Raw genomic sequence first — 144179 nt, forward strand, 5'->3', positions numbered from 1 at the left:
CCTAATTGCTTATGCCTCAAAAGTATAGACAATGGCTATTATTCCCAACAAACTTTGCTTTTGTGACCAGGAAATAGTGATATTTTGAAATATCACTGTCCTGGTCACAAAAGCAAAATTTGTGGGGAATAATAGCCATTTTCTATACTTTTGAGGGATAAGCAATTAGGAAATAACACTTACTACCCAGGAACAAAAATTGTGTTACATAGTGTTATAATTGTAAGAAAGCATTTCATTTCAAGGCATACCTTTTCAATTCATGTTGTAACAATGAAGACAGAACTGAAGGCAATAAGAGGAATGTCTACCTGTAAGTGGAACTTTAAATTTGCAGTAAGTAAGCATTTTTGATAAGGTGATGAAGAGCAGCCCTCCTGATTAGAGTCCCCTTAAGGTCTTCTGTTCTTGACAGAGTGTCCCATTCGGAGGAGATATTTAACACACCTGTTTCACAAGCGTGATGGCAGACTGTGTGTTAAATGGCAAGCTAATTCCAGTTTTCCATTAGATACAGGTATTATGGGAGTGGCATTAAGGGTTATATAGATACCATTCAGGGGGATGACGTTAATGTAGACTTGCATTTCTTTGAGCCTCTGGAAACATTCTTCTGACTCCTAGTGCTTGTTTTGGCATGCTTTATGAATATACTTTACTGTTTAAATATATATCAATTTAAAAGACTGGATTAAAGGAAGTATTTTGAGCTAGCCCCAAGCATTACACTCAGTTCATACACCTCCATTAAACATGTGTTGCACTGATACTTGCTGCTTAATACAATACACTAATATTGCATTTGGTAAGAAAGCAGTTCTGTTTCTTTGTTTGGAAACCAAGGATGGCAGACTCACTGTTACAGAGAACTGTATAATTAAAGGTGATCTTATTTTGGCAATTAAATTTTGCCAAGCAGAATGCAGTGTTTAGATTTTGTGCCTTCAATAATCTTAGTTGTTTAAAGTTAAAACTGTGCAAGCTTTGGATTCTGTGTGCTGTATTTGTATTAGCAGAGAAGCACCATGCTATAGAAAACAAAAAAACCCCATTTTATTCTGATCACAGAACACATTACGTTGTCTATTAATTACTTTTTTTCTTGATACAAAACTTACTCAGCTATCTTATTTTTTAATCTTTGCCCTAGAACGTTCTGAACCACTTTCAATAGCCTTCACCAGCACCCTATATAGTGCTATATATTCTAACTACAGATTAATACTGATAAAGCAAAATAAGCAAACATTCTTTCTTTTTTACATTGCAAACACCGGTATGCTGTACAATAAATTGTATTCTATAAATTATTTGACAGTGTCTTGTGCTGTGGTTGGCATGAAAGCACCGGGTTTCAGGGTAAAAGGTTGTAATAATTGTACATTGCAGTTATCACCTGGGAGCCCACAGGGTAAAGGGAGCTCTACATAGTAGTCAGGTAAAGTGAATGCACCTGTGAAAACAGATCTGAGTCTCAAATTGGCTGCGTCTTACAAATAAATCGCTTATTTCAGAACGCACTTTGCGTGAGAGTGACTGATATTTGTACAAGTAGGGTTTCACCAGAGAAGCCTTCGGATTTATGAGCTGGTATGGGCCCTCGACAGAAGCAAACGCCACTTCACACTACTCCATTACAGGGGTTATGAGACCAAGCTGCTGATTCCTGTTGCTATGGTGAGCTTTCTCTTGACAAAGAAGACGTAGAGGCCCAAGTGGTACTCACAACTTCTGTGGTTAAAAGCACCACTGCACACCACTGAGAGAGTTTTTAATATTGCATATTCTACCTTTACTGGACTATGGTGCCCCAAAGCCATAGAAAAAAAGTGTAGTAAACCACCCAAAAGCACACACCAGCTTCCTCTAGTATCCTTGATCGATCGGGAAAAAAGCCGGCGTTTCTTTGTGCATTACACACTCATGGCTCTAGACTCTGAAAATGACTGTTATCATTTACCATGCTGATAATAAAAACCCTATCATGTGAAATGTTTGGCACTGCAGTATCAAACAGCAATACACAACTGATAATGGCTTTTTTTTTTTTTTTTTTTTTAACGTGGATTAATCTGACCGGAGTTCCTTATTCCAAGATGCTGATCTTGTTTATTTGGGCCAATTAAATTAAGCCAAACAGCAAAATTCAAGCACACCCCAATTTAACTAAACAACAAGAGTTTTTTCCATGCTAATTGAAAGAGACATAAGGTGCCTGATAAATAGACATTCCTCAAATGGCTGGTCGACTGCAGAGGCTGGAATAACTTGCGCTGTGCTGTGTCCCTGAGACACCCTGCACTGTATAATGGAATCTCAAAATGATGCACACCCTCTGCAAGCAAAGAATTTGGGATTAACCACAGTGGCAGATCCATACATCCAGGGGAGCGCGTCATTAGCAACTGGACAGTCAGTCCCTAATCTCCGTGAACTTCTTAAGGGCTTGTGTATCAAATATAAATTAATAACATTGAAAGAGCGCAGTCACACCCGCCATGCTAAATAGCTTGCCAGTAGCCCTAGATCGGATGTCGTTTGGTATTGGATCAAAAGATATGTGAGACTTTTAAACTTACCAATGCTGCTGTACGCTGCTGCTGTCATCTGTAACACATTGCTGTAGAAAGGAATCGCTTTGAGATCAGGTTCAAGTATTCAGTCTTGTTTTATTAGGCGTTTTATTATAGGCATCTGTTTTTTATATGGCCTATTCTTACTTCAGCAATGCTTCAAATAATTAAAACCAGCTAAAATTAGCCCACATTTAGCAGAACAATTCTCAGGCAGTCTCAGGTCATTTCTTTGCAGCTACTAAAACTTGCAGCGCCTCTATAGATACAAAACACATGTTCTTTTACCCTCTTATCTCTATAGGTTGAAGTGTTTCCTCAACACAAACAAGTCAAGCAGGATTTTAAATATTAAATGTACCAATTACATGTTCAGAAAATGACTGCAATTTCCCATGCATAGGTACTGTAGTTACAGAGCAGTACTGGTCTGGCACTAATTGGTTTAAGAGAGGAAATAAGTCATTGAGTTTTAAGTCTGAGATTTTGTAAGGGAATGTTATAGGAGTCCATCTGCCTTGAACTGCTAAGATTTTAATAGTAATTAAAAAAATAATAATTAAAAGAACAGTATAAAGAAACTTGTATGTTTACTAATCAGGATCCAAATGTCACACATAAAAATATACATATACATTTGCACATAAAACTGATTTGGAACATATGGGAAACCCTTGGATTTTAGAACCACATTCTGCTTGTTTTTATGAAAAGGAAATTTAAAATGAAGTTAAACATTCCTTTGATTCTTCACGCAGGCAGCATTCACGATACTGTAAGAAGCTGCCTTGCAACTGCAGGACTCCAAGGTACTTACCAGTAAATTAAGAAACTGTGCTCAGGGTCTGGTGACATGGCCTCTGCCAAGCAAACTGCTGACCCTATGAAATCTTGCAAAAAGGGGTTTGCACAGTCCCACGCATTGTGTGGAGTTTTCCGATCATTTTGGTAATGCCAAAGATCTATTGATAATCCTTCTCCTGTTTACATATTTGAGAAAGTGCCGCAGATGTTGTCAAAATGGTGAAAAGTGTCATTTGTTGCTGTCACAAAGACAGCTGGAGTGGGGGACGTCAGACCAGAAACAGGAACCAGGAAATAAACAAAAGGGAGAGGTGGAGTTTGGTGGAGCTGAGCGAATGGTCTCGCTCAGCATTTAATAATTTATACAAGCAGAAAATAAAAGTTTGCAAAGACAAACAAGACACAGGACACGACACTCGTCGCCAAAACAAAAAGACAAACAAAACAGACTACCACTAAACAAAACACGGTGAGCAGATATTTTAACTATTTTACTTTACGTTATTATTTTATTATTATTACCTCCGTCTCCAGTCCCATTCTCCACTCACTGAACACACAACCCCGAATGAGTGAAAACATGCAGCTTTTATGCAGCTGTACTGAGACTCGATTGCTAATCAATCATTCAATTGGAGTTGCAGTACAACTGCACGTGTATTAATAAAGTGCAATTCCCCGTGCTAACATATTATTACGTTTTACTTGCACGTGAAGTGCTGTGCACTCCTTGTGCCTAAATACAAATATACATTTTAAACACTTGTGTTACACAGACCCGTTTATATCTTGTGTACCAATGACTATACACCAACATTAACACACAACATTACACACAGGGGCGGGCACTTTGCCACAGTTGCATACAGTACAAGTTATGTTTTTTGATAGACAGTCACTGTTAGACTTAGCCTATGTGGAGCCTGTCTTTATGAAGAGAGACTGAATACCAAGTAATGTCCAAAGAGGCTTAGGATAGTCACTGCTATGGTTTTGCAGTGTGCTCTTTCATTAACAGGCACTTTTCATTGTCACATCATGTCTGATGCAATATTTGCAGATACCCTTTTTTGTTGAACGCGTTAGCATTGAATCATCTCACCTCTCTCAGCTTCTTAGGCTGCCCAGTTGGATGCCACTGCCACCACATCCTGGCTGTGTCAGTTCCCCATCTCCACTGCCAGCAAATCGCATTGATTTAGCACTGAAAGGACAGAACATGCCCACATGATAAAACTAAGCCAGTCAGCGGGTCAGCCAAAGCTTCACATCCTGATGCAGACGTGTCAGGTCACAACGTTTGCCTGCCTGACACATGAATTAGTGTCAGACAGCCTGAGATGGATGCTGTAATCTCCCCAGCATGTAACTTGGCAAAACCAAGAGGAATTGAATGAATTAATCAAATAGTGGTGCCCTGCCCTGTTTTGTGTGCATATTAAAGATTCCGAAGGGAGATAATTGCGCTTCGTCAGCAATGGGCTTACGAAAAAAGTCTTGTTCTGTTATGCTTTCTGCTCAATTAGCAAATTAGGTTTCCTATCAAATACCTGTGCATTGGAAATGCAAAAACATGGGACAGGTTGGTTCAAGTTTTTTTAGTTTCAGTGACTTGAAAAATAAAAACAGCAGTAAAAAGGACTATGCCTTTCATATGACCAATTGAATAGGTCTTTTATTTTTTAAAAAGGTTACCATTGAAATCCTACAGTATTGTATAGCTCAGCTGGAAGATACAGATACCATATTTGGAGTTTAGTGTCATTCTTAGACAACCATACCCACATGATCACATGATGACATTGACACAGGCTTCTCGTTGACACATTTGTAGAATATAATAGCATGCCAATTGTTTCATTTATTCTCACGTAACACCTTTTGTTGTGTGTACCTAAAGATCCCTTTGTTGGGATTATATGCATCCGTTAAGATATACTGCCTTCTGCAAAGGATAATCACAAAGGGCTTCCCTTCATGTCATTGTTATAACAATTGAACCATTAAATCATCCTTAATGGTGAAGAAAGAGGTTTTAATATTTTCGAAACATTATCTCCCTATTCCATTTCAGTAAATGAATTGCTTTGCAGTTCACACGAAGGTTCAAGAAGTCAACGCAATTACATGAAAGTGTTTATCCCTCCTGAATCGAAGCACTCAGTGTAAGCTTGCGTCACCTTGAGAGATCAAAGTCATGTGATTAGTGGTTTAAAAGGTAGGCCTAATGAGAGTTTAATGCGTCAATGTGAATCAAACCCCTCCGTGCAGTATTCATGGTAGGTACATAATGCACACATACTCAGATTTTATGATTGGGTTTTCAGTAATGGGTAAAACTGTGCAGCGCTGTCTATTTCCAATAGTTTCGGACAGATGCAAGAACCTGTTAATTGTATGCTTGAACTTAAATTAGTTCGCCAGGAACAGTGCAATTCACCCCAAAAAACAGTCAGCATGAAAAAAAGATTTGTTGCATTGAGTTGTTGTGTAGTTCACTTCACAAAGCCTAGGAGCCTCCCAGTAATTTTGCTATTTCCATTGCAGGGAGGGTTTTATAAATGTGTTAACCTCATTGTTATGTATGGAGCTTACTTCACATGGTCACTCTGGCAAATATAATAGGTCGTCTTGTTTCTTTAAATCTACGGTTCAACTATGTGGAACTGTTCTCAAAGTCTCAAAGAAATACTAGTGAACTGCAATATAAATCGAACACGGTGCAAGTTTGAACGTCTTTTATCTTTTCAAGTGAAAAAGTGTTGAGTTGTTGGGTGTTAAACCAGGACCAGTGTTTCCTTGATTCCCAGTTGGACAGCCTGTCTGACACAACCAGGCTGACAGCGGCTAACACTGCAGAGGCTGAATGCAAATAATAAGCCATATTGAGTTGTTTGCTTATTTAGTCATGTATTGTGGGAACTCATAATATACAAGGCAATTGAATGTGTAATATCGATTTCAGCAAAATAAAACAGGGGTACTTAATATAGTTACCTACATGGCCACATCTTACAAACACTGTTTTTCTTGAAGAAAAAAACCTCATTTCAAGATGCTGGAGTGAAGTGACTCACATATAACATTTTTATGCTATGACTGTTAAGGATCAGATACAAAATAATACAAGCAAACAATATGCATTTATTAATTGTGCGTGAAAAATGAGCTGCAATATTTTTTAAAGTCAGCTCCACAACGAGATGTCAGCAACCTTGAATTCCGTTTCTTAGAAACTTTTTTTTTTTTTTTTTTTTTTGCCGTTGTTAACATTTTAATTTTTTTTCTTGGAAATTTGACAGAAAGCGTCACCAGGGATACTCCTGGACTACATCAAACCCAATACACCAGAGGAGGATTATTCTCGTTTTGCTCTTATTTTTGTTGGGTTGTTTTGTAACACCCACAAATATCCTTTTATGGGGTTTTGGGTTTGGAGGGGTTAAGTGATCTCCTCTCACCACCACTAAAACAAACCCCATTTGAATAATCTGTCAGACAGCCACATATGGTATATTGTTTATCTACAAGTTTGATACCTTTGTGGGTCCCCAAACCCTTGATGCAAAATGTCTCGATCTGTCCCCGATGATTGGAAGAGACCCAAACCCACATAAAGTCTGATTTAGAACTTTTTTGATGACAACTTTGCTTTCATACAGATTCCCTCACTGCCCCATCAGTCACGTCTAAACAAACCCAGTAAAAGATGCTGAAAGGCTGGCTATAGCATTAAGAGACCACGTTGAGGGTCACTGACTTGGCCCCCATTCATAAATGCAGGTTTGCACGTATAAACCCATAATGTATTTTTGTATACTGAACAGTAGTTCCCTTAACTTGGTAGATATATGAATACCGCAGTTATTTTTTGTAGAACGTTAGCATGATACATTGAATATGAGAAACACTGGATCGGAAGTCACACATGTCAAGTTACCGATTGATGACGTGCAACTTGGTTCGATTGCTGATTTTGCAACCAAGCTGGTGAAGTGCAGTCAAAAGAAAACAATTTTTCGGAGGATGTTAAGCAAGATTGATTCGTCATTATTAGTAATTTGTGCATCACGGATCCATGGCACACAGTGTTGTCTAACAACAGGACCCGCACTAATCGAACTGCAAGTAGGCTTTGTAAAAAGATAAATTGAATCGCTACCAATTTTTTACTGGCCACTGCCTGCAGAATGTAACTATGAAAAGGGCTCCTTGTAAGGGGTGGGGGGCTGCCCCTACTCTCATTCCTGCTTAGTTTCTAAAAGGATGCATTACTTTTACATTGTTTGATGGATGGATTTCCTGCAAAATACAAATGTGTGATGTTTCATCAGAATCAACATTTGTCTCAAATGAACCCGTTTTTTATACTCTGTAAACTCCTGAGACTTCAGCAAGCTGAAGTTACATGTGACAAAAACAAGATGCATGAAGTTGGCAATGGTTTTTACAGCTGTAGCAAGGGCCCCGTTTTGTCTAGAATGATTAAAAAGTTAAATGAATGCAAGGCACAATATTGTTTAACATGACAAGCCAGTAGTCTTCAATTACCGCCACTTTAACATCTTCTAACATTTTCTTTCTGTTTGAACTAGACAAAGATGAAGAATGGGTTTTGTTTTTTTATATCTGTTTTGCAATGAGTGTCGAGACTTGTTGCCAAATTTGGCATTGTTGAAAATGCACAGCCAGAAATTACTGAAGACACTTAACCTTCCAAGGGCATGTGGCCGAGTGAAGAAACAGCAGAGTCTGTGAGTGCTGGCTGTCACACTGCTCTGAATGCTATTTAAGGGTCTGATAAATGCCGGACGTGTTCACAAACAGGACCCAGACTACAGATTCAGCAGCTGCCTGCCATTAAACAATAACACTCTCCAGAAACGTAGCAGTACCGCTCTGTCCTGTTTGTGACCCCGGCAGTTACTGCAGAGCCTAAGGAAACTGACATCACCTGACCCTTGCTGTCGCCCTGACCCTGTCACACAGCAGACAAACAAAACCAGTATTCCTCTTGTCACTTAGGGCAGCAGGAGCTGTCTTCCACTACCTCAGTGGTCACACTCCGTGGAGAGGTGGTCATCACCGGGGCACACTGCTGTCACTCTCTTTACTGTGCCTTGGTCCAAACTGACAGTCAAAAAGTATAGGCCACCTAACTGAATGCCCAGTCTGCGGGACGCAGTGCAACATGAGGTTAATACCATTCGCTTGAATCAAACTCAGCGAATACAAATCTGGATTAAATTACTTTGAACAGGAATAAGGACAGAAAGTGTCTCCAGGGTTTTTAAATGAGGTTAAATCTGCAGAGGGTTATGTACATAAAGCTGCTTTGAGCATCCACATGGGAGCTGGAAAAAACCCCAAACAACACTGGGAATATAAATTACAGGTTAGACTGGTCAGATTTAATCTCTCGCCTTCCCTCCCCCTTAAATATTTCTCTTTCAACGCTAATTTGCAAAACAAACAGCGAAACAATTGTTGCTAAGCATCAGCATTGTATAGAGTTCTTCTACTTGGTAGTGAATCTGTAATTTATAAGTAAACCCAATTTTCTTTCCAGTGTCATGAGGGCTCAAGTGCGACGTTACCATGACAACGATTTCAGTCACTGCTTATCAAATGTCACAAAGGCCCATTCAGGATGGTGGCTGTTTTTCTGGAGACCTCTAGCCAGTTTAGGGATGTGCAGAGTGTGTCCTGTAGCTCCTTGTTCAGAAGCTCTGTACAATTTTTACTGGCTCTTTTATGTGTTCCACTTACTTCATGTTGGGTTGTTATCCCAGCTGTTTCAATAAATATTTAATAACCAGGTTGGCATGAGGGCAAAAAAACCCAAAACAGATAAAAAAATAAATAAATAAATAAAATAGCATTTTCAGTATTTTTTTTCTCATGGATAAACTATTTCAGATTACTCTGAGGCAACTTGTTTAAAGTTTTAGTTTTATATGCGTGAATGGTGTTTATTTTGTGATAAAGACATGGACACCTAGCGCCACCTGGTGTTCTTCTGAGAAATCAATAGTTTTCTAAAACTCACATTGTGTAGGCAAATCTGCACTACACTATAATATGGTGTATGATCGCCCTCTATGGGTGACTAAATGGAACAGCAATTAGTAACAACTTTGAACAGCTAGGAAGCACTTTTTCACAAAAAAAAACCTTTTTTTTTTTTTTTAACTGTGTATGCAAATATGAAAGCACAATATCTGATCTTTCTGAAATTAAAACAAAAAAGATGAAAAAAATAAATGAATACAATATCGATCTGTTAAGTTAACTTTAATTCAATTTATTTTTTTTTTAAACATTGAATTCAAGCTCAATAAAACCACAGGTTTAACATGTACAATATTTTAGTAATTGCAAAAAAAAAAAGTAAATAATAAAAAAAAAAAAAAAATCAGCTAGTTATTTTGTTGTTGTCAAAACAAAGCAATGTAAATTATTTCTTCACAATTTTGAACAAAAAGAGTCTTCTGGTGTTTGCTAAATACACTAGGACTGTACACTAAAGGTACTGCAATGTTAATTCCATCAAAAATAATATTTAGAAAATAAAGAGAACTAAAAAAAAGAAAACAGTGGTATGAAAGAAAAACAACAGTAAGTTACAAAAGGCAGGATGCATTTAACATTTTTTTTTTGTCGTGCAAACAGATATTACTTTTTTGATACATTGTTCTAGCAATGATTAACAAAGAGAAAGTCACTACTAAAAACAATGAAGATTGTCTCACTATTACATTGAATGACCTTTTAAAATTCACACAAAGAAAAATACAGGTTTAATTTCTTTTAGAAAGTCAGGGGAAGGTCATTGGGTTGTTTTGGTCTTCCAGTGTTGTCAATACAGAAGAATATAATATAAAAGTGACTGGCACAGTTTAGAGAATACTGCCTAACCTTCTGTGCCTAAAGACTGTGTACTGCAGAAATGGACTAACCCTTATTATCCAATTGGTTTCATAATGCAGAGTTTTATAGTAATTGATCACAAAAACTACAGTACTTGAAAAATTATATATTAAAACACACCACAATTAAAATCTAGTACTGCTACAAAATCCAGCTACAAAAAAAATAAATAAAATTAAATTAAAAAAAATACAGAAAACTTCAATTTCTAGGCTATTCAATTCCTGCAGAGAATTCTAGTATTGACATTCTTATTGGCAGGAGGGCTTTTAAATGTGACCAGTAATCAAGCGGCGACATCATTTTGTTCTTTTAAAAATGCAACGGGACACATGTGTGATGATGTCACTGAACTTGTGCCAGAATAAACACTGGGATTTTTGCTCTGGTTATCCAGGGTTCTGGAAAAAAAGAAATCTCTCATGCCATTGATTTAAACTTGTCAACAGAGTGCTAGTCCAGGTTGCATAAAGTCATAATTTTAAGTATAAAACATCTTCAGGGTACATTTCCCCTTCTCTCAGGCATTCACTTAAGTGTAGGACCAATATGTATAACATCACAATATTTCTGACAGTCCTGCTTTGTATTTACAATTATGGGAGGATTTGAGTCTGTTCCATTGGCAAGCAAACACATTGATTACTTTACATACAGAATTACTAACATCACCACTAGAGGAACAGGACTGAGAAATTCACAGCAAAGTATCTTACAGTTTCAACATAGTTTATAAGGTGGAGCGGGATGGGCATACAGCCCTCTATTCCATTTCACATTACACATTTCTATCTTTTTTGCTTTTGATGTTTTTTGTTAGGTTTTTCTTTTTTTTTTTTTTAAACTAATGTTCCAGCGTCCGGAGTCTGTCAGAACAAGAACAGCACTTGTGCTTTCGAGAAAGGACTCTGGGTGTCTGATGGCAGTAGGAACAACTTCAGACTCTGTCCACAATTAGAAATAAAACCATAAGGTGCACCGTTGCAAAACACAAGGTCCTCAGTTTATATATATACACACACTGTTGTAAAACAACTGCTAATGCCTTGGTTAGTACACTACCAGTACGCCACTTCCTCAATACAGGTAAAAAGCACCATTTCTTCCATGATCTTGTGCAGTCGCATTGCTTTAGGTACAGAAAACAACAGTAAAAAAAAGACGAGTCAAAAGGTACGGTGCTCCTTGTTTAAAAAAAAAAACAAAAACATTAAACAACCCGACATCAATCCAGAGATCTTGTTTTTGATTATCGCAATTCCATTTGAAATGTTTCCCTTATTGGAAATTCACAAAAAATGCACAAAAATGGGGAAGATCATCCAGGAGATGTACCTTGTTTTGTTTTCTTTTTTCTCCAGTTAGATTTTGGCACTGGTCATGATGCCCTCCTTATTATGTAGATGTTGTAACACGCAGTGTCCAGTTTACTTTAACACATGCACACAGGTGCTCACAATTCAATTTAAGTCATATACAAGTCACTTCACTTTCTTTAATTTAGTGGCAGTTCATTCCAATGGCAGAACCCCCCCCCTCTTCACAGATCAAATTATTATAACCACCAGGAAAGCCACTGGTCTGTCCTTTAGTCTCTGTTGGCATTGCACTTCTGAAGCTTCTATAAAAGCTTGAATAGAAAAATACGTCATGTAAAGGTGACTCGCAGTCTAGTTAAGACAAGAATTTATTATTTTTTTTTTTTAAAAGCAGAAACAAAACATGGAAATCACCCAGCAAAATGAAAACTCAGTAATCGGCATCGCCCCAGGTATGGAATTAGAAAGGAACCTCAGCTGTAAGGTGTCTCTGTAGGGCAGCTTGAGTTATTAGACAATACAGCCTTGTTTTCAGTGAGATTAGGCATGCACAGCTCCACTCCACAAATACATCCGTACACATCCAGCTATTTATAGCCTGATGCCTATGAAGTTTCACCATTCAAGATTTGAATAGCACCATGTTCCTGATGAAGACATAAACTTTCTATTATCCATACATGTAAAAGAAATATAAAAAATAAATCTTGACTGATTACACATCTCAGAATTTCCATTAGACTGTGCATTCTGTCCAAAATAATGGAATTAAAATATATTAAATATCCACACTATTAAGTTTAGCTGTCAAAAATCTGACAGTAACTACCTAGCCATTTATGGATAAGTTTGAAGTAAGTTCAGCCTAGGCACGGATCTCTGTGCCTTTTTAAAATCTCTAAATGTATTGAGCTACAGCACTCATTTTGCATGACTGGAACACTGCTATTGTTCTGGATCAAAGTTTTACAGACATCACTGACAAAACCACCTGGTTAACACACATCACACTGGATTTCAATGGATCTAACATTCAGCAGCAATTCAGAATTGTTTGAAAGAAATTCTGAAAGGTTATACAATGGCTGATTCTGCACCCAGGTCAGAGAAAGGTAATATGACATAATCTAAGCATGCTTTTGTTATTATTATTGATCAAGCTTCACTGCAATGACAATTGCAAGGAGGTCAGCAGGGTTTCTTCTCTTCTTTACAAAGGTAAAGATGTTTTTTTTTTTTTAATGAAAAGCAAACTCAAACAACTCATAGTGGTTTGTAACATAAATTAATCAGAAACAAACAGGCGAAGTTGATGATCGAAGATGCAGTGTGTATTTGTTGCACTTTCTCCAGTAGCAACAGAGGCATTTGATGAAAAGTGGATTTGTAAAATATTTATTAAAAAAGGTAATTCCGAAGCAGAGAATGTCTTTAAAAAAAAAAAAAAAAAAAAAAAAAAAAAAACAACTGAAACCACAAACTATTTTGATCTTGATGTTGGTTCTTGAATCTACCTGGTGTGAAACTTGAGACCAGGGCAGATCTCTACACAATAAAGAGACTTACAAGTGCCCATCCATGACATCATAAGCCGTGATCAGTTGAAAAGGCTCCAATTTCCGGACTGAAGGTGAAAGGGAAAACAGCTTTGCCTAGCAAGGGATCTGAGCGACTGTTGGACAGTTGGAAGAGTCTGGAAGCTGGATGGTCCCCAGTTCGTTTCCAGTGGCATGCAGGTTGGGGAGGGGTCCTTAGGGGGCGGGGCTGTTGGATTCCGGCTGGTTTGTGGCAAGGTATTTTGCCCTCATGCTAGAGGTATACTACAGAGGGAGAGGGAGAGGGAGAGAGAGAGAGAGAGAGAGAGAATTAATGGGTGTACAAGTAAATTACAACCAGGATAAGAAACTCTGCAGTGATTTAGACAGAGATGCACCAACTTCAGGCGTGTCCAGTAAATTTTTAAAAAACAGTATTCCAGGCTATCCCAATCAGTCAGCCAATCGAATACACTTACTAATTTTTTTGTTTACTAGAATGTAAATATTGTAAACTGGAATGGCTGGTAGTCAAATTAACACACAGAAATTCCACTCATTTAATATGCAAATACATAACATTTCAAAAGGTGCTGTAATGAAATGAAATTGAAGCAGATATTCTGTCTTAGACAGGCAGGTTTTTGTGCTTTTTAGACAGATCAGTAATATCAAGTGCTGACTGTTGCATGATGTTAAAAATCCATTGCACCACACATGGCAACAAGAACACAGATAAAACAAGTGAGCAGATTTCTTTGGATTTCTAAAGCATCATTTGAACAGCCTGTGCAATCATGGAAACGTCTGTATGATACAGATTCTCCCATATACTTCCCCTTCCGAACCAGAAACGCAGCCTACAGAGGCATGAACACACCAAATCTAAGACATACTCCCCATGAAGAAATTCGCCCCAAAAGGTGTAATGACCCAATTTAATTCTGATGGAGCTTCAACACATTGCTAATTTTATCATCACAGCATTTTACAGTGGAGTTACTCCTTTGCTATTAATCAGTGGCTAGATTTGTAAAACAGTGTCCAGCCTAGTAGAAGCAGCGCTCCTTCACAAAGCTTTCAGTCAGTGTGATTAGCTCAACGATCCCAGGTTCTGATGGCAATCAAGCAATCAATACAGGAATCCTAGCTGTGCCCATTTACCCACCCAACCCAAGTGTCAGAACCACAATACAAAAACGGAAGGGGACTGACATAATAGACTATGCAAGTATGGGTAATGCAGGGGTAGGAAAGCCTGGCTATTCCAGTCCAGGTCTTTGATCCAGCCATGTCCTTAATCGTTAAACAGAACAACTTCAACTCCATGACCAGGTCATACTACAGTACATCCTCAATAAATCCCTGGACTGGATCGGTCAATCAGGACTGGAGTTGCCTGCCACTGGTTTGGCGCTTACAGCACAAGAACATTTGAATACGCATCCGTTGAGAATAAGTAGGAACCTCAGAATAGCCAGCTACTGTACATTATAAATGCAGGTCAAGGTACATGCATGCTTTAGGATTTAAAAGAAACGAAAAATCACACAAGCATTCATGGACAAGAAAAAAAAAAAGCCTTGCATCTAATTTTGTATTGTCAGGGATTAAAACTTCAAAAATCAGCAAAAACCTTAGAACTTGATACCTGCTATGAAATCAAAACGGGGAGAAACTACTTTAGGAAATTAAAATGTAATGCATCAAATGATTGTCTTAGAAAAGTAAAGGCAGCAAATCTCTAAACTTCTCAGAGACAAACAGCACCCATACTAAACATATAAGTGGCAGTTCTGGTGCTCTTGTTTAGTTCACAGCAACACTGTCAAGTATCCTACTGGCTTTATAAACAACCAGTATAAACTCAACGAATTATACAAAAAAAAAAAAAAAATGGGAAATGCACTTCATTTTTCCTTTTGACAATTTATTTAAGAGAGGACATGCCACCAGTTATTTTGCATCTTAGGCTTCTCAACTGCACCACTTGCTGTGTGCTACCAGAACCGCACCTCCCACGCAGGTTTCCCAACCAACTCTGAGGGTGAGAAATCAAAAGGTAACAGGAAACAAATGTCTCTGACACTCCTTATTAAAATATGACTGATGTCAATTTTGAAACGTCCCCCCCCCCCCCCCCAGAGCAAGCTTTCAGAAAGGATTCTTTTTTTTTTTTTTATTTATATCATATTTTTGGAGCTTAGCGCGACTCTTCCGATCTCAAGATTTTACAGGATGCATATTACATTGCAAAGCGCACTGTGGTAAATTAAGGCTACAGATACATAAAGACCTGTTCTACTGCAGCATGGTGACTAATTAAATCCAGGTCTTCGCTAAGAGGAGTGTTAAAACTAAACAATGAATAGAGAGAGATTGTGTGTTCATTTCTGTAGGCTTCGGTATGCAAATGTGAATTATATTGCCACTTGTCATGTTTCAAGCCGTTGCTAAACTATACTGTCCAACAGTAGCACTCCAGTTGACACCAGAATGTTGTCAAATCTCTGAATGTACTAGCTGAGACCTGTGGAGCCCATTCAATGACCAAAACTAACCACAAACACCAAGCACAGACTATATGGTAAAACGAAACAAAGTGGGCAAACTCAGAGCACTAGCCAAAACATTCTTTCCTTTTAACCCATTAATCCCTGAAATACATACTTGACTAATAGCCGTTATCAAACGAGTCGAGAGATTCTAAGGAGCAATACCTTAAAAACTGCGGGTTAAAAAAAAAAACCCAAAATAACAAAAATTTTATTCTTTTCTCCTTAAAAAGTGCTTAAAAGTAGAAAGTCCACACATGCCGCCCGAATGTCTGATTTTGCAGGCCAGGAGAACGAGCGCTGGATTGGGAGGGTGGTGAGCGAGCACTGGGGTGTGGGGGTATATCTTACCCCGACCCAACCCCCCACCCCCCGAGCCAACCCCCCGACCCAACCCCCCACCCCCCTGAACGAGGGAAAGAAGTGGAAAGGGTTGGTTAGGGTGGGTGTGGGGAGCTGTGTTTTCAGTACCTGTTAGATTACTGGACACCATTACCAATACATTCTTGCACTGTTCGACGGCTTTAGCTGCCAGCTGAGATGAGTGTTATTGTCCATGGCAGCCAAATACAACTGTGTGGGTTTGCAGGAAAGAAAGAGAAAAAACAACACAGTGCAGCCTCTACGTGCAACAAATTATACACAAAGTGCAGGTCAGTCATCACGGGGGGATGGGGGAGAGAGGGGGCTGTCCCTCCAAATTAAGATGCAGGAGATTCCTGGAGCAAGAAGATCCGGAAAAAAAGGGGGAGGACAAAGGAAAAAACAAAGCTACATTTAACATATATAGGTTTTAGCACAAAGAGCCAACTTCCCGACATTTCGGTATGCTTAACATACCTTTGTCAAGGGAAAGTGTGTTTGAAAACAAACATTGGAGGTATTTATAAGCTTTTTGATGCCATGGTAACCGCACATTTATTTCTCTTTAAATCTAATGTCTTTGTGATGTCATTCACCATGTTGCTAATGATGTAACAATCTACTATTCTTCTATATTCTACACTATCTAATTTTTTTTTCTAAAAGGTCATCCATGGTGTGTCTGTTCCTTGTCAAATCCTGAATTATATATTTTTTTTATCAAAAAGATCTTAGGTAAATGTGTGTGATATCCCTAAGTTAATATGACAGGGCGATTTTGAAGTTGCTTTACTGACCTGGTATTGATTCTTGATCACAAATTTAAGCACCGTCAATAAATCTCTTTGAAAAGCTGCTCACCGCGTTGACAGAACGAAGACAAGCCATGCCTGCTGGTAGCTTTCCCACAAGAGGGCGATCTCTACTACGACATGCAATGTGAAGGAAACTCCTGCGCTGAGAGGGGACCGCGCGCCTGCTCCACGTCGTGGTTAATAAAGCGTGCTCCGTTTACGATTATTATTTTACACAAGGCAGAACACAAAGAAAACAACACCCCGATAACCTCAAAAATCAAAAACCAATGCCACTTCTGTTAATGATGCAATGTAAATGCAGTAAACCCTGCCTGCCACCAGAGCACTCTGTGAACCAAATTGGCACACTCCTGCTAGTACAGTACCTCCACTAGTCTGATATTTTACATATTCAAGCTGTTGTAGCTCTTTTTTAAAATATAGGCTTGTAAGGTTAACATGGTTCTATATTTGTATTTATAAAAAATGGGGCACCACACCACTAACATCCAGTGATGTTTTTTTTTATTTTTTTATTCTTTTTTTTATTTAGTTTAGTAGTAGCCAATTGATTTTTTCCCTGTTTTTCTCCCAATCTGAAATAGCCAATGTCCTCCGAAGCATGTGCCGTCAGCTGACCGCTTCTTTTCACTCTGCAGGCCCACCATGTTACAGCATTGGAGGACAATGCAGCTCTGAACCCCTAGTCTCCCGGGCAATCCACAGTGGTTGCTGGTGCGCAGTGAGCTGAGGACACACCCTGTCTGACCTAAGCTCTCCCCACCCGGGCGACACTTGGCCAATTGTGCACCGCCCCTTGGGAGCTCTCGTCCGTGGTCAGTAGTGGAATAGCCTGGACTTGAACCAGCAACCTCCAGGCTATAGGGAGCCTCCTGTGCTGCACACGGCGTGCCTTTGCTGGATGCGCCATTCGGGAGCACCAAACGTAAGTGTTTCTTTGAGTGATGCAGTGTTATTTATACCCTGCAGTAGTCATGAATAAATAAGATACATCTAGTTCCAATACAGGCAGAGCAATCCAGACAAGGTTTGTCTTTATAGAGTAAAACTACAGACTCTAACCCAGTCCAGCCTTGCAGCACTTCTGGGTTGGATCTTGGGAGATGCTACACCTCTAGAATCTGGTGTCGTCAGTGGCACTGCTTTTAAAGGGCTGTATTAACAAAGCATCAGTGTTCCAGTAAATACACTGCAGTCCTATGAAATTACCACAACACAAGGTGTTTAAAAAGAGTAAGCACATCCATCTATTTGGATAGAATGGAAGTTAAGTTAGTTAAAACTACTGTAAACTTCATGCAGCAAATATGCTCCTTTATATTCAAAAGTCTGACTGAAGTACAAGCATCAGCTGTTTTTCTAATTATACAATTCGTTATTTACTCGTATACATAGTACTTCTCCTTTTGGAGGCTAACAGGATCTATTCTGTCCCTGTAATACACATTGCAATGAGTCGGGAGTAGATCACCAATAAAGGACTGGCTACTTCATCAGAATTAATAAGCCAACAGAGCCAGTGGTAATTTGCCCGGGGACATGCATGTGCATCGAGAGGCCGCGGAAGGGCATGATCACATGGCTGTCAAATGACACTCTTCAGTGCATTATGAAAATGAACAAAGGGTGCACACTTACAGAAGGAGGCGGGGACTCCCTGCCAATCAGAGGCGTGTTCTCACACCGAGGGTTCTGAAAGTTTGCATTCTGGCTCCTGCGTCACAATATAGAAACACACATTCAGTTACTCCCATCCGTGAGGGGCTGCAAGCAGATCAAACCCTCAAGCCCTTAAGTGCAAATCTAATCCTGCAGCTCAGACCAGGCGCGTCAATTACAAGCGAGTGCAGCAAGCAGTCTTGGGCTGTCTGTTCATTGGTTTCAAATCCAATATCAAAATGCCTTAACTTTCATCTTCTTCTAAATGCACCTTCTTCTATATGCTTCATACACAGCCAGACAAGAGCTCATTTTCAGCAGAAAGATGTGTAATGTAAACATTACTCAAAATAGGCCAACAGAACACCCCACCACCCCCCGCCCCAACACACACTATTTCATAGGAAATTTTACTTTAATGTAGATTGCCAATTTTACTTCAATGTTCTGACTGACATTTCAGGTATAGAGAAATAGGTCTACCCTTTAAAGTATAGTAAAATTAAATGTTGTTCAAGCAAGTATAAATATGACTTGTAGAAATGCATGCACATTGATTAAAAAGCCTCCCCCATATGTTGCTAACTCACATGTACTCTGTGACGGGTGCATTGCTGACTGTGTGTGCAGCGGCAGGGATGCTGGTCTCACTACCATAGCTGCTTCCGCAGCTGTACAGACTAGGCATGTGTACACGGTACAGGTTATCATGAGCCTGCCGGTTCCCCTGAGCCATGGACTCTTCCTCGTCATCCTCCTCACTGCTTCAGGATGAAGAAAACAGCACATTGAAAACACAGGCGCCATGCACTCACTCTCCCCCCTTGCTTAAAGCACAGGACAATAAATAAAGAAGAAAATCACCTAATTACCTCCGGCAGACAGAGAGAGAAGTAAAACTACAGGTTTGCAGAATTCACTGCCTGCTGAAAGAGCAATCACAGTCTAAGGAATGTGTATCTGAATGAAGTGAAATGATCTAGATAGAGTACTCTCGCTAATCCAAACTAGACTAATCCAAACCATGTCATAATGTAGAGAGCAGCTGTAGAACCAAGCTTCAGTATCATAATTAATATCATTTTTAGTATGGTACAGACTATGGTCAGTAGTCTAAACAGCCACTAACGTGAACCGGGTCCATTCCCAACTGGTTTTGATTAGAGAGTCTACTGTGCTATTGTGAAGATGAGCTCCACTTTGCAGCTTTGTATGTATTTTTGTGGCCTTACATATGATCAAAATAATTACTGCCTCTATTGTGGAATCATCCACATCAAGTTTATAGAAAAGGTTAAGAAACTTGACCCTGAACACTGTAATTGTCTTTGTTGGCTGCCATTTTGGATCACAGTCTTCTGTAGCATGGTATGCATTTGATGTGAGCAAAAAAATAAATCTGATCCAAAATGGAGCCCACAACCTCCCTATCTTGATAGCCGAAAATATTTACCTAAAGAAAGTTTCAAAAGGAAACATTTTAAGGTGCTGCAGTGTTATAGTTTTAAAAGTTTTTCTAAAAGGAAGTGTCACATTTTTATCAACACCCCTGGACACCAACAGTAACTGTGGAAGTTACAGAAACAGACTTCCACTGCATAGAAGTCTGAGCCATTCCAAGCTTTACAGCTAACTTAATAAAAACACTGAGGATTACATAGCAAATCGTTGACAGGAAAAGTCCAGAATTGCTAAGCAGCGAGTAGTCATGCTTGTTTGGGAATCAAGCCAGTTTAATACAGCTATATCCTTCTATTGATAAACCTGCAGCACATTACAGACTAGTATATGAAGATGACAACAGCCAGAGATGTTCACTTTGTTGTAAAATAATAATAAAAAAGGTTTAGAATGAATAGAAGCAGCTTCTGATATAATTATGAGAAACCCGACTTCTACAGACATTAACTGAAGATTGTTTTCTAAAAAGACCATACTGTGCAAGGGGTGAAGTTCACCCAGTGAACCCTAATTGACCAGCAACTGATTAAATGCTGCATTTAATCCACTCCTCTATAAACTGCAGAATCTACCCTGTCTGCGCAGTAGTTAGGAATAAAGTACTTCAGAGCGTTCACGCGATTTTGAACCGAAATCAATTTCAGCGTGTTTGCTGGTAACAGGACAGAACAGTGGGATTTGCCAATGGGAACGGGAATTTGTGAAACTATTCCTGGCTTAAAAAGGTTAAAAATGCACCACTTCCATCACTGAAAGTTTAGAAAACTAAACAAAAAACAAACCAATGAAGGAAATAGTGATAAAAGTCAGTCTTGATATACCCCAAGCCCATCTACTTACAAAAGATCACTGTTTTGAAGGTTCCAAGAGACTGCAAAGAAAGCACTATCATTTCCACTTGGAATTCTAGTATTCTATCCAAGTAATACCTAACTACTGTATTAAAACAATAGAGGAAGCCGCACACTAAAACATACTATGATTTGTTTCAACTAATTTGCCAAATGTACATTAAAATGGACCTATTGTGAAATAAAACACACCTCTACCATACTGGCAGCATATACCTCTCAATCACTTACAATTACACTGTATATACATATAAAAAATAAACAATGCAAAATGTAATATATCTAGTTTCCACTAGAGGGCGATAACATTTTTTCCAGCAAACCAAGAATGCACAGCTACATTTCCACTACCTGCTTAAAGCATGCAAGCCAGGACTCACACTTGAAGAAAAAAAAAGAAAACCTTAGCTTCTTTTGTATTAAAGTACCCAATTTAATCAGTCTCCAGAATGAACAACGACAGGCTCCTCTGTCAGAGCAAATCTAACGGTTTTCAAATTCTCTTTATAGGCAATCGTGGTGATGTCAAGCATTTCCTGCTTTAAGTTATTTTCCTGCATGCAATATAGAATAGATATGATAAATACAGACTTCCTCCTTGTCACACATGGTGGTGCATTCCTGGGATTTCTGAATGATCAGATTCCAAAAGGAGAGGCCTAACAGCATATGGATAGATATCCAGGTTTGATGTTGGAGGAAAAGCAGCAGTTTTCCTTTTATTGCAATTATAATACTAATATAACTTCAGGTCAGTCCCTCCCTTATTTAAACTACATAAAGCAGCAGGGGCAGACAACCTTGACATGCCCAAAGCAGGCCTTTCTAACCATGTCCTTAATTATTAAACTGAACCAATGAATCCTTTGTCCTTGTTAAAAAGCCTTTTTCACGTGCCTATTAATACAGCAAAGGAGCAGCACTCTAGGAATGGAACAGTGTTTCACCCTGCAGATCCATCCTCTGAAACATCTCCATGGAAGCCTCCTTAACACCCCACCTGGTTAGTCTGCACTGTGCACTAGACCCCTGAGCTACGCTCCACGTTACTAGATCTTCAGCTAATGCATTAACCAGTTATGTCACTGTTGATATGCCTTGCTGATATACATGCTGCATACTTGTCCATATTGTATTTTAGTGGCATTATTTGCTGTAAACTATACTGTGACTTGCATTGTAACCTTGTACTGCTCTGTAACATCTGTAAGTCATCTTAGATAAAAACATCTGCCAAATAAAAATAAATAAATAAATAAATAAACAATTTCCAAGCTTTGGGAAGCCTTACCTTTTATGCTGCCAGGTGTGTGGGACACTACAGATGATGGAGCTGAACATGAGGGCAGTGATGAAGGAGAAGAGAACCAGATAGATGAGGCCTTCAACTCCATCATAGCACAACCCAGTCAGGGCCTGGACGTAATCCTGCGGGGGGGGGGGGGGACACAACAACATCACGGGACAAGCTGAACACATCAAATCTACATGCGGGATTGTTTGATTTGACTACAATTTTTATTAGTTTTTTGACGATTGGCATTATATACAGTTATAAATAAAAAGCATTTTAATGTTTTAATATAGTTAGTTATTTTCAATATATTTTCACAGGGGACGAATCTAAATGACATTTGCTGCATTTACATCAACCAGTACTTGACCTACACAAATTATATGTTGGTGAGTTAGCTTATTTTTTATTAAAGGGGTAAAAAAATACTTCAAGTTAAAAATACTAAAAAAAAAAATAAAAGTAAAATAATAATAATTCGGATTGGAAAAACTACAACTAGCATGCCTTAAGGAAAAACAAACGCGTTTAATTGTAAATACTGAAAATAGTTAACTCGCAAACGGTTTCCTTATGTTAGGCAGGGCAGCAGCCTTGAAATCACCATAAAATTGCAATGGTTAAGTAATTGCCTGACCTTCCTTTAAGCAATGAGTAATGCTTATAGTTTTACAAAATATTCTGCTTTAGCAATTTGTGCAGCCAGTATAATGAACAGTCTTACAATCAATCTCGGCTGCCACTTTGAGGTGATTTGCAACTCAATCTCTATTACTAGGTAGAACAAAAGCTTCCTTCTGCCAGTCAATAAATGCTTTGGAATACATTTGAATGCTGTGTTCCTAAAAAGAGCTTGGAAAGCCTACTGGCTCGTGCAACGTTAATACCAGCGATAGAACAATCCACTGTCAAACAATCTAAATGACCGATGGGGCTCTGTCAATTGTCAGAAACGTGTGTGGGAGTTTCTCTCTCGCACAGAAATACTGTACATCGTAAATTCTATAACTTGATTGACATTTTTCCACGTACATTGTAAATGTTACTGCTTCTCGATTTTGCAAACACTGCATAATCACTTTTTATCACACCCAGTATTCTTAACAACTGCACAGTGCTGCTTGCTGTACATAAAAATATCTAAATTATGTTCATATAATTTGTTTCAGTCAGTTTTTATTAATGTCTCAATCCTAAAATTCTAGGTGAGGCAAAACTTTTGGTCATAGCTGTAGAAATAAATGACTTGGTTACAATACTATCAGGGAAGCCAGAAGAGCTGCTTCCAGCTGGAATCTTGCCAGGGTATTGCACATACTGGGGTGCAGCACAGTCAGCAGAGCCTGCAGTCACACAAACACAAACCCCCTCCCTGACTCACACAAGCAGGAATGTGAGAAGAGGTCTCACGGGAATCCCTGCCTGCTATCAAACCATGAAGAAGCTGACCTTGTTTAACATTCATGCAGGCCATTTAAACCAATTAACCAGCTGTAATTAATGAAAATGATTCACACACACACACACACACACACACACACACACACACACACACACACACACACACACACACACACACACACACACACACACACACACACACACACACACACCTGGGAGTGGCTGGCAAACAGGTCACTGCACGCTCTGCTGAGCGAGACAGCGTTTGCTAAATGTGAATGTCGCACAGTAGATGCTTTCTGACCTGTCATTAACACCACACTACTACTGTACAAGTCCTGCAAGTCACCTGACTTTTATAACAAATCTACTTTAAAGAGAATGCTCTTGCCGACAGACAAATCCTAATACAGCACACACTACCCAGCTGGGAAAACTTCCAGCAGAGAGAAAGAATGTGCAGCAATTGTGATAGTCTGGATATATTTTGGTAAAGAATGTCTTAATTAAGTTTCAGCACGAGCAGATAAGTGGACATTAATCCTCAGGGTGGAATTATTAAATCCCAATGCAGCTTTTGTGAGTGGTAATTTACTGCCTTACAATAATAAATACAGGCCAAAAGTAACAGTGTAAACATTTTCAAAAAACTACAAAACACTCAAATCTGTGGATCCTAGACATCCAGCAGAACTAGCCAACATCAACCATTAATAAGTAATTGTTTTTTTTAGCTGAGGGTGAAGTTCACAAAAACAAACTGGGATCCAAAGATGACACAATAAATATTAAAGAGTTATGCTGGCACTTTGTGTCTGGCTTCATTAATTCTATTGAGTACTGTATGCAATGGAAAGAGGTTGTAAAATACAAGGTCTTAAAATACATGCAGCACCTAAATAACAATATACAGTCAAGTCAGCCTTTTGGACACCCCCTGGTTTTTATTGTGGTTCCTTTAATACCAGCTGGACTGTGTAATAAAGCTAATGTCTTCACATGCAACACAACGAGGGCCATCCAGCCCTGCAGTTACTCACCATGTGCAGGCTGCGACAGTCGACCAGAGCAGTGAGCTGGTGGAGGCCAATCTCTGTGGAGTTCAACACCCCTTGGATTTGTTCTAGATTCCTCTGATAGGGAATGACACAAAGAATCTTCAAAATTATGGTACTTTGAATTATTTTTGTTTAGTTTCTTAATGCAAAGGAATGCTGCATGCCTGCCATTTACCTATTATCAGGTATTACCCCAAATAGTATATGTGGAAAAACAAAAATCCATTATTTGAACAAAAATGTGTTCTGCAGTACAATGTTGTAGTAAAAGGTGGTTATCACAGTTCATTTTCATTTCCAGGACATTCCCCCACTGTAATACAGGGCTTTATTATAAGGAGCACGACAGATTTTTAAAAGGGGGCTGTTGCACCAATAACCTCATAATACAGCCCTTCGGAATTAGGCAACAATGCATGACCAGGGCTGGTTACGTTAAAACTAATACCAAGCACTTTACAAAACTAAAAACAGATGTGACTATGGAAGAAAGGCCCAAGGGTACTCAAGTATTACAAAAGGCAACTTATTTACATTCTACTTCATAGTTCTAAATTGCATGAATACCGATTTGTGGGTGTATATACTGTATGTACCGTTTATTCATTCTGCTGCAATTATAATGCCCTTGAAACACAACACAAAATAGACTACAGTTTATTTGTATTATTTTAATGGTGGTCATTCCTAGAGTTCTACTGTGTCAACAAAAGTGATTTATTGTATAAAATCTGTTGCAGAGATGCACATTTCAATTATTAATGCAGGCACTTGAGGCTGAATTATATCTGTAACACTAAATAACAGTATACTCTGTGGAAAAAAAAAAACAGTGTTATGCAAACAGTAAAATCACCCTCTACCTCCACCCAAGGTGGAGTGCAGTGGAATCTCTGCAGTCAAACAGTCTCATTTCCCAGCACATAAGTTTTGACTGACTCTGCACTTACTGTCAATAGAAACTTTTACCACCAAAATTGTCAGTCAGGCAATTTGTTAAATCAGCAGTGACATTGGAAGAGATCAGTGAGGCACAATAACACCATTCTCTAACCAAAAAAGAAGAGAAGCACCATCCCATAGAAACCATGTATATAAGGAAACACAGCTGTATATGAGCATAAACGGGCACCGCCCTGCAACTGCCAAAACATGACACTCTCTGATGTTCTACATATTTTAAGTCATAAATCTTCTAAACACACTCCCAATATGCAATGGGCTCTTGTTCAATTATTGACACGACTCATCAGATTGATGCAATAGCCCCCACGGTCTGCTTCATCTGTCGCACAGCAGACTTCCCTACCTTGGTCTGGGGGTAGTCACGGATAGCCGATCTCAGCAGTTCTGTCACATCATCCTGCATCTCAACAAGGGCTTTGTGACTCCCTGACAGTTTCTGAAACACATTCAAACACATACTTGGTAAACCCTTATAAAAATAAGACATCAATATTTAGCATTCCTCAAATGCTGCAGACTAAAGCACATAACATACCTGAATAAAATAACATAATTGGGTTCTAAATTCCGCTAGTGTTAATAAAGGTTAAATATTGCAAACTATAACCAGGTTTATATTTGTTTTAAAATGATGTAACATGCTGGGTACCGTAGATGAATCGCCACTATTTATATCACAAAATACTGAAAAGGTTGCAATACATGCAGTTACGCTTAACCAAAGAAAAATCTGCAGTACATCAACAGCAAACTGCTGCTTTTAAAATGCATTCATCTTTTGAGTTCAGCCTCAGACAATGGAAGCCCTACATCTGCAATCGCGCTGAATCTCCCTATAGTCTACAGTTCTTCGTTTTGCTGTTTTAGCAGAAGACAGCCGTGACAACGACAAGAACAGTGCCCAGTCTCTGAAATCCATCGCAGTTCACAAGACTGCTTTGCTTTAACTTGTAGAGGCTGGATAACAAACCATTATGGCACAACTAAAATGAACAAAGGGATTTTATAAATGCCATAACAATCAGATTCTATCTCACAATCTTAATTTAACAGCAATTATGTCAGATTAATTCATTTGACTGAATGTACTGTTTGAAAGTGCACATTATTTACACTACAACAGCCTTTTTGTTTTTGGAACTTCTGAATCTGTATGGTGGAAATGTTCTGACCCCTGTATTCAGTCTTGAATGCTTCTCCATAAAGTTATCACTTCAAGGATTTCTGCTTTGCCCTTGACTTCAGCAAACACTTTCTTTTTTTGAATTTAGGCTCCTACTTGCCCTTAGTCTCTTGATACAGTGGGATCAATTAAAATGAGTGAGTGCACACTAAAATCCGACAAACACAATTAAGTCCAATTTATCCCTCATCATTCAGGTTTTCAGAGACACCGAAGGGGACCTGTGGATCAGGTCATCTGATCCGTTACAAAGACAGTCAGTTTCTGGGTAAGTGATGTATTTCATTATATGAGATGCTGTATGAAAGGGGGCCAGTGCCAAATAATACCCACATCAAGGTGTTAAACCTGCAGTAACTTAATTTTCAAATTCAGTGGTTCCATTGCTAAGCAATCCTATACAGAATCCTGACAACCCTTCAGATTTCTCCCTGCCTACATGATTACACCCTCTAAAACACCACATATTTGTTTATTAGGTGACTTGCTCCATTTGGATCTCCAAGTAATTTTTTTTTTATCTTTTGTGGCCTGCACTAGTGATATGAAATCATTTAATATTCAATTCAAACTACACTTTAATCATCATCTGTATATTTTTTTACCTGTTTTAGATCGATAGATAGATAGATAGATAGATAGATAGATAGATAGATAGATAGATAGATAGATAGATAGATTAGATAGATAGATAGTCTCACAATGGTGTGCAAAATATGATTAAAATAAATTTATACAGGCAAATAAAGTGACAGAGCCTTACCTGTTGGAAAGGGTTTGGGTGTCCAGTGTTACATGTCAGGTAATACTGCAGAATATCTGTTAAAATAAAAGAATACATGGCTTTCTGTATATTGCACCACTATCACAAACATAACCTGAACTTACTTTATTCACAAAGCACATCTTTATGTATTGGAAATGTCCTGCGTTTGAGTTTCCATATTGAGACGTCGTACTGGCTTCAGGAAACAGACGTGCTTGACAAATCTCCCTTAAAAATGGCAAGCGAAATACTTCTCAGAGAAGCAACAGACAACGTGTTATAAGCCATCTCTACTGAGTCACTGTGCAGAAATTGTCTTGAAAGCCAGGCACACTCGACAAGCCCCAAGCACTGGTTTGGTTAAACTAATAAGCTGCAGCCAAAAAAAACCACACAATGCATTAAAATTGTAAAAAAATTAAACTTCATGCCATGTGTGAGACACTTCGTTAGATAAACAAAATTAGGCTGAGCTGCAGTCTTCTTCTGCATATAATTTAAGTTAATATGCCGTGTGTACCATCTGGGAGTGCAGGGAGACTCAGAACATCAACCCATTATTATTATTAGTAGGGTTTTTTTTTCTTCCTCCTTATTGTAAGTCAATGCAAAAAAAAAATTAGCCTGTAGTTCTATAAAAACAAAAGCAGCATTTCGTGTTCAGCTCCCTCCCCTCCCAGCCACACTCTTGTTGCTGCAATGCATTTTTTTAACTTGATTTCTGCAGATTCTGATCTAATGTTTAGTGTAAGCAGCCACGCCATTTATTTTTTTTTGTCACGAGAAACTGGCATACCGTCAATATATTCAAATAGAAAAATAAAGCAATCATTTAGTTTGTTTCTATTGTTCATGTGAACTTAATATTTAAAAAGCACCCCTCGACTGGCGGAACGTTTACCTGCCAGATTGCATTCAATATGCATTAACCCTGGGGCTCTGTCTAGCATATGTTGTCTCCTGCATTAATACAGGAAAGAATCCCTGATTCTGTAGTCTTAGCTGACTGACGGTATTGTGATTAACTGGAATGTCAGACTCCTTAACTTCCAGACTATGCACACTAAAGCACGCCTCAACTCGAGTCAAATTCCACCCCCCCCCCCCCCCCCCCCCATGGAGTGTTTCTCTGCAGCTCAATCGGTGTGGCTGACAATCTGCGAATTGCACACGAGACCCTTTGCTAATCAATCAACTGATTTGAAAAAACGTACCCAGCTCTTGCTGCCCGGAATTAGGCTCCAGAACTAGCAACACATTAAACAGATTTACAAGGGAGTCATTCCCCATCTCTGTGTAGTTATGGGTGAGCTACTTTGCATGTCTTTTATGGCAGTGCCTGCACACTTAATAAACAGCGTAATTATGTAGCTGACAAGTGAAATAAAGTGGGCATTAATTTATATTCTGAGGTGGCCATATACAAGAATCCGAATAGGCCTCTCTAAATGTACAGCTTGTATTACCAGGCAATATATAATGCTTCAAATGATGCGTCATTGTAACACAGGGGAAGAAATTCAATCTGCGAGACAATGAGCTACTTATTTGCACAAAAAACTCTGCCGCTAACATGGGATATTGATTTTATCCTGGTTTTACAGCACAATTACAATAATTTCAAACCATCTTGTCTCAAAGAGGAGACAGCTACAGTTTTATATACATTGTGATTTAAAATCTCCACACGTTTACGGCACCTAGGCGTGATTGTTTTTCAAAAGACTTGGCATTATAATTTAGAACATAATTATTTCTAATTACAATCTCATTATATTTTTGTTGGCCAGGCTGTTCTGCTTTCCCTGGCAAATTATAAACCATTTAAAATAATATAACTGAATGTGACATCATGTGTTTCTGTCTTTATCACTGCATGCCATTTATAGACGTCGCAAGAACAGGAAATAGCAGAACCGACCAATAGAAACACCCCAAAATAATATACTGTCTAACTTTGTTAGTTAGGGGCTGTTTAAGTTATTATGTTTTTATAAATTTCACTCAAATTAATTAATTATTATTATAATTTATTTATTAATTTTTTTAAATAAAAAAAAGACAGCATTATAAAAACCACTTGAAATTTCACATATTGTAGACCTGGCTTCATGTTACAGTAAATACTATTATTAATATGGTCTAGATAGAATACAGCTAACTACCAGAGAAACAAGCAATGGAACACTGTAAACTAGACAATCTCAAATCTATTCTTACTGCTTTTCTTTCTATATTTCACTTAAAGCATCTTGATAGACAAGAAATACCACACTAGGGATCTGAACAAAACAAATGTAAAGGTTTAACCCAGCTTCAACACTAACAGGAAAAGTGCTAATTAGTTACTGCGAGAAGATTCTTGTAGAACAGACTTGTCTGCTGTGACCAGGATTATAACGTAATGGTCTAAAGGCATATTTTTAATTTTTTTTTTTTGTTTTAAGATATTAATGCAACAAGAAGCCTGAATAAACCGCACTGCCCGATTCAAGGCAAAATCTGTCTTTGGTCATCTTAAAAGAGTAAGTAGCGGGTTTCTGAACAATATAGTTACATGTCCCTGTGTGTTGCTACAACTGTTTAAATAATGTACCTGTAATGCTTCTTTTCATCGTTAACATCCTGACAACTTTTTACATTTCTAAAACTTTAAAAGTCGGTTTCAAAGCCCTTTTCAAAATGGCCGCTCTAGTGCACTCGCGATTATATAAAATAATAATAATCTATTTTTATACAGAGCCTTTCATAGTGGGCCACCACCACAGAGTGCTTTACAAGATACAAGACTAGAGTGTGTGAACTATGCATTAGCTGCAGAGTCACTTACAAGAACGTCTCACCCGAAAGACGGAGCACAAGGAGGTTAAGTGACTTTCTCAGGATCACACAATGAGTCAGTGGCTGAGCTGGGATTTGAACAATGTACTGGGCCAATCTAGACTCGCCTGATTGGACGAGTGCCGAAAAAAAAGTGGCAACCCAGAAAAACTAGATTGGCCTTGGCCAGACTCGCCAGACCACCGGGTTTCACCCTTAACATATATATAAGTGCTGTGGCTTTTCTGTTCCTTAGTACATCCTGGATCGTTACTGCTGTGTTGCCTGTTTGACAATGTGGGCAATAATCCTGACACTATCAGTGCACTAGAGCAGACATTTTGAAAAGAGCTTTGAAACAGACTTGGAAATTATAAGTGTAAAAAGTTGTCAGGATGTTAACAATGAAATTAAAATTACAGGTGCATTATTTAAACGGTTCTAGCAACACATGGAGACGTGTAACGCTACAGTTAAATGGTTGTTAGCAGCACATGGGATGTGTAACGCTATATTTTTCGGATCCCCGCTATTTACTCTTTAAGGCCTGTATTCATGACTGACTGACAGTTGAGTGACACTGACGTACGTTGAGGGAGCTATTTAAATGCAATGACCTTTTACATAATGACACTGAAGGCTTGCTAAGCACTGCATAAAGGACTTAATGGAAAGTTTACAAATTCCATTGTGGTATAAAAGATAAATACATGTAAAAAAACCAAAAAAAAACAGAAAGCAGCAAGTTTAATCATTTTTAATAGCGTTCCCTTTTTGTTCTGGCTGACAATGCTTTATTTTTCTAGGATTTACGTATTCCACACCCCTTTTCTTATAGGTTAAGCTTATTTTACCCTTGGACCCTCGTCCCTCTGCTTATAACGAAAAACCTTGAGCAAAACCTTGTTTACAGCACATACTGCTTTTGTGATTTTACACACATTTCCAAAGATATACATTCTGGAATTCCTTAAGCCATTTGATGACATGTTGATGACTGATAAGGGACTGGAGAGAAAGGTCCGATGCATCCATACTTAAATAAAATATGACTTACATAACTTACTTTAGCTGCTTTCCTTTTATAACTGTATTATTTTTTCTCCCTGAAGGCCCTACTGAACAATTGACTGGACTGCAAACTATTCTGTCTCAACATTTTTATACTGGAGGGCAGACCGTTACTGTAGGGTAGCAGCAGTGTTACGTATTTTAAAAGCAGCATTTCATAAAATTGTATTTAAATTAGAAGGCACTTGTGCAGAATACCACATAGAACGCCAATTAAAAATAATGGGAATTGAAAGATAACAAGGTCAAATTTAAAAAAAAAATGTAATTAAATAACAAAGCCAGCATTGGATTCTCAAGATATTTCTACATGTAGAGACAAGCCAATTTAGACAGCTTTCAAAGTGTTGTTTCTTGCTAATCAGTTTCGGTTCTCCACACATAGGTAAACAAGCTGTAAAAAGGTGTCAGAAGGGTTCATTTCTCAGTACGTGTTAGACAACCTGCAAATTGCAAGATGGGAACTCTGAAAATGTCAACCTCGGGTGTTAATGATGCTTTCAGTTTCCGCTAACAAAAAAAAAAAAAAAAAAAAAAACTGGTACTTTACCAAATTTCTCTCTGCTACTCTAAGGAAATTCACATAAATAATAATAAAAACACACACACATTTAGTTGCTCTTAGTTTGTGTAATTCAAACAAGATATATTTCCTAGAAATTAAAGGCTGCTTGAAAGCTTTGAAACACAAAAGGGAAATGACTGGATAGGCTTAAAGCAAACCGGTCAACGTTAGATCTTGATTCAGGTTGTTCTGCAATTGGTTTGGAATTAGCCACTTGCAGAAAAAGATAACACATTACATATGGTACTTGGGATTACACAGTACAAAGAGCTCAGTCAGGATTTGTTTGGAAAAGCCTGTATATACCCAGGTTTATGGTTCCTACAAAACACAGCTTTTAATCAAAGATAATTGAGCCATTTGGATATAGGGTGGTTCTCCAGGAGAACGGAAACCATTAGTTCAGCTCCAGTCAGTAGGAGCTGTATCTTATTTCAGAAAATATGCAGCTAAAATTGGTTTAAACCTGACAGATGATATAGAAAAATCAATGGGAGCAAAACGGATAGGAATAACACAACTACAAAATGGCACTAAAAAAATAAAAAAAAAAACGCATAAGGAAAACACGCTCCCTCCCTCTGTGCATGTCTCTCTTCTATTTGCTTTATTTTCATTATGTGTTTGCCCCCGAGGTACCATCCTTTCCAATGTGACAGCTCATAACAGAAGCAGACTGGCCAATCCCCCCCCTCGGCAGAGAAGGACAGACTCTGCAGTCCATTAACATTCAAGAGCACAGCCCCTCGTCTCGCTTTAATAGGGAATTTATTGAAATCTTAAATACTTTAAGTTTGGAATGACTTCCACCTTGCACAATAACACAACATCATTTTATATCTTTAAATAGTACATTTTAACGACTCCCAGTGCAGGTGTAAATGATTGATTATATGTTCAAGAAATACTGCAGGTTTGCCTAGTTCTCTCTAATCCAATTTCCCTGTGCAACACATACTCAATAACCCAAGGTTTATCACGCTTTGGTGTCATGAAGAAATGTTTGACGGCAGGTAACAGCATCGCTATTTACAAGCTAATGAACTGGCAAATGACTGTACTACTGACCTTTGCTAACCCACTGCAAAAACACATCTAAAACCTCATATTTTTTCTCTCACAATGAGGTTTCTTGGCTCGTGGAGATAATATTTTTGTACCTAACCCCTGTTATTGGAAATGGATGAGGTGACTTTCTTCATACCTTTACTGATAACTGCATTCTCTTCAGCGACTTTGGAGATGTATATGTTGGGGGACACGCAAAAATCACTGGAACCCTGTGGACAGAAGAAAAGAAAGAGGGACACGTTATTTATCACTCTGAAACCTCAACACTGATGTCGTCAACAACAATTTGCCACTGGCAACCCAGGACTCAAATCAGGAATGCTAAATACAACCTTTCCCTCTCCTCTGTATCCAAAACATCAGACCAGTACCTCAGCATGCACATCCAGGGGGTGCTCTCCTACTCTGTGGGCTGAAAGACCCAATTGGCACCAACAGAAGCATATGTGCTATCCATTAACATTTGAGTTTGAGTCTCCTCACTCTCTATTTCCGTGTTCTACTGTTTCTAAGTTTAGATTCTAAATGCAAATCAGATTAAAATAAAGAAACAAACTGGGGATCACTGAACCCAGACCCCCTAGTTACTTTCCAGACGCAATCGGAGCTATTTAGGTTAAATCAGTTATCTTTCCACTATCTCATAAAGGTATTTGTGAATAGATTCATTATATTGGAGATGTACAGGCTAGTTGAACTTTGCTGTCCGGAACCTGGTCCCAACCAGGTCGTTTATCAATCCTTGGTGTTCAATTAAATAACTATAGACCTGGATTGGAAAGAGCTACAGTACAAGTGAGTATCACTGATATATCACGTATTAATACTGCCTCTTAAAACCACAGTTAGAAATGTGATCACAGATCAATGCTTAAATATGTCTGTATCCACTGGCGTAATGGAAGAATCAAAAACAATACCACAAAATCAATCTCATCAATATGGACACTTTACTGGTGCTTCGGCCCTCTCATCGCCCACCCTTGCCACTGTATGAAGTGAAACGCAGTAAAGACACGAGGCTCTTATTTTGTATTCCACAGCTCTTTAGTTAAAAAAGGTGTCTTTTAAAGTTAACTGGTTGGCTGAACTTATGTTATGTTAAACAGGGTACAGGAAGGGGAGGAATATCAGAAGGAGGACAGGGATGTGCGATTCAAATACAAAAGTTAAATAACGAGTTTCAAGACAAGTAGACACAGCATTTCCACGAGTAAACTACAACTACAGAAAAGAAAAAGGAAAATGTCTCTCGACTGACGGTACACAATTTAAACGCCTATCACTTGAGCCTTCATTGAATTGACCAATCCTCCAATTCACTTTGAATTGGCTAGAGCCATTCTAAACACATTTATTCAAAGCATACTTCAAAACTATACAATACACACAACCGATAAATGTCACTAGTTTATGAACGGATTTCTCCTTGGCTGGCTGAAGTGAGTATAACAGTTAAACAATATACCTATACTCAGTCGACCTAATTGATAATACATATATTGATCAGGCAAGTAGTAAAAAGTGCTATTGTTCCGAAAGAGTAAGGCAGCTGCAGTTCACCTCTAAATCTAAACACCAGAATGGGACAATCAGTTCAAAGAGAAAGCAATTCAAGCAGGCATTTTGAAAAAGGGGTCAATCACATTGTAGATCACCCTAGACAACACCAGAGGCTCAATTCCATGGCAATTTCTCAAAGTTTCAGGTATCTCAGTTCACTCAACCGGCAGACCACCTGGACGGTAACCAGGGAAACTTAATTTAATAATCTCAGGAGGTCGTAAATTTCGTTCTCACAGAAACAAAACTCTGTTTTACCTTGACCCGATTCTTTCACAGTGGAGCACTTAAGACACTGCGGCTGCCAAACCAACACTGACAAACAAAAGTGGGCATTTCATTAAGACGACGATATCCGTCTTGTAAATGTCAGTCTTGAAACGACAAGCATCAGTACGGTATGTTTAAATATTGGAATTGGATTAGGCATTTTTCCTGTAATTTACTGTATTTTTCTACAATTTTTTGTCCCAGGTGAAGGACAAATGGTGCATATTATATATAGAAAGCAATCCATCACTTACTAACACAATGTATAGACTGTCTGCAGAGGTAATAAAATGAATGTGGACAATGAAAAGCCATCTCCATTGGTAGGGTCAGCCTTCCAGTTAAAATACATCCAGCACATGTCAGAGCTGAGAGACATACTGCAGCCTGACGGTCATGTTTACATGTCTCCCCTTCTCAGGAATTCTCTCGGCACATTCTGCAGCTGTGGAGATACTCACCGTGGAAACGGCTAGTTCCAGACCGAGCGAAGCCCAGCTGATAATTAGGGTCAACACTCCCAGGAAACAGACCCTGTCAAGAGAAAGAAGAGAGAACCTTATTAGGCCAGCCTTGCTGCACACTCTTCCAGACCCAACATGCAATTGTCATTTTATTTCCACCTTTAAACTCCAAAAATGTTTTACACCAGCGTCTGTCGAGTGCAACAACAAAACAGAGCTGTCAGTTTGCAAAGCTAGGGCTGCACCAAGATTTGAGCAGAAATAATGATGGAATGCATAAGATCATCTTACTTTATTTCAGACGGTATATCAGAATGATCATATTTCACGGTCTGGTTTTTATGTATCCAAGCTCTCATTAGTACGGTTGCAGTCCAAAGGTAGGGCTTCACCTCCAATGACAAAGACAACTTCTCATTGAAATGTCTGCATCTATATGTAATACTGATGTGCTAGGGCTGGCAGTGGTAGGGATGTAGTAGAACAATTATTGCAGTCTCTGTCAAACTGAGTCACACACCCAGGTAAGTGTTCAGAGGGGTGAAACCATCGATCTGCAGAAAGCTAAAAGCAACCATGCATAATGTTAAATGGCTCAGACTGGTCATCTGTGACTTCCCATTTGAAACAGTGAAAACAGTACCTAAATCAAATCACACCAGAGATGGATTAGCTATAGATCTCAGACACCTACAAAGATTGTAACTGCTGCTTAAAAAATAAATTATAGCAAAGCTTACATACTTGTGTGTTCACTTAAATGGCCCATCACATTGCTCATTCTCCACACCTCATACTTGGGATCAATTAATCACTCAATCTTTATTTTATATAGTGCCTTTCATAGTGGCCCACCATCACCAAGTGCTTTACAAGATGCAGTAACAACAAGAAAATCCACAATACTTTAAATACAGAGAAATGCATAATACATGATATACAGTAAAAAAAAAAAACATAACACATTAAATGCAGTGGAAAGTGCATAATACATGATAGTAACATAATACATGAAATAGTAACAGCAACACAGCAGCTAATAGCACATAACAGGCTTAAAGAGCATGGAATGCAAGAGAGAACAGGTGGGTCTTTTTTGTGAGTTGATTTAAAGCGAGCGACGGTGGGAGCTTCATGCACCAAAGCTGGGAGATAGTTCCAAAGAGTCGGAGCCATGAAGCTAAACGAGTGTTCTCCAAGTGTTGTGCATTTCTGCTTGGGGATAACAAGCAGGCCAGAGTCGGAGGACCTCAGCTTGCAGGCAGGGTCATAGCGGGTCAGCAGGTTGAGGAGGCACTCGGGACCTATGTGATGAAGGGCATTGTAGGTGAGCAGGAGAGTTTTGAAAATAATCCTGAACTTTACAGGGAGCCAGTGCAGCTGGGCAAGACGGGAGGTGATGGGATCACGTTTTTTTACATCTGGTAAGGATCCTGGCAGCGACAATCTGAATAGCTGCAATCGGTTTATGGTGCGCGCCGGGAGACCACCATATAGAGAGTTGCAGTACTCGAGTCGAGAGGAGACAAATGCATGACAAAGTATCTCCGCATCCGGGAGGGAAAGGTAGGGACGGACCTTGGAGATGTTTCGAAGATGGTAGAAGGAAGATTTGACCATGGAGGAGATGTGAGCATCAAAGGAGAGGCTACTGTCAAGAAGTACACCAAGGCTTCGTACTGTGGGGGAAGGCAGCAGCAGACAGTTTCTGAGGTTCAGGGCACCTATATTTAGATTTTTAAGTTGAGTTTTAGATCCTACTAGGAGTTCAGATTTGCAGAAGGATAGGATAGGATATCCTTCGAAGGGCAGCTATCTTTTATAAATAATTATCTGTGATGGCAGGAGCCTGGTTTCCACAGTGTGAAGGTGACCTTGCTCCAAAGCAACCCTGAGGGCTCAGACAAGTGTAAGATGACTTCAGAGCCACTGTGACTTGTTATTGTCAAGGCCTGATTCAGAAGCCTGCTTTGGGAATGCAAGCAAACAGCAGTTCATTTTCTGTTTGTTTTATCTCCCGAATTAGGCTTATATTCACTGAGTGTACAGAGTTTGTGCCATCAGTAAGGAAAGGGGGAAGCCTACCACACCAAACAGAAGAAGCAATACAAATGATTACTGTGGATCCATCTGGTAAGAGCAGTCTCTGGTCAATGTAGTAGGGTTACATTTTTTTTTTTTTTTTTTTTTTTTTTTAAACCAAAACAGCTTTTAAGCAACTGCAACCAAACTGAATAAGCTAAAAACAAACTCCAAATCACCACCAAGTGTGATATTCTGTCAGTTTGAGTTTGTGAAAATATTTTGCTATTCATTCACAGAGTTTATTTACAGTATGTGCTTGAAAGAAACTAATTAAGCCAAAACACATTTTAACAGCTTCTTTCTGTTTTCCCTTTCAAAAGCAAGGTTTACACAAAATGTGCTGAAGACAATGAATCAGGAATCAGTTAATCTCCGGAAAAAGAAAAGCTGAAATCTTTTTACTGTCCGGGAATTGACAAGTGGCTGTCAAAAATTAATAGTTTCAGCTATAAATATTCATACAATACAAAATGTACAGATTTATTTTTGTTTAAAGTGATGGGTTGCTAAAGATCCACAAAGCAGGCTCGTTACGGTGTCCATTTTGTTTCTAACTGCCGTCATCAAGGGAATTAAATACAAAGTCTGTAGAGGAACTCAAAGTGATTTGAAGTGTACAAGAAGGATCCCTGTTGACAAGACTAAATAACAAGCCCCTCTATGTATCTGATAAAGCTTTGTGGTGGTTTCTGTTCAGTGCACGTATCTCCGGATGGGCCTGGAGTGGGTGGCTGACACAGCTTACTGAAGTCGTGAAAAACCTGGCAATCTGGAAACATTGCACCTCAAATCAGACGTCTTCTGCTTACTGAGCAGCAAGCGCTGTATGTAAAAGTTTTCAGCACCTCGTCTAAATCTGGCTCCAAGTGAACAAAACAACCTGTAATTCATGTTGTTCCTCACAAATCCTCCCACACGCCTGACGTGCTAGAGCCACAGCACGCTATTTCTGTGCTTCAGTTGCTGAATATTAGATTTAAAGAGTGTGGAATGAGCCGCCACCTGTGCAGAAACTTGTACAAATATATATACACGCACGAAAAAATTACCTTTGACACCTGAGACATACATACAGTCGAACATGCATCAGGTTTAGTGCACTTTTCCAAATCCACCTTAATGTTGATCACTTGAAGACATGTATAATTGATGTTAAAAATGGATAATTGATGTTAGATTTACCAGCTCAGCAGTCAATGTATAAAATTACTAAGGAGATGATGCAGTGGTTAATGCTACAGTATTTAATGCTACTGCATTTGAGGTAAATTCGGAAATAAAGTCAGAAAGCTTAATTGCAAAAACTAATTTAATAAAAAATAAAAGATTTCTGTAAGATCTGTTATGTACTTAGGTAAATTAACTGATTTATTATTTATTTTCCTTAAACTCCAGTCTTAGGATGTTTTTTTTTTTTTTTTTTAATTATTTGATTAATCTTTCTAAACTTCACTCCATCCCTTCTTGCAATAATAATAATAATAATAATAATAATAATAATAATAATAATAATAATAATAATAAGTATTTAGCAGAGACCATCCATTCATGTTTAGTCCTCCATACAGACATGATTAGAGAAAGATTTCTGGTTTTATTTCTGAAGTTTTTTTCCCCCACTTGTCTTTGGCTATGCAAAAAAAACAAAACAAAACAAAAAAAAAAACACTTTCCCGATTTAAATCAAAATTGACCATGGGGTAAACACTGTATGGTAATAATGACATCTCTTCAGCAAAGCTCATGCCTCTACTAAGTGTGATTTAATATTATTAACTTAAACTAATTTAGAAAAAAGCATGAGCTAAGTGCATGCAGGTGTTGCATTTCAGTGCGAATCCTAAGTAGTGTGCTACTTCATTTTGCTTTTCAAGCACAGTAGTGGCAAGTTAATAATCTATATAATTCTTTTTCATGGGCTCAGTTGTCAAAAACACATACATCTACTTTTTGCATTAAAATAACACTTCCACCACAGTAACAATTAGTTACTATTTAAGCTGAATATTCCTAATCAGATTTAAAAGCATTTACCGCACTGTCTCAGCCATCCACCCACAGTCAAGAGTACTGACAGTTATTGATATTTAAAGTAAGAAATGTAGACGATAAAGAAAAACTAGCTCCTCTCACAGCTCAAGCTTCGCCACAACAATATTCATTCTTCATTAAGAATGAACAGCTCTGACAGCAAGTCGGCTGTCATGTGACCAGACTTACCCAATGAGAGTGCCCTTGGAATTGCGGATGAGTCCGAAGAGCACAAGCAGACAGATGAGCACATCGAAGAGCAGCAAACTGAGGTACCCCAACCACCTGCCAAAACAACAAGAGACCACCACTTAATCATCATCACTCACTACACACTGCACTGTTAGTTACAAAGGGCCACCAGCAGGGGCACTCTTCCATGTGCTCCACTCTGTACTCCGGTAAAGTCTATAGGCATTTCAGTAATAATACCATTTTATTTTGTTTATTTACCCCCACAGATCAATTTTTCTGTCAACTCACTAAGGTAGTTAGACAGCCATACTGAACCCTAAAGGTGCAAGAAATATTCAGCTTTAAACTTCCCCCAGCATGCAATGCCATGTTGAGTTGCGTACAACATTTGGTTAGAGTCATGCTAGTGTTAATTAAGAAGGATAAAAACATGCGCCCTGACAGCCTGCTGTGTTAAATACTGCACAAAAGGCAGCTCCTTAATGAGTGATGCTGTGCCACCCTTACTCCAGTCATACATTATATATATGTATAGACACACACACACACACATATATATACATATATACACATAATGGAATTAGCGATTGTCTTTAACCCTAAAGCTGCGCCTCTTCACATAAGCTTCTGAAGCACTGAGAGATCCCTGCAGTCCTGAGTGTTCCTTTACCACCCAAGATCACCTTACATAATGTTGGTCCATTCAGCAGTGACTGAACTGAAACTAAAGAAGGTGTGCTTTAAAAACACCTCTTTACAATAAGCCACAGAATTAGCAGAAGCACTACAACATGCACCATAATAGTCAGGATTGACCCTTCATTACAAAAACATAATATAATAAACTAAATAAATCTAGTCTGTAAAGGTTAATTTTTTTACTCCCTTTAGTGACTGTAACAGAGATTCCACTACACTGTTGCCATGTTCATGTAGAACACGAAGTGGCTGCATTTGTACTGTACCTGTACCAGTCGTAGAGCTCAGTTCTCACAGCCAGCTCCTCCAGAGAGACCTCGTTGTTCTCCCAGAAGGGGATCTCGATCACCTGTCTCACCAGCTCATCCAGCTGGCCCTGCAGCTTCTGCACGATGGACAGGTAATCAGCATGCTTCTGGTACTTGTCCTCCAGCTCACTGAGACCCACATCCACAGTCTGGTTCAAGGAGGTTGTGCTTTCAGAAACCTGTGGAAGTGGGGGAGAGGAGGTCACGTTTCTGAGGAGCCTTGACCAGCTTTTATTATGAGATTAATTAGACAGAGGAGAGGGTTATCTACATCCTGTGGCTAATGTAGCTCATAGTAAAAACTGGAATGGATTAGCTATGCAATCGGGTCTGAAAGTCCTGAATCCTGTATTCTTACATATAAGCTTAGTAAACAGTCTGAAAACACCCCTGAATAAAGGTGTTTATCTGGGCCCCCTTCCCTTATTCCAAACCAGACCACCACACCTAGTTTCTACATATCCAGATAGGGGGAAGGTCAACTCAGATTTCTAATTTGTGGCAAATAAAAAAAAAGACAATGGCTGTATAAATTTAAAAAAAAAAAAAGTATACTTGTGACATATTCGTAACTTGTTGACACAAGTTCTGCATCACACTTTGTTCTTGGAACTAATGAATCATTTAGGAAATAAAAAAATGGAACAGTAAAACTACTGTATCCTCTTTTAGTTCCACTATTACAAAGCTGAATTGTTCTGCCAAATGACCTGGATGCCAGTGACAAAGGTCAAGTGTTTTCAACCCTGGGTTTCTTTGCTAGACAGCACCATGAAGTTTCAACACTGTAGCGAAAGTCGCTGTCTTTTTAAGGTCAATGCACTGGTTTTATGAAAGAGGACAGTTAATGAAGTGACTAGAGTAGTAAATCTCTGTATAATGGAAGACCCTCTGCAATAATGGGAAGTAACTAGTGTTCTTTAAAAGACAACAATGTAACACAGTTAGTGTAGTTATTGGCTACAACAGTCCTTGGTGAGTTCTAGAATGCGACTTTCACAGCTGTGTTATTATACATATGCGTTTTATTTTACTCACATTCTGTTGACAAAGTAATGGCAGATGTACACTGCCATCCCGCCTTTAAAATGCAATAGTTTGGGCAAGCAAGTGACAGTGTCCTTGTGGCTACTTCTCATGCGATCAGATAAAATACTTAATAAATATTCTTTCGTCCGGAGAGATGAGAGTGCTGCTACTTCCATATGTTATCAACTCAAAACACCAGCCAAAACAGAATTCTGACAACACATTTGTAATGCAGGTCAAGACGAAAGGAAGGAGAAGGGGGATGAAAATAGCTTACACTATCTCTGCTTTAACTAACCAGTTCTATACAGAGCGTATAGTGCATTTCTTTAGAGAACCAGCTTCACAGCACGCACATCCTTCAGCAGCACAGAGATAAACAGAACCCATTTGTTCAGAGCTCCTTGGGAACATTCTGAAGGACGTGCCGATATTTACCAATTTCTGCACCCCCGCCACGGTTCGGTTGGCATGCCGGAGGGAGTATGTGAGCCGGTGGATTCCATCGCCGGCTTCGCCGTTCCCATAGAAACCTACGGCAATGCCAGCACTGAAAGAAAACAGAGAGAGAGAGCGAGAGAGAAAGAGATGTTAACTGTGACCAAGTCGTGCAAACTCAGCAGACTGCAGTTCTCCTCCAGCCTCAAAAGACTGAGGGAGAAGTTTAGACAAGGCTGGCAGTTATTGAACTTTTTTCTAAAGCTGTGTGACAGAACCTTGGCAACTCCGAGACAGAGGGTCAGTCACTGCTGAGCAGTCATTGTGAACCAAACATTCACAGAACAGCAGTAGAAAAGAGAGGCAGCACTCACTGCTGCCGGCCGCAAGTATTCAAGAAAGGATCTTGGAGGAATGACACCAGTCTCAAGAGATACAGATGCTTTTTTTTTCACTTTGCACAACACTGTGTTCCAGCATTGAAAGTTTGCTTTGGGAACATGCTCCACAGACAGTGAGCTCTGCTACTGGGTGAAGTTAAGTCCTTGTGACAACTCGGAGGCAATGCATCCATAATTGTGCACAAAGTGCCATAAGCATGTTATCATAGAAAATCGCTATGATAATTTATTAATAGTTGGGTATTAATAAACGGTCATGAGGCTACAGTATCTCTAAATGTAAAACTTAAAAACTCAGCCAAAAAAAAAAAGGGCTATGGAGAATTGCAAACGTAATACTGATCCACAAAACCGAACCAGGTAACTACAGACAAATAAGCCTGAATTCTAATATACGCAAACTTAATAATATTATTAATAATATTATATGGAAACTATAATAAGATCCAAGATGGAAAATTATCTATATGTTAACACTATCCTGGGAGACAGTCAGCAAGGTTTTAGGAAAGGGAGATCGTGTAACCTGCTTGATTTTTTTGAGGATGCAACATCGACAATGAAGAATTACAAAGCATATGCCATGGTTTATTTAAATTTCCAGAAAGCTTTTGACAAAATCCTGCGTAAAAGATTAATTCTCAAACTGAACGCAGGAGGGATTCTAGGAAATGCATACACACAGATTAGGGAGTGGTTAACATGTTTAAAAAAAAAAATAAAAAAGTATTGATTAGAGGAGAAACCTCAAAATGGAGCAAGGTAACCAGTGGAGTACCACAGTATTAGGTTATCTGCTCTTCCTAATCTAAAATTAATTCTGGTATAGTAAGCAAACTTGTTAAATTTGCAGATGACACAAAAATAGGAGGAGTGGCAAACACTGTTGCAGCAGCAAAGGCCATTCAAAATGATCTGGACAGCATTCAGAACTGGGCAAACACATGGCAAATGACATTTAATATAGGAAAGTGTAAGGTACTGCACGCAGGCAATAAAAATGTCCATTATAAACATCATATGGGAGATACTGCAAAAGATGCAGTTTATGTTGACTCAAAAATGTCTTCATCTAAGGGGCTCTTGAGTGGCGCATTTGGTGGGCTTAGCTCAGCCAGGGAGTCCTTGGCTCACTGCACACCAGCGACCCCTGTATACTGGCCGGGTGCCTGCAGGCTTGCCTGTAAGCTGCCCAGAACTGCATTGTCCTCTGATGCTGTAGCTCTGAGATGGCTACAGGGTGGGTCTGCAGAGTGAAAAGAAGTGGTCAGCTGATGGCACATGCTTTGGAGGACAGCGTGTGTTCGTCTTCACCGCTCCCGAAATACAACTGAACATTCCAAACTGGGAGAAAAAAATTGGGGTAAAATTAATTGGCGACTACTAAATTAAAAAAAAGAAATGTCTTCATCTAGACAAATGTGGGGAAGCTACAAAAAAGGCCAACAAAATGCTTGGATATATAGTGAAAAGTGATTAATTTAAATCAAGGGAAGTAACGTTAACTTTACAATGCATTAGTAAGACCTCATCTAGAATGTTGCGTTCATTTCTGGTCAGCTACAAAAAGAGTATTAGAGCAACCAGAATTATTCCCGGTTTAAAAGGCATGTCAGACAGGCTAAAATAACTGAATCTATTCAGTCTTGAACAAAGAACACTACGCGGCAATCTGACGGTACTGACAATGTTGACCCAGGGGGGCATTCATACATTTATTTTTTTATTATTATTATTATTTTTTTTTTTTTTTACACAGAAAATTGTGGGAGTCTGGAACCAACTCCCCAGTAATGTTGAAGCTGACAACCTGGGATCAATAAGATACTAACAACCAAACGAGCAAGATGGGTCGAACGGCCTCCTCTCATTTGTAATCTCATGTTCCTACTGAAGAGGACTAATAAAATGGAAAGCAGCCCACATTTTAGTTTCTACTGACTGCTAATGACTGTTGTGTATTTTAAATTGCCCTGAACATGGCTTCAGACATCTATAGAATATTTGAGTCATCATGGAGCAGTAATGGAAGAGTTAGGCTATACTGCAAGTCAAATAACCATTTAGGCATATAAAAACGGAAGTCCTTAGAAATCTTAAATCTCACAGCATGAAGCTGGCAGATGTCATGTTTTTGTCATCTAAAGAGGGTGTCAACAAGGTGACCCAATCTAACCACAGGCAAGTAATTCTAATAGGATGCCTGAAATCCACATCAAATTATACTCACCAGTCCCCTGTAGGCAGGGCTCTGCACCACAAAGCACCAGACACACTTGAAATTCACGTACAGCAGAACAAAAACAAAAGCAGCAGACAAGTGAAAATAAACAAGTTCAAAAACATAGCTGACAGTTAAAAAGGAATGAGATTCTGGACACCTGTCACAGCCTGCATTCTTTAGCACCAACCACCATGCCCCTGTGTGATTAATGTTTATTGTGTGAAGATTAAACTTGTGACTGAAAATGTATTACAAGTTAAGGAAAGCTTGTGTTTACTAGTAAGTGTTCCATATAGAATTTTTTTTTTTTTTTAAGTGTACACATGTACTTCACTGAACAGAAAGCCGGAGTGTGTGTATAGTGTGGATGACTGGAGCTGAATATTTTTGTATTTCCTCTGGAGCTGTCTCTAAAATGGGTTTTCTGTGTTTTGAAACTTCTCTCATTCTTTGAAGGCGTTGTGTTTTTTCTTTTCCCCGGTTCCCTGCAAATCTTCACTGCGCTTCATATACAAGAAGGGATATAACAAGTAGTCTGGTGGCAGCTATTTCATTTACCGATTGCCTTAGTAACTCTTGCCTTCGTGACTGGGAGACAGGAAGTAAGAGGGTAGGGACAAGATTTATAAAGGAAGGCTTTGCAGCACGTGGTTTCAGAGGTAAATTACTGATATGTAAAAGTGATAGAAGAAAGAAAAAAGGACCAAAAGCCAAAACTATGTAACAGCCCACCCAGGCAACTCTCAAGCATCTCTTTCTAAGCATGACTGTCCGCGAGTATGGCTGATTCACACGACGGCATAACCCACTGTCACAAAAGGGAGAGGGGAGAGAGAGACGGAGTGTGAGAAGAACTGGTTTACTTCAATTACATATGAAGAATATTAACCAATGCATACTTTGCATTCCCTGTCCAATGCTTCAGGAGGTTTTCAGACCCTGAGCTCCCACCAGCTTACAGCAAGAGTTGCAGCAGGCTGGCACAGGTCTCATAGTGTTCCAAACCAGTCTGCTCACATGATAAACAGGACTGTCTTAGAAGGGGGAGGGGATCCAAGCACCTTCTGCACAGTCGCTTTGTAATCCAAGATGGGCTTTTGTTTATTGAAATATATTAAAAGAAATCATTTACTTGCACAGCTTAATAAAGATCTTGATCAAAGTGGGGCCTTGCATTCTTTGCTTGAATAAGCAAAGTGTAACAGGTAGGACGGAAGGATTAGGAAGGTGAAGCGATTTGCCCCTAGCATTACATGCTTTGCTGAGCTTGGAATTAATCCCATTCATTGTTGTTTTACAATACTGGTGAAACAAAAACTACAGTAGTTTCTATAGGTAATAAGGCAAACAAGAAAAAAAAATAACATACACACAGAACAGAGCAAATGGGACGCTCAAAGTCACAATATGTTCTGAATAGAAAATAATCCAGCTCGTCTCCAAGGGATGGGATCATGCATGATTGCATTTTTATTTTAGTAAACAAAAGGACAAGGGGGGGGGGGGGGGGGGGGGGGGGGGGTTGGGGGGGTCGAACAGCTTATAATTTCTTTGGCTGTGTCTCTCTCCTTCCAAAACTTAAATATTAATAAACATTGTCCAAATCTAAGAAGCTATGTTTACATTTAAAGTTCATGGACACTGCATTTTCTATTTATTGTACATTCCTTCAAAAAATGGGATGTTTATATAATTCATGTTTCCACTACACTAACTCTGCCCTTGTTTCCATGGCAACCCGTCTAGGCCCAAGACGGGCTCTCTCTAAGAATAGATGCACATAGTTATGTAGCAACTTACAACAGAACAGAAATATGATATACCATATACAGAACATACACATTATACTCATTTGCTACATAGCCACATAGCATTTAGTACATACTTGCGACCAATAATAATAATAATATTATTATTATTATTATTATTATTATTATTATACATGTTAGATGGGCGTCAAGGCTACTTGTGCAAAGGGAACAGAGCTGATCTCTAGCATTTAATTTTTTTTTTAAGGGCATATTGATCACATCATTCTGTTCTGCTGCTGTATCTGTTCCACTGCAAGTGATTAAGTTTCTCTCAACTGGGCCAACAAAGGTATTGCTCACATAAACGTCAAATCCGGTCCAACTATAGATCTGTAATCTCAGCTGGTGACTCGATAGAGAACAACTTGTGGTATGAAGCACGAATATAACTTTCTGTCTGTCAAACTCACGCGTCTTGCAAACACACTGTACGGCCACCAGTAATTTGCTGCTGTCTGAATGTGGGCAGGAGTTTGTTTAGCTTGACAGCACTTTCAAATCTCAGACAGCGGGACAGATTCCTCCATAATAGCATATCTCCAGATTCTGATACGCTCAATCACCTGCGCTAAAGAATGTCTTAACCACGTTTCCACTAAACTGTAATCAGGGGCTGTATAACTTCACTAAATAATGTGTATCTTTCTAATGTAGAAAACATGGCTTCCCACTCACTACTCTGTTGGCATTGTTCGCCTTCTATTGATTCATCTCACTCCCACCACCGATCTCGCTCACTCTCGCTACTGATTCTCATCACTCCTACTATGCTGAGCCCACTTAGTCTCATGCCTCTGCATGCAGTTCAGTTCCACACCTGTGAACAGCAGCTCTATTTAGCCTCATAAAACTCCTCTTCACCCTGTTTCAACTCAGCTTCTCTTTCACTCCCTCTCCAATTTTAGAACAGTCTTAGAAAACATAGAAAAGTTGGAACATTTTTAATAAATAAATAATTCTATGGTTTCTTCAAGTAGACTATGTACTTTCAATTGGAGTGCTCACAATAAAATTACAGAGCGAGTATCAACTTGTACTATGGAAATCAGACTACTATTTCTGCTCGTTATATTATGTTTTCTAACCCCTATTCAGTTTGCCTTGTGATCACCCCTCATTCAGATGACTCCACACTGATGGATAGGGGTACTGTTATCTTGAATCACATAACCCTGTCAAGGAAGAAATGATGCATTGTAGATTGAACTGCTGGTACAACTGAAAAGTGACCTGTTTTGTGGATTTGAATCTTTTGGAGTCTGACGACCTCAACCAGCAACACTGAACGTTACTCAGTTTGATGCTTTGGAAAAATCAACATTCCTGGATAGCTTATGAAACTTAAAACCCACAAAGCCCCTGCGCCATCTCCATAGCCAACTACACCTTTTCTTTTTTGTCATTTTGTTATGCCCTTAAACTTAAAATCAAGGATGAATTCATGGCAAGAAGGGAACATTAACAAACATGTCAATGCAAAAAAAAAAAAAAATCCTGTGATTCTTGTTTTTCCTCGACCACAAACAGAACTTTTTTTTTTTTTTTTTTAAAGACTTGTGCACATCACACAAAGGATTGTGTAACAACACAGAAAAAAAAAAAAAAAAAAATCCTGTGATTCTTGTTTTTCCTCGACCACAAACAGAACTTTTTTTTTTTTTTTTTTTTAAAGACTTGTGCACATCACACAAAGGATTGTGTAACAACACAGAAAAAAAAAAAAAAAAAAACTTTTATAAAAAAATCGAATGGCTACAAGGCAAACCAGTGTAGTGCACCACCTTAAAACAAGGGTTAGGGAGGTGATGCCTCCCCCTTCCCCCAAACCCAAAAATACTAGGGCAGCAAAAGACAGAAATAGCAGTCCCAGGAGCCAGGGGTATCTCATAGATGTACAGTAGTTCCCATCTGTGTCTGTGTAGATAAAGACTACACAGCCCCAAGAGATCAAATGCAGGAATAACAAGGTTAGAAGATTAAAAGCTGTGCTAGCAGGGGGAGGGGGTTTAGCTGAAATCTCCCAAGATTTTAAAAAGGGCTAACAGTCAAGCAATCCTTGGGGTCTACTCCAGAAAGTCGGTAATGCACACTGCAGCGCATTCATTGAGGGATTAGAAATAGTTTAGGTAATCCATAAACAACAAATAGATGCAAACCATACAGAGCTGTTTCTTGAAAAATAGGCTTTTCGTGCCAATTGCTTTTCCTAGCGTTATTTAAATGAGATCAGCACCGGTTTCCCTACATTTCCCATGTGCACCCCATATCAGTCCTGATCAGAAGAAATTACATGAATTACCCTGATCTTGTTTATGGCTAACATTAATTTTATTGTTACTCGATTAGAAATTGAATAGACAGACTCTTCATCAAATCAGTAAAGACAAGAACTCAATGATAGCTCAATACATGACAACCGTTGATTTCTTCTCTGAAAGTTGCCTTGCTATTATGTAAAAAAAATACTGGACACACCTCAGCTTGGTGGACAGTTTTACTTGCATTTAACTCAAAACTACATGCAAACTGTATTTCTCTGAAAAAAAAGTACAAAATTCTGCCAGTTATGTACATTTTCTGTATGCTACACGTGTCTTTGGCAGATAAACCGACAAAATAAACTACACAATAATAATAATAATAATAATAATAATAATAATAATAATAATTTTACACCATGTGGTTCAAATGATTTACAACTGCAGTATTGGGAAATCTATTTTCTCTTTGGAGGACAATACTGGTAAGTTGTTCAAGAAAATCCCTAATTTACGCCTCAAAAACAAGCAGAGTAAATACAGTATAACAAAGATTATCTGCAGGACAGGTCTTGCACAACTGTAGCACAAGGCATAGAAACATGGGGGCTGAATTAGCATTTCACCCTGGGGTGCTGGGTTACTGTAAAAGTTAACATGGGTTTGCATGGTGGTGTGTGGGGGCTTTGTTTGTTTTAGGTGGGAGGAAGAGAGAGGTGGAGGTGATTAAACACTGCAGCTGGTTGCATTTTGTCTTACTCAAGCAGATGTGAAGAGCATAAGTTACAAACCTCGTCAATCCATCAATTTTTCACATGCACTAAAATAGAAAAAAAAAACAGCATCACACATGCACAAGCACAGGGTTCCACTGGGATTTGGCCCTACTCCATGCATATTCATTTATATTTTAGAAGTACTGCAATCATAAATAAGGACTTACAAACCATTTTAAAATGGGCTTATTCTAAATTCTAACAGGTTTATAAACGTGCCATTGTTAAAAATGCCTTTACAGCTTGGGAAACGAGATTCGCCTGCCCTGATGCTCCATCTTTCAGCCCCTTTCATCATCGAGACAGACGTTACTGTCGCAATGAAAGATCACACTGTGAAGTCTGATATGTCTGGGACAGAGGGGTCTTTAAGTTTTTCCTCGATATTTTGAAAAGCATTCAAATACCGAAATACTTTAACAGCTCCTCAGATTACAGACTGACTGGGCAGAAAAGCAGCAACTGGATATTAGGTGGTACACAGGCCAGGGATCTTTTTTTTTTTTTTTTTTTTTTTTAAAGAGTCATTCCTTATCCTCTCACACGTCACTCCACCAGGGAAAAATCACATTTTACATTAATCCTCAAACCCCTCTCTTCATTTCAACAAGGTGGACTGCTTAGCATAGCTTTGTGCACAGCTCTACTTTTTTTGATGAGTTAAGATGTTGTGTGAAATATCTGTATGAAAAAAATCACAGGCTCGATCGAGATTTGAATCCCAAATCATACAACCAATTCGCTGCCTGAGTTGTCTCCCTTTTCTGGTCCACTCCAATTTCGTCCTCTCGTGCATAAAAGCCACTTTCAGCAGGAGAATAAATATGCGAGCGTATGAGACGAAACAAAGCTGTGCGAGGGGATTCAAACAATAAAGAGGCAGTGTATTTATACAATAGAGGATCTGTTGAGCACATTTCTCTCTCGGTTCCTAACTGCTGACACTCACTCTAAATACTGCAAAATAATGAAATGCTTTGCTATCATGTTTCAGTTCTGCTTCACAGTAGTCTGCTTGGCCGTTGTCTCCATCCTGTACCGTGGACACTGTCTGTAGCTGTCCCAACGTTAAGAACCGCATCCACCTGAAATTGCAGTAACACAAAACAGACTCCATCATCGTTTATTTTGAGCTGATCACCAGAAATTTTGCAATTAAATGGGAAGTTAAAAGATAAAAACCACGCAATGGTAGCATACTGTATGCAGAAGCAATGCTACAGGAAAAGATAATTATTTGACAGACATATTACTACTGCAGTATACATTACTCCTTTCCAGAAATAAACCATTTTCCGTGCCTCACTTTCATGGTTTGCCCCAAAGAAGCAATTCATGAACTGTCACATCCAATTGTAGATGTTTTAGGATTTCTCTGTGATTAAATTTGCATAAGCCCATCTTCACTGCTTATACATGAACACTTTACGTAATCCTATTTGCGCTCATCAGTAAAAATGATCACACAAAATGTAGCACTCTTACAGTATACAATTACATGTTCCATACAGACAGCTTTTAATTTGTGATCAACACCCTCCTGTTCCAAATAAGGGCATACCAAAGTATTACATACCCACACAAACACGTAGGGAAAGCACTGCAATAAAGAAGCTGATCACAAATTCAATGTGTCTTACTGCTGTATTTCTGCTTGATGCTTGAATACTGTATTTGATTCTAAAGCATAACCAGCCTTCACACAGTTAATGGCAGAGCACCCACACTGTCAGATGAAAGCTATTCACTTTAGAAGCAGGATTAATACAATGACACATAATTTCAGTTTTTGTGCTTCACCACGTTTTGAAGTCCCCCCCCACCCCCTTTACTGTAGACCCTGAATAAATACAAATCGCATTCCATAACATAAATCAAATTTCTCCCTTGATCTCAGGCTGAATATATTTCTCCCAACTGCTATTAAAAATGGCAATAAATTGTTTCCCATTTGTGTCAGGATAGGGAAAACAATATAGAGGGTGCGTAAAAATGTGTTTCCGTTTTGAGGGGACTCATTTTTTGGTTAGCAAGAAAGCCTGGCTGCCAAGCCACATAAAAACAGGGAGATATGAAACTGAACGAATGAGCTGGAAAAAACAGTAATTTAATTTAGACATTAGAATGGTTGATGGCGATTCATCCAAACCCCAACATAGTATTACTTTCTCATATTTAGCATATTTAGTTAATCTAATGAGGAGTCTATTATTTACTATATATTTTTTTCGTAGTTGTCATTTGCTGGTTTTATGATGTACCGTTATGGCAGTTTAAACGGTGCCTTCACTCTCTCTGAAGGTAGGGTGACACTGGTGGCACAACTGGCGCATTTAAACTCAATATTTAAACTCATACCCATATCTGGTAGAGACAAGGACTGTTATGTAAACTCCCTTTCCAATCTGCACTGCAGGAGGCTGGGTCTGTAAATTCTAAACCGGCTGCCGAATGAATGTACAGTAGCATTCAGAGCTTCATCCATCCTTCGACAGCAGATCTGCCTCCTGATTAAACCACCTCCTTCTGAGCCACGGCTCCTGCAGCTTTACCTGTCTAACAAATGAATTAGAAGTTGAAGTAATCTTCATAAAGCACAAGTACATTTAATTCTTGTTTGTTAAACTGCAGAGCCATCTGTTCAGCAGTTTTGATGGATTAGAGATGGAATTATATCTGAAAGTACTCCAGGTCAGGTCTGTTTAAAATCACAATATCGCCTCTGCAATGTCCAGAAGGACGCAGCATGCAAACTCACAGCATTATACAGCATCTACAACCCTTTAAACAAACAGGAGGCAGAATCCACAAATCTGAACAAAGAATGCACAAATCTGGGGTTTAAAAACAAACAGGCAGCTGGCGGTATCAACCACACATGTACATTCCAAGATGGAGAACTCAAGCTTGTGCATGTTAATTAAGTACCTGATGGCAGGCAGAAGGAAAACTCACCTTTATGTAAAATGGAAAGCTATTGCACTTGCAGAGCAGGGTGCATCAGTGTCTTAAAAACATCTACACATCACTTTACTAAACAGTGACAGTATGCATGGTGATTAAGTCATTTATATGCAGCACCAGGTTCTTTCAATAGCAGCCTTCTGTAGCACTCGCACTCAAATTTGTGCGGGGGGGTGGGGGGGGTTTACTGTCAAACCTTCAGCCTAAAAAGCATTTATTTCTTAGCAATCTGTTAAGTGGTGTAAAATAATGGTGTATTACCATGATTGCTACAAGATTAGTTTACACTGTATGAGCACCAGCCAGAATCTAGCAACTGATAGAAGCAGGACAAATTGTCTACCACAGTCGAAATTGAAATAGGTGAAGTCCTTTCTATTCGCAGAGAATTGGTAAGACTGCATGGCGACAATGTTTAAGGTCAGTCTGACCTTGGTTAAGCCCTCAGAGACATACAATCAGCTGTATGTGTTGAGAAAAAGTCACGGAGAGCTTTATTGATGTGGGATAATCTACTTTAAATGACCATGCATGGATGTCCATCAGATTTAGGCAAGCAGTTATGAAGATATTGCCTGCATTAAGCAGGGTATGGCATTAAAGACTGACATGTACAGTACATCCTCTTTGTCAAGGATAGTCATTGATAAAGAGATTGGGTTCAAACAAGAGTGGCAGAAAAAAACTTTTAACAAGTTCTTGCAAGCTATTTTCCACTGGGCCTCTGGTTATAACTCTTAGAAGTGTAGAGACAATTAATAAACATAAATCACTGATGGGAATGCAAACTAATCAATAATGCATTTTTTAAAAGATGATACACATTTGTGACATAACTTTGCGCTGTTAAAATGCATTGATTATTATTGTCATGAGATGCCAAAGCTTGGGGGTCAAGCGATCAGAAAACTCTGCACCTTTAATGTTATCATCATCCCTTATAAAAGGAAAACTAAATAATCTTTTATCTTACAGGAATCTCACGAACAGTACTCCCCAGAGACTAAAAAGTAGTGAAAGCTCTAGGCTTTAAAGACAGCTGAGTTGCAGTGTCTCTGAATGGCATGCCAGTGCATTTTAATAGAGTTTAACTTGCAATTGATTCTGTTAAGAGAGAGAAAGAGATATTAATAACTGCATCAGAATAAATGTGACCAACTCCATATGTACAGTGGGTTCCACTGTTCCTGGGACCAGCCACAGTGAATTGATTCCTGCAGTTACAGAGCCCCTGATGATCAGGTTAGAGATTCACTGCTCTACAGGAAAAGTGCCCCTGGTGTGCAGAGCAGAGTTGTCCTGCATGGCATCTTAAAAAGAACAAAAGCTGGAATCTCAGCTCTGCCCGATCTGTTATTCATGCTCTAGTGCAGTACGACTTTGAAGCTAAGAACCTCAGTAACTGGAAATTGTTGACTAAGGTTTCCAGACGGGAATTCTCTAGCCATTAGGGCTCAAGTGCAGGCAGCCACAGTAATTGTTGCTTAGCCAAAAAGGGGAAGTACTGCATATAATTTTCTGTTTCCTCCTTTTGATATGGACAACAGAATCACAATTCCTCTATAGGGAGTTCAAAATCTAATTTCATCTCTCCATAATTCAGTTACAACACAGTTACTGTACATATCTAACTCCGTAACTAGCAATTTCACTTGACTAGACAGCGTCTCACCTGCACACGAGCGTGGCGACGATGACACACCAGGCGGTGCAGCAGCAGTCCGCGTTCGCCGGTTCTTCGCTCTTCCGACGGCGACAGCACAGCCAGAAGGAGTAGAAGAGCAGGAAGAGGAGGTCCAGAGCGAGGCAGGCCAGCGCCACTGCCCCCAGCAGCAGCAACGACTGAAAGAGAACACCAAGAACATTGCATTACTGCACTCCCTCGTGCATGCAGAGGCTTGCCTTCCCCCATCAAGAGGTGACTGGTTTGATGGTTAATGCAGCCAGCAAGCAGGCTGATAAAAGAAGTGGGATTATTCTTTGCAACACAAGATAAGAAATGTAGCAGAAACTCGTAAAGCAAATGCTACTCTTATGATACCTTGATTTTGTCAAAAATCTGTGCACTTGAGTTTAGTTTTGAGGAGATGAGCGTCGAAGGCTGTGTTTAATAAGGCATAAAATACATGGGTTTCTTGATTCTGTACAGGGACTTGACATGGATCTAGATTTACATGTTTTTCTTTTTAGGAGTCATTAGATTAATGGCAGAAGTTGATGTGCTGATATTTGTTTTCTCATCAGTACAGCTTTGAAAAGGGCAAATTAATTTACTGCATGCAGCAACAAACAAAAAAATAATAAAACAATAAAATAACAGACATCAGTGTCATCTTGCAAGAAACCTTCACAATTATTAACACAAACAAAAATCAGTTTTCATTTTGCCAAAATGCTGCAATTAGTTGTAAACATCTCCAAACACAATATAAGGTAATTTCCATTCTTGCTTCGGACTGCAAATGGCGAGTCTATATACACCACATAACGGTTTGCAGTTCTAGTTAAAAAGGGTGTTACATCTATAGGGAATGAAACAAAGAAAACCATTACAAATGTATGAACATCAATATGTATCCCTATTTTTATTCTATAGAATCTATGTTTCTAAGTATTTGAACTCATCAGGAAAAGTCTAGAGAATTTGAGTAATATTTATATAATGTCTACTAAAACAAGAACTGCTCTACTGGCCTATATGAACAGAGTGCACATTTGTTAATAAAATGCTTGGAAGGAAAGGAAAACACAAGGTTGTCTGATCTCTCTAGAACCACATTTTAAGGGGATGGGATTAGCGTTGTGAAATCCTGAACAGCACCTCATTCCCATCTGATGATTTAATTATAGCTTGCTCTGACCAGTTTTGCTAGTTTTTTCTAGACCCACTTGTTCATCATCCATCTGTCCACTTGGCCCCCCCTGAAACCACTTTGTCTCCATCTGCTATCCATCTTTAATTGGCCTAATCTCCTCTAGTTGTTAAGCAAAGCTTTTACTTAGTTCAAGTCTGCAGTATTTGAACTCTTCAAGCACAAAAAGACAGTCAAGAAATCCTTCAAGACCTGGAATGATAGCCTTCCCTTAACTATTAGTGACATTACTTGAGAGGATGTAATCACAGTCTATTAGTAGCAACTCCACTCACTGGAGCCACACAGACTATAATCCTCCAGCTGTTATATTCTAAAATCTCTGGCAGTTTTTTTCTGTAGTGTTGTCCCTCAACAGTCAAACAGATTACAGACACCATTGTCAGCCTTACAAAAAAGAAGACCTGGTCTACATCAAAATATTTCTTCATGATTTAGGACATTGTACAAAACAGCTTAAGACTGGGCTACTGGAGGCTTTTCTTATGCACAGTAGTGAACAGGGATGGCAATCATCAACTTATGCTTATATTTTTCAGTATATACTGTACAAGGCGATCATTCCCTAAAGTATCGCCTTGTAGTTTGTTTTACACATCCCTGATATGTGGCTCCTAGACCAGTACAGCTACTTTTCTCCTAAGGCGGCTTCTCTGAAGATACAATGCTTTCTTTTCATATTGGTTATCCATTAGCACGGGGGTGAAAAGGATGAATGGCTTTGTTTAAAATCGCGTGAAGCAACCAATAAAAAGACTCAAAAGTAATAAATAAAAAAATAAATTCATAAATAAATAAATATAATCTCCACAGGTCCAAGGATTTCTTATTATAACGCAAGCACGTATTCAAAGCTGCTGGAATGCATTATGGTCACAGTTCCTATTTTCACCTGGTGTCAAGTAGCCTCAGAATGATTTCACAGGAACTGAAGAGCCCATCGCGGCTATAAAACATAATCCGATTCATTAACATGAACTGAAATACTGCGCTACAACGCAAAAGCACTATAAAGAACAGCCGAGTCAACTGCTGCTGGACATCCACTAATGCCTTCTTCTAGCCATCCTAACACAGGACTATATAGCAGAAAGTGATCATTCTCGTATGCCTGAAAATAATAAAAAGGGACATCCGCACTTCAAAGCATGAAGTACAATTGCTGTATGTTACAAATATCAAAAGAGAGATTCATCTTTTCAACACTGCTTGACTTACTTAGATTAAGCTTCTCCATTTTCACGTTTTTTAAGGAACCCAGAAAAAGCATTAAAGGCTCATTATGCCATGGCGTTTTCAAGGTCTTAGTACAATGGTCTTTAACAGAGAGCTGGTTTTAAGAGAGAGAGAGAGAGGCCTCCAAATTGAGTAGAGAGAGACAGAGAGGTCTGAATTGTGATTTGGTCTTCAAAGGAGTTGTAAACTAGGTTGGTTTGCCATATGACTGCCAAAGTACAATAAGAAAAGAAAATAATAAGTAAACTTAAACACAAACTAATTGTTTTGCAAGTACAAATATTTACTAAAAACAAACAAAAAAAAACAGTATCTGAGAAAATGCCAGCTGTTGTTTCATGATGCCCTTTTTGAGCTCTCTGCCCACCACCTCCCCTACAGCGTGCCTGTCTGAAAAGAAGTAGGAGTCAAGGTTTCTTAACAATCAGCTTTAGCAAACAGTACAGTCTGTGATTGACTTGCCATGAACCCTGTGTGTGCTGGTCCTTGCTAGTTACTATACATGTTTTTCTCAGAAGTGCCCTGCGTCTTAAATTCGAGCATAGTGATGTATTAAAAATCGCCAACAAAAGACGTGACTCCCGAGTACACAGACAGCAACGTGACTGACTGCCGAGAAAAGACGAACAAAGACGTCACTGCCCGTTTTCAAATCATCCCTGACATACAGGCAGCCATTTTCAAAGCAGCTTTCACAATTTCAGCATTTCGTTGTTAGACTACGTTATAAGAAAGTACCAGCTCGGACGGATCGAAAATGCTGATCAGATCCCTGTATTTTTTGACATGCCAAGGAATGCCAGTTCACAAAAAATGGAGAAAAAACGAGTCATCACACTGGAAATAAGAAGCACAGCATAAATGCTCTGTGTGACAACAGACAACCGCAAACTGCAGCCATATATCGTTTCTCTTAAGAGTAACTGAGGTTGTACCTTTGTAAATGCAGCTTTATTTTATGTTTTATTTTTTCCTCAAATTCAGGGTGGGAGATTTGGACTTAAATTCGAAGGATTACGGTAACTACTGATTTGAACTCAAAAACCACGTTTCAACCACATACTGTATAGTGGTAGGAAGATCAAGGCAGAAATAATGAGGAAATGAGCAGATGAGCAAGAGTTTACAAGACCACTTCTGCAAGCTCTTCTTTCTTGGATCAATGACAGAAAATTGGGCGTGGAAGCTCAGAGACAAGAAAATGTAACTTTGGGAACGCTGGAAACGCAGCTGGATTAAACAACATCTGTTTCAGCCCGCCAGACTGATCATGCTGAATGTGTCCTTGATGTTGTGGTTGATGGAAATCTGCTAGCCTAGACGGTTCTGTGTGGATGGTAGCTTGACACTCAACTCAAATGAGTTCTGCTAATCCAGGACTGCTGCCATACTCCACTGCATGATATGATTAATGAGGGTATGAGGGTTTTATTAGCTCTATTTAAAAGGGAAAACCTAGATCAGAGCAGTCAGATGCTTTTAAAAAACAGTCTCCTGTATGTTTTATGGACACTATCAATCCGATGAGTAATGAAACAGACAAGCCCGAACGGTTTTACTAAGTATTTATGAAAAACAGATTCATCGTAAATTCTCTACAACAATCCTAATTTTGTCTATATATCAATTCCTTTGTGTAACCATTGCATTAGTCTCTGAATTTGCAACCACACTAGGCTCTGAATATTATAAAAGGGCAGTTCAAATGCAGGTCAGAAGGAGAGGAAAAAAAAAAAAAACACACACACACACACACACATATCCTCCAATGCGCTCTCATGGCTGGAAATAATAGGGGGGTGTGGGAATGATAGGGGAGGCAGACCATACTGTAATTAAGCATATCTCTGTCCAGACAGAGAGACACTTCACATCACCCATCCCCCAATCTGTGCAAAGGGTTTCCAACACAACTGTTGCAGTAAAACAGGAAAGGCATGGGCTCGGGTGTTTACACTAAATCATAATGTAATTAGCGGAAGAGATTTTATTTTGTCAATTGTTCTCTAAACACATCCAACTTTGTTGATTCAGTCCACTTCCTTGAACCCCCCTGATATATTTGCTGTATTCATTTAGTTGGCTATTAGTAGATTTTAAAAAACATTATACATTGACTGTGGTTTCTGGGATTTCTTATGGCTGCATTAGTCAATATATGCAGAGATCCAGAGTGGAATTAAATACATTACTTTCATTCATTCACTTGTATGAAGCCAAGTTGTCAGTTCTGGTCATCTTACAGTAGTTAAACACATGTGTTTTCCCTAGCTTTTGGTAATAGAAAGATTTTTTTTTTTTTTTTTTTTTTTTTAATGTTAATTGTTTTCTAATGTTTGTAATTGTGTTTTTATTTTTGTTATGACATTGTATTTTTAATTTTTTGTTATTTTTCCTGTAAAGCGCTTTTGGATGGCATTGCTATGAAAGGTGTTACATAAAAACACATTGATTGATTGAAATATTGTAATCTGTCCAAAGCAATAGAAAATACATTCCAACAATACGCTAGTTTGAAATATTCTCAGAGTAGCCCCAACTGTGTCAAGCTATGCTACTTTGAAAAAAAAATACATAAATAAAATACCTTGCAGATCTATGCTTTCAAATAAAATGATCAAAACTATCTGATTTATATATTTATCGTTATTATTATATGAAAACGAAGACGATCGTGTATGAAGAGAAATAAGAACTAACTTAATTTTAAAAAGGAACGTACTGTTTTGCATTTAGCAAAAGTTCACCCCCAACTTTAGACTTTAGGTAAAACTACTTTAAAAAAAAAAAAAAAAAAAACTTGTGTACAATTCTACTCATCCATCATCTCTATTTAGTTATTAAATGATATTATTTGTTATAACTAAACAAATGTAGAACATTCAGTTATTTTATTCTTAATATAGCAAAAATGATGGTACTCTTGTGCACTGCGCCGCTAATGTGGTACTGTCGCTGTCGAGTTAGGGTACTACAGAATGGCTTTAAGTTTAAAGCATACTGTATAATAGAACTAGCTGAAATCAATTTCCATCCCACTCGAACTTTCATATCCACTACATTGTAAATTGATATGCACAGTTCTGAGAATGAATTTTGTATTCAAACTTCCATCTGCAGCCCATTGATTTGCTTAAAACACTGTTTTGAACAAGCACTGAGCTGCTGTAGGTTTGTGCACCAGCTTTCATGCAATGAAAAACTCAAATCAATGAAGAAAAACAAATGCGAGTGGTGTGGAACGTTAATAGTGCTCGGTACATGGTGATGCCAGACTTTGAAGTCTTAAAGCACAATCAGAGACAGTACTACGCTACACTGTTTTGCTTAATCTTCCTTGTGGTACAGTTGCAGTGCAAACTGCTAACATATAGTACTGTAGGTAAGACAAAAAGAATTTGGGGCCCCCTAATTATACCAGTTTCAATAGCGTGCAATGCCACACATCTTTTTCTTTAATGACATATTTATACAGTGCTCTTAGTGAAATAATAAAATCAAATCATAAGTCCCTCCCTTTTATGTGCAAATAGCCTGCTTTGCTTCTCTGTATGGGGGCCATTCTGTAAGCCATTAGCCTGCCTGTGAGAATGAAGCATGGTGCCGAGGGAGCATGACCACTCCATCTATTTATCAAAGGAATGGGTTTCCAGCGTGGTGCTCTGATGGAACTTGTCACAGCTGACAAATGCTCTTTTTTTTTTTTTTTAGCGTGAACCTCAGGCTGTGCTTTTCCAATAAAGAAAAATAAACAGAGGAGCCCCGGTGGAGGGAAGACTCTTAGTTAGCAGGTTACACCACAAACATCAGAAAGGAATTCCACTTCAAGATCTGAAATAGAACCAGACAGACTTTGATTGATTCGCACAGTATGGATTCCAGCCTTAGACCCTTGTTTGATCACTCTTGGCCAGTTTTCAAAACACACATACTGTACTGTACTGAATACAAGTAGTCAATAGACAGAACACCTTAGGACCACGGTCCTCAAACCGCGGCCTGCGGGCCATATACGGCCCAGTATAATATTTTTTGCGGCCCACATATTCTTCAGAGCCACAAATGAGAATGACCATCCAGCCCGTTTAAAAATGTGTTACCAGAATTAGTTTGAGACAACCTAAAAGCAGCTTCTGACACCAGTAATTCTACAGAAGACAAACCAACCAACATAATCAGTAAATGCCACCAAAAAGAAAGAAAAAAAAAAATCTGTAAAAGGTAGTGAGGTTTCCATGATGGTTGGGAACTAGAATATTTTGTAGTTGAAAATAATAAGAAACCATTTTGTTTGCTTCGCAAGAAACAGATTGCTGTTTGCGAAAAATACAACGTACGCCACACCACTATGAAATACATTCGGGTGAACTCCAGCAGAACCCACTGGATAGTGACGAGAGAAAACCGTAAACCTGAACTAATGAAGGACAGTTGCAACAAAAACATATGAAGTGTGCTTTGACAGAGGGTGAAGTTGTTACACTTGCCAGCTATAAAGTGTGTTGGCTAATTGCATGACACAAAAAACCCTTTTCTGGATGGTGAATTTACGAATGAGGTTTTTATTGAAGCATCTGACATTTTGTTAGATAACACAAAAGAAAAAAATTAGGGGATCCGTAAAATCTGTGGGCTCCAATTGCCATTATAGCTAATCACATTTTTCTGATTGCTGGTATCAAATCAAGTCTAGCTTTTAGCATTGCATTAGATGAGTCAACTGATAATTGTGACAACACTCAAATATGTATCTGGGTTCAATGGGTGGATCAAATGCGGACTCTGTTGGGCATGCACGGACAAACGAGAGGCGAAGATGTTTACACAGCAGTGAAAGGCTTTGAAAAACTGCCACTTGAAAAAACAAATTTCTGCAATGGCTGGGAAAAGAAAGGGTCTTGTAGCCCTGTTACGTGAAGACATGCCAAATCTGGAGGCATTTCATTGTATTATTCACCAGGAGGTGCTGTGCTCTAAAGCTGGAAGTGGGAAAATGGCTCATGTGAAGGTCGTCTGTGTAGTCAATCTGATCAGAGCTCGATCTCTTTATCAGACAGTTCGCTGAATATCTGAAAGATATGGACGTGGAGTATGGTGACCCTCTGCATCATACATACAGTGGCTCAGTTGTGGACGTGTACTGGCAAGATGTGGCGCATTATTACCTGAAATAAAGCTATTCCTTGAAACTACTGGTCGGGAAGGGGAGTAGCCTGAATTATGCAACCTCGCATTTCTGATGGACTTGACAGGGCATTTGAATAAATTCAACATTGCAATGCATGCAAAGGGAAAACTGCTAACTGATCTCATCAGATCTGTAGAAAGTTTCAAAATTAAATTAACCTTATACCGAGATCAACTTCAGGGGCATAATTTTGCACATTTTTTGAATTTGCAAGAAGCAATGTCAGCTTCTAAAGAGGAACGGTATACACAGGAGTGCGCTTAATGCTTGAATGACCTGCTGACTCAATTTGAACATCGTTTTCAGGACTTTGAAAAGGGTTAAAACCGCATCATCATTTTTTAAAGATCCCCTCAAATTTCCAATTTCACAGAGTAATTACACTGCATCAAGTTCCAATGCAAGGGGCACTGGAGGAAAAGCTTATTGAACTACAGACAAGTGATTTCAATGTCACTGACTTTCCAACTCTGTAAACGTGGCAGAATGTGTCTTGTGGAGAACTATGGTTAGTTGCTGCAAAAGCAATGTCTGTATTTATCTATGTGTGCAAGGCTACCTACTCTACTATGGGCTATATCACATCCAAATACCGTTCAAAACTGACAGAGGAACACTTGGAAGCTGAACCGAGATGTGCTGAAAAAGATATGGAAGCAGACTTTATGGCCTAGAGACATGCAAGTTCACATGAGTCATCAGTAAAGGTAAAAACACACACACACATTTTTGTTTTCATTTTATTACTAACATGCTTTTTATAGCTGTGCAGTGTTTCTCTATTGAGTTTGTGAACTGAAAAAAAAAAACTTGTTTGAGATCCCCGCCTTAGGATAAGTGCTGAGACCCCTGAATGAACAGATAAAATATATAAAATATATTCAAAAGCAGAACAGCACATACAGTACACAGCAGTAGAACCGAGAATGCAATTAGCTTTTGCTTCATTGCTTATAGTATCGGTTCACTCCACAGCCTTTTTCAAAATTATTCCCGTTGGCTGCCAACACCACCATCTGTCTGATACCGTGAACAGAACACCATCTCACGCGAAACATTACCGGACAATAACTAATCAATAAACATAACTGCACTGCTCATGGCTTCCGACATCAGGCTCAGAACACAATTAGGCTTTACCTCAGGAGGACTGTGTACACTGTGGTTAAACGACGAAAAACAACTAGAAAAAAATGCTGGCCTTCCCCAGTGAGCATTTCTGAATGTAAGAACACCTTCTTTAGGTGAAAAACAGCTGAAAAAATTCCTGTCCGATTGCCAGAAAACCAAGTCTCTCACTCTGTGTCAATGGACACATGCAGTCCGACAGCCCAGATTAGGAGCAACACCGTCACACTGTGGTGACGAGGTCCTCTGAGCAGATGGAAAATGTCAGTGACATTGAGATGGCTTTTCCCACTTATGGGGCAGGCAGCAAATATTCACTTAATGCCCTCAGCTTACTTATTTTTTCACATTCTGACAGCAAGCGCTCTTCATGCGACTTATTTCCTGTTATTTCCTGTTATAGCAGATTACCTTGAACATGTACAGCGAATCCAGAAATATAGCCGTTATCATTCGGATTTGATGGCCCACTTGTTTATGATTTAAAAAACAGAATGTTAAAAATCAGAATAACTAAAACATACAGTTGTTCATCTAAATTAATAATTCAAAAAAAGATTTAGCGTGTACTGTAAATAACTCCCTGTAATTAAAAACAGAGTAAATAGGTTTGAATTGTATCCAAAGGGTAATACTGACTTGCTGAAATAACGCTCTCAACAACCATTGCTGAGCACCTGCCTCTCCACTCACTCACTGCAGGTTTACATCTGTAATTAACTTTTTGTTACCGCTTCATTTTTTTTTAATGAGAAAGGGTCTGTAACAGAAACTGTACAGTAAATAGAAGTTACAAAGTACTCTGTAACAGCAAGACACAGCGGTACACTGCCAAGAGGGAACATATTTTCATTGTCTGCAGTCCAACATTTGTATTTTTATGAACTAAATTAGTGTTACCACGACGATTGAGCAGTTTAAAAGTGAACCTGTTTTCCATCCAAGGTCTCATGAAGAGTTTATTGTCAGTGTGTTGGGTGAACAGAGGATTTGCAAAATGTAACCGTTTCTAAGGCCACCTTAAACAAAACGAGCCTTTGGCCAGTTAAGCCGGTAACCAAGGAAACCAGGTCAATATATAGTAAAAACCTCTCAGCAGGTAATCCATATAAAACCACCTACATAATGCTTCACAGTAACTCACTATATATTAATGCTCCATGTAAGTCTGCATTTGTTGTCTGAAAACTGTGTAGAACTGTAGCACCGCAAGACCCTTTGAATATTTCTTGCATTGTAACTCATGTAAAGCGAGGTAAAGGCAGTGAAATGCACACCCACTCGCGTTCAGCCGGGTTAAACAAATGGCAGAGCTGAAAGTATAGGAAACATGCAGATACAGTATTAGACAGAGCTGGGGAGCTGCCATCACTGTGCCACATCTTCTTAACTTTATCTGGGCACTGCAGATGGGCAAAAGTACCTTGGTGGGACACATGCACAAGTACACAGAAAATGACTGAACGGGCAAACAGTGCACAGTGAGGTACAGTATTCTGACAAGAATATTTCCAACTGTGCACAAGACCACAAGTGCAACGCTCTAAGAACAGTAGGAAAATTCACTGAGCCATAAAACCGGTCTCATATGGGGCTCCATTGTAAAGTAGGTTCTACATGGTACTGTAAACATACCTTACACAAGATCTCGTGGAGTTTCCCATACCCATTAACGGGTGGGTTTTGCTCAGCTTGAAAATTTACAGCCCAATTTCGAAACACCAGCAAGGTTTTATTTAGCGGAATTCCCCGATGTTTTACCCCTCAGAAATTGAAGCGACATGTTTTCTTCATTGTCAATTCCCAAAGAAATTAACCTGTTGACTAATTAGAAAAAAAGTCAATGCAGTCAAACCTGACCCAAAACTAAGGCAAACACTGGGCTAGCACTGCAAACAAAAAGGTCCTGTAACCTGAAAACATGTACCAGTGTCCGACTAAGAGATCCATGCTTGGTGTTGTGAAGACCACTGCACCAACCACACAGATTTCACTCATCCACTGGCATGTGATTTGCAAATTCTAATTTTATTTTGCCTCTTGTACTGTACCTGTATCTGTTTTCCCTAGAGTACAGTAACTGCTGTCAAAAGAGCCTAGGTTAATTTAAATAGCCTTAAAATAATTACAGCTATTAGACAGTCAATCAAAGCTTTCCACATCTTTTTTGTTTTATAAAGATATGTCAGTCACAGGTTTGGTAGGACCAGCTTGGTTGTTATTCAGATGCTAAAGACTGTGCCTTTAGCCTGGGGCAAGCAGTTAGTTAGTGGAGGTTAGGGTACGAAGCTTAACAGTAAAGAAGCAGCAAAGAGGTATTGTATTTAATATTGATTCGCAAATCCTGCAATTACAATCCAGCATGTTTATGAGCCAGACCATTATTATCAGCAGTGCCCCAACCCTGAGAAAAGCACTGCCCTAAGGAACGTCTCCTGGTTGTACAAAGCCTTTTTTGTGGTCTACGCTTTATTCAAATGTTTTGTGACAGGTTTGTATACATTAGACTAGAACAGATTGTGTCAAATACTCATGTCGACATTTATTTAAAAGCTAAGACCACCAGACTCCTCTAATTTTATTTTTCCATAAAGCTTGTTGTGCAACACTTCCTACTTGCATGTCAAAACAAAATAAAAATAAGACCTTTGTAACACGGTCTTTATTCAGAAGCAATCTTTACAACACAGCATATACAACTGATAAGCAATCTACTGGCTCTGATCATTACCAGTCTACTCAGCAGCCATTAATTAGCACATTGCTGATATATGCAACTGTGGTATAGTGTGGGGGACCGAAAGTCTCTCACATCTTCAGTTTTTTGATTGTGTATTACTTTTGCCATTGGGTACTGTTAACAACCTGCCCAGGCACGTCTGTGAACTAACATTTGCTCTGCTGTGGAAGCGCTGCATTTCACTATTCCACCAGCAATCCCAACAATTTGCTTTCTGCTTCATCTAGTAAAGGCATTGCTGCACTGACTTTCATTTCACTGAAACTAGATGTGTTGTGTGGGAGGCGGGGAGGAAAAAAAGAAGCATCCTGAAAGCCCACAGCCACTACATGAATCATCTACTGAGTTGGGCCATCAATAGCAGGCCTCCCCCTTTCCCTCCTACACATCCCTAGATAAATCCAACGAGCCTTCATTAGTCAGATCCCTGCCAAGAGGTTTTGGTAGCTTCTGTTAAGTGGACGGTACAATCTATCACACCATCACAACTAAACCCAATGCACTGGCCACCGCTGAGTGCAGATCTAACCCAACAGATATTTATGGGATCAGCCTCACAGACAATTGAGTTGACTTTTTTTTTTTTTTTTGGTAGGATTTAAGGATGTTTTACAAGGGATTGTGAAAGCGAGGCATCTTCACCTATTCCATAACCAGGACTATTTAAGCACACTGACAAAAGTGCACTCTGACAACAAGTCCAGATACAGCAGCCACAATAAAATCAGGATGCCATAATTAGTTATTCACGTGGAATCTGTACATATTTTATATTAAACAGGATCTTTCATACTCAAAACAGGGCTGCCAAATTCAATGCCTTCCAGTTACAAAAACCACATGTACAGGACTTCACAGTAGGAGTTGGTTCAGCACAGGGAAGGCCTCCCCTACCCTTACCTGTCAAAACTGCCATCAATTACAACAGCTCTACATCACAGACATTCAAAACCATGGAGTGCAAGCTCAAGCCAATTAAAAAGTAGGCTGGATTAGGTGCTAATGTAATTACAAGGGAAATTACTTGTTTTCAAGAGTACAATACTTCATAGAAGGCTGAGAGTTGAAAGAACTGAGCACATACATTAGCAAGAAGGAACTAGAGTTGCCAGCAGTTTGCAGTACCAAAAACTTTGCAAATAGTCCAGAATGGCATTTTTACATAGTAACCATGACCATATGTGCACCCTATTATGAGTTATAAGCCAGTTTTACATTTGACCTTTAGATGAGGTCAAAGGTCACAGGCAATTAGATTTTTTGATAGAGCATACATGGGTTACTATATGTGCTCCATAGTAACCATGACCCTATCTGCACTCTATAAGAAGTTATTAGCCAGTTTTGTATGTTGATGATGTCATCCAACATGGTCACCATGTTTTTTATTGTAGCAACTTCCCTTTAACACCCTTTACAGACAGCCACACTACAATCATATATACCATTGGGTTTGTTTCAATCGGACTAGCAGTACAACAAAGATCTTCTTAGTTTGTGATTAAGACGACTGTACCGTGCGACTTTGACGTCATACCACACAACCTATCGGCTTCCTACGTAATTTTGGACTAGCCCTCAACAACTATACCAACTTTAGGCAATAAGTTGTTTTCAAAAGACAAATTTTTACATTTAGGCAAAATGTTTTTTTTTTCAATACAATATGGCCGACAAACCATGTGACATGACATAAATTCTTTAGCATTTTCCATCTTCCTATAAGAATCTACCAACCTACCGAATTTGGAGAGTTTTTGAGCAACTCTGGCGGAAAGAAAAATAATATTAAGAATAATCCCAGCAACAACAACAGACTTCCCAGAACTGTGGGTCTGGAAGCCTAATAAACCATTTTGAAAGGGTTGGAGAGAAAATAAATAAATAAATAAATAAAACTCCTATGGAATAGCCATGCATAATTCAGCCAAATTATCACAAGGGCTTTCCCCCAGGATAACATGCTTATAAACAGCTTAAGGAGAGTCAAAACAAACTATACAGATTCTACTGTGGGCAGAGGTAAAGACCAGAAGAATCTACAGTAGCAGGCTGACAAACCTGAATTTGTACAGAATACTCATAAGATGTTCAATAAAAGAAGTGCAGTTTAAAGCATATCACGATGGCAATGCTATACACTACAGCAGAAACTGGAACGAAATCTATTGTTCCAAATGAGCTGGCAAAGAACACCTGTCTAAAAGAAACAGCTGAGGCCACCCAGTCAGCCCCAGGATCCTTTTGTCACAGTGGTTTTCCAGCAACATAAAACCAAGATCTTCCTACATTTGAAACAACAAAAAAAAAGGCTGTGTTACTGTACACAAACCTGGATTGAATTTCTAAATCTCCAAAACAATTCTGTAGCAAAAGTTTCCAGCAACGGCAGGAAATGGATCCAGGATCGACCGCCAAGTTAAAAAAAAAAAAAATTAAACACAGTGCCAAAGCCAACTTCATACTTTTTCAACGGAGATCCGATTACTGTACTTTTAAACAAGTTTCTGCAGCTTTCAATTTGCCTATAACTATTCGTGGGAAGTAGTATTTGACTGAAATGGCAACTTTTGACAAGCAAAAACACAGGAGATAATCACTTCTGATAGTTCCACCACTGCGCAGCCATAAAGTTGGCTTCTGATTGTCTTTGCCATACCAAATTGCTGGGCCAAAGCAAAGCCAATGGAAGACTCAGCTGCTAGGCACGGAGATACCAATTGTTGTAACACCAGTCTAGTCTACTAGTGGCTGTTATAGAATGGGCCCTATCCTCAAAGCTTTAACTCAGGAGTTATTTAAAGAGTGCTGAGTAGCAACAGTTGAATACCAAAATGCATTTTATTCATCATAGCCGTTTAATTTTTCTTTAGTATGTTTGGCTCTTTTTTTTTTTTTTCTGAGGTGTTCCTGTCTGTCCTTCTCTTCTTGCATCATGATGGGTAATTGCTTTTAGATTATTTTTAATTGCTTTTTTTCTGGTGATGGGGTCTAAACAGGCTACAGCTTCCAAGAAAAAAAAAACATTTTTGTTAATAAGACTTGCAGTAATTGTACATCTGGGTGACCTTCAAGTTTTGCAATAAATGCTTTTGGTACAAGAAACACCACACAATATGTACGCGAGTTACGTACATAAACACTGCATGTAGAGTCGCTTACCACAATCTGTATTGTTTTACATGTGCACCGTCATCCACAGGATCACTGTGAAAAGCACCAATTGAAACATTAATCAACCATAATAATTGAGATACTGTGTAGGAGTTGCAACTGACAGCATTACTCTCCTAGAGAAAATTAATCTGTAGGCAATTTATGATCTACTGTTACAGTAAATGTCTAAAGCCTGAAGAATAGATGGTACTCTTTTTAAAAAGTCTGTTAGGAAAAAGAAAAAAAAAAAAATGTACTTTGTGTCTTATTCTTGCCCTGTTCAGCTGTAAGGATTGCAAAACTGACACATGGACAGCTGGATAACGAATCACCTGCCATGTTCTGAGGCAGGATGACGGGGGTGTACAGGTACCATAGTAATGGGGATTGTTTCTATTGTTAGCATGGTAAGACCAGACAGTATTCCATTAGAGTCTAGTTGTATAGGTTCTTGTAACATAAAAAGAGCTGTGTGGATTTAGCAATGTAAATATGACTCCTAATGTTACTTGCAAAATGTATTATTAAAAACACACAAAACAAAAAGACAGAAAATACTTCCATAAACATATCATATATAAATAAATACAATGTACACATTGCATAGCTGAGGAATTCTAGGCACTATTTACACAATTGAGTTTGACACCCACAGCAGCCTTATCTAAACCGAAGTGTCACGACAATGCATACTGTGCAGGGAGATGCTGGAAGGGTTGAAACTGCCATGGCAGAGAGTTCATTTCCACCCTCAAGATTTGTAAGATTTAACTTCGATTTACCAGAACAAAAAGACACATTTATTAAATGGAAAATACATCAACATATTTTGTCAAATGACTGCTAACAATTCAAATTATAATCTGGAGATCGATCTACAGTATGCTACCAATCGATTGAAAAGGTGTTTGTTACAAAAAAAGTGACGGAATAGACAAACTCATTTTGGCTGCTGATAGGTCATATGGAGTGGTCAGTTCAGTGTTGAAATACACAAGTGAGTAATTAAGGCAAGCCAAGGGAAAAAGACATGTACTACAGAAGGAGTTTTATTACCGATATCCAGCAAGAATTGTGTTAAATTACAGCAAATCACTCATTCAGGAAAGTAGTATCTAAACATGAATTGACAGTTTAAAAGAACGTCTCAGTCTGTACTACAACCAAATTGAGCTCTGAATAGGATTTTATTTCTCCACCGAAATATATTTCCAGTCACCCATTCACGCAGTCCATCCCAGGCTGGCTGATCTGCCTATTGATACCAGTCCTTCTATAGGAACAGCAGATATCAAACAAAGTCATTTGTCTTTGTCTCTGTCAGATTCAAGCTTTGTGCACACAAAACCTTTTTTTTTTGCCAGCCAGCCAGCCGTTCTCTTCACACTGGTTGGTCAGAGATTTCTATCCTGGTTTCCAGAGAGGAATGCAGGGAAAAGGCAATGACAAACGGGAGATTAAATCCACACTAAAAGCTTTCTAAAAGCAGTCACAATCAAAGAACACCCCCACCCGCTCCCTGATTTCATCCCTTGGCGTCTGAGCTAGAAACTTTTTGGAAATAAGACTCCCGTTGCATAGCAGTTGGACCCATTCCTGTTTTTACCATGAGTTACTATATAATGGCAAGTGGAACAACTACACCCATGCATTGTTGAGAAGAGCATGCACATAATATAACATCAATAACAATAATAATACAAATCTCTATTTTCAAAATATCAACCTCTGTATGGTTTTTGAAGGTACTGTAGGGTTGACTTGAAACCCTGTGCAAACACAAACTGAATATCCTCACTCGTTTTCCATTTCAAAAGCACACACTCTCCCCTTTAAATGTTGCCAAAGGGGGCTCAGTTCTTTACCCACCTGCCAAATATCCCCAGGAAATCATTTGAGGGAAACTGTAGTGCTTAATATATAAAAAAAAAATCAATCTTCTGTGAAACGCCTGAAGATGTGATAAAAGTAACAGCAGCAGCACACTTTATTTGACTGGGGGAGGAGGAGGGAAGGAATAGAACACCTTAACAGAGTTAGAGACCTGGATGGAACTACCTGAGTTAACATTTTTGCCTTCACCTAATCACAAATGAGTTGCTGTCCTGCATTTCCTAAAGAACAGGGATAGGTAAAACATTCTTGAATGCATTCGAATAGGAGTTAAAATGCACGTGAATTGCTTTGATGAAACCTACTGAGGAAACACAGAGGAAATAAAGGTACAAGAACATGTGGAACAACCTTGATATTTACGGGACAAAAAAAACACTACTTACTGTAGCCAGTCCCAATCATAACTAAATTAATTCGGTTTACAAACACAGGCTAGACTGCAGCGGGAACCCAGATGTTTATCAGACTCCATCTTCTGCATCTTTTCATTGCCTGGGGTTGCTCAATAATCCTGTGCTACAAGATCATGTCAATGTAAACACTGGGTTGTCCAACAGCATTAGCTTAATACTTCTAGGAATGATGTCATTTGAAAGTGTGCAGGGACAAAGGCAACCAAAGATGAACTAAGCATGTCTGGGCTGACTTGCCATACCGTTTAACCTGTTCATCTTTTATTTCACCTGCAAACAATACTAGCACTATTCACAAAAAAATCATTATTTTTATTTGACATTAAGCATAACTACACTGTTAACAAGATAGCAGACATTTCATTCCTAGAAGATGGAAAGATTCAAAAGCCCAGAACCAGATTTCACTGTGCACTGTGGCTAATCAAGCTCATAGTCAAACCTGGAATGGGTGAAACTGCTATGCAACAGTTGTATTTCCATACCACTACATTCAGGAAACCCAACCTGGAATTCCGTGCCAACAGAAGAGTTGTAGAGGAATTTGCTTAATGACCACCGGACATCTGCCTTATCTAGTTCATAGACAAAGATGAGAACTGGCCACCAGCAATTGTCTGCTGTTTTCAGATGGTGCAGAGTGGCAGGATTAGGTTATCTGCACAACTAAAAGATTAGAGTCAATGCAAAGTGTGGGTAAGTAACTACCAATGTAACAATTAAGAATGTGTCTGTTCTTTGACTCCACTAAAGCGCGTGATCAAAATGTATTAAACATTTGACTAAATCGACCATTCGATGAAGGTTCTGGCACCACTATGGTATACTTTTCTAGAAGAGCAATGCTGCCTGTGCCCGTTGACTCAATGTACTGAAAAGGTAACAGACATCTCTGTGCTCTTGGATATAAAGGTTAATAAATAAGGATAACCATCATGACAAAGGCATGCATGCTTACAGGTAAGCTACACCCACTTGTAATTGTAAATATTTGATATGGAATCTGCAAGTAAAAGCACTGTTGCATTAGGGAGTTTTACATTCGAGTAGGCTTATATGATCGGGATGACCTGATTCATTTGTACAATGATAAAGAAAAGCTGGATTCCCTTCCACTGGGACCTCTATTTGCACGGGATATGACTAGAAAGTGGGGAAGGTATCTTGTGTAGAAAAAAACAAAACAAAAAAAAAACACCTAGGCTTTGCACAGAGAACATGAATTGTTATTGCTGCCTGAAGGGTTATTTCATTAGCGCACAAGTAGCGAAATGACCGAAGAGTTTCATTTTAGCGCGACACTATCTACTAAAAGGTCAAAGCTGTTCTCTGAGAATGTAAAGGGTTAAAAAGCACCTAATGTCGGTGTAGCAACAAAACTTGTGTGGTGATTGGTTGCTCACTGAGGACACTTTTAATTGTTCTGTCCAGATCACAAGATACATTATCCAGATCTGGACATATCAAAGAGAAACACCTTTTTTTTTTTTTTTTGGTATGTAAATGTAACATTTAAAAAGACGTAACCACTTTGTTGTACCCCAGACTCTATGCAATCCATTGAGCATGCACAAGTGTGAACACCAAAAAGAAACACAATCAAACGCTCAGGAGCAGAGAGGATTACAATAGATTTTAAACTAAGCGTTTAAAAGATCGATGGGGAAACCAGATCTAGGTGTCCATAACTGCTTGGTGGTGGATTTTCAAAATGCTCGCTGACCCCTCCACACTGCGCTAGACCTCCCACCCTCTCTGAATCATCAGCACAGGCTCCCTCCTTCACCTTTCCTTCCCAATACTGTATATCAGCAATGCATGCAAAAATAATGCATCCATCAATGCTCAAGACAGAGAGAAGAGATTGAAGTGTGGGTGTGAGACAGATTTAGAGACTGGATAACATTATACACCCTACCCTGAAAACCAGAATTAGATTAACTGAAGTGCACCTTTACAGCGTGCAGTAGAATTCCCTTTCTAGTCCCTTCCCAAGCACAACGTGAAGCGCTTGGAAAACCGCATGCAGACCCAAGCCAAAGGATGTTGGCATCTACAGTCCACTTGCAATTCCGTGTGATTATGTTGTTATTTCAGCATCTATGGGCTACCATATGCTTGGGAAATTAAAGGTGGGAGAGAGGGGCGTACTTTTACCCCTTAGCAATGCATACGGGGCAGGGCAAAGAGAAAGATTTTACCTATGGGTTTGAGACTAGTGTAGGTACTGCTTAGCAACCAAGACACCTGAACCCTTAGTCCATGTCAATTTCAAGAATGCCTTTAACCGGTTATGAAATGCTGTTATATTAATTTCATTGCCAAGACTGTGGCATTTCAAAACAGAAGAACATAAGAACATAAGAAAGTTCACAAACGAGAGGAGGCCATTCGGCCCATCTTGCTCGTTTGGTTGTTAGTAGCTTATTGATCCCAAAATCTCATCAAGCAGCTTCTTGAAGGATCCCAGGGTGTCAGCTTCAACAACATTACTGGGGAGTTGATTCCAGACCCTCACGATTCTCAGTGTAAAAAAGTGCCTCCTATTTTCTGTTCTGAATGCCCCTTTGTCTAATCTCCATTTGTGACCCCTGGTCCTTGTTTCTTTTTTCAGGTCGAAAAAGTCCCTTGGGTCGACACTGTCAACACCTTTTAGAATTCTGAATGCTTGAATTAGGTCGCTGGGTAGTCTTCTTTGTTCAAGACTGAACAGATTCAATTCTTTTAGCCTGTCTGCATAAACGTAGCTCACAGAACTGAGAAAAGCAGCTCAGGGTATTTTTCACTGTCACATCAAGGAAGGTTTTACTTAAATAAAACCAGCTTGCGATACAAATATACATTCCTGCTCTACTTCCATTTTGATATATTCAAGCTGTTACCCTCCGGAAAGTGTAAACAGTAATGTGGGTTAATTTTACATATATATATATATATATATATATATATATATATATATATATATATATATATATATATATATAAGCTGGTGGGACACTGTGACGTGTATTTTTTACTTGGCAGACATATTTAAATAGGTCATGTTTAAATCTGTGTGTGACTTATTTTGGTAGGTCATTTTCAAATCTTCGGTTAGACATTAGCATATTAGCGTATTAGGTTGACAAACTGGGAAAAATGAAATGTTAGACAAGGCAACATCTGTTTTTTGTGATTCATTTTATTTTTTTTTATTTATTTCATTATTTAAATCACTCTTACCTCCTGGTATTCAGAATCTTCAGGTCGAAATTCTCCGCTTATCTGTTCAAACTGGAAATTGAAATGAGGGAGTCTGTGTAACAGGTTCACCCACCAAGGAGGCGAGTAGCTCACAACAGCCGCCATGCTCAGCGTTGAATCGGGGTTCCGATGTTGCTCGAACCACAGAATCCTGAATCGCTACCGTCTGATCGCGGCGTTCTAGACCCACGAAGTTCCGAAGTGCAGTACAGTATTCCAGTACAACACGCTGTAGCTTGAGTCCTAGGGAGGTACTCAAAACCTTAATATTCAACAATTCCAATGATAAATGTGACGGCTTTTATTTTTTAAATCACATCAGCAGTACTAACATACTCAAGTTATGCCCCTCGGGTTATTAAATGTAACGTTTAAATACACAGTTAAACCACACCGATCGGAGAGATTTGTAGACTTGCTGTAGTATTGCTGTTGTGTGATGTCTCATGCGAGATCTCCTAACTCTAACTGAAGAGAATGTCAAATTCCCCTTCAACAATTTCGTTTCATTATATTTCTCACACTATCCCCTTACAGTTGTGATGCGAGTTACTTAATCCTGGTTTCCTGTACTAACAATGAGTGATTTTTTTTTCTGTTTCCAATTGCTAGAAATAATTAATAGCATGAAGACCTCGTCTTCAAAGTCCTTTATTTGACCGCATTGCTTAAAATGAATAGAACTGAGACACAAAGCAAGTTACTGTACCTCGGTACCCCCTTGAGGGTAATGCTTTTGTTATTTAAAAACGACGAGAGACGACTTCGCTTCACTTCCAAGCTTCAAAATATTAATGCTCTTGAGTCATATTAATTCTGCATTTATGTGCAAAACAGTCGTTACTGTTATAAAATCATGTTATGCACAGGTTATCTCCAAGACGTGCGAATCATTTGCAACAAGATCGTTGCTGTTTAAATGTTTTCAAGTCCTTCTCTTCTGCAATAAAAATAACAGCCCTGCTGTTGCACGGTGCGAGTCCCCGTTCGTGAGCGTTATTGTTCCAATAATCCCTGGATAGTTGTGGTTCTTTTTCTATTGTTACGGTCTACAAATCTCTTTCCTCTTGTTTTTTTTTTTTTTTTTTTTTTCTACATTTCTGTCTCGGGGATTTAAAAAAAAAAAAAAAAAAAAAAAAGTCAAAAAGAGCATGGACTGAGCAAGAGAGTCACCACCAAGCAGACACAACCAGCTGCTACTGCAGCTAGTCCTCCGATTATTAAGAAGCGAACAGGAAAAAATAATTGAGTTTGCTGACCTCTATGGGACATGGGCATACACTGCACAACCTTCAGTTTACGGGGCTTGGCTAATTTTGTACGCTGATCCAGACTGATCAAATTATAATGCATTCAATAGAGGAACTTTATTCTTTCCTAAACATTGTACCAGTAGTTTCCTATATGTACTGGTCAATGCAGTAAAAATCTTTACTGTTTCGGGTGGTTATTGTTTTTTTTTCTTTCTTCTGCACACTAAACGAGTTTTAACTGGGGGCAATATACTGGTATTGCAGTATTTATGCAGAATTGCCTGTGGTATAATGTGGTATTTTGGGTATAAAATGTAGTACAATAATGTAATACTGTGGGGGAAAATATACAAGCTGATTACCCCCCCCCCCCTTACACATTTGCACTGTACATACATTTATTAAACACTTTTTCCTTCAAAGAAAGACATGTCACTGGCTGTGTTGTATCTGGTGTGTTTAACCCTCCAGCAAGCAGCTTTCAAATGTATCAGCCAAGCTTGATATGTTTTACCACTGTTCATTAATCAGAACGCATATCTGAAAAGTTCATAAGCAAGTACATCGTGCATCATGCATTTACTTTATCAACAGCGTAGTTCAAAATTGAAACAAGCTTAAAAAACAGCTGTGCATGTCCCATATTAATTGTAAACGCATGTTTCAGATTAAGCAGTGTTACACAAACAATTCCCATAAGAACTATCCTTTTGCATCAGTATGCTGTTCCTGAGCCAAGGACAAGCAATCAAAACAAGTCACAGAAATACTGTTAGAAAAATCCATATTTCAAAACGCAGGTACCTTGATGTACATGGTGCCTGGGGGGGGGGGGGGGGGGGGGGGGGGGGGGGTAAATCTGTTTATGTTTCTGAAAACTGCATATTTCTTTTGAATCCCAACATACTTTTATCGAGGAATGGGGTATGCATGATGAATAACTGTTACTGCATTGTATTATTAAGATATGATCAAAACAGAATTCCAGCAACCCAGTTCCTTTTCTGTTATTGGCTTCACTAAGGCTGCATACTATTAATGTAGTTAGTGGTGGGATGCGCACATTAGTATGCATGACTTGACTGTAAAATACCCACAGCATACTTAAATGAACTCCGTCGTGCATGTCTCAGTTATGTCAAATGGATTATCTAGTTTGAAGGAAATGTGTTGCACTTTTTGATTAACCCACTGGGGCTTTAGTGAGGCCATGGTAGCCTTGATAGGCTTTGTTACATTGCTAAAATAAAAAAAAAAAATAAAAAAAATGATTAAAATAAAAACATCTCTCTCACGACATGCATTTGATTTGTACAAAACCCATAAACAGCCTAATGTATGCCAGTGGCTCAGAGACAAAGCTAACATGTGACACTGGACATATCCCACCCCAATGACGTGTGTACATGAAATGCCAAGGCGGTGACAGTTAAACTGTGGTGAAAACCTTCAGTCTATCTGTAGGGCAATCTCTTCCAGCCAGTAGTGTTGCTAGTGTTTAGCTGTAACTGAGGAGCTCTGCAATACAGAAAGGTTTCAATTCTGTTTAGCAATGAAAAAAGAAACATTAATAAAATACGATACAACATGAGATTGAAATGTTTTCAAACCGTGAATTATAGGATACATGATGATAGTAATACTGTATAATGACATTCCATCACATTTCATAAAATGGTAAATCTGAATATATGGCCACATTAGAGCTCATTGAAACCATTAACAATATGGTAGAAAAAGCAATACAAGCTCAATGTGATGATGCAATAATTTACAGTATAATATCCATCAGACAAACTGGCTAACTGCTACAGAGGGTGCAATATGACACAGTTTTATTTCTTGTTTATAAATTAAAAAACACATACACTTAGTGAAAAATGTCATACAAAGATCATAATAAATTTCCTTAATTACTGTAAATATACAAAGGCACTTAATATGTCAACAACAGCGCTGTACACGTAAATAAAAGCAATTGAAATACATTATAGAGAAACTAAAGTCAATAAAAAAGCATGGGTATCAAAACCAACTATACTTAGAGTAGTAAACATTTAGACTTTTTTGTGCCCTAGAAGCTCTGACCTCCTTTTTAAAATAGATCATTCTTTGTAGAACCGGTGTAACATTGATACATTTACCTTGATTGTCATGATAACACTACCAGCAGCTTTTATTCACTAATGTATAGTGTGCAGTGGACACCTAAGGACTGCAAATAGTTCTTATATTTATAAAGATAAGGCTAACACTTCTGTGCAACAGCACTTCAAATTCTGGCCTCTAACATCAAACAAAAAAGTAAAAAATGTGCTACCTAAATAGTGGTGGGAAAAAGTTAGAAACATAGTGCCTTATATTTGGCTAAAAAATACTATAAAAAAGCATCTAACTAAATTATATATATATATATATATATATATATATATATATATATATATATATATAATATATATATATATATATATATATATATCAATGCATCTATTATTACCGTCATCTAAAAATTCATAAACCATCTATTTTATTGTATTCACTAATGTAAATAAACCACCCCAATGGAAAACGCTAGGGGGGATTAATATAAACAAACAGGCAGCAGCACTTAGATTTGTCACTTTTTCGATAATTAAAATACACTCAAGTGCCTGGGTTACTTCCCTCTTCTTAGTCTGTACTTATGTTGTAGCATGTTTAGGGGTTTCTTTCGATGTATGGAAGCGTGGTTCATAAGGGCTGTAGAACAGGTATACTACACTTTGTACTAGATTTCAAAAGTATAATAATAATATACATGTATGCAAAGTGTTAACAAGGTGTTTCTCTTAAAGGTACATGCATCCAAAAGTATTACCATGTCTGTTGCTCCATACGGAGGATGTCATAAGTAGGAATTTCACTATTTTCTGCACCTGCTGTAAATCCACACGTACCACCCTCCTCACTCAAACACATACACATCTTACCTAATGACTAGATAACAGCTGGCACAAAAGCAAGACATACTATAACACAGGTGATTAGATTTGACATTTGCATTTCTGTCTAGACGATTTGTGAATTACTGGTTAGGGAATGACTGGAAAGGTGAAGGCGAAGAAAAAAAAAATTAACAGAGTAACTAACACTAACAGTGAGTAACTTCATTATAAAACCACGCAATACAGCTCAATACACCAACATTCTGAATCACCCTTTAAAACATTCTTTCTAAAAGTACGAGTCTTTTCGTCTGACAGGCCGTGATGGTGAAACAATGATGTCATCAGAGTCTTCCGAGTCATCGTCCTTAGATGGCTGAACAAGGATAGCCTTAGACTGGCTCTGGCTAGATTGTGCTGTTAAAAAATAGGCAGTTGAATTAGCTTAAGAGAAAAATATACTTTCATGCACTTTACTGGTCAATCTCAACATCAAAACTGTTTTGATTTGAACAAACTTGGTTCAAATTGGTTCTTAATTTTACACTTAATTAGTTCCTTCAGCAGTTACCAGAAAAAAAAAAAAAGTTGCAATGACAACTTTTGGTCACATATTAAATTATGTTGTCTACATAAATATGCAAAAATCTATTTGCTTTTTTTTTGTTTTGTTTTTTTGTTCAAGTTTTATTATGTAAAATGTACCAACAATAAGTTACCAATCATGTTCAAACATCAAATTTAAATTGATTAAATTAAGCACAGATGACTCAGATAAGATTATAAACCAAAGTCATAAACCTAAATAAATATCTACAATGCAAAATCAAAGGCTGGGTATATTTATTTGGTTGGGGAAACTGCAGTTGGAACCACAGTCCCAGCGCTCCTGCAGAAATGCAAATGAGCACAGCTAGCAGAAAACGCCCTTTGAGACTACAAAGTCCAAATACTGCCAAGCTCTCAGAGAGGACTGGGAACACTTTCCGTTCACGCTCTGTTCCAGTAATCCATTGTTACTTCTACCTGGGGAAAGCCTCCTGTTGGATGGGGTTGCATGCATTTTCAATCCCTTTGTCTCTAACTCTTCTTCATCTTCATCACCAGTAACCACTGTTAGATCTTCTTCTATCTCTTCATCATCACTAATCGCTGCAGCTTTCAAAAGACCTGTCACAAAATGAAAACTATTAGCATAGATCATGCCAATATTCACTTGCAAATGTTTATGCTCATATATCTATTTAATCGTTGGATTTTTAGGGATGTTTTAATTTTGCGTATGTTTCTGCTAAAAAAAACCCCCAAAAAACTGTAACTGTCTTATGATATGCTTCAGTGTATATCTGACTACCTGAACCTGTTGGATTTTTGCAGGGAGTCTGGGTGGGTCTGCTCCTGGGTGCTGGGGAAGGTACTATGCTCTGCTTTCTAGAAGAAACAGGGCTTTTCCTGGGACTGTTCCTTCCACTCCCATGAACCACATTGGAATCAGACGACCTAGAGAGAAGGCAAGACAATGTTTTTAGTTGGGTTTGTGCAAAGTACACGTAAATCATATAGTATATATATATATATATTATATATCTACCTATATATATATATATATATATATATATATATATATATATATATATTATAAATATATAAATTATAATTAAACCAATTAACATATTAATCAACTAAAGATTTGATTGCAGATAAAAAAATAAATTACAATTTATTTGTGCATCCTGGGTAGACAGAGAAGTAAGTGCTGCTATTTAGGGAATACTGATTTGAAGCGTGTGCTCTCTCTCCCCAGAAGTGGTAGGACACTGTGGTTTTAAGCTTGTACAAAAAGGGGTTATATATATAAGAATAAAGAGTAACATATTGCAGATAATAAAGTAAATAAACCAATAGTTGAAATGAACATCACATGAATTTTATAGTTTTAGATTAAATCAAATTAAATAATGTACAATGTAGAAGAATAAAGGAAAATACTTGGATAAATAGACATAATACCAGTAGAGCGTTACATCATTAACTATGTAGTAAATCATAAACACATTAATAACAGATTTAAATAGAAATAAGTGAGTGTAGTTACCAGGCATCAAACTAGCCTGTAAGTACCACCACTGCTTGTTTTCAAACACACTATCCCATTACAAAAGGTATGTTAAAACATACCGAAACGGTGGCTCTTTTAAACAGAACTGTATATGTGAACATATTTCTTTATATTTCTTTACTACTACAAAAGTATCTGTTGTATCTCACCGGCTGCTGAGCTGTCCAGAACGTGCAAGGTGACCCCTGAATGCAGACTGGAGTAACGTCACAGCCTCGTCTCCGTCTTCATCAGCTGGGGACAAGCTGTGAGCACTGCTACTTCTCACTGCGTGCTGACTCTGAAAGCAACCAATCAGCAGCAGCTACAACAAGGCTTAATAACCATAACACACTTCCAACAAAAGAAGGATATCTAGTGCACTGTTGTACTGAGGCCCTCCTGTGGCTGTTGCTAGGTACAGCAATGCTCTCAAAAAAAAAGTTGGTGTTTTGAGTTTTGTGAAAACCTCCTATGCAAAAGTTGGTTTGTTTTCATGTCACAAATGAGACTTTGTAACATTAAAATAACTTATTTTATAAAATATACAAAACACGTAGAATTACCTTGAACGGTTTGTGTTCTTCTAAATCTTTAAGGCTCGTTAATTGCTTTTGCCGGGTCAAATGTCCTCTCAAAGCAGACTGAATGACAACAGTGTCCTAACAAAAAAACAAAAAAAATCTTTGCCACCATTCGATACAAAGCCATAGAATAAACACAAGGAACCTTCTACTGTGAAATGCGGTTCATAATACATTAGCTGTTGCCTGTAGGGATATCGCTTGCTAATGTAAGCTTCATCATAATGACACCTTAAACTTATTTTACTTTATTTTATGTACCTTTAGGAGAGTACAACACTCACCTCATCTGAACCTTCAGATTCATTCTGGGGGAAATAAAGACAACACATGGTTATTCAGAATGACGTACTAAAGCACTGGTTTATGTTTTCCTAAATCTTACTTTGATTTCAGCTTCCGCAGTTATATCTGCATTCTAATAAATAAAGTGAAAATATATGCTGTACTTTTGTGCACTGTGCTTTAGTTTATGCCGAGAAATGTTCTTCTGTCCACTTGTGTCAAATACTTTGGCACTTATTTACATCTATACACCATGTATCTCTCTCTCTCCCCTTCTCTCTCTCTCTCAATCAACACTTTAAAGATCATTATTATAAGAAACACTAGGCAACATCGTAAAGACATGAGTTGATTACTGAAAGCCGTCAGCCTCACCTTGTCCTTATGCTGGTGCCAGTATTTTTGTATGGTCCGGGCCGCCTTATCCTGCTTCTGTTTTTGGTGTTGTTCAGAGCGTGCTGACGAGGGTTGAGATCGTGTGTTTCCCTGATCCTGTTCAGGACTGACATGGGACCTGCACCCAGTATCCTGAGAGGAAGAAGCTCTCCTCTGGCTCTGTAAACAGACATGGAATCAAATACCACTTAACCTTTCCATGAAAATGGTAAGTTTGTTACACAGTTAAATCATTGATTTCAGACTAATGGCAAGCAAAGGCTTTTTAATTGAGATTTCTACCATTCTGGTTTGTGGGGTCACAAACAAATTTCAGTGGTTTAAATCTTGTATGTAAAAACTATGCATGTACACAAACTAGCCTCCTAGCAACACCACTGCTTAGCATTCACGCTGTTGTGCAATAAGATATGTTTTATTGGCCACAAGCTATAATAACCACAGCTCCTGCTTGATCTTTCTCTTTTATGTAATCGTGTTGTGCAACTAAAATACTTATACAGCATGAGTCATTATAAGGTAATTGCAGTTATTAGACATCCTTCTTTATGACAGTAATACGCAACTGTAATGTACTGTACACCTGTAACAAATCATTTGTATCTTTCACCTTGTTAGATGTATGCAAAGAGTCTTCTTTGATTCTTCTCTCATCCTCTAGCTCTGCTTCGAGTCGTTTTACTTTTTGTGTCAGTTTCTCTATTTTCTCCCTAGGGAACAGTAGATGATTAGAACAAAGTGGTCCACATTTAGTACTGTACTATTGTAATGAAATTCTGCATTTTTATTTAAAGTTATGCACTTAAAAATCCACCACTTGTTAATCAGATAGAAGGCCATATATTGCTATGCATTCCAATAATAGCTGCAAATTGCACATACTTAGCCTCTGAAAAGGATTTCTCATTTCCAACTGACTTCAGTCTCTGAACTTCTTTTGTTAACTCTTCTTTCTCACCACTCAGGAGTTTTATCTCAGTCCTGAAATATCAACAGTTTAAAGCTCATAGGGCATTCAGACATTTTGGAATGGGGGAATCAAAGGCTAGGCATTCAGACTGCAGTCCATGGCAAGCAGTGAATTTAGCCAACTATGTACTTAAAATTATGATCTAGATCTTAAAACACATACATTTCTAAACTAGGGCACTTAAAACAGAACTCAAAAGAAGTTTCCAAACTGTATATATCACTTACAGTTTTCCAGCAAGCTGTTTCTGCAGGTCAGTGCGATCCTCTTTCAGTTTCTTTACCAACCCTCGAAGGCGCTCACACTCCTGCTGAGGCTCTAATCCTTTGAGAGTTGACGAAGCTGTCTGATTGGACTGATCTGCACTCGTTGACACCAAAGCAACAGTCAATCTAGCACTGCTGGCTTGGTTGGAACTATCCATCTCCACTTCGTCCACTTTCTGGGAATTTGACTTAAGCTACAGAATAGTCAGACATTATGCACACATTAACTAAGCAGTTTTGTTTCAAATAATTGTCACTTGGGCCATTAAAATATTAGTATGCCGTTAAACGCATTGAAGCACAATGTGGTAATTCTGTGCTACTTTACAAATTATTTGTTTCCCTGGCTTGTTGTCAGGTTGCAAGTTGAGGTTCTTTTCTAGAATTTCTTTGTACAAAGGAATACTCACTCTTTCTAACTCAGTGATTCGTCTCACCAGCCTTGGTTTGCTCCAGTCATTATAACCTGAAATGGAAAACATAACCTAATTTACAACAATGATACACTAATCTAGTGTACCCCCATATTAACCAAAAATAGTCACTGTGTAGTGAGTTAAGACATTGTAAATGTAATGAGGAACACTGAACAGAAGTGTGTACCTCTGGCTGAAGCAGAAGGGCTATCCATTGCTCTAGCCAGGTCCTCCTTCAGACATTTATTTTCTTCCTGCATTTGTTTGATATTTTTAGATAATCTCAGGATGGTGGAGTTTAGCACCTTCTGTTGTTTCTGGGCTTCTTTACTCTCAGATCTGTTTAATTAATGATGAGAATATAGAACTATAAGTCCTCAAATTGTTCACTAAAAACTTTTTTTTTTTTTTAATGTACAATAAAATCCAATATTTTGTGTTTACTTTTTCTCTGCAGATTCCATATTGGCCAGCATAATACGAAGCCTTTGAATCTTTAAAAAAAAAAAAAAAAAAAAAAGTAAATAAAGTATAAAACATTAGTATACATTCAAACTGTTGACTTTTTAAAATGCATTTCATACAATGTGAGAATAAGTTCAATTTACATACAAACCAACATAATGCATGTTGTTTAATATTATAACGCTTTCCTCACACATTTTATTGTTTCAGTACAACTTGTTTAATATTATAACACCTGAACCTAAAAAACAAACAAAAAAAAGTTATCTACCTCCTCGTAGTAAGTCTCCATTGCTATCTTCATTTCTTCTGTATTTGTTGTCTTTAAATCAGTTTGCAGTTTACTAGAAAACACAATGTGTTAAAAATAAATTGCATTTAATTTAGTGACAAAATAATCATTAAAACACAATATTTTTACAGGTACATCTTCTATAAAATAGTTTCTTCACATTCAACTAGGGTCCTGAGCGAGCTAGCATTTTTCATAAATTTAATGTTTTTGTCATTACCAACTTAAAAAACAACATGTGTTTTGTTTATTTCCTGAGTCATACCTAAGCTATAGTAATCAATTAGAATGCCGAAGTCATGTCTGTATTATTGCACGGATACATACGCAGCAATGATTAATAGAAAACCATGTCCACTAGTCACCAGCATGATTTCAACTTTAACATATAACATACTTACTTAATTGTATGGTCCTTTTCTTTGCATTGCTGCTCCAACTTCAGAATCTTCTGCTTTAATCCATTTGTGATCTAAGAAAATACATAGTTACATATTAGTCTTTTTTTCTTCAGTGTATTCTATGAAAACTGACCTCATTATACTGATATAATTATTGTATATGTATTATTTTTTCATCTTGCATTGTTATTTAATAATCTTAATAGATATAAATATTTATACACTTTTATAAGATTAAGGGTAAAGCAGACGCAGATTGCTATATTCCAAACACCCTTTCCTAACAAACCCCTAGTATGCAGATTGTCTGAATAAATAAATCATTAACCACAAGCTGTGTCCCTGTATGTGCCAGAACAACTTTCCATTAAACTGCACATTAAGTTATAGTATCACCAAAGTTATGCCTTTAGGGATAAAGCCTGTTAACTTCACTTAATAAAGCCCTAGACCAATTAAAAAAATAAAATCTGTAATATGGTACTCACCACACTTGAATCCTTCTTTTTGTCAACCAAACTCCTTGTAAATTCAGAACCCTGACCAATTAAAATAATTTAAGCTTTAATAGTGTGTGAAGCCTCAATTTTTCAAAACAAAAAACCCCAAAAAGTTTACACGCAGAGTTAATTGTGCTGATTTTGCTAGGATGCATATTAAATAATTTACCTGAATGCATTTTCTTCCATGTTTTCTTTCAAATAAGCAATTTTGTTGGTCCTACAGCAGTTTTTATTTTTATTTTATTTTTTTACCTTGGAAGGATCGAGAAGCTGTTCAATTTGCTTTTCCTTTTTGCTGTTGTCTTCCTCCAGACGGCGCAGTTTTGTTTTCATAATGTCAGCTTCTGATTTCTGAGTTTGTAACATCTAGAAAGTGGGACACAACTGGTTTACATTGAGCTTGTTATTACCATCCCATTTCAATAAATAGTGTAATCTAAAGGGAATCTGGCACTACTGAAAGCTAAATGGTGGAAAATACACATTACTTTAACACCAAGACATGTTTTGGCCATTTTGATATGGTACTGTAATTAGAATAATAACATATTTGCCAACAAAACTTTCCATTACTTCAAATTACTTTGTAAAACTACCATCTGAAAAAAAAAATCTAGGTATACAGCAGTTTTTTGGTGCAAGACACAGCAAAATCATAACAAAACCAGATGAATACTGTTTACACTATTATGACTTTCACATTCTTGGCAAGACGAAAAATGAAAACTCAACATGTTTTGAGCACTGCTTAAGGGCAGAGTTCATCCTGCAGGAGTTTCCTTTGTAATTCTTAACTGAAAGAGTTGCAGTGCTTACCTTCTTGAGTTCAATGATCTCGTCATACATGTCCTCTTTCTCTTTGTAGTCAGGGGTTCCAGGAACATATCCTGGGAACAGAACAATTAAAAAAAAAGTACTTATATTGGACATAATTATATATATCTATATATATCTCTATATTCTATATATTTCTTCTCTTCTGTATATTATATCTATATATATATCCCCTATATATATATTATATATATATACAAAACAAAACATTCTAGTAAACTGAAATCATTTAGTATCGTCTCGCGGTGAGTGTAAAAGTATTACCAGCAACTACAAATAAGCTCAAAGGTTAATCAGAAGATATAGGGAGCCCCCTTACCATTGCTAGAAGAGCGGGAGTGTTTTGGTTTCTTCATTCCAAGAGCCTCTTTCAAGTATTCTGGGGTGCCGGTAGTCGAGGCAAGCCTTGCTTGTGTAAAGTCATACTCTGCTTTAAGGGGTTGTGTCAGAGCTATGGAACATACGTAAACATAACAAGCTATCATCGTGGAATAATGGCCATGTTTACAGGGATATGAAAATTTTTTTTCAACGAAAATGTTTTGAAATAATACTAGTGGTACAATAGGTTGCAAAGTAACTGTTATTAAGCAGGTACAAGCTGAGAGGGTGGCTTAAGTTACTTGCAGTTGGTGGCTTAAGTTTGTTGCTGGACATTTTTGATTATTTGAACCAAAGCCATCAAGTAAATGAACACAAACAGATTTCAGATAAAAAAAATGCTGAACAATAAAATCAAAACAACTAAATACCTATTTTGCAAATGTGTGCAGCAAGACTACAAAAGTTTAAATTCAAGCGTCATGTTTCGTTGATCATACCAAGTCCACTTTTAAGTGATGCAAGCCACAGCTCCCTGGGTACTCTAGATGAAGGATTTTCAACATGCATTGTCCCAGTGCCTTTTAATGATCTCCAAACTGCAGCTTTTTTTGGTTGCAGGTATGTGTTTGATAGATAAGGAGATTCTGAAGGGAAATAATACATGTGTCATTAAAACATTCTTACATCAACAACAACTAACAAAACCAGCTGTATTAAAACTGTAGAAATCATGAAAGGTTATGACAATATCATTGTTTCTGCACATTACCATAGTTCTTGCGCATACTGATCACATGTCAGAAGTAATATCATGTTTCTTACTTGGAGATCGGGGTGGTTTATGAGAAGTCTTCTTTTTCTTTGGTTTCTGAAGAGAGACCAAATAACAGTTGTATTAAATAAATGATGCATTTCCTAGTGAAGTTTCTAAAAATGAACTACACCATGAGTCCTGTTGAGTACTAACATAAATGCAGAATGTTCAGTAACTACAGCAGTGCATTCAGTATTCTTGTGTCAGTAAACACAATCAAGGAAAGGTCAAAATATGAGAAATTATGATGGAGGTAAACAGTTCTGGCTTCCAGGATTTCAACATTACTGAGTGAACATTAAGTTAAATGATATTTAGTCGCAATGCAAATCTTACCTTTTCAGTCTCAGATTCATAAGTAACTACTGAGATTCCATCTTCACCCTTTAAATGAAAAGAAAGACTTTCATAACTCAGTTAGACTGGTTATATATTAATATATTCAGTTGGATTCCACACTGCAATAGTCAATGACACAGGAATATAAATAGGAGATTTTATATATGTGTGTATTTTATCAGGGAGTGGGACCAGTGGCGGCAGCAGGGAAGCAAACTGACCAGAGACAGACTAGGGGCAGTAGCAACAAAACATGCATTAACCACCTTAAGGCTCTTAAGAACAACCCAAATCTTTTTTTTAAAAAAAGCTGAAAGATATATTTTTTTTAAATATTTATTTTCAGAATGGGATAGGGAAACGCTGTAGTTCACGGAGAAGGAGCAGAGAGTTATCAGAATGTTTAGTTTTGAATTGATATGAACAATTTTGCTTTTTTTCACTACTTTAATAAATCACTCGAGTCTGATTCAGACCCATTCAATATCTCACCTACACTTCGGTTTCCCAAAAGGTCAACGTTTACATAAATCTTGTCAGTCATGTTTATTGTGATAAATTCCAATAAGTCTGCCATTTTTTTTTGTTTTGTTTTAATTGTAGTGGCGTTTGGATATCTACCAGTGATTTAATCCTTTTTGAAAAGTGACAACCTATGGTGATGTGCTGTAATATCAACACCTTCATGTGACCTGTTTTGACCAATCAAGATAGACTACTTAAAATACCCATTTTATAAGTAATAAGGCATGACAGGGTGTGTGATATGTAAGGTATAAACCATGACGAGCTGTGCTGTTCCCATGATATAGCCAAGCCTGGGGGGTGTTAAGGCCCCAGAAATGGTATATATCATCGGAACCACATGGCCCGAAGTAGTACCGCTTATAACACGGCAGCCTGTCATTTGGGGGAAGAAAAATAATTCAAATAATTAAATCATTTTCATTCTTTCGGATCTCAAAATATGTTTTTGTTAGTTGTCAGACACCCTTGCGTCCACCTGGTGCCAGATCAAGTTGAAGATCGAACCAGACTTTACGCGCCAATCCTACCAAGGTGTCAGGGGATGGTGCCTCTGTTTCTGACAGACGCTTCAAATCCAGGCCGGTAATTCAGGGTGGTGTTTGACCTTTACCGGCTTTTCTAAAAGTTTTCATGAGTGACAAGAATACATTATTGCTGGTTTTAAACTCGCTGTCAGCAGAGATGTTAAGACTCCCCCTGTTAAAATATTCATTTAGTACAGCTCTCAGCGTTATAAAACTGGAGACTGAATACTACTGGACACCAGTTGAAATTCTTGCACTGGCATAAGATTCCCTTAATATTGTTGCGATTTTTGGGACATATTTCCTTAATTAATGTCCTTTTTTTAATGTAAGTACATTAACAGCCCATGCTACAGTTTTTTTTCACTTTGTTTTCTTCTATTTCGTTTAGTTGTTACTGATCTACTGTTATGTGTCTACTCTTGACAGTTGCTGGTGAACTTATTGTATTTTATTTTAATTCAGGTGGACTGCTGTCTGCACTCGGAAAGTTGAAGTTGTACCAGTTATCTGTTTTCATCCCCAAATCTATTAAAGGAAATAGGTGGAATGTCACTTATTTTTGGCAGTGGTTTTGTAACTAATAACTAATAAAATATAGAGTACATCACACACCCTGTCGTGCATTATTGCTTATTATAGTGCTAGATTTAGGCACCTGACTGAAATAACATGAAACAGTATTAATGAATCATTAATCAACCTGAACATGCCTACAAGCTACGGTATGCAAAGTAGAAAACACATACATTAACTTTCTTGACTACTTATTTAAAGAAAATAACTTCTGTAACTTACCAAATCTTCCAGTTCTTCATCTGTCATTACACAATCACTGGCCGCGACTGACATTATTACGTTTCGGTTAGATGTTTACTCAGCAAATTATACATGTGCATATAACGACTGTAGTTGAAATTCGACAGGTGACATATAATGAGTATTGTTATACCAGTACAAAAATATATACAACATATCTCTAACTTTATTATTAATTTTGTTAATAAAATCACGAAAATGTCACGAACGTGCTGTATCGTGCTCGCAATAATTATTACAGATTAAAATTGAAAAACATTACTGACTTCTATAATGTAACCAGCCATTTATGATTATACAAATGTAACCTGTATGCGTTTTAAGTACAATATAAGTTACTCAAATCATCTCTCCACTTCACACAAAGCGTACTTACACCAAAACAAGCTAGCTTTATTTCCTCTGTTGCGAATATTTAAGTCGTTTTGGATTATTAAAATGCATTTTGACGACGCATTGTCTTGTTAAATACTGTTAAAATATATATATATATGTGTCTATATTTTACAAAAACAACATTTTAGTTCAAATTTCTCCGATCTCCTTTGACTTCTTTCGGCTTGGCATTAGTGTTTTTAGTCGTCTATAGCAACCAGAAACTCTTCAGTTCTTTGGGACGACCAAGTTAAAACGCGGAGTTTATTGTGGCCCATTACACTGAGATAAAGCAGTTGTCTGTATTTAGAGAGTAACACATCATTTTAAAATACCTGTAATCTAAAATAACGATTTTAAATGCAGGTGAAACACAACTATTATAAGCACTGACATATTGTTTAATTAGAGAAGTAACTGTGGGGAAACCCCTAAGAGTTGCTGAAGATACCAAAACTTCCCATTTTTGTGTGTGTGTGTGTGTTGGAGGTATTTTCGTGATGAGTGTTTCTGTAGACTGCGTATACATTGAATGGTGTTTATGAACAGGATAGCGTAAAGATGTTAGTCAACTCTGGATAGGATCAATTCCTGCGCTCCAGGAATTCAGCGACAGGGATTTTCACTCCGGGTTATTGTTATTGTCCGCAGATCAGCTGTTAGAGTTGATTGCTCTTTGGTTTTCATCAGGAAATCACATGCTGTTGCAGAAATTCACGTGACAGACTGAGTTATGGAGGTGGAAATCAATGAAGGTAAAACAATTCCACTATATATATATATATATATATTATATATATACACGTTATACATTATGTGCCACACTCACACTGTACAGAACATACATAACATCAAACAACAGACCTTACAGTGCAATTGTATACACCCACCTAAAGACTTCGTTCACATATTAAAACCGTCTTCTTGTTCGTCTTTTTTCGACAACTAACTTTCTATGGCTGGCTTCAGTTACATGTGAAAGTCCAGCACACAACAGGTCGTGATGAACATAGTAATTGAGAATTAGCAGCTGGGATTATGGGGTTTGCAGTGCTAACGGTTTTCATATATTTAGTAGAAATTCAATCACAGTGCTTTTGGAATTACTCCCCGCTGTAGTTACCACAGGCAGACAGACAGACAGACACACACACAAACACACACACAAACACATACAGACACATTCATATGTTAGTTTAATACGGAAAAGGTGTTGTTTTAGCATTCTTACAAGTTAAATAAATACATAGCTTATGCACACGTAAAGTCACGTTTTATTAGACAATATGTAGGTCATATTTAGGCAAACAGACACCAGTAGGTCGATTGGAAGACAGCAGAACAGGGTTGTGTCCATTTTGGAGCCTGTCCTAACTTATGTCAGTGATCTCCCCCTTGACTTTCCAGCAAAGACTGATATATGGGCAGATTCAGTTAATGGAAATGGTGACTATGTAGAGATGGATCCTTGCCAGTAAAGACAACGTTGCTAGACATAAGTATCAGAAAGGGCAAAGAAAGGTGGAACTCGTGTCATTTTTTTACAACCATATAGTTAAACCAGTGAAGTAGTTACCTGTGTATGAGACAGATACAGTTTAAAGCATTGATATTGTCAGATGTGCCGTTTACAATGGCTTACTGACTCGTGTTTAGGTGTAGTGTACCATACCTTGTGTTGAATATATTATAGACTGTAACATGTTAGCAGTATACTAAAACAAATGTTTTCCTTTTTCTTCATGTACAAGTATTGTACTCATTCTGCAGCCCATGTATGTGTACTTTGCATGTCATTTTAATTTCAGGTCACGGCTGTTTCTGCAGGTATAAAAGATTATGCAGTATTGTTTGGAGTCATAAACTTTTTTTTTCTCCTAGGTTCTGTACCTCCCTATTACAGGGAGGTGTATGAGGCTATCTGCTGTAAACAGGAGGATCGTGTACAAACAGATGTGTTTAAGAGGTTGCTGAGCAAGACAGACCTGTCAGTCGCTTTACAGAATCAGGTACAGAAAAAAAATAAACCATGACCACCATGTTAAAAAAAAGATTGATAATAGTTTTTTGGTATGTGGTGCTGTGGCATATCCTTTTTTTTTTTTTCTAGGTGTGTGTGAAGGGATATCTATCTCTACATTCCATGTAGACTCGTGTGAATGGATCAAGAAAGCGAGGCAGACAGATAAAATAGTGCTTAAGAGAGTAATGCAATGCACAAATCCTGGAAATAGAACAAAAAAAAAACAACTATATTTTAATATAGGGTTCAGCTGACAGCAACATGTAGAAACAGGCAGTGCATATCAGAAATACTAGTAAGTGGATTGAAAGTAATCACTGTATACTGAAACAACTAGAAAATCCAGTGTGTTTTTTTTTTTTTTTTAAGCTCAGGAAGGCCTGTCATCTGCAAAAAGGAACACAATGCATATTGTGGGAAATGAAAGAAAGCCTGAAAAAATACCTTCCCTTCCTGTGTCAACAACTGTGGCAAACTTGAAAACAATTTTTGTGTTCACTGAAGTAGAGATTTTTGCGGTGTGTCACCTGGACGGTCTGTCTTTGAAGTAGCTGTAGCTGTTAGTTTATAGGTGAAATGAATGGGATAGCTGGGATAGCACCAGTAGTCCTGTTAAGATAAGAATAATATGTTTACAAAGCAACACAGACAAAGCATGTGTTTGTTAGTTTTCGTTGACTGCTCTAAGACAAATCCTAATTAGACCAGAATACCCCGTGGTATGTGGTATCACAGCCAGGTAAGAACACTTGAGGTGGTACAAATTAATTACAGCAATTAGGGAGAAGGTTCCCACAGCTACTTCATTAGGTTAAATAAATGGGTGTGTAAGATATATAAGATCTGTTAAAAGAAACACTGCTTTTGGACAGCAGTGGGGGAAAAAAAAAAAAAAACAGTCCCACAGTCCAGTTCAAAAGCACATTAAAATTAGAGATCTGGATTGTTGATCACTAGATTCTTCTTGTTTACCCTCCTGTGCACTAGAAGCAAGATGTTGTTGGCTATGCAGTTTCTTTACACCCCCTACAGGTAGTTTCAGCTCTAAGCACCCAGGCTTCCTACCTTTTAAACATTTCAAAAGTTTTTTTTAAATTTTTGTATTGGACTATAGACGTTTAACTCAGGCCAAATCCATGTCCGCCAAGGATTATTTATGTCATTAAAATGTTTTTCTAGATTGCAGAACATGTGGACTGTAAGCAGGGTTTCCTGTCCAAACTGGCACTGTACAAAGCCCTGGCCCTGATTGCGCTGGCTCAGCAAGGGAAGCACCCGAGCCCCAAACTCTTGGAAAACTTCACCCAAGGTACCACAGCAAGGGAAAGATGTCAGATTGATTGACGTTAATGTCTTTGGATTTTTAATGAATCTAATAAAGAGTATTACAGATCATTGACTGAGAAAAAGAAAGTTGCATTAAACTAAATTATAAATAGTGTTTTTTATTGTAGCCTGGAGCGCTAAAAAATATAAGTATAAATGGCCCTAATACAAAGGAAAAGGAAGTTATAGTAAACATAATTCATGATTGTCTTTCTTGACCTTCGTCCATAATCTGTACTTTCCTCCCCCCGAAAATAAACGGCTCAGCACAATTTTGCTTGCTTTTTGTTTTGATAAAACCTTTACTCTCTTGCCTTCCTGGATTCAAATTAGTTGTTTTTGTTTTAGTTCTACTGTATTTTTTTTTCCAAGGAAGGTTGACTGGGTGACAAAAAAACAAACATGCAACATGTAGCGTGTGTTTGTGTAAATGTCTGTTAATGTGTCATACATTGGGACATTCTGGACAGTAGACTTTGCTGCAATGAAAGGATTGAGCTTATTTAAAAAAAACAAAAACAAAAACATTGAAGTGAAAAGTCTGCAGAAAAATGTCGTTTGGGTTAACTTTGTGAATGTTTTACTTGGGTTTTGGCGCTTGTTTTTGAACCAGTTCTGATTCTAGCCCCTCATATTCTCTTTCTGGGCCTCATTGTTTTTACAGGTGCTCCCAATATGCCAGGCTGATGTTTGTTTTTTTTTCTCTCTCTCCAGTCATTGCCTCTGTGAAAAACATTGTTTCTTGTAAAACCATGCCCTGACTCAAACCTAGAATTTTTGTTGCCTTAAGCTCACTGGAGAAAGCTGCTGAGTAAATAGATACATTTTCATTACATCTGTATTTAACATCCCATAATGGTTTTTTAATGGACTCTGTTTTGGTTACATACATTTTCTGTTGAGTTGCAGAATCAGTCAGCTGATCAAAGAAGAATATCATGTACGGTGTAGGTTTTAATTGTGCTTTAGTTGCAATCAGATTCTATCCATCTTTAACTCAGTACTTTCCAGTCTAGTAAAAGCAAAAGCATTTCCTGTACGGCAGATTAAGAGAACTGAAAACATCCACTTTTGGGTCTGTTGTAAACAGAAAAATGTCTTGAGTAAAAATATGTCTTCCTAGTGTTAGTTTTATTTTTCTGTGTGAGAGTTCCTTGAAAGATTTAAACTTAGAATTATAATGGACAATTATTATTATTATTATTATTATTATTATTATTATTATTATTATAATAATGTAGCAAAGTATATGTACAGATTTCTTTACTCTGCACATGACACTATGCAAATATTAAGCTAAAATGCAGAGCATCGTTTCTAGAAAAGCATAGTGCCACGTTTAAGTTGTTTGGCAGTTCTAAGAATGACATAATGATGTTTTTATTTTTGCATGAAGTTGCATGGTCTTTTTTAGTGATCTCATACAAAAAAAAATAAAAAAATAAAGTTGTGTTCATTTGGTAGAGTTTCCAAAGCCCAATCTGGGAGAGCTGAAAGATCTACAAGCACTAGGAATGCAGCCGGCCTCTCGAAACCCTCTCTTCCTCTCACAGACCCTGGATGAGCTGCTGGATATCGACACTGTGCAGGTGGAGCTCATTCCTGAGAAGAAAGGGCTTTTCCTCAAGCATGTGGAATACGAGATCACCAGTCAGGTACAACCAGCACACCAACAATGCTCGGGGAAGGTGGCATGATAATATCTTTTTTTTTTTTTTAACTCTACATTGGTGTTTATGGAGTCATAAAACTAATTAGGTTTGTATTCTTGTAAGGATATTCTGTTATGTTGAAAGTCTTAGACTCATTGAAGGTTCTAAGAAAAACATGTTGTAAACATGCGTTTTAAATGTAAGTTATCTTCAGTCAAGTGCTTGTTCATTAATTCGTTGACAAGACTCAACTGAGGCCAAAGAGTTACTCACCTAAAAAAGGTTGGGGACTGTGCTATATCTTCTTGTGAAGTAGTGTAAGTAGGGCTGTGAAAACAAGGTAACAATTGTTAAAATTGCAGGACATGGTATTGTGCAAAGGTTGCATGCATGGTTATTCAGCTGACGCCAGTAAATTGAGGCTCGAACTTCATATTTCAATCTATTCTGGAACAAAGTTCAATGCTGTAAAACCTACAATCCAGTCTTCATACTTATGATGCATAGGGTATTAAACCTTTTCCAACGACTATATCAGAATGTTCACCCAATTGGCTACAACTCAGTATATATTTTAGTTTTTCATTTATTTATTTCTAGAAATACATGTTGTTAAAGTTGCAAGCAGTTGACTGTTAATTTTTATTCTGCAGCGTTTCCAGGTTTCGGTTTACCGCAGATACAGTGATTTTGATGTGTTTCATGATCTTCTGCTCCAGAGGTTTGCCTACAGAATGGTGCCAGCCCTCCCACCCAAAAGGATGCTAAAAGGAGGTAAATAAATGGAACCACCGGAAAAAAAGCGATTCTGGGAGTTCCAGTTCCAAACAATGCAGTCTCACATTTCTTGTTCTCTAGTGAGAATTTGCTATCCCACTTTCCGTTTAGAGTAGTGCTGGTAAGTTAAAATAAATAGGAAATTATTAGAGCAGGAGATTAAAACAACAACGTTTTGTCTTCTGTAAGTAAAATATGCTAAATATAAGGGGATTTTTGCAATGGTTTGTGAAAAGGGAACGGAGTAGTTCCTTTATATAGGTGGTTGAGCAGGGACGTTTAGGGGTAGCTTTTCAGTAAGCTAATGAGGGGGAATTCAAATGACGTACAAGTTCTGAGAGATGATATTTGAAATAATGTACGTAAAGGCCTGACTAACCTGTTACATATATTTTGGTGGTCTTTATAACTTCATAGTGTTCCTGTTTTTTTTTTTTTTTTTTTAAGAACATGGCTATCAGAAAATTAGAGGTCGACACGAGTACCTGAAATCCTGGGTACCCAGCGGGTTTTAAATTACCCAACGCTACCTAGGTCTCTTTTTACTACCCGGGTGTCGATTTATTAATTTGAGAATTTAAAGAATATGTAGAAAATATGACAATACAGTTGGATGTGCGGGTCTCTAGTCAGTGTCATAAAGACAACTTTAAAACATGGTTTGCATTAAGCCTTTTCTTAATTGACAGGGTATCAATGTTTCACAGAAAACATTAACACACAGCGAGCAGCAAGTACACCTCAGTAATAATAACTGTGACGACTATTTTTCTCAGGAACTAAATCGGAAGGAAAACAACATAACATCCTGTTGGTTGATGTCAGTGATAACTCTGATCACTTGATAATAAATGTGTAGCTTCCAATGTTGAATGCTTTATCGACAGTTATTACGCAGATATAGTTTCTTACCAAAAAGATCAAATAAGTAGCCTTCTTAAAAATAAATAAGCAAATCAATAAAATAATGTGGAGCACATTAAATAAGTGAGTTTCCTCCTTTTGAATGAAATATTTCCTCATTCCTGCAGAGTTGGCAAATTTCATTTTCTGCTGCTTGGTAAAGAAATTCCACCCAATGCTTTGCTTGGATGCCTTTGTTATGTATTCACAAGACAGAATTTAGTGATCCGGAATGGCACTTTTATTGTTACAATCAAACAGACGCACATGTCCCAACTCTTGCGACTGCTGTCAAAACCCAGCTGGCTCAATTTGTGGTAGCTGTTGCGACAGTCCATAGCGTAATAGCGGTGCTGAACTACTGCATTAGTTTTAAAACTGAACATAAGACATGTTATGTAACAACAACAGCTGAATATGGCCAATATCTGTCGCAACTAAATGTATATGTACTATATAGTATTTAAATATTTATCATGCACTTAAAACATTAATATATGTGTTTTTTTTTTATTTTAATCATTACCTGGGTATTTTTCATGGTGGGTACCGGGTTCTGGATTTTTTACGCATGCCAACCTCTACAGAAAATGTAACTTATTTTTTTTTCCCCCCCTGTTTCTTTAATACTCCTCCAGTCTTGACATCTACGACCGACCGGGAGTTTATTGAGGGTCGGAGGACAGCTCTCAGGCGTTTTATTAACCTGGTGGCACGACACCCTTTCTTCTCAGAGGATGGACTCATAAAAATCTTCCTGACTTTCAGTGGTTCAGTAAGTAGCTTAACAATATTCAGGTGAAAGCAGCATTCTTCCCACAGTGAAGATATCCTTAAGAGGAGAAGCTGGGATGCTGTTTCTGTGAACACTTCAAAGAAAAGAAAAAAAAAAGTATCAATCCTGAACATGCCGTATATAATTATAATACAATGTTGGGAGCCTCAAGTACTTGCTACTGAGCTTCTAATGACATACTTATTCTAATGATCAATTGGGCATGGTAATAGATTGGGGCCAGGAGGCTGTACCTTCACAGTTTCTCAAGCTGCAGACATTTGTAAAGAGCTAGGGATTTACCAAAGCGCTTTGATTGTACTTTTTTTAAATAGCAATGATTTTCCAGTTAGAGGCACTGTATGCAGTGCGCTGCTTTCTTCTTGGTAAGCCGCAGTGGAAAAAGTGTGGCATGTTCTTTAAAATGCCCTGTGGCATACAGTAGGCGGCATGTGCTGCCAGAAAGCTCAGGTGTGTAATCTAATTCAAATGTGATGCCTTTATTAAAAATTGCACTCGTTGTTGCGAGTGTGGCTGAGTATCACCAAAATAAATGTATGCATATCCACTGACTCGAGACTGGATGAGCGGCTCTGGAAGAGCTGCCAGGTAATTTAAGTGAATTATGTAAAGTGTTAATGAGGTCAGATCAACCCAGCCCAGTGCTGTCACCATGTCCCTTGCACTTACTACTTTCAGCATGATTAAAACTGAGGAGCATACGTAACTGGAGACTCGCAGCACCTTTTGTATAATTGAGTTCTCCTCAGTTGTCTTTTTATTTTCACAAAGTGTCACAGCCCAGAAAGCTTTTATACGTCATTGAAACTATGCTTGTGTTAGAGATTTTCCTGTAGTTAAAATGTTGTGTTTTTTTTTTTTTTTTTGTCTTCAAAATGTAATGAAATCCATAAAAAAAATACTTTGAACAAGACTTACTGTATCAGCAGTTTAAAAAAACCCCAAAACAAACGTCTATTCCACATTTACTGTCTTTGATTTTTGTAAAATGGGGTACCAATAATACATATTCATACAGTAATATCACACATCTTTCTGCATGTGTGTGCTCATTTATTTGTTTTGTTTTTTTCCAATAGGATGTACAAAACAAACTACGTGAGTCATTCAAGACAGCAGGGGATGAATTCATAACATGTAAAATAGCAACACAGGCCAAGGTACATATTCTGTTTTGCAGGAGCTAGATACTCCCAATAAATCGCTCTTCCTTCTGATTGAATTTCCATAATATTAAAGAAAGTTCTACAAACAAAGTAGCAATAAGGATTCAGGGAATGTAACATTTGTAATCAATACTAAATAAAGTAATGCATGACATGAATTAAATCCTGCGTTGAGAAAAAAAAAAATAAATTAAGGAAATAATGATCTGCATGATTGCTTTGTGATTGCTCTGTTGCAGGAATACCTTCCAGGCGATATCCAAGCCAAGTTTTCTTCCAGCAGGGAGATGATCCGAAACATCTTCAACAGCTTCCAGAAGCTGCGGGACCAGGCGGAGAGGATGGCTGTGCGCTCAGTGGAGAACGCCACGGATCTGCTGATGTTTGGGAGGGAACTAAGGTAAGCAGAAGGCAGGCAGTGACGCTTTGCGCTGATTTGGGAGAGGAACGGCCGTGGCAGGTAGTCACGTGGTGGTGCTTGGGCCAAGCAGAAAACTTAATTGAAGCTTGAAGACTGTTCAAGAAGAATAGTCTTGAAAGTGTTTGTTTTTGGTCTGTCACTAGTGTCGTTATACATCATAAGGAAAGAGGAGTTGCCATGACAAACCAGTTGCAACATTAATATGCCAAAATATACCTCGCAATTAAATTGCTGTTTTGAATTCAATAGTAGCAAAACCCCTTGACTTTAATTATTTTTTTTTTTTTTTTTTTTTTTTTTTTTTTTTTTTTTTTAAATTGTGGTTGGACACTAAATTGCTCTTTTGGAATTACTTCCAAACAGTCCAAAACATTCCAAATCTTCGGGTCTTGTCAAATGCTAGTATTCAGAGTGATTGCTGGAGCCCAGAACTCTCAAGTGCTTGAACTGTTGCGGTCTCTGTGTTGTTTCCCATTGAATGACTGGGAGATGTCTTTGACATTGCAGTGCCCTGGGCTCAGACACCATGCCAGTGCAATCCTGGGCCCCCACAAACAAGAACACATGGGGCACCATGAGGCAGTCTCTGAAAGGGCTCTCTGTGGAGTTTGCTCTACTGGCTGACAAAGCAGCACAACAGGTGAGTAAAACAGCAGAGAAGCGTCATACCACAGTGTGCAGTTAACAAGTGCTATAGTAAAATCTGCAAACACTCATGGTTTTCCAATAATCCAACTGGATTACCTACCATGAAATCAAACATTTGAATGTGCTCGGATACTGCTCTGAAAGCCCTTGTAAATAAAATGATTCATCTCAGCGGGTTTCTTCCAAGTTAAATATTCAGTAATAATAATACTACTAATAATAATAATAATCAAGGAAGATTAAAGTATTGTATAAAATGCCTTTCTCTGTAATATTATAGTATTACAGGTATACATATTTAAAAGATTAATTTGAATCTCTAGCTACTCTAACTGACTCTAAACTCATAAATAATGATTTATTTTCCATCTGAATATAAAATAGGGTTCTGTGTAGTCAAATGCAAATGAGTAATTAATTGGTGTTAAATGTACAGCTGTCGTCATTTTGTGGCAAGACCTGCCCTTTTAAACTGTGTTGGCTTCTAATATAGACAAGCTTGGGTCCACAATTCGGTGGCAATAGAAGTACATAAGTTTAATTTAAAATGCAGTTTCCTCGGTTCCTAATTGGGTGCCTTTTTAGTTCCATTTTTTCCCTCTCTTTTAGGGTAAAAGAGAGGAAGAAGATGTAGTGGAAAAACTGAATCTCTTCCTGGATTTACTAGAGTCATATAAAGTGAGTGCATCACCAGAATGGTGGCTGCTGCATTCTATGATGAATAACCCTTCTGCAAGACACATGCTGTGCTGTGTATGTGCTGGAAGGCTTTTTCTGAACAAGTGTGGTATAGCATTTGAGTAGGCAATAGGTTAGATCTTACAGGGATTGTACATACGATTACCCGAAAAGCAGTTTCAGATTAATGAGCCGCAGTGAAAAGGTGACGTGTTAAGGAATGCCTAGAAACGTAGTAATAAAACCTGGAGTAATGCAAACTGCTTTGCAATGGAAGTGGTCTCCCATAGCTAGCTTTTAAAAAAGGAGTGCAGACACAAGAACCATGTACTTACAAGTGGGGGGGGTGGGGGGGGGGGATTAGGTCTGACATATGGCAGACTCCGTTTTGTATATCTATAGTCATGTCAGATTTCCTTGTTAAACCTGGTGCTCTAATATACAGTAAATAGTATCCCTGAATGTGGAAGGCTGCATATGGTGGAGTTGATAACTAATTCACAAAGCAGGCTTCTACAACTTTATAGACCAGAATATGTACTTTTAAAATAACTTTACCTTTGTTTAATAATTAGTGGAACAAGTTGCTTAGTGTATGTGTGTGTGGGTGTGTGTGTGTGTGTTTAATGGGATTAATGTTGAACTGTGGGGCTGAATGACTGGCAGTAGCATTGGCATTATAAAACTACCCATTGTGCCCGTTTTGAAAATCTTCACAGGGTTTAAGTCTGTGCTTGATTCTGCTTGCAGGATTTATGTGAACGGCATGAGAAGGGCGTTCTGCATGATCACCAGCGTGCGCTCCAGAAGTACAGTGTGATGAAGAGGCAGATGATGAGCGCCACTGTGCAGAGCAAAGAGCAGGTGTCTGTGGATCAGCTGGAGTCCCGCATTGTACAGGTACAGGTGGAGCAGGCCAGAGAACTCTTTTAAAACTGCCGAAAAATTAATAAGGTTATTCAACAATAAAGAACAGTATCAGCCCCAGTCTAAAGTCTTGTTTATGTGCGCCTTCTGTGTAAGCTACTGAAATTATTTAATTGAGTATATTATATATAACAGGGTTAAAAAAAATAAACTTACTAACTACTTACAAACCCCTCTATTCTTCAGTCTCTGCCTACTGGCATAAACAGTAATGTCCCGGTGTGTTGTATGTCATATGAATGTGGTTCCTACAGAATGCAGCACCCCAGCCCTGCATATTAAAACTTCATCAAACTACCGTTTTTTAAGCTGCTGTTGAAGATTGTACTACCATGACCATGCTGCAGGGGGCAATGTTGTGAATGTTCAATTGCATTATAGCGGAACAGAAGGTGGAACAGCTTTACTTAGCGAGTCTAAACTTTAATTTGAAATGTTTCAGCAGCAGAACATCATTGAGATTACCCATCTTATTTCCTGGGAGGCATTAAAAACCAAAGAAACATTAAAGCAGCTGATCAAGCTGTTGCATTCTTACTGACACCAATTAAAGGCATCGATATACACAACAGGGGGTTCCACCCATGTTAATAGAAACTCAGCATCCTAGGGGGAAAAAGATAATTTACTCAAGTTTGAGTTACTTACTGGATTAAGATCTGTTAAAAGTTTGTTTGCTGTTAGACGTGAGCCAATCAGCCATGATCTCTATGGTCATGCATGCGATTGATACGATAAAAGCTGAAAACAAGCTTGAGACATAGGATAAGTGTCAGTAAATAAAATGTCTTGTGATTATATATATATATATATATATTATATTATATATATAGTATATTATATATATATTATATACAAAATAAATAAGTACAAGTTTCTTTGATGTAACGGGACATATAACGTTTTCAGATGGTCTTCAGTATAGTATCATATGTCATGTAAAGTATACAGTTTTTCATGTTAAATGTAAAAGTTTCAATTGGTATTTTTTTTTTTTGAGGTCAGCAGTACTAAGATTCGAGCAAAATATATGAGAACTGCAAAGTGGTATGTAATTCAACATGTTAATGTTACATTATGCAGCAGGTTTCATTTGACTTTATGAAGCAAAATTAGTTAATTCTGTAGGGTGATGCAAAACTTTTGTCCAACGCTGTATACTAGTAATTAAATAAACCTTGTACTTGTTCTGATTCTAAATCTTTCAGCAAGAGAATGCAATTCTTACCATGGAGCTTCGGAACTATTTCTCCTTGTTCTGCCTTCACCAGGAGACCCAGCTGATCTACACTTACCTTCAGATTATTGCCTATATCCTGGAAGCCTTTGTCAAGTCCCAGATACAGGGGCACAGGGAGGTAAGCACTCAGTTTAATGCATTATTTCACAACAGGGGCCACTTAAGTTAAGTGTAATCATAACTGTATAACATTTAGAGAGCAGTAAGAACAGAACTAGACGGGGGGGGGGGGGGGGGGGGGGGGGGTACACTGTAGTTATTATTGGCACAACCACTGGCAATCTAAAATGTATGATTGAATAGGACCTAGCTTTAAAAGCATGGGTTAGGGATTGGGTTGGGGTTAAACCTTCAAGCTTAACCAGAACTGAGGTAACCTTTAACTCGGTTCTATCCTATGTTAAGGTATAATAACTGATGTAATTTTCCTTATTAAACATTTGATTATGTATTTATTTTTTCCCTGTAGATGAGTGTAGTTTGGCTTGACCTTCAGCCTAAGCTGAGTTGCTTGTTTGGGGCATCAAATGGAGTGCTACCCTCCCCACTGACACCCCAGCAGGGCAACTGGAAGCCTCCAAATGCCTTTCCAAATTAACTGGTGAAGGTGTAGACAATGCACCCATCAACAAAGCAAAGCTTGCTTATAATACAGTGAGCGTCAAGAAAGCACAATGCAGCAACAACAGCGATAGGATATTATTCTGTAATGACAGACGCTTGTATCTAACATTGTACGTATTCTTTTCTGAACATACAGTACATTGCTGAACAAATGTTTTAATTGCAAACCTAGTCCAAGGATAAGCTCAGGATAATAAGTGGAGAAAAAAAGGCTATGTCAGATGGTGACATAACCCTATCCTGACCAGGACTTATTTCTGACCAGAAGTAATTAAGAATCACATCCATAATCTTTGGAAACTCTGTATACGTATAAGTGGAAAATAGTTGGGTACAGGGCTCGACTTTAATCTGTTGCACCTAAGCTCTTGCAAGCTGACCACGTTCTTGATTTGTCCTGTTCTGGGGTCATGTATTGCATTTGGTATATCTTGATAAACGGTAAAACTATTTCAAACTGGATTTTCAGTATTTTTATAGTCTTCTTTACAAGTCAAAATGACCATGTCTTAATTTATAATTCAACACTAACACAAATACTTTAAATGTTGTACTTCTTATAAGCTTAGATCAAACTAGCATACATATGTACTATATTTTCTTTTCTTTAGATTGCTGTCAAATTAGGATTTATACTAATCACATCACAGAATAAGTATTTTTTTAATAGCATATCAGTACAAAGACACGTGTATATAATCCTACATGAGGATTCATAACTCTTAAATTGTGACACTGAAAGGATTTTTTGGCTGTTATATTAAACTCCTAGTTTTCATATTTTAGCCCATGTTGATTATTCAATGTGAGACTTGCAAACTGTGAAGAGCTACATTTGAGCTTAGTGTTCAGGGAATGTTTAGCTGTTTAACAAAAATGCTATTGCATAGAAGCCATATAGAAAATATTTAAGTAGAGTGTAAGTATTTTGTTATAATGTGGATCTGCAAAGAAAATGGGTAGTAAGTTTTGGGAACAAGGGTTATTCTCCTATAAAGATAGATTGAAAAAATGGAAATATTTTGTTAACATTAGTCCCTTTTAGAGTAGCATGCTAGCTATATGCCAAAGATTGAAATATCCATAAATGAATCCTAATATTTTGGGTTTAAAATAAATATGGGTCTGATTATCAAAGAAGCTGAAGCTGTTTGTGCATGAAGATTAACTATGTGATGTATTTAGTTTAGTTCTTGGTGCCTTAAAGACTCATGAGGATTGTGTCAGTTTAAAACTGAACTGAGTGGTTTTAAAAATCAATAGGCATCCAGTTATCAACTGGCCATTGACCAATGCTAATTGCTGTATGAGGAAAAAATTCTAAAAGCCAAAAGTCAATCTAAGTCTATGTCTTTTGTCGAGGTGTAATCCAGCTAGAATAATGTAGCCTATAACAGAATACCTGTAACTGAATACAAGTTTAGAATTTATGCTAGCATACCAGCTACTGTTATCCAGCGTTCAGTGCTTGCTTTTGTTCAGTTTAAGGTGCTGGAATGAAAAAGCATATTATAGATGGTCATCTGACCACTTGACAGTTTATGAGAAAAGTCTGTCTTTCATTACTTTAGAATTTCAATTTTAAGTGCATTCCTAATTCATACATATCTGACAAAATGTAAATTGGCCAAACAGAGGAATATAAAATGGGTATATCCTTGGTTTGTTTTTTTCACCCATGTAAAGAGCTTACATTTGAGCATATGCTATATAATGCATACTGCCATAATTGTCAGTAATTATAGAGTAAAACAAACATTTTATTTTTTTAAACTGTCACTTTTTGTTACGCAAGGAAATATTACTTTGTTATTTTCTTTCAATTGCTTCATCCAATGTATGTGCGGTATTTGTTAGAAGTATGTGTTCTGCCTTAAGAGACATGAAAATGGGTGTGTGCTTTTTGCTTGTGATTTTATTATTTGTTTTCTGTTAAAACCAAGCTAGTGGTGTTACTGGAATTGTGCCAACTGTAACCCCCTCTGTTGTTGTAACTAGGGAATGCATGTATAAGCTTGTAAATCACTCCTTATTGTCGTATCATTTCCGATTCATAGATTTGAGAAAATTGTAAATCTAGAATGTTGGAAAAAGAATATGAAATGTTTGGATCTTTATTGACAGATGCATTTGTCAAGTGATTGGTTTTGTGTGATAAATAGCACTATTTGGCAATTAACAACTAATGAATTAAAAGCTGAAATGTGTTTTAAATGTTTACAAATGTACACAAACACACACATATAAATACACAAATGTTATGTAGACTATATATATATATATATATATATATATATATATATATATATATATATATATATAAATATATATATATATAAATATAAATGGAAGTCAGTACACTATAATCTGAGTTTGTGGATTTTTTTATAAAGCATTTGTTTTTGGAAAGAAACAAGGGTAACAATAACAGGATATTTGAACCTGGTAAAAGTGAAGTATCTCAGGCTGAAGATGATGACATTTATTGCAAGATAAGCTCAATTATCACACAGGGATGCCCACTGCAGAAGATATTAAACTCGCTGTGAAACAACGTTTTTTGTTTAATTCTTCTTAATTGTGTTTTTTTTTTTTTTTTTTTTTTTTTTGTAATAGAAATGGTTTCTGAACTCCTGCACAGCCACATCAAACTGATCAAAGACATACACGGCTGGTTTCACAGTCCGCGGTCACAACTCACCTTAGCTCATTGCTTTTGACAAAATGTATTTTACCAAGACGTTGCGGTAAATGATACTTTTAAAATAGAATGCTGTCAGTTTTAAGTGATGGAAAACCTTTTATTTCATTACAATTTTGAGATTTATTTGAAAAGCTTTTTGGAAATTTACAGAAATAGTTACATATGGGCTATGTACTTTGTAGACACAATACAAAATTACATTAAAGAATGAAACAGCCAATAACAGAACCGCATACACAATTCCAGGCTTTCTGACAGCCTCTAAATCAGTTCCAGAGTTGCCTGGTGGGTTAAATTAGACTTTCATAACAAGCACTGTAGTTAATCATAGTGATTGCTGGCTTCTTCTGTCTTCATAACCACGTGTGTGTGTGTGTATATATATATATTATATATTGCAGAGTAGTTAAGAGCTCAATATTTTATTAACATTTGCTATCAAGTTTTTTTTTTTCTACTTAAGTGCAAACCCAAGTATATGTGCAGTATCAAAAGCTGTATAACTGCACTAGAATAGAGCTCTATGCTCTAAAATTCTCCAAGCGTTTATAGAAAATCAATTCCTCACTTGAAACTGAAGGACAAAGGAGTTTGATTTGTGGTTCTGGTGTAGATGACTAAGGAATGATGACATCAGCCATTCTCACCCTTTTAACTAGCTCCATCCTCTTGGATCTTTGATCTCTTTGTGTTTTCCCAGTTTCTGATACATCTGACATTGATCAGTAACAGTTACTTAAAAGCATTATTCTCACTACCCATGACAACTAGGCAGAGGCAGGAGGTAAATATTCAGTTATGAATCATCACCCCACATAGAAGAACTGAGTTTGCTGTAAGGGCAGGGATATTTGTTCTCAAAATACAATGTGCTTCACTTCAGCAAAAAACAAAAACTACCAAACTGATTTGGTAGGATTCCTAGTTGCAAAAAACAACTACTGCTTTTTTGAGTGTGGAGTAAAAATGCCTGTTTATAATTTTGATTTCTTTTACTGTTCACCTGCTGACTGGCAATCACGGTATCACAATGCAAGGCATACATTCTACCAGACGTGCCTAACACCTGAATACAGATTCAACAGTAAATTGCTTTGGCTCCAGTGGAACTAAAAATCTGGAACTAGAATCTAGTTAAATTCACACAAATGTTTTAGGGCAAGCTGCCAATTTCAATAATCAAAAAATCTGATGAGTTTAAAAAGTTGATAAGACCAAATTAGACTGTGTTGATATGCCTGGAGGGCTTTCGTAGATTTACAACACTAGTAGTAGTAAAAGATAGAGAAAATTGTTTTTTTCTAATTTCATATTTTAACACCAAGGAAATAAGAGTCAAATGCCTTTTGGAGCATTCAATACCATCACAAGAGTGTCTTGAGGCATGATTTGTTTATGATTGGTTTATTAAATCTTTCCAGAACCGCCAACATATCATTGGTTTGTTTTGTATTCTGTTTGCCATGACTACGCCTCATAACTACAAAATGGCATGTAAACAAGTGGCGAAACATGCAGTTGTTTCTCTTGATAAACAAAAAGTTGGAAATTGTTCTAGAGCTGCTGCTGCATTTTTTAACGTGTAAGGGTGCTGTGTAAATTAAGCTCAGGGGAACTGAAGGTTTAGTGGGTGCCTCCGATCCCACGACCGAGCCAGCTTCCTCTTCTGCACCTGGGCACTTGAGCAGATGTCAGCGAGCTTCTAGCCTCTGGACAACAAGGCCAGCCTGAGCTCACTGGGCACGATGAGGACGAACAGTCCCTTCAGGCATTGCCTCCCTAATCTGCACCAGCGCCAAGGCCAATGCAACATTCCCTCCATATATGTATGTCTAAAACCACAGAAAAAAGCAGACGGCTTACCTCTGGGATGCATAACAGTGATGTTACACAACAGTAAAAAAAAAAAAAAAAAAGAGAGAATGTATTAAAACATTTTTTGACTGTACCCTCCAAGACTTGCGCAAAGTAACTAAAGTCCTATCAGCGGCAACTTGCGAAAGATACAAGCCAGAAAGAGAAATACAGGGAGACTGTGTGTGTTGCTGCTATGCAATGATTCTTAACATAGAAATACAACCTGGCACGAGGAGTTACTTGCATCCACCATTTAGTGTTATCTTAATCTTATCCCAAGCAAATTCAGTGGAAATAAATAGATGGTGCTGTAACACTTACAGGTGTCCTTTGCAGTGTCCTTATAATAGTGATCATCCTCAAACTTGGTTCCCATTCAACCAGTTCCAGGCTCAGTCTACCAGGTTGCCTTTGTTCTGATATCAATGCAAAGTATTTGTGACATGACAGGTGAAATGTTGGCCATGTGTTTTAAATCTGGAGTCATAACTAGTATCATAGCTAACAGATGGTAAAGACGTTTCTTCAATCCTCTACAGTATGAAAAGAAAAGTTACAGCAAAAATGAACCATACTATCTGAAGAGCCTACAATGTCTTGCTTCTTTCAGATGCTGGTTCAAATCTAGGTTGATGGCCATCCCAATTGGATGCTGTCCTATACTGAATGCAACCTTTAAATTCTGCATTCTATCCAGTGTTTCTTTTAAAGTTTCTCCACTTCAAGTTTTTTTTTTTTTTTTTTTTCAAAGATGATGTTATGGCCCTGGAAATTACAATAGCCCAAGGATTTCTTCTACTGCAGAGGAAACCAGTCACCCCGCCACATCTGCTGGAAGGGGATTTTATCACAGTTGAACCACTGTGGATGACAGGACAACAACAACAACAACATGGGGCAGTGATTTTAAACCACCTCACTAAGAAACCCCCTGTAAATGTTTTAAATTGATTTTGCGAATTACATTTATTTGTTACTTTTTCAAATCTGTATACAAAGAGGTCCAGATTGAGGCATGTACAGCTATGGCCAAATGTTTTGCATCAACTATAATTGTAGGATTGCGACAAATAATAATTTAAAAAATAAGTAAATTATATATATATAAACAGAATTATTGAACTGAATGTAACCACTCTACCGGAAGCAATAATAGTAGTACAGTATTTCATGTCAGTTTTTTGTTACGTATATGAAAAACTACAAAGCGGTATGTAATTCAATGTTTCATTTGACTATATAAAATTTGTTAATTCTATAGGGTGATGCAAAACTTTTGGACACGCTGTATATTTTTAGCACTATACTGGCAGAAGTTCTTGCCAGAGAAAAAGACTTGATGAAAAGGCATTTCATTTTATGATCTGTAATAAATAATAAAGTCATGCTTTGCAGAAGACTGGCTATTGTTTTAGAAACAATGTACCAGTTAATGAATTATTGGCATCTTATTCCGTTGGCTCGCCGTGGAAACCATCCATCCTAAAAATGTGAACGTCATGCACTTCAGTTTCTCCCACAAACTCAAATTTAATCTGTCCAATCTTCTCCAGTGTGTCGACTGTTAGGCTGCTCCCCTTCAGCAGCTCCCTGATACAAGAACACAGAATGTTAGGCATCACGTAATCGAGGCATTGGGGAGTAAATGTTTTTGTCAGTTTTGTCAGTGCAGGGATGCCAGAACTGAAATCTGGTGCAGGTCTCAAGTGAAATGCATCAATACCTTAGTCCAGACTGCAGCAACTCTAATAGCCAATTACTGGTGTTTGGATGAACTTAGTTGGGAAACATTTTGACATTTAAAGAGCAAAAACCAAGTTAGTCTGTCAAGGGTCTAAAACACGTTTACACAACTACGGGAGATAAAGGATAAAAACCTTTACTTCTATATACCTGAATTAATACCTCCCCACATCAGCAAAGACACGGCATAGGACGAAACTACTAAATCGTTTTTTGTCTTTTTATCTTTAAAAAAAAAAAAAAAAAAAAATGAATGGGAACATTTTACTGTGCTTGGATTTGTTCCAGTGCAATGATAAAAGAAAAGGTTTTAATGTTACTGAAGTAGTAGGTCTGCTGTTAGTGAACTAGTATGTAACATAAATAAATAAAATAGGCCAGGGATCCTGTGTTCACCTAATCAAATTCCCAGTGTCTGATCTTCACATCTTTCACAGTAGCCAGGCGCCCTGCTCCTGGTTTCAGGCAAGGTGTAACACTGCATTCTCCATCTCTTGTTCCCTGCATCTCTGAACGAACTCATCTCCTTGCTGCCTACTTGATGGTTTCTCCTGGTTCCACACTGCCCCCTAACCCATTCCATCGGCCGGCCCCAAAGCCCCAGTAGTTCTTCTCCGGGCTGCACCACCAGAACCATGGGCCAGCATCTTCGATGTCAGCAAAGTGTCTCTTTAAACAAAACCTGTTTTTGTTCACATTGACAGGTGCATTGTTTTAGTTGCATATAACAGTTTAGTATGTGAGCAACAAAACACATAATCACTAATTTGAAGATACCTGATTACATTAAATTATGGGGAAATTAAAAATCATATGGCTTTCTTCTGAAGACTTGACATTTCTTTGTTTGGTATTTTGTTATGCAGAGACGCAGCACTTTATTCTTTTTACCATTGTAAATCCGGCTGAATGATCTAAGATCCTCCCTAGAAACAGAACAGCGTTCCCGTGTCATCCCCCCACGTGGGATCCTCACGCCAGTAATGTGTTTCATTTAAACCTGTTCGGTTGGGGAACACGACAGCGTGAAAATAAGTTGTTTTTATTTTCTTTCTTTTTTTTTTTTAACAGCACTGCTATATTCAGCTAGTAAATCGTGTGCTTTATATATATAATGTAAGGCATCGTTGTAAATTGTTTGTTGTCACATTGTTTTGTGAATTTCGAAACATTGTAAATCACACACTGTGACTGGCATAGTGTGTGTTGCACAAAAAAGGTCAAACTTGGTTTTTGTTGCCAGTGGTAGTGTATGAAAAATATTACAGTCAGCTAACAGACAGGTAAATAAGAGTTAGCCTAGTATTCATTTAGCTTCATTGTATGTCATTACTGGTGTTGTAATAATAATAATAATAATAATAATAATAATAATAATAATAATAATAATAATAGTTACAAATTAAGAGAGAAAGATATATTTGTAACAACATTCCCTAAAAAGTCACAACCTCTTGGGTGGTTTGGGTTTTTGTTTAATTCATCACAATGCTCATTTCAGGAAGTCTTTATCTGTCATCATTGAGATGAAGGACTACATGTACCATAATGCATCCTGGTGAACCAGTGCTCTGGTCACACTTTTGCAGAGGATTCCAGTCATCTGAATGCTAATGAAAACATAAAAGTCAGGTTTTTATGGAAAAAAAAAAAAAAGTATCAGAAATGCTAGTGGTATTGCATACCTTACACGTATATGCTGTACTTTTCTAAACGATATGTAAAAAATTTAAAAAAAATAAATAAAAATAATTGCAGATATTATTCTGATTTTGCTAACGGTATTTAGCCCCTGAAAAGCCAATAAAGAAGCTGATATAACAGTGATAATATATGAAAAAAATGGGCTTAAAGCCATTAATGATTAACTGAAGACCTTTGATTGATTGACTTGGCCATAAGATTACAGGTGTCTTTTTTATTACACAAGGCGGTCGTCCTAGAATCTCGTTAACCATCATTTGGTACCTCTACCCACCAGCTAATTCTTTTTCATTTGTTGCATTGTGTGTGTGTGTGTGTGTATGTGTGTGTTTTCCCCTTTAGAATTGTTTCCTTTCTCACTTCTGCGGAGGTCATTACACATTTCTGGCCAGTGCTTGAAGAAGACCCCTCAGAATCTGACAGGGAAGACTGTTGCGGAGCAGCGTTGGATGGTGAGACAGCTCAAAGACCCCTTTGTGAAGGAGGCTCAGGTGCAGAATTACCGCTGTCGCAGTGCGTTCAAGCTATTGGATATCACCGAGAAGCACAGGATCCTGCAGCCCGGACTCAGCGTGGTGGACTATGGAGCTGCGCCAGGGGCATGGAGCCAGGTTGCGGTTGAAAAAGCTGGAGCTGGTGAGTCCAAATCAAGCTCTATAGCTGCTATCTTTCTTCTCATTAACAGGAAAGGGAAAGTGTGCTCAAGCTCTTTGTCGGGTCAGTTTGGATCAGAACAAATGCTGGGAAGATTTCTGAAAAGTTTATGTTACCTTTAAAACAGTTTATCAGTCCAGATTTGTCAATGTTAGAATTATCCAGCTAAATCTACTGTAAAATTATAGGATTAACCAGCTAATGGTAACTCTGTATGTTTTAAAATAAAGCAAACTGATGTGAGTGTTGTGTAGGTTAGTGTACTTGCATTCTCCCGCATACTTCATCCAGACTAAAAACGTTATTCCACTGTTTTTTATCTTGTTGTATTATGGTGCTTTATACAAGTACATTTATATAACTTTCCAAGTTATATTACTGTTACAGATACTGAAGTCCCCACTGGTTTTGTGATAGCGCACTTTCTGGCTGATTCGGATGTGACTGACCCAGCAACCCAAAACAGACTACAGGAGCTTCTCCCTGCACACAGGGCGAATGTCATCCCCAGCGATATGGCACCCAATGCCAGTGGCTTTAAAGAGATGGATCACGAGAGGCTGATCAGCATGTGTCTCTCAGTGCTTGACCTGGCTGAGAAAGTGCTTCAGCCTGGGGGGACATTTCTATGTAAATGCTGGGATGGAGGACAAACCAGCTTGCTCAAAAACAAGCTTGCTCAGTCCTTTCAGGACATAAGGACTATAAAACCACAGGCCAGTAGGAAGGAGTCTGCTGAAATGTTTTTACTTGCAAAGAATTACAGGAAGAAATGATCAGCAGTTTTGCTTTCTTTTTTATATATCGAAAAGTTACATTTTATTTAACGTATTTGTTAAGAGGTATCCTTGCACTAAAGTGAAGCTTGTATGAAAGTGTACTGTACAAAGGAGATGTGTTCTTACATGGAATATGAAAGATATCATGATCAAATCTGAAATATGTAAAATAAAGAAATATTGGGTGTCAGCATTATATCAAGTGCCATATGTTCTTTTCCAGTAGGTATTAAATTTTTCCATTACATAGCAACAGGACACAGAGGATTATTAGCCATTCTTTATAATAGTGCAGTACTGTAGATAAATATTTAATGTTCTTCAAATGAACACAAATACTTTAAAGGCTGTATTGGCAGCTGTGTTTTTTTTTTTCGTAATAAAGATACGTACTGTATTATGTGTTATAGAGCCCAATTCCTTTAAATAGACATTTCAAAACACAGGAGAGAATTTAATTTACACAACCTGTAAGCCGCCTTTCAGAGGTTTGAACTTTGTCTCGACCTTATCACATAGCAGGGAAGGAACTCCCAACCCAATTAAGGAAGGGTAGAATACATACCTTTGAGTGAAACTGACTTGATTACATTCTTGAAGTTTTTTGAAGCTAAGCAAAAACAGATTTTTTTTTATTTTTCTATAATATACTGTAGCAATGGTATTCTAGGTTGCTACAGTGTAAATATTGTTTGATACACTATACTTACTTACACGGCAATGATAACTCTTGTGTGTTGAACACTCATTCGTCTTATCAAGTAGTAATATCTGGTGAATTAACCTAGTTAAGGCCAGGGTACCAATGTTTATGAATGAACTTCACTGACTTTCATGGAGTTGGAATCATAACTATTGGTACCCTTTGCATGAACTCAGCTAATTCTAGATTTTTAAATACCACTTGGTAAGATGAATGAGTGTTCAACACACTTACAAGAGGCGTCATTGCTGTGTGAGTATAGTGCATCAAACAATATTTATAACACTTAATTGGGAAACAGTACTGTTGCAAAGAGAGGGTATGTAAACTTTTGATGACAACTGTTTATATAATCTCTCAAGGGAGCATATATATACTGTATAATATCTGTCTTTTTCAATTCAGTAGCATTTTCTATTTTTTTCTTTCTCCTGTACTGTGTAGAACTTTTATGATTGGTGTCACTAGAAAAGGCAGCCTGAGCCACACTGTTAGAAATGGAATCATGTCTGCTGTCAGATTATTATTATTATTTTTTTGTTGTTTTCATTTCTACCATCCTGAGTTAATAATTGCTTGGTGTTTGAAACACCAAGCAATATATATATATATATATATATATATATATATATATATATATATATATATATATATATATATATGCCTATCAATGTATTATACAAAGACCAATATCAAAGTTGCTAATTATTGATGCCTTGGTTGGACAGGAGGAGAGAAGCAGGGTATTGTTAGAGCCCACACTGTTTTATTTAGGTGGAAGGATGCTGGTTATTCTTATAGCTGTTTTGATCAAGAGCTCTCGGGTCTGCAGCAATTTGCATGAAGACAAATAAGCTCATTATAGGATTTCTGCCAAGAAGCACTGAACTCCTTGTTAAAAAGAGTGGTTTGAAGAAAAACCTATTATGTGAAAAATGTTTACATTTGTGGTTTAGAACTTGGAAACCTAAAAGTGAAATTCCCATCAAGCTTTATTAAAGGCACAATTAAAACAATGCTATCAATGTTTAGGAACTCTCTTACAGGCTGTACACTGTAGAAGCATCAAACAGCAGTCTGTTTACATCAATTTGTATAATAAATTTCTGGTGGTACTTTTTTTGGAGCGCTTACTATACCAAATTGTCACAAAGGTACATTATGTGGAAATCCTGCCTTTTTGTTTTTATTAATGTGATACAGCACACGGGGAAACTTGGTATGCACATTGAAATTTCTCAGGTACTACCCCAATAGGTAAACCATTTTTTATTCCTTCATTTGTTAATAGTGGGGGGGAAAACAAGCCTTTATCTTACTGTATATAAGAATTACACTGAGGAAAACAGTTTAATCCAACCTACTGCTGTGTATTTCAGTCGACCTGTCTCATCCTGTTCTAAATCTACTTCTTATTCTCCTCCATAGTCAGTAACTGTTGTAATTATGTTTTTTTATTGCCCCCCCAAACAAGGCGATCACTGTTTTGAGAGTAGAGATTTTGGAGCTCCTGCGCAAGTTTAAAAGCCAGGCGATAAAGCTAACATCACAGGGAAGCGAGAGACAGGAGCAGGTGGAACAGATGGAGTTGCTTCACAAGTATGAATTTCAGTTTTAACATTTAAAATAAAAAAAATAAAAAAAAAGTGTGTTTTATTTATTTATTTATTTATTTATTTGCTTTGTTTCTGGCCTCTTAACGTGTTATCTTTCCAATCTTTTTTTAATTGGTTTGTTATGGGTGGTGTATACGTTATGTATGTAAATAGAACAAGATGACTCAGAAAGCTTGTGCATCGATTGTACAACAGATAACTACAGCTCCTTCGGAGATGGACTTGAGTGATGCCTGAGCTTAATTAGGTAGTCGATCGAGGAGAAAGTTGTCTAATTGTTCTCTGTATAACCTGGAGTGGTTCAGAATGCTGTGTGAGTTTTATTTCTTTCCCTGTCCTATATAATGTAGTTAACCTATTTGTATGCTACTCTCTTACCTCTTCCCAACCATGCACAATAATACTTTCTTTAAAAGAGAGGACGTGTTGATGTCCAAGTGGTATTTTGGCTTTTCTGAAACAGGAACATAAAACTATCTTGCATGGCTATCAAATGCATTGCTGATGAAGGCTTAAAATATAAAGCTAGCACTCACCATTCTTAATTCCTCTTCCCAAAAGGAAATGCCAGGAAGCATCCCAAAATACACAAAGGCTACAAACCTCTCAGGTTCTGAATTCTGAAAATGAGCTGAAGATAAAGTTAAGGGTTATCTCCTCCCCAAAATGGTTTTGAATCAATTTTCAATGTCCAGTTTGTCTATACAGAGTGGGGTGCATACTGCAGATCCTGTGGTGCGTGTCCTTGAGGACCCAGGTTAATATTGGTTATAATCTCTTTGGAATAAATCCTTTTTTTATTACTACATGTAGTTATTGTGGCTTATAGTTTTATAATAATTACCTAGTCACATCTGACTGCATGGAAAGGATCTTCTCATTGTTCTTGCAGTTCTGTTAGTTTAACAGCAGTGTGTGCCAATGCAGCCTCCTCACATACAGTGGCACTCTTCTTATACTTCCAGATGGGCACATTTTCTGCATTGACTGGATTATGCAGCCTTGCTTTGATACCTAAACTTTTTTGTTTTTTTTAAAGGAGGGATGATTATTATCATTATTCACTTTTCTGTAAAAGTAATATTTTTGAATGCCCTTGCTGTGTTAATTTTATTAAGCTTTGTCAGAATTGCTGCCTGACAATTCTGATTTTACAAGCAAGAAGCTTCCTGGTAAAGTAAATGGCTCATTACCCTCCCAGCGTTGAGTTGGGAGTCTCTCTCTCTCTCTCTCTCTCTCTCTCTCTCTCTCTCTCTCTCTCTCTCTCTCTCTCTCTCTCTCTCTCTCTCTCTCTCTCTCTCTCTCTCCAGGAACTTAGCTTTACAGGAGTAAGACTATGATCATGAAGAATATGAAGACTGATCTGTCACAAGTTCCAGACATGGTGAGAAAACTGAAATGGCTAAGAGAGGAGATATTAACTTTTTGTCGCCATCTATACCATGGAGATAGACAGATATTGATTCCTGTATCCAAGAATAGCATCAAGGTATTTCTCAGCTGGGTAAAACACTAACTCTGGCTTGAGGCAGATTTCCATTAAAGATATATTTTACATTTCCAAATCAAACGTGACCTCTTCTGAGCAACACATTTCAAGCCCACTTTTAGAGGTTTCAATACCCATAGTGTAGAGCCAGCATCTTCTAAACGTCCAACACAAAATAAGGCCCATTCAGTGTCGTCTTTTAAAAGAGCAGTCTAGGTAAATTGCGCTTTGATGTTGAGTGAATGGTGAATCCAGCTTCTGTGAGTATTTAAAAGTTCATTTCATTTACATCCTCAGATAGAGAAACCAGGGAGAACAACACTCTTCTCAAGGAAGAAACAGAGGGTATGCAACAGAAACACGTGCGTTATGAAAACACCATAAAAGACATTTTGGAAGTGTGCTTTGAGCTTTGAGTCAGCCCTTTTTAACTTCACTGTTTCTGTGCTTGTTTTGGAGTAGCACAAGCTTTCTTGCGGTCTACTGCCTATTCTAAGGTCAATCGGAACAATTGGAAGCAGACAGCAGCTTCAGGTTCTCGTTTTAATCCACTCCCTAGCTTCTCAAGGGTTCACACGCCTCATCACTGAAGAGGGAAGACCTGCTTCCACCCTGCTGTGTGTTCAGATGTTAGGTTGTGGTGATGGGATTCTTTTATTAGTTTACATTTAAAGACTAGAGAACGAAAAGGTAGGCTAAGCAAGCTACAACAGACTAGGCGCTTGAGTCAGTGAAACAAGTCAATAACTGTCCAGTTTTTAAGGAATGATCAGATGTGAATAGACAAGAAATGAGGTTAGTGCTAAATCGAACCTTTTTTTAGATGCAGATTTGAACTCACTTGCCTTTACAGTGTTTTTTTTTTAATTATTGATTTTTTGACTTTGTCACCACTCAAGGAAATGTTCTAATATCATTTAAAGAGGTCTATAAATAGTCTAAGTGACATATTCATTTATAGGTCTTAATTTTGGAAACACCCTTTTTTTTCGTGTCCAAGTTAATGTGCGTCAAATGGATTTAATTGCATTGATAGCGTACTTTAGAAAAAAAAAAAAGATTATGAAAAGTGACATTCCCAATTACAACATTTAATTACCCAGCCAAATAATTGGTTTTATGATTCATCAAGCAAAATGGAAAAAAAAATGTGATTCAAGTAGGAATTGGTAAAGCTGGAATGCGGTTCTCATTTACATCGGAACAAGAAAATATATCCACCAAATATTTGACACTTTGTCTTTGATGACACATCTCTTATTTTTCCACAATAATAAATAAGATACAAGTCCTGTTGGACCTTTCTCCTTATATTTAAATGACAGATGATGTGATGAACTTAATATGCTTGCTATATAGATTTCTGGTCATAGAGTAAAAGTATGTTGCATGCTTCTTAGTGAAAATATATATTCAGCCTTTCAGTAATGCTAACCTATCTCCTTATTAAGGGATAAGAGTTAATCTAACGTCTGTTAAATGTAGTGACGGGAGTCTGCAGGAGTTCAACAAATTCACAACTGGGCAATTGGTTTTGGCTGCGTATTGTTTTCAGAAATAGATTGTTATTGGTCAATCCTGTTTTCTTTTCCAGCAGAAACCTTGTTTTGAAACTACAAGCCTGGGAGAATTTGGAGCATGCTACTGGACTTAATATCAAGTAATAATAATAAAAGAATATCGGCTCATCCGGTTTTCACTTTTCACTTTTCTGTGTCGTGATTTTAATTGGTATTCAAATTAACTTTTTTTTTTTTTTTTTAAATGTTGTTTTGTAACACTGATGGCGTTTTACATGGCCAAGTCATGACATTTTTTCTCAAAATGTTTTTGATGTACTTTTCAGGAAATGCGTTGCTATGCTGTTCTGATTTAGGAAAACGCATCGTCCGTACCAATGCGGATTACTCAATTCATAGTAATTTAGGGGAGGGGATATTTGAATACCCGTATCTGCTTACTAAGTAGGAAAAGAACGACTCTGAATATCGTGAGGCGAGCTTCATGTGTTGCCATGAAGATTTAAAAAAAATAACAAGAGAAAAGAATTAACTTGTCGCGCACATTGCGAATTATCATACGTTACTTGTTTGTGGATCGTTACCTTTCCAACACACACATACAAGCATATAAAATAAAACTAATACTAAGTACACGTTTTACTACTTAAATAGATATGCGTAACATCTAAACGTTTTATTTAATTAAAGCAGTCTTTCCTTTTTATAAACACTATTGACACACTGACAGAGGAGGCAAGAACAGAAGTGGCTTGGGAACTCATCTTTGCTGATGATGTGGCACTGATGGCAGATTCAGAAGTAGAACTACAGGAGAAAGTGTTCAAATGGCAGAGGAGTCTGGAAAAGGGTGGACTGAAAATGAATGCAGAAAAATCTGAAATAATGATAATGGAGAGAAGAGGAGATGCTATGACCAATGTTGAGGAGACAAATGGAGGAAAACTGAAACAGGTTGATGGCTTTAAATACCTTAGATCAGAACTGGTAAAGGGAGGAGAAACACTGGAGGCAGTAAAACAAAAGAGTGAAAGCTGGATGGAACAAGTGGAGAGAAATAACTGGAATAATCTGTGACAGGAAAATTCCTAGAAAGTTAAAGTGCAAAATGTACAAGACTGTGATTAGACCTGTACTACTATATGGAGCTGAATGCTGGGCAGTTGGAAAGAGGGAAGAGAACCTGATGAGAAGAACTGAAATGAGGATGTTGAGATGGACTCTACAGATTTCAATGAAGGATAAGATCAGAAATGAAGAAATCCGTAGACGATGTAGGGTGGTGCATGTGGTTGAGAAGATGCGAGAGGCGAGGTTACGGTGGTATGGACATATCATGAGGAGGGACGTTGAGGAAGTAACAAAGAGGGTAATGGAATTTGAGGTGGAAGGTAACAGGGGAAGAGGCAGGCCTAGAAAGAGATGGATAGATTGTGTGAGAAAAGATATGGAGGTATGTGAAGTGAGTGAGGAAGATGTGCGCGACAGAGACAAGTGGAGAAGAGCAACCAAAGCAGCTGACCCCAGGACAGTCTGGGACTAAGGCTGTGAAAAAGAAGAAGTCTATACATTTACGTGGGAAATGTGGGAACAGGGCGTTACACTACAATACAATAAAAAACGGTATGACCCTTAGGCCTGTATGAATATAAGATTGAGAACAGGGGGTTATTTAAAAATACATGCAAGGTTCCTGAGCCGCTTCGTGCACTGGCAGTTCTATAGGCAGAGTACCAGGCTGAGCATCCTAATGTTCCTGTGCACATCTGCCGGTCCCTGTACCCTACCTCTGCTCCGAGAAGCCTGTGACTGCTGGTCTACAGCTGCGGTAGAAGTGCCAGGCTTAGAATCTGCTTAACACACACACACGCACGTTATAATGCAACATGTACGTCTTGTAATATCATAAACAAAAAGTCTTTATTTAAAGCAATGAGGTACATTCGTTTAACTATATCTATTACTTATTGCACAATACCAGCTGATGCTCACAATTCATTCCAGTTCTGTACGATGGAAGAGGTGGAACTCTGTTGTTCCTGGGACATCTTAAAAGAATTATAGAAAGAAAACACGACTACTGCTACTTAATAATAATACTATGAGGCTATTGGTTTGGTTAGTTGTGATTAACAGCATGCATTTATGCAAACATTAATAATAGGCTATACAAATTTACAGCGTCTTGTGCGTGCGTATGTGTCTTGGCACGGCTTTGCTGAGGAATAACGTGAGATTCTACCAGTTAAACGGGATCTTGACTGCTAAAGGCTCGCGAGATACGAGCACAACGCTTGCTCCGGTTTAAAAGGGTTTTTACAGCTATTTTCTTTTTTTTTTTATCGTTAGAAAGTGATTGACCCTGTCGTTAAAGTCGCTCTGACCAAATGACGTTCTTTTGCTATTTCATGGTGAATTCGTGTGACAACGTCACACAGTCATGACTGTAGAGTCGACTTCCATGTGCATGTGAACCCAGCCATTGTCTACGAATGCACATAGATTTCATCATAGGTATTACATCTTACTGACTTACAAAACAGTCTGATCTAGCCACATTTGAATTTACATGTTGGGATTTCAATGCTTTTGCAAGTTATTTTCAAACAGTACATTGTAAATCCTTGTAAAATAACTAAGTGCCTAAAATACGTATTTTTACCACAATAAAATGTAAAAATCAAATCAGTTATTTGAGGTACTGTATCCCTCTGTACCTCCTATAGTACTTTCAAAAACAGTTGGGCCTGGATGTACAATATGAACTTTAAAATGCAGTAAAGAGTGAAGTGTATATGTTGTCGTCCACCAGGTGGAGCACTTGAGTTGTGATTAGTCATGCTTTGCTCTGGCTGGCACAGTGGAATCAAGTAAATCTTATTGTATGCTTTTCCCATATTTTGTAATATTTTTAAATAAATGCATATATGCTTAATTTCTGTTTCTTTTCTCAGGCCAACATAATATTGTCTATATTGCTTCTTAAAATAAACTTTTAAAATTAAAAATAAAATCTTTATGAATTATTGGGAAAAAAACCCAAAACAACAACTTGACATTGGCTACTTGTGCAAACAGTATTAATGGGTATTGTCCATAATTTTGTTGCAGTACTGTCAATCTCATTAAGGAGATCATCTTGACATCCTAGTTGCACATTTTAAACATGTCGGTGTTCCTAACGTCCTCCATTTAAAAATCCACAAAAACACTTTGAGTGGACATGCAGTATATCTATGGTCCTGTAAATTGATAGAATAAAAGACCAGTGACAGTGGGAAATAGTGTTCAGTTGGTACACAGCTGAGTTTTATACAATTGTTTTGGTCCCCACTGATTTATTAAGTGCAAACACAAACTTTCTTGGTCACATTTTGAACTCCCTTCATACTTACAGGGACTTCCTATACTGTATAAGCATGACTTTGCAAACCATTCTACCAGATGAGCTGTTCCCCCTTAAACTGTTCCCTTGAGGGTTTTTTTATATTTTTTTAGTAATTTTATCGGCCTTGTAGTTTATATGCTTGTCTAATAACAAACGGCTATTGTTTTACTGTATCTGCTGGTGTTTGGAGCGCTACCATTGTATAAAACATTTTGGCAGCTTAGTCTATTTAATTCTTTATCTCTTCGAGCCTGATCTCTCTTTGTCTTAAATATGCCCTTCAAAATACAGTTTGCGTTAATGCCCTTGTTTAAATTCCTCATTTAAAAACTAAAATTGAGTTTTTTTTTAGGTCTGATCTAGCCTGATAGGTCTGATCCCATGAAATGGGATTTTTAAACCAAATTATGACAGTTTGCATGCATTCACACGCATCAGGCCCTTTTAGAATTTATGTCTTTAAACATGCTTTCTTCATTCTGTAATCAGTTTTGGGAACTGTTGCCATCCTTTGTTGGGTAACGCCCTGACATGGTTGTATGAAGAATATTTTGAACTGTAAATATGCAACAGGTATTTTGATACTTTTTATAATACTCTTTTAAAATTTCAGTTTTGGAAAACTTATCTGCTGAAATAAATATATATTTTGAAAACCCTCCATGTCATTATTTAAAGCCTTCCATCACGGCTTTAAAAATATGACCTTCTAAACCACAGCCAAACCTGGTCATAAAAAAAAATTGCTCAAGGGTCCATTTTAAATAAGACAGGCAGCCTTCGACATGTGAGAGTAACTCTTCAGAATGGTTACTAGTGGCCTTTTAATTTGAATGTGTGTATTTATTTATTTAAAACATGGTCTAGCCCATGCGAGTGCTGAATGTCATGTGATGTTAATTAGATGCATGATTTAAGTAAAGATTTACCTATATAAGAGTTTAAGCTGAAGTTAAAATTCATTAAAGAAAAGCAACCAGAAGAGCAGACTTCCAATAAGAGGGATTAACTGTAATGAGGCTTAGACTAGGAATTCAATTCTCATCTGAGTTTTTTCCCTTTGGGACCAATTCTGCTCGTCCTGTTGTGCGCGTAATGTGAGCGAGAAGTGCTTCATGTGATATCATGGCACAAGACGTACGGGATCAATTTCGGAAAAAGAAATGTGTGGCATTGGAAATAGGAAATTGGATGCTTGAATAGAGCTCAAGAAAGATACTGTGCAGTACACAGGGGTTGAAACAGTGGTCATGTTTATATGCCTTAAGGTGCTACCTTTCAGGTTTTAAATGGTTGCTATCAGTAACCTATATATGTATGTATAGTATGATAAATCCTACTTGTGTAAGAGCACTGAATTTGTATGCTAATTTTGTATAATCTAATTATTGCCTATTGTATGTTTTTCAAGATAAAATATGTTTTTTTTTTTTAAATTATTATTATTATTATTAGTCACGCTGGTTTGTCTTTTACTAGCATGGGACCATAATTTTAAATGTAAATGCATGCTTTTCACCATCCTGTCTTTCTGCAAAATGCCTTTTTTCTGTATTGTGATTGTATACCTAAACAACGTGTTAACTAAATGATTTAACTAAATTGCACCAAGGAGATATATATATATATATATATATATATATATATATATATATATATATATATATATATATATATATATATATATATATATATATATATATATATTACAATTGGAGCACCCTAGAGGAGCACCTTATAAGAGATTGAATGAACCACCCGGTTTAGTAAGACCAATGGATATCAGGTACTAAAGAGGAAAGAAATGCATACTTTGCCACTGGAAAAAAAAAAAAAAGAGGTTGTCGCGGTGAGAAGCATGGAGGCTTGAGAGTGCTGCCCTGCTATTTCTTCTCAGAGAAGAACACAGATAAGCACAGCTTTAACAAACAGATGTATTTGCATAAATGTGCTATGAAGCAAAGTGTCAGAAAAATTGTGTGTGGTCACTTTGACTTGAAAGATAATCAAGGGACTTTTTAAGGAATATACATTTCAATGCCACTCCTAAGTTTGTGTTTTTACTTCGTGCTTTCTATTCTTGAATATTAACTGTCGCCACATTATCACTGACAGAAATTTTGAAATACTGTTCTTTTATTATATGCATATCTGTACATTCGCAGATCGTTAATACATGTGGCTTTCCTAGAATTCAGTTATTATTAATGGTTGATCAAATCCACTGATTGTACCTGTTCTTGAGGTTTGCGGGTTACATCTTTAAAATTTCTGCACTGAATTGAGTTCACTAGCTCTGGCCTATCTGTAGCCCCAAGCAATAGGATGCAGAACACTTGTTGGTCGGGCTTCTGTTTTGGCAATAGAAACTTGAGAAACTTTTGCAAATTAGCATGTAGTAAAGCATATATCAACCTGAGCTGACATTATGTGGATGTGATTTTATTTATTTATTTATTAATTTATTAACACTCTTACTTTTAAAAGTTGAATTTACAGTGACAGTTGCTACATAGTGTAACTTGGTTGATATAGTATGAGACTATCTAGATGAGACAATAGACGTACTGAATTCAAACTCCTTATCCATGGGAGACCATCGGAGAATGTCAATGAGGCCACGTGTGGGAATCGACAGTGGAAAGTTATGATTGGTTAACATTTGGTAAGAAATAATCCACAGTCCTTTCAGGTAAAGTGTGCACAGGTTAAGGTTGATAATGTTCTGAAGGGATTCCAGAGCTCGCATCCTGCCTGCTGCTTTTCTGTCGGGATTTCAAGTGGAATGTTGCTTTGGCCCTGGTTTAGGAGCTACAGTTGTTTGGAGAGGTGACCAATGCATTAGTCCTTCTTCCAAGGTCAGCCACTGTGCACAAACCAAATTCCAACCTCTTTTAGGAATCCCCAGCCTGCACTCAAATCTGTGCTGTTTTTACTAGGTAAGCCTGGGGACACCATATAAATTCCCCCCTTTTAATTCTGCATTGTGGTCTTCTTTACATTTGTGTCCTTCATGCTCTTCCCAGGTACCAGAAAGACTCAATTTCATTCCAATAGCTAGTCCTGATGGAGACAATACAATTAGTGCTGGGACTGAGCAACTCTGCTTGAACACTTTTTTATTAAATTCGTGAACAGCCCCGAGATCGTCTGAACTCATTTAAATTGTAGTCCTTTATCAGATTTTAGATTATTTATAGTCACTTCAAAGTCCTATCAATTAATCTTTTTATTTTTGTCAATGAAAACCCCTATGCAAGGCTCTGGTCAGTTAGAGACTTGCAGAATTGGTCCTAATTGTTTAATACCTTGCTTTATTTATAATTGGCGTGTGTGTGTGTGTGTGTTTTTTAAGACACATTCAGATATTTCTTTAAAAGAATAAAACCTAGGTATGTGGGTGCAAAAGTTTGGGATCTTGTTAGTTTGGCCAAGTGTTTTATATTAGGCCAACGAGCCAGGTGTCTGATTGCAAGATCTTGATGTGGGGGGAAATAAAAGTTGCTCATGGGTGAAGCTAGTTTATAGATTAATTCCTCTGTCTTCCATCTCATCAACACATGTACAGGTTTAAGTTGCCAGTCTGTGATTTCCTCTGGCTGCTGACAGATGAATTATTTGCACGGTGCTGAAAAGGAAGTCAATCATAAATTGCTTGAAGTGTGTTTTTGTGTGTTTTGTTTTGTTGATCGATATAAGAACGCTTATCCCTTTTTTTTGTTTTGTTTTAAAAATGCATCTCATATTCTTCTTGGGAGAAAAATACCTTTTAGTTTTTAGTAGAAATTTCTGAAAAGCTTTTCATCTCCCGACTTAAAAAAAACAATAGGAGAGAACCACTTGTATGTGACCGTAAAATCTCCTTTCTTGCATTTTGACCTTGAGGGGCTTTGTTTACAAGGGAAACATGGCACACACAATGCAACAATTGCATTAATGTCAATACAAGAATAATGTACCAATTTAAAAACAGTGGGTCAAGAACATTTATACAATACCTCAAGCTCTGAAACCATTACCCTCTGCATCGTAATCTATTTAAATATTGCTATACAAGTTGTCTTAAAATGAAAGAGTAAAGTGTTCTGGACATTTTGTTTATTGCCTCCTTCGTTCCTCTTGAATTATGTTACACTGTTCCCATCATTCGGGGCTATCTGTGAATGTTTGTTTACTGCATTACTTTTTGTATTCTTGGGGATCGCACAATACATTTTAATAAATTCCATTTTCAACCACAACGTTGTCGCTTTTGGTTCACCTGTCAGAGCGTAGCTTTACTGATTTATACATTGAAAAACATGATCCAATGTAATGATGTTCTGTTGTTTTGACACAACCAATCTAGTTCATTATATAAATAACAATGATGTGTCTTTATAATGGCATCTTGCTGACATTGATTGAATCAAATTGCCCAAGGTCTAGAGTTTTTAATTTGGACATGTGTGTGTGTTCTCCTCTGGGAGTGCCACTCGACATACAATTTTGATTGTATGGAAGTTCAATTTATCAGTTTTGGCACCTGATATGCTGTGGATAAGTGTCAGTAAAGCACTTGCTAAATGCATATATTTCTTTTTTTTAAATCCCAGAATAAACATGAAATCACTCGGTTTTAACTTTAAACTCCTGAATGTAATTGTTGCTGTCAGAAATGCTAATTTACCTTCAAGAAAGTCAAAGCAGAAGTTGTTTTCTAATAAGGGAGGTGAGGATACTTTCGACAGCAGCTGTGCCTTTTTTTTTTTAAATATATCATTTTCTCCTGTTCAGATGTTTATTTGGAAACACAGCACATGTGAAAAGATCCAAATGATTATTGTTGAAAGAAATTAATAATGTCTTAACTTACAGTAGCTGTTTTCTTTACTTTATCTAGATTATATCACTTTAATGGTCTCCAGAAAAATGTGCTTATGTGCAAAGTTAGTTGTTAAAAATAATTGACTCAAATATCACATCCAGTTTGCAAGTTAAAACTTGCCTTCGACTTTTATATCTGAGAAACCAATTGTTTTGAAATTATTATAAGGACAGTATATGAAATTCAGAAGTGGGTCTAAAAATAAAAGCGCTTCAAGTTTATTCCAAACACCAGTCGTATAGCATGCAAATCCTTTGAAGTTTCATTAGAATATTATTTATTTATTTTAAGAATGCTTTTGTGGTTGCTCTAGTATTGTACATTACATACATAAATAAAGCCTGTGACAAAGGGTTAAGGGACGGAGGAAGAAACAATCTTCAGTCTACTGCACCGCCTGTATTCACCCTGCGAGCCTGAAATGAAATAAGACATTTTTGTTTAAAATCCCAAATTATCTCCCAATCTTTTAGCTAAGCCACGGTTTTCTCCAAGCCCAAGCATATTTTAGCATCCCAGGAGTGATTGCATGGTGTTTTTAATTGGAACCCAGCTTCTGATGAAGTCTTTTTAATCCTTTCATTGCAAAGAAAGGGAAGCCTCTTGTGCCTTCACATTTCTTCATTTTATGTACATGTCCAGGGACAGGTGTGTATTTATTTTTTTTGGCTGGGGTGGATGTTGGTGGACAGATGAATTAAGTTGTGCCTTAATTGAATAGTAGGCCTGAGACAGATTGTGCGAGACATTTTTAAACATCTATTTATTTATTGTCTGACTGGGGAGGTAATCTATGTGAGATAATAATTCTTTTGTAAATTTGAACTGAAATTACTGGCTATGTAAACAATTATGCATCTCGTGTTTCTTTAATTAAAGTAATCTTTTTCATAAGATGGGCACACAGCAAAACCACCTAGATTATGGTGGATGACAGTTTAAGTGTAGTCGGCAAGCAACAATCCAATAACATAACCTGTTATAAAACATAATATATACATCAAATATACAGTTCAAATAAGATTATTTTTAAATAATGGGCATATTCTTGAATCCTGAGCATGCAAATATCTGTGCAGATAGAGATTTACTAGGAACTGCAGATGCATCGAGTATTATAGTAAACGAAGGTGACTGGCATGCATATAACCAGTTGAAGCAGGATCAAAAGTTAAAAATTTTCATGCCCCTTTGGCAGGCATCTGTGTGAAAATTAACACCGATAACACTGAATTTACATACTGATCAACATACCATATGACAATACCATATACCCTGTGCATCTGTGCTATACAATTCATCCATACTGGTTTCAAAAAAAGATTATTGTAACTGCAGAACAGTTCTCACCAGCAGGAAGGAAGGAAGGAAGGGAGAGAGAGAGCGAGAGAGAGTGAGAGAGAGAAAGAGAGAGAGATTAATTAAGATTGTTAATTAATTGACTGTAGATGTCAGGCTTCAAGTAATGTTTGCACTGTGAATTAAAGCTGCAGTATCCCTCAATCGTGTTTTAGATCAACATGTAACTCACTGATGAGCTTTGCTTTTTGCATTACTCCCTACAACAGTTCATATATTGGTGGACATGGAATGTACTGTAATTGTCTTTACACTGTCTTTGACGTATCTTGATGCAAGTTGAAGCAACTCTCCCTCGTGACATTTTCTTTTGCAGTTTAGAGTTAATGGAGTTAATTAGTCATTTTAAAGGCTTGCTTACTCTTCTAATAAATAATATTAACGTGGGCAGAATATCTTAATGAGGAAGAGGGGATTTAAATGCAACTGGAATAAGTCAAACATGTTTACACACTGTACAGTAACGAAGTCTGGTTCCAAAGCTAACCACTTTAATTAGTATCCATTCATTCTGTCCTTGGAAATTGTGCCTTTTTTAGTCAGCGTCCCAGCTTCTTTTTTTTTTTTCTAATGACGACAGCCAGCAATGTGGAACTAATTGTAAGTTTTCATTTAAGCAGTCCACCAAGGACCACACATTTTGTTGCAATGCATACGTGGACTGGATTACAACTGTGGGCTTTAGCACAATATGACAGCCAGACTCCCCAATGAAAAAGATTACATTTTTTATATACAATACGTTTCACTATTGGAACAAGTTAGTTGCCTTTTTTTTCCTTGTTAACAGGGATGTAGATACTTTAGATGCTTAATTGCCTAGAGATTCTGCATGCTGGTTGATGCTTTTCTCTCCCTACAGATAGAAAATGTATATTATTGCAGACAGTACACATAGATGTAATGTCTATCCATGCCTTTCCTTTAATAGCTGTCAAATGTACATTAGGGCATAGATGGAATTGGTCCTGTGTGTTGTGGAGTATTGCTTCTGTATTCTGGTTAATAAAGTATGAATATAAATTGTGGGTGTGGTGGGTTGGGGGGGTTGAAGTGAGGTCCATCAGACCATAAAAATGAGGTTTCAACCAATTTCAATACAATTTAAACTGCTACCTGTTCAAGTATTACCGAATTCCTAACAACAATCCATTTCACTGCTGTCAAGGAAGACGCAGGCTTTTAATATTTGAAAGATCGGAGCCCCTCACACTGTTGTGCTTTTGTACTCAGTGGTAACTGTAAACATCCCACAAATGTTACAATTAAACGCTGTTGAATCTCCTGCCTCATTGCAATATGCCAGCAAACTAGGTAACTTGAGCAGGTGTTTTGGTTCGGGTTCTTGTAAAAGAAACACCTGCTCTGAAGTTACCTAGCACTTGGTATTGTTAAGGACTTCAGGATATTTCTGAGAAGTTTTTCTTCAGTGAAGAATAGTTTTCCAATACCCAAGGCAGGGGTGGGGGGGTGGGGATGGGGTTGTATAAAAACATATTTCAGTATATAAAGTATTTTTTACAGTTTGATATTATGCTGCTTTTGGAAGACAGTATATATAGATGTTGACTCAACAGGTGTCTGTTTAAAGATCCACAAGTTCACCTTCATGAAGATGCCAAACTATTGTTTAATTTAGGGTACCATGCATGTTTTTTTTTAATCCTGCCTGCAGTGTGAATTATCCTGGGGGGCTGTACACTAGTGAAATGAATCCCATAAAGCACCATAGACCATGTAATTGTATTGAATCCCACTGACCCTTAATTAAATCTATGCATTTAGTCTAGTGTGCACCTCTTACAGCCTTTGTGACATATCTGAGATGATTATTCTTATTATTGACAACAGAGTTCTATCTCATTCTATTTTTTTATATTAAAGCTTTTTTTTTTTTAAATCAATGTCATTACTGCAAGCATATTCAGAGCCTTTCTTAATAGGGCTGTGGCTTTTTATTCTCAGCAGTACCCTTTGTAAGTTGCAGTTGACAGGAATGAGGATGTTAGATCAAAGTACTAACATTGGACCAAGTTCTCCTCAGAAGAATGCATTATTTCACTTTTTTTAAAGTTGGCTTCTGAAGCTCTTTGCTGACGCACAATGCTTGAGGAAAAAAATGAAACTTCTAGGAAACTGTTGTAATATAAATTAATCTTAGGGAGGGCTACAGTTCAGAATAAGAGTACAATATCAATGCAATTAATAGCAAATTGTGTAAGCAATGTGGCATGCTAATGAAGGTAGTTTGCTCTGTGAAGTTTTGTTGGATTGATTTATCCCTTCAGGAGGATAAACTGTACGCTCATTATTTATCAGCTCAACCAAGAGTTTGTAAAGAGAATTTCTAAACAAGTGGTTTGATCTGCCACAGTCGCTCAGGATAAAATGGTTGGTTAGTAGTTCCAAAAAAGCTTGCATGTCCAAAGAAGAGTTTCCAGCTATGGTGAGTTCTTAATTTGCAACTTAGGTGAAGGTACAGCTAAGCCCTCTAAATATGATATTTCTTTACATTTTGGAAACATTCATAGCTTTTTATTCCATGTAGGAAAAAAAAAAAAAAAAAAAAAAAACTAAAAATGAAGTGAATAAATAAATGCATGGTGTGTACTTCAGATTGCTGTTGTCCTAGTTAGAGTAATGACATATGTGTTTTGTCCTGTATTTGTCTCTTGCAGGATTCCAGAAGACCTATCCAGAGAGATCATTCAGATTCAGCAGAGAGATTACCCTGAAACCACAGAACTACTCTGTCACCAGCCGGCAAGGTTGTTTCCTGAATCAAAGCAAGCTGTCTCACCTCAGATGTTTTATGCATTTTTAAATCCTGTATATAAATATATAAATTAAACTGCATATCCTAAAGAAAGAAGTCACACATTTAAAAGAAAGTATTGAGATTTTCAATTGCATGTTGTCCATGTTCAGACTGTATTAGAAGTTATACGCGATGGAGTCTGGAGCTCTATCTCGTTCTAGCTCTAGATCTCTTTAGTTGTTGGCTCCAAAGCTTTTCCAAATTGATTTTCAAACTGTTAATAGAAAGTCCAGTGTGAGAGTTCATATAGGCCATCAAAAGGGTGACATCTGCAAATCACTCACTTATTTCCCCCAATTTTGTCAGCTGATTTATTAGAGCGAACAGAAAACCTGGTTCTGTTAAACTAGAAAACTTTTAATTAACACAGCCAGTGAACTATCTTCAGTGGAACAAGTTGGTATTTTGGAACAAGCGTATGTGTAGATAGAAGTAATTTGGACAGAAGCATTAAATGCTGCAAATCACCTGTCACCTAGGGGCTGTAAATGTCTGCAAAGCCATTTTGGAATGTGCAAAGTTTGACTCCAAATGCAGGGGTACAAATCAATAATAGTCTGGCTTTTAATACATTGCAGCATGAAGTTAAGCCACATTGTACATCACAGGGGCAGAACCATATGATGTATCAAATGATTGACTCTGCACTATATAAGACCTGAAGAAGCTGATTGTCTGTAAAATGTGTTGAAGCCAGGGGTGCTTGAAGTTTGAAAGGGATAAAAGGTGCCAGATTACCAGGAAAATTATCTCTATATCCTCTATTAGAGAATGGCTAATAATAAGGAACTTGTATAAGGAACTCTCTCCATGTTTTCATCACAGTGCAATCATGCCTAATAAATACTACATATACTCGAAAGATTGTTAGTGCTGCCAATATGTTTTAATAGAAATGGATCATCCTGCCTTTCTCGACCCACCACTCACCTGCAGTAACAGTAAAAGTGATATGCCGTTGAGCCTGTTGAGCTGATATTAGTGGTTTTCAGTCTTTGTAAATCAATGACCTCTTGACTTTTAAACACGCCCAGTATAACTTGGACAACATTAGTGCTTTCCTGTAAAACACCACCAGAGTAGCACACCAGGACTCAGGCCACTGAAAAGTGTGATTCTCCTCCTCTCCCCCTGGTTTTGTGTTTAAACGGTAATCGTTAGAGGAGTTTTAGTGCTCCCAGTGGATTTCCATATTGACTGCTGTTCCCATTTTCCTCAGTTTCAGCACTTAAGAACTCTGTCAAAAGACCTCTTGTGCTGAGCAGGTTAGCAAATAACAAGCTGTAGGAGAGTACAACAAAGCTATCGTTTTAATGCACCACATCTGCCGACTATAATTCAATGTAATTACTGGGACAAATGCTTAATGGATAATAGTTGATGCAAACCATTTATCAGCCAAAAGAAACATTGCACAGTGTGACCTTATAAACCATGTTCTTTTAAGCAGTTCATAAATGTAATAAGCTGCTATAACTCTTGCTCTTCTTAAACATGAAAATGAGATGTTCCTAGTCAGATTTTTTTTTTTTTTTTGGGGGGGGGGGGGGTGGGGGTGGTTTTAGATAAAGATTATGGCGTTTTTGATTAAGCTTATATTTATTTTTTATTGAGAATTGTATTGCCCAAGATAAATGGCAACTCATTTAAGAGCAGGTTGTCTTTCATTTAACTAGAAGCTAACGTTGAGCTGCCTTTTCTGCAAGTAAAGGTTATGGTATAGCAGGGTGGTGCAGTTCTTTGGTATATATGTGGCTTTACTTTTGCTTGAAACAGTGTTCTTAGAAGAAGCACTGAGCTTTAATCTTACATCTTATTAGATAGAGTGCGAAGAGATTGTTTTTATCACCTCCTCCCCTTCAACTTAATCTTTATTTCTTTTTGATTTTCATAGCCAGTCTGCCTAAATAGAGATCCTTTAAAAGTGATTAAACATTTTTAAAATCAAATTAAAGCAAAAATGGACTAGTTCTTATATCATTATACAGCAGATTAGAAATATAAAAAGGCTGGAGTTTTATATAGTGTACAGTGGCTCAAATCAATTCAGCATAAGGATAACATCTGTCCTGTTGCAAAAACAACACACACAAGTGATGCATGCAGTGAAACATTTTCAAGGCTCAGTGGAGAATGGATAAAATGACTAAACCAATCATTCTTAAGCATTGACGAAAAACCACCTGAGTTGGTTCAGGTCCTGTGTTTCAACATGATGGAGGAAATGCAACACTATTTGTAAGATTCAGTATCTAATCGGGAAACACATTGGTACAAATAACATTTGTCATTGTTTGTTGGATGTGTTTCCACAAGTTTGAGTGCCAGCTGGCCAGTGATGAGTGGTGATTTTAAACTTTTAAAAAGCCTTGTTTCATGCTATGTGTACTTGTAGTGTACATATTGCCAAAGCATTATAATGGCAATGTTTTAACATGACCCATCTCCTTGCTTTCATTTAATTTTATTCACAGTGCCTTAGCTCTCCGGGCTGCAGGTGGGTCGAGTCATGAAGCCTGGTCCTCTTTGCCCTGTACAGCTTGGGTTCACAGCCCTGGTGTTAATAGTATTGAATGACGGTGAATACAATTTTAAAATCTATTGCCATAAATCATGGACTTTCAATATTCCTGTGGTATTTCATCTGGGAATAGGTTGTCTTCTTGTGTTTTGAAGTATAGATGATTTGAAAACAAATTATCATCCATCTGAATCTGGTGATTTTTGAATTGTGGATGGTGACACAAGTTATAGCAGCATATGCTAGCATTAGCTGTTCCCTAGTGCACATTTATTGCTAAATTTTCCACTTGCATATTCATTACTCTTGCAGTGTTTAAAAAAAAAAAAAAAAACATCAGACTCAAATTACAATTTTATTACTTGTATGGGACATTTATACTGAGATTTACTTGTCTGATTTTTTTTTTTTTTTTTTGGAGAAGGTGTTTCTAAAATCTATCCATGGGGACACTTTTTACAGAGATTGAACAAATTAATAGCAATAAAAAAAAATGTGCATTTCGTTCTAATGTAGTGAAAAGTGCAGTTAATTGAAAGTGGTTGCAATGTTAGACCATTCAAAGGGTTTTATTGCAGGCTATGCTTAATATAAGGAAACACTCAAATTAAGCACCAGGAGCTAGCCCACTGTGGATGTAAGTAAAAATAAAATAACAGTTTGGAAATGTTGTAGGCAGTTTAGTAATGTTAGATTATATTAGAATCAGAAGCAAATCTTTTACAATCTTTGTCATTTTCACTGTGCATTATGTTATCTGACTGCAACCAGAAAGAGAAGCGATGAAAATGTTTAATTAAAAAAACAAGTTAATTAAAAATCTTCGTTGCTTGGAGCAATTAGGGTTCTTCATGTCTCCCGTTGCTGCTGACAGCTCTGTTTTCAGAAATATACTATTTTATCACAGCGGCACAGATGAGGAAAATGTATGGCTGAACAATTCTTCATAGACTTCTACTATCCTAATATATTCTATATAGACGCGGGCTTATGGGCTTATTTCATTGGTCTTCATTGTGATTTCAGACTAGGAATTAATCTAATAAAATGTAATGTATTAAGTCACAGATTTTCGTTATGACTGTGTTTGTGTAAATATCATGGTGTTGGTGTGTGTTTTGGTGGTGGTTAGCAGGGATGGGGTTAATTCCTGTCACTGCCAAAAACTTGAATGTAGCTGCTCTTTAATTGAGTAATTAGTGATAATTGGGAGCAGCTACATCCTATAAAAGGAGAGCTCAGGGCTCCATTAGGAGAGAATTCCAGGGAACTGGAACCAAAGAGGAAAGATACAGTGTTTGTGATCCTCTTCTAAATCCTTCTTTAGACCGGGGAACAGCTTAGCTCTCCGATTTATAACTTACACTTGCAACAGGAGTTATGTTTTTGGTTTTGTTTATTTTTAAAAACTGACCTGTGCTTGTGTGGAGTACTGTTCCTTTTACACAAAAGACAAGTGAAGACGTTCCTGCCTGTGACAAGCTCACCCCGGGTTTGTCGCACTGTGATATTTTTGTCTTGGAACCAGTTGCCTACTTCTGTTGTTGGAGAGCAGATGACTAGAAAGCAAATTATCTTTTTATGATGTCGAGGTACTTAGAAAATTCATTTGCCATCTGGTACAGCTAGTGAAGCAAACACTGTGCCTTGTAAAAGTGCCCAGTATGGAAATCTCTCCACAATTGGTCCAGGGAATGAGACCCTCTCTGAGTCAATAGACTGTTGGACCATCCTAGAGCTTCTCTTCTAATTTCATCGCTGCCTCCTTCTGGTTTTTGAGCCGCTCATGCAAGGCTTGTGTATGTCCCAAGAACAGTTTGCCATTTCATAGTTCAGAAGAACCATTTGAAAAGAGCAAGCAGTTGATAGAGCTTGGAACAGTTTTGTAAAGAAGAATGGTCAATATTGCCAAATCTAGGTGTGCAAGGTTGGTAGAGACCTATCCCAACAGACTCACAGCTGCAATTACTGTCAAAAGTATTTCCACCAAGTATTAACTCGGGGGGGGTGGAGACTTATCCAATTATGATATTTCAGTTTTGTATTTTTAATATATAATTTTTTTCTCAATAAAAACTTTTCTCCCCTTAACAGTTTGGAGTATGATGTGTAGATAAGTGGAAAAAATCCTCATTTAAATGCATGAAACTCTGAGGCACAGACACAACAAAATGTGAAAACATTTCAAGGTGGTACAGACTTGTAGCTAATATAGATGGGTTATACTTTCTTTATCATTCTCTGCATTACAAATAAAAGTGACCTTTATTGTGATTGCATCTCAAGACCTGCACACACAGTATAAGCTTTTACTAAGAGCATTCAAACTACCCAGCTTCAATGTTAATTATAACAGTGAGGCCTTAAGGTTGTTGGTGGTGATGAAGCAACCTAACAATTTTGCTAATAGCGGTGCTGGTAAAGGAATTAATACAAGACAATTAAATACCAACAAATTAAAAACATTTAAAAAAAAACTACATAAATAAGAGACTTGCCATGATTGAGAGTCCATACAATTCCTTGACTAATGCTGAAAACAAGAGACCAGAATTTACTGATAAGGTCCTTAATAGTTTGAAATACTGCAGTATTTCATTAAGAAAAAGGGTTGGAGCCCATCATTTACCAGGCTGATAAAAAAGTCATAAATCTCGTTAGTTAAAAAAAAAATGTAAATAAAAATAAATGAATGAATAAATAAATAATTAAATAAACACAATTAAAAAAACACAGTTCTCTACAGCTATCTCTAAAGAAATAAGGAGACTACATTGAGCCTGTCAGAATTCAACACTGAAAGCAAATGTTAAATAAATAGGAAAACTCTAAGAAGCAACCATTCAAAAGCCTGCCATTTAAGAGCATAAAAAAAACTAAAAAAAACCTGCTTTATAAAATGACCATAGGTAAAAAGCAACGGGTGGGTAACTATAAACCTCTATTTTATTTAAATTAAAAACTACATTAAATCTAGTATTTGAAAGACATTTAAAATTTAGCCTAAAATACATCAAAAAGTATTTTCAAGTAGATGTCTGCAAGCCACAGAAACTGGGATGACAAAAATACCAATTTGTACCAAAAAATTGTTCCAATTGCTTTGGACGGCTAGAGCCAATCCCACCTTTCATCAATGTTTCAGAATAGCTCTGAAAGGTTAATCTGTTGTCTTATACTCAAGGAAGGAAATGTAATGGGAACTGTGCATACAGCACGACATCAGTTATTACACTTTAAACAACTATGGAACAGGAACTAAATCTCTAGCTTTAAGGCAGGTACGCCCAAACTGTGGCCTGCAGAATGGTACCATACAAATTCATTATAAATAAAGCACATTCAAAAATACAATTTGTTTAGTTTCTGCTTTGAAAGTGTACGACAAAAAGTGTTTAAAATGTTTTTTTTTAATTTTTTATATATATAACTAAAAATAGTAAACATTGTTTTATGTTATTTAAATTGTAATGACCGTTTCAAGACAAATGGAGTGAGAGTTATTTGTTCACAGAAGTTAAAGAAAGAGCTGTTTGTCTAATATGCCAAGAAGCTGTTGCTGTAATGAAAGAGTACAATGTGCGACATTATGAAACAAAACATGCATCGTCATACTCCTAATAGACAGTTATTGCATGAAAAGAGAAAGCCAACGAACTAACAAGAAGATATGTGCCCAACAAGACATGCTTGCAAGAGGTTCTCAAATACAAAAAAGTGTCACCCATGTGAGGCATGACGCTGCAGAGATAGCTTGCAAGAGCGGTAAACTCTTCGCCACTGGTGAATTTATAAAACAATGCTGCTGAAAATGTATTCCCAGCAAAGAAAGATCTGTTCTCTAACATCAGCCTTTCAATAAACACAATAACATCGCACTGAAGATATGTCCCAGGACATTTCTAAACAGGTCTGTAAAAAAGCTAAAGATTTTTCTGTGTATGCTGCATTCAGAGACCTGTTGCAACAGTTCCGACATCGTTTTTCAGATTTTCGTGACAGTGAAAATGATTTTTCTTTATTTTCAGACTCGTTTTCTAGAAAACTGGACGATGCTCCAAATGCAGCCAATTGCATTTCAGTGTGACTCAAAAACGCAAAATACAGCACTGTTCCTCTCCAAAACTACAAATATGTAGATTTAGACAAATACCCAGGAATAAGAAAGTACACTCAGGAGGATGCTCTCTTTCTCTCTTTTTGGAAGTACATATATCTGTGAACAAACTTTTAGCTTGATGAAAAACAACACATCCCGACTCAGTGAGAACCTTAGTGATCCCTACTTGCAGGATGTGTTGCGGTTGTCGGTTATCCAGCTGCGTCCAGAGGTGGAGAAAACCATGAGATCTAAGGAACAGTTTCATACATCTCACTGACCAGTATTGAGCACTATTAAAATGAAAACATTACTTACAATGATGATAAACTGTTTTTGCTTCAGTGCTTTTTAAAATATTTAAAAAAACTATTGAACTGTAACTTACATGGTAAACTAAAAACCTCATAAGAAATGATATAGTTGCAAAATATGCCTTATGTTGTCGTCTTTATTATTTAAATATCTTGCAGAATTTATACTGAAGCAAAAGCTTAATAGAATAAATGTATAATGTTTCACCTGCAAATGACAGTAGTAGTAATTCAATTTTAAATTTGGTATGATAAGTTGGTGAAGTATTTGGTCCTCTGACTTCATTGTAGATTGCTAAGTGGCATTAAAGTTTAGGCATCCCTGCTTTTAGGAGTTAATTAATTGCTCATCAACAAGCTATATAATTTAGCATTACAAATATATTAACCCATTACTGCATATTGTTTCGTAATTGAAATGCAGATATTTTATAACATTGCTTTCATATTTCAGAAGATATATATGTACTGCCCCTTTAATATATCAGTTGACTCCTGTAGCTACCAGATGGCATAGTTGGTTACCATAACAACTCCATACTTCTGGTTTCCCTGTGGATGTCTGATGGATCAGCAAAAACATGAATTCCACAAAAAGGTATTTTCCATAAATTGCAATAACTGCATTTTTATTTGCTGTAGAATTTTAGTTTAGTTTACTCCTCTAGACCTGAAAATAGTAAAATCCTAAACATCTATCATAAGAGAGCTTACTTTATCTGTTTCAATTCTGAAACGCTATGCACCACCGGGTACAGGGTGGCTGAAGCTCTATCAGTTTAGTTTCTCTTAAAAAAAACCAAAAAAAAAAAAAAAAACATGTAAAGTCAATATATTGTCATTTGTATCTACTGGACTGTCTCTTGGAAGGCAAAGTTAATTATATAGAGCTCTGCCATATTAAAATGACCACCCCTGCAATGCTTGTCTTATCATAAATAAATTACACTGCTCATGATGTATTGAATATTGTAGAAGATGTATTTATTTATTTATTTTAACCATGCTGATGTCTATTACACCTCCTTCGATGAAGACCGTGGTGAGGAGGATGGCAGATGTTCCATTAATAACTTAAGTCGCAATCAGCTTCTGGCCACTGTTACAGGGAGGAGAAAGTTGCCATAGGCGGAAAGGAAGGCACTAGCACAAGTGGGCCTGAAGCCATTAGACCACTTTTTAAATGATACAAGTGCCACGGATTGCATCAGTGTACACAGTGACAACCTGCTTCAAAAGAAGACCAGTCGTGTTTGGGTGAAAAGGGATAGATTAAAATCCAAACCAGCTCCTGAGTGGAATGGAGGGACACCAAAACATTTGACTGAAGCTGTCTTGCCAGTGGAATTGGTTGCTTTCCTTTGAGGATTAAGTCATTGAGACGATTGTGGAGATGTCAAAAAGGAAGAGCCAACTTCAGTGTCACAAAACCAGTGATCTGGTTAGGCCCCACTGCCAAGACGAAGGATGTTCTGGGAAAATGAAAATTATGTCAGAAAATTATTAGCCAAGGGATGTCCAAATCGAGTAAAATCGATTCAAAGAAATCACATCTAACATTCACTGTGCTGACAACACCAACCTGCCTCAAGGTGACAGGCTGGAAAAAATGCGCTCAGTATTCCACCTGGTAAACATTTTCCTCAAATTCTGGCCAGTTGAGCCGAACTTCAATATCGATGAAGCCATGCCACCTTAATGTGGCAGACATTCTGCCAAGCAGGTTCTCAGAGTGAAACCAATCCACTGGGCATACAAGATCTGGTGCCTAAACACACGTCTTGGCTACTTGATGCAGTTCGATCCTTACTGTGGGACAGCAACAAAATTCCACCCTGAACGTGACCTTGGGGGATCAGTGGTGATGTCATTAATGAAATCTATGCCAAACGACCTAAACTATCAGTTATATTTTGACAAATGTTTTTATTTACTATCTTTTTGATGTGCTGCGCAGTCAACAGATTCTTGCCACAGGTACTATCAGAGTCAATAGCACTGCACAGTGTCCACTGAAGGCTGCTGATGCTATGAAAAAGAAGAAAGAGAAAGCTTTGAATTCAGGAGGGAAACATCTTGATTCTGATCTTGTTATCTGTAGACAGAATGACAACACTGTTGTAACAATTGCCAGTACAGTCTTTGGAATGAACACTACAGACAGCCAGAAGATGACAGGGAGGCAGCGCTACAGCCTGCCTCAATGCACAAAGGGCCAGACAGCCACATAAAAATCCCAAAAACACGGGGTGTAAATTGGCTGCCCAGTCCTTAAACTCAGGTATGAAAGCTTTCTGTTCATTCAAGCAAGGTTGGTAAAGTGGTAGGAGGAAGGAACAGCTGGAATAAATTGGCATCAGGAAAAAAGAAGTGATGGTGAACCTTTTTTTGCATTTTTGCCTGATCTTGCCATGCAGAATGTTTGGCTGCTTTATTGCCATACACGTGCTCACAAGACTAAAACACTGTCAATTTTGGAATTTCGACAGGAAGTGGTAAATATGCCATAAACTGCCACAACATATGCCTCTCAACCAGCAATTGGACATCAACTGGGTGAGCCAAAGTACTTGCAAATGAATACCTGAGTGCACGAAGGGATGGTAAGGTACCTTCTTGATGGAATTAAAAAACCAAGATGATGTGCTGCTTGCAGCAGAAACACAATGCTTACATGCATCAAGTGTCAAGTTGGGCTTCACTCATGAGTCTGCTAGAAATTATTTCACCGTTCAACTGACTGGAGAATGTCAAAGATGACAATGGGAAAACAAGTGTCTTCTTGGTGACACCAAAAATTTTTTTTTTTTTTTTTTCTTGACATGTTTTGCTTTTTTTGGCAGAAATGTTTTTGTATTCTGTTATTAACTAGTTGGGAGCTTTTCAAAACCTCGTTAAAAACGTCAATTTTTTCATTTAAGTTATTCTTATCGTATTTTAATTAAAATCCAATTTTAACTCTGTAATGAAACAAAAAATAAAAAATAAAAATAGAAATGATTAGAATCTTCAAGACAGTTTTAAAGTTATAATGCAAACATAAGCTGCATTTATAAAATAAGTTATAATATTTATGTTTGTTTATTGATTAAGTAAACATATATTCGGTACTTGATTTACTTTACAGTAAATAACTTACAAATCTACAAATATATATATATTAATATTATATATATATATATATATATATATATATATATATATATATATATATATATATTATCAATATATAATAAATCGGTGAATTTAGATTTTTTTGTAATGTCTTGTTTTTACCTATTTGTATGTCTTGCTTATATTAATGTGCAGTAGAGAGGCAATTATCCAAACTGGGACCAATACTAGTTTGTATAATCGATTTGTATGGATAATCAAACAGGTATTAATAACAATTACTATGTTGAATAAAGTTAACACACAAAAGTACCGGCTGCTGATGATATATAGCTAGTAACCTATTCCATCACATTAGGCAAAAATTACAGAGCTTTACAAATCAATAAATTAATGCAATTCAGTAAAACTTTAACACCTACAGTTAAGGTAATGAAATACTGTAAATAAACGTACCATATGCCAAACTTTGAAAATCAACAGAATACAATTCAGTACAACTTTGACACATTAAAGAACTTTAGGAATCATTAAGCTTGAAAAATTCAGTAAAATGTTTCTATACTTTGATACTTGCTGTTAAGGCATTGTACTAACATGCAACTAGTTAATAAAATAAAAGTTCTTAGCGAATCAATAGGTGAAAACAGAAGTCTATGGCAGTACTAAGATTTCTCTCTGATACATACATACACACAAGGTATTCCATTTCATTTTATACAATGTCTGTGCTGGTATCTTTTGAAAACAAGAACCGACAGTCATAAGAACATAAGAACATAAGAAAGTTTACAAACGAGAGGAGGCCATTCGGCCCATCTTGCTCGTTTGGTTGTTAGTAGCTTATTGATCCCAAAATCTCATCAAGCAGCTTCTTGAAGGATCCCAGGGTGTCAGCTTCAACAACATTACTGGGGAGTTGATTCCAGACCCTCACAATTCTCTGTGTAAAAAAGTGTCTCCTATTTTCTGTTCTGAATGCCCCTTTTTCTAAACTCCATTTGTGACCCCTGGTCCTTGTTTCTTTTTTCAGGCTGAAAAAGTCCCTTGGGTGGACACTGTCAATACCTTTTAGAATTTTGAATGCTTGAATTAGGTCGCCACGTAGTCTTCTTTGTTCAAGACTGAACAGATTCAATTCTTTTAGCCTGTCTGCATATGACATGCCTTTTAAGCCCGGAATAATTCTGGTCGCTCTTCTTTGCACTCTTTCTAGAGCAGCAATATCTTTTTTATAGCGAGGTGACCAGAACTGAACACAATATTCAAGATGAGGTCTTACTAGTGCATTGTACAGTTTTAACATTACTTCCCTTGATTTAAATTCAACACTTTTCACAATGTATCCAAGCATCTTGTTAGCCTTTTTTATAGCTTCCCCACATTGTCTAGATGAAGACATTTCTGAGTCAACAAAAACTCCTAGGTCTTTTTCATAGATTCCTTCTCCAATTTCAATATCTCCCATATGATATTTATAATGTACATTTTTATTTCCTGCGTGCAGTACCTTACACTTTTCTCTATTAAATGTCATTTGCCATGTGTCTGCCCAGTTCTGAATCTTGTCTAGATCATTTTGAATGACCTTTGCTGCTGCAACAGTGTTTGCCACTCCTCCTACTTTTGTGTCGTCTGCAAATTTAACAAGTTTGCTTACTATACCAGAATCTAAATCATTAATGTAGATTAGGAATAGCAGAGGACCTAATACTGATCCCTGTGGTACACCGCTGGTTACCACACTCCATTCTGAGGTTTTTCCTCTAATCAGTACTTTCTGTTTTCTACATGTTAACCACTCCCTAATCCATGCACATGTGTTTCCTTGAATCCCAACATACGCATTGTACTTTTCATCTATTAGAATATATATTTCACAGGATACGTAAACTGTTGCGCAACCAGGATTAATATATTATTAATAGCATTATAATTTAAAATCACTTTTTTATTTACAATGAAGAGAACGCTGTTGCCCAAATGCTTAAAATGTCAGCAAAAATGGCAACTTAATAAAGTAAAATGCATTCACTGGTAACTACAAAATTTGTAGAAACTGTTTCAAGCTAAGAAATACAAATATATAGACTGTCTAGGACCATTTTGAAGAGTCTACACAGTTATTTAACTAAGGAGTCAAACAGCTTTTTACAGTACTGAAAGGCTTTATAAATGGACAGATTTGTTTTAATAGCGTTTTTGTCACATATTTTGAGAAATACGCCAAAACACTAAGGCAATTAATATAAAATGTCATCGATAATGCATTCCGACTACAATATAGACTGATAAACTACAGTATTTAAAAGAGGACACTGCAAAGCCCAATACGCAAAGGTAGCATGTTTTGTGAAAACAGCAATTACTGTAAACTGTTTCAGTTTATCAAAAAGAAAGTCTCTCTCAAAAGACAGTAATTGTGTCTCCCATGCTATGGAAAGTAAAACAATATACAAGGATTTATCTTCTCGCAAATTATAAATGAATTTAAAAAGCACCAAGTTAGAGGTTGGAGGAAGGTGCAGCCTTTTATAATGGACCTTAACATGTCAGAGAGCGCCCTGCTCTGTCAGCAGTTGTTGATGTGAAGGATTCAAAGGGAGATAAAAAATGCAAAGCCTGGTGCACACAATCAAACTGCATCTTAATGAACCAAGATGGAAAAGAACAGCAAACTTCAAGTGGCGCACTGTGCCACTGGTAACAATAAAAACACACCTCCAGAAAAAACATTCTGACATGGAAGAGATTTTGCTGCAGTTGCTGTTTTTTTTCTAACATTGATTTAATTCAAATTTGAATGTCAACACCTAACCAAGTAAAAGACTGCCTTTAAAATGATGATTTCCATTACCTGAGAGTCGGTGTTAAAACCTCATGCCGATATTGGAATTGTCTTCCAATATCTGTAATTCAAGTAGCATTTGTTTTTTTTGCTAACACCATATTTGCTCCTGGACAATTTACCATCCTCTAAACATTTTGAGCACTGATTTATCAATGAAGGTGACTTGTAATGCAAGCAAATGGCTTTCAAGCCCCTTAAGGTGGAAGTCTGGGATTTGGCTAACAAAGTCAATGTGGGTACTCCATTTTGTTCATTCTGGGTGATTACAGTGCAATCTTGGCAAAACTGGAAGATGTTGCTTAAGGACAACGTTGTCCTTTATAATATTCCTACTGCCTTCTCACATGACCAAGTACATTTAATTTCACAGACTATCCAGCCGCTGGCAATATCCTCAGTCATTTAAGAAGGACAGTTTTAAAAAAGAAATGATAGTCTTACCAATGCAAATTCAATGTGTTTTCCCCAATCAAATATACAGTAGTTTGAATTTGAGCTTCGTTTCTTGTTTAAAAAGACTCGAGTATGAGCTCTAAGATACAACTATAACAAAATCGACAAACATTTCAACTGGTGCCTTTTTATTATTACATTCTGCTACAGAAAAGAAAACTATGTATTTTATTCTGCATAATACAGTATACGCATGGTAGAACAAGAATGCATTTTAATTTTAAAAAGCTACAAAATGAAAAGGTTAACATTTTACAAAACTTCAGTTGTTCTAGCATGCAAAGTTAATTATGGAATGTAAGCTGATAAACATCAAACTCTGCTCAACTTTGCCCAGCCTCTTACAGATTGTTTTAGATAATAAACTGAATATTAATTGTAGGCACGCCAGATGGGCTGCCAAGTTAGTGAAATGCCAGACCATGATGGTTCACATTAATGAAAAGGGATTTGAATACAATTTTATTTCAATGTAAATGACCAGGCTCTCTGGGGAATGACCAGATGCCTATTTTCAGTAATATCACTTTGAGAAGCCTGAGTTCTCTTTGTGTTGTTATTTGAACAAACAAACAAAACATAA

General features: G+C 37.5%; 4 protein-coding genes across 7 annotated transcripts; 2 read left to right on the top strand and 2 right to left on the bottom strand.

Annotated features, from left to right (window-relative positions):
• Positions 1-11506: 11506 nt before the first annotated feature.
• Positions 11507-75591, bottom strand: LOC121330936 (protein tweety homolog 3-like). 3 transcript variants are annotated; one of them, XM_041277926.1, is made up of 15 exons: positions 75162-75583; positions 74432-74695; positions 54252-54421; positions 42146-42257; positions 40637-40857; positions 39666-39761; positions 35358-35430; positions 33197-33272; positions 27534-27589; positions 25931-26023; positions 24604-24696; positions 22160-22296; positions 19147-19320; positions 18536-18611; positions 11507-13446 (listed from the first exon to the last, which is right to left on the bottom strand). In XM_041277926.1, exons 2-15 carry the CDS (start codon positions 74555-74557, stop codon positions 13378-13380), a joined length of 1572 nt encoding a protein of 523 aa, XP_041133860.1. In that variant the 5' UTR covers positions 74558-74695; positions 75162-75583; the 3' UTR covers positions 11507-13377. The 3 variants fall into 3 exon arrangements, with proteins under 3 accessions (XP_041133860.1, XP_041133859.1, XP_041133861.1); XM_041277925.1 differs by having other exon boundaries at positions 74432-75583; XM_041277927.1 differs by lacking the exons at positions 18536-18611; positions 19147-19320 and having other exon boundaries at positions 74432-75591.
• Positions 75592-78177: 2586 nt separating this feature from the next.
• On the bottom strand, positions 78178-90065 carry iqce (IQ motif containing E). Its single transcript, XM_041277007.1, has 23 exons — positions 89467-90065; positions 87614-87661; positions 87286-87331; positions 86961-87107; positions 86459-86590; positions 86122-86192; positions 85558-85671; positions 85291-85341; positions 84803-84873; positions 84381-84453; positions 84089-84138; positions 83832-83983; positions 83639-83694; positions 83190-83422; positions 82875-82973; positions 82603-82702; positions 81972-82151; positions 81596-81619; positions 81294-81389; positions 80898-81028; positions 79984-80129; positions 79656-79799; positions 78178-79046 (listed from the first exon to the last, which is right to left on the bottom strand). The coding sequence occupies exons 1-23, from the start codon at positions 89518-89520 to the stop codon at positions 78919-78921; spliced, it is 2346 nt and encodes a 781-aa protein (XP_041132941.1). The 5' UTR covers positions 89521-90065; the 3' UTR covers positions 78178-78918.
• Positions 90066-90443: 378 nt separating this feature from the next.
• LOC121331220 (sorting nexin-8-like) lies at positions 90444-108824 on the top strand. Of its 2 annotated transcripts, none has more exons than XM_041278467.1 (13): positions 90444-90617; positions 91744-91871; positions 93065-93194; positions 94676-94866; positions 95517-95637; positions 97182-97318; positions 98419-98499; positions 98745-98905; positions 99434-99566; positions 100184-100252; positions 101003-101152; positions 102388-102537; positions 108356-108824. In XM_041278467.1, the coding sequence occupies exons 1-13, from the start codon at positions 90596-90598 to the stop codon at positions 108383-108385; spliced, it is 1503 nt and encodes a 500-aa protein (XP_041134401.1). In that variant the 5' UTR covers positions 90444-90595; the 3' UTR covers positions 108386-108824. The 2 variants fall into 2 exon arrangements, with proteins under 2 accessions (XP_041134401.1, XP_041134400.1); XM_041278466.1 differs by lacking the exon at positions 108356-108824 and adding an exon at positions 102889-105250 and having other exon boundaries at positions 90447-90617.
• Positions 108825-110796: 1972 nt separating this feature from the next.
• LOC121294088 (rRNA methyltransferase 2, mitochondrial-like) lies at positions 110797-113168 on the top strand. Its single transcript, XM_041217642.1, has 2 exons — positions 110797-111687; positions 112093-113168. The coding sequence occupies exons 1-2, from the start codon at positions 111372-111374 to the stop codon at positions 112479-112481; spliced, it is 705 nt and encodes a 234-aa protein (XP_041073576.1). The 5' UTR covers positions 110797-111371; the 3' UTR covers positions 112482-113168.
• Positions 113169-144179: the final 31011 nt, after the last annotated feature.

The sequence above is a fragment of the Polyodon spathula genome, chromosome 18 (genome assembly GCF_017654505.1).
Source record: "Polyodon spathula isolate WHYD16114869_AA chromosome 18, ASM1765450v1, whole genome shotgun sequence".
Taxonomy (NCBI): Eukaryota; Metazoa; Chordata; class Actinopteri; order Acipenseriformes; family Polyodontidae; genus Polyodon; species Polyodon spathula.

Bases quoted from the DNA above. Each gene is read 5' to 3' on its own strand.
- iqce (XM_041277007.1), bottom strand. From the start codon at position 89,520: ATGTCAGTCGCGGCCAGTGATTGTGTAATGACAGATGAAGAACTGGAA. The intron at 83,695-83,831 runs GTACACACTTCT...TTTCCATTTCAG, and splicing joins CCCTTCTGCTTCAGCCAGAG to GTTATAATGACTGGAGCAAA. The intron at 82,974-83,189 runs GTAAGTGATATA...TTGATATTTCAG, and splicing joins AAACAGCTTGCTGGAAAACT to GACTGAGATAAAACTCCTGA.
- LOC121330936 (XM_041277926.1), bottom strand. From the start codon at position 74,557: ATGGCGGCTGTTGTGAGCTACTCGCCTCCTTGGTGGGTGAACCTGTTA. The intron at 54,422-74,431 runs GTAAGAGTGATT...GTTCTCTTTCAG, and splicing joins AAGATTCTGAATACCAGGAG to TCGTTGCTGCTGCTGGGGGC. The intron at 13,447-18,535 runs GTAAGTGTGCAC...CTCCCTCTGTAG, and splicing joins GGGAGTCCCCGCCTCCTTCT to TATACCTCTAGCATGAGGGC.
- LOC121331220 (XM_041278466.1), top strand. From the start codon at position 90,596: ATGGAGGTGGAAATCAATGAAG. The intron at 93,195-94,675 runs GTACCACAGCAA...TTCATTTGGTAG, and splicing joins CTTGGAAAACTTCACCCAAG to AGTTTCCAAAGCCCAATCTG. The intron at 100,253-101,002 runs GTGAGTGCATCA...TTCTGCTTGCAG, and splicing joins ATTTACTAGAGTCATATAAA to GATTTATGTGAACGGCATGA.
- LOC121294088 (XM_041217642.1), top strand. From the start codon at position 111,372: ATGTGTGTGTTTTCCCCTTTAGAATTGTTTCCTTTCTCACTTCTGCGG. The intron at 111,688-112,092 runs GTGAGTCCAAAT...TTACTGTTACAG, and splicing joins GGTTGAAAAAGCTGGAGCTG to ATACTGAAGTCCCCACTGGT.